The 144,179-nt window shown below is 32.9% G+C and overlaps 12 protein-coding genes, 2 long non-coding RNA genes and 2 other non-coding genes across 17 annotated transcripts in view; 5 read left to right on the top strand and 11 right to left on the bottom strand.

Annotated features, from left to right (window-relative positions):
* The window catches only part of LOC146939103 (uncharacterized), an 11,737-nt gene extending 11,381 nt beyond the window's left edge, over window positions 1-356 (bottom strand). The window contains exon 1 of the mRNA XM_085749730.1: window positions 278-356. Within this exon, the coding sequence (XP_085605856.1) occupies window positions 278-356 (79 nt within the window). The remainder of the gene's footprint in view (window positions 1-277) is intronic.
* A 130-nt stretch (window positions 357-486) lies between these two features.
* On the top strand, window positions 487-594 carry LOC146939102 (small nucleolar RNA R71). The gene has a single exon (XR_015033699.1). It is a non-coding gene; the product is annotated as a small nucleolar RNA R71 (small nucleolar RNA).
* A 7,425-nt stretch (window positions 595-8,019) lies between these two features.
* LOC146939101 (uncharacterized) lies at window positions 8,020-8,882 on the bottom strand. The gene has a single exon (XM_085757904.1). It carries the CDS (start codon window positions 8,880-8,882, stop codon window positions 8,160-8,162), a length of 723 nt encoding a protein of 240 aa, XP_085614030.1. The 3' UTR covers window positions 8,020-8,159.
* A 16,399-nt stretch (window positions 8,883-25,281) lies between these two features.
* LOC146939100 (uncharacterized) lies at window positions 25,282-28,177 on the bottom strand. The gene is made up of 5 exons (XM_085749729.1): window positions 27,835-28,177; window positions 27,289-27,410; window positions 26,626-26,752; window positions 26,461-26,542; window positions 25,282-25,585 (listed from the first exon to the last, which is right to left on the bottom strand). The coding sequence occupies exons 1-5, from the start codon at window positions 28,175-28,177 to the stop codon at window positions 25,546-25,548; spliced, it is 714 nt and encodes a 237-aa protein (XP_085605855.1). The 3' UTR covers window positions 25,282-25,545.
* Window positions 28,178-31,951: 3,774 nt separating this feature from the next.
* Window positions 31,952-33,761, bottom strand: LOC146939099 (uncharacterized). The gene is made up of 6 exons (XM_085757902.1): window positions 33,711-33,761; window positions 33,182-33,596; window positions 32,975-33,062; window positions 32,746-32,872; window positions 32,602-32,664; window positions 31,952-32,182 (listed from the first exon to the last, which is right to left on the bottom strand). The coding sequence occupies exons 2-6, from the start codon at window positions 33,517-33,519 to the stop codon at window positions 32,145-32,147; spliced, it is 654 nt and encodes a 217-aa protein (XP_085614028.1). The 5' UTR covers window positions 33,520-33,596; window positions 33,711-33,761; the 3' UTR covers window positions 31,952-32,144.
* Window positions 33,762-36,468: 2,707 nt separating this feature from the next.
* On the bottom strand, window positions 36,469-38,030 carry LOC146939098 (uncharacterized). The gene is made up of 4 exons (XM_085749728.1): window positions 37,824-38,030; window positions 37,268-37,358; window positions 37,059-37,185; window positions 36,469-36,660 (listed from the first exon to the last, which is right to left on the bottom strand). The coding sequence occupies exons 1-4, from the start codon at window positions 38,012-38,014 to the stop codon at window positions 36,608-36,610; spliced, it is 462 nt and encodes a 153-aa protein (XP_085605854.1). The 5' UTR covers window positions 38,015-38,030; the 3' UTR covers window positions 36,469-36,607.
* Window positions 38,031-44,301: 6,271 nt separating this feature from the next.
* FOLK (Phosphatidate cytidylyltransferase family protein) lies at window positions 44,302-47,889 on the top strand. Its single transcript, XM_085752899.1, has 6 exons — window positions 44,302-44,726; window positions 45,709-45,776; window positions 45,870-46,001; window positions 46,452-46,567; window positions 46,793-46,907; window positions 47,316-47,889. Exons 1-6 carry the CDS (start codon window positions 44,406-44,408, stop codon window positions 47,491-47,493), a joined length of 930 nt encoding a protein of 309 aa, XP_085609025.1. The 5' UTR covers window positions 44,302-44,405; the 3' UTR covers window positions 47,494-47,889.
* Window positions 47,890-52,798: 4,909 nt separating this feature from the next.
* Window positions 52,799-55,741, bottom strand: LOC146939096 (uncharacterized). The gene is made up of 6 exons (XM_085752898.1): window positions 54,688-55,741; window positions 54,497-54,605; window positions 54,213-54,391; window positions 53,624-53,703; window positions 53,305-53,454; window positions 52,799-53,215 (listed from the first exon to the last, which is right to left on the bottom strand). The coding sequence occupies exons 1-6, from the start codon at window positions 55,628-55,630 to the stop codon at window positions 53,021-53,023; spliced, it is 1,656 nt and encodes a 551-aa protein (XP_085609024.1). The 5' UTR covers window positions 55,631-55,741; the 3' UTR covers window positions 52,799-53,020.
* Window positions 55,742-58,386: 2,645 nt separating this feature from the next.
* On the bottom strand, window positions 58,387-61,920 carry LOC146939095 (Thioredoxin superfamily protein). The gene is made up of 7 exons (XM_085752900.1): window positions 61,751-61,920; window positions 60,652-60,745; window positions 60,104-60,223; window positions 59,903-59,981; window positions 59,475-59,561; window positions 59,205-59,267; window positions 58,387-58,718 (listed from the first exon to the last, which is right to left on the bottom strand). The coding sequence occupies exons 2-7, from the start codon at window positions 60,705-60,707 to the stop codon at window positions 58,641-58,643; spliced, it is 483 nt and encodes a 160-aa protein (XP_085609026.1). The 5' UTR covers window positions 60,708-60,745; window positions 61,751-61,920; the 3' UTR covers window positions 58,387-58,640.
* An 8,412-nt stretch (window positions 61,921-70,332) lies between these two features.
* LOC146939094 (neryl diphosphate diphosphatase, chloroplastic-like) lies at window positions 70,333-71,793 on the top strand. Its single transcript, XM_085752897.1, has 4 exons — window positions 70,333-70,546; window positions 70,666-70,804; window positions 70,897-71,154; window positions 71,278-71,793. The coding sequence occupies exons 1-4, from the start codon at window positions 70,404-70,406 to the stop codon at window positions 71,569-71,571; spliced, it is 834 nt and encodes a 277-aa protein (XP_085609023.1). The 5' UTR covers window positions 70,333-70,403; the 3' UTR covers window positions 71,572-71,793.
* Window positions 71,794-74,234: 2,441 nt separating this feature from the next.
* LOC146939093 (uncharacterized) lies at window positions 74,235-74,937 on the bottom strand. Its single transcript, XM_085752895.1, has one exon. The coding sequence runs from the start codon at window positions 74,763-74,765 to the stop codon at window positions 74,508-74,510; it is 258 nt and encodes an 85-aa protein (XP_085609021.1). The 5' UTR covers window positions 74,766-74,937; the 3' UTR covers window positions 74,235-74,507.
* A 4,148-nt stretch (window positions 74,938-79,085) lies between these two features.
* Window positions 79,086-80,505, bottom strand: LOC146939092 (uncharacterized). The gene is made up of 2 exons (XR_015031548.1): window positions 79,936-80,505; window positions 79,086-79,435 (listed from the first exon to the last, which is right to left on the bottom strand). It is a non-coding gene; the product is annotated as an uncharacterized LOC146939092 (long non-coding RNA).
* Window positions 80,506-82,643: 2,138 nt separating this feature from the next.
* LOC146939091 (uncharacterized) lies at window positions 82,644-87,208 on the bottom strand. Its single transcript, XR_015031547.1, has 4 exons — window positions 87,061-87,208; window positions 86,457-86,556; window positions 86,075-86,214; window positions 82,644-83,264 (listed from the first exon to the last, which is right to left on the bottom strand). It is a non-coding gene; the product is annotated as an uncharacterized LOC146939091 (long non-coding RNA).
* A 7,064-nt stretch (window positions 87,209-94,272) lies between these two features.
* On the top strand, window positions 94,273-98,370 carry LOC146939090 (SAGA-associated factor-like protein). 2 transcript variants are annotated; one of them, XM_085752893.1, is made up of 4 exons: window positions 94,273-94,551; window positions 95,745-95,811; window positions 97,511-97,822; window positions 97,982-98,370. In XM_085752893.1, exons 2-4 carry the CDS (start codon window positions 95,770-95,772, stop codon window positions 98,168-98,170), a joined length of 543 nt encoding a protein of 180 aa, XP_085609019.1. In that variant the 5' UTR covers window positions 94,273-94,551; window positions 95,745-95,769; the 3' UTR covers window positions 98,171-98,370. The 2 variants fall into 2 exon arrangements, with proteins under 2 accessions (XP_085609019.1, XP_085609020.1); XM_085752894.1 differs by having other exon boundaries at window positions 94,479-94,501.
* A 192-nt stretch (window positions 98,371-98,562) lies between these two features.
* TRNAE-CUC (transfer RNA glutamic acid (anticodon CUC)) lies at window positions 98,563-98,635 on the bottom strand. The gene has a single exon. It is a non-coding gene; the product is annotated as a tRNA-Glu (tRNA).
* Window positions 98,636-130,389: 31,754 nt separating this feature from the next.
* LOC146939088 (Acyl-CoA N-acyltransferases (NAT) superfamily protein) lies at window positions 130,390-132,240 on the top strand. Its single transcript, XM_085752892.1, has 2 exons — window positions 130,390-130,697; window positions 131,198-132,240. Exons 1-2 carry the CDS (start codon window positions 130,521-130,523, stop codon window positions 132,185-132,187), a joined length of 1,167 nt encoding a protein of 388 aa, XP_085609018.1. The 5' UTR covers window positions 130,390-130,520; the 3' UTR covers window positions 132,188-132,240.
* Window positions 132,241-144,179: the final 11,939 nt, after the last annotated feature.

Raw genomic sequence — 144,179 nt, 5'->3', positions numbered from 1 at the left:
GGTGTTGTTTCTTGTCCAAAAAGATTTTGAGGGGTTTGAAAAAAAAATTGGTTATTTTTAAACCCTTGATTATATTGAGCATAGTTTACTTGCTCAGGACTTCTAACAACACTACCTAGTTGGCAATCAATGCCAATATGGCCAAATACACCACAAACTTCACAAAGAGGTGATACAGGGGGAGGTGTGACAGCACTAGTATTTATTTTATCAAATTTTTGTGTGAGTGCGTCAACTTTAGCAGCTAGATGATCAAGGGAAGAATTTTCATACATACCTACCTCTTTCTGAGAGGGTGAAGGAGCAACATTAGTGGTGTCCCTTCCGTAGGTCCACTGATAGTGGTTTTGTGCCATGTCCTCGATCAAAGCATATGCTTCTGTGTATGTTTTGTTCATCAGAGCTCCACCTGCAGCTGCATCAACATAAATTTTTGTGGGATACAAAAGGCCATTATAAAAAGTGTGAATAATAAGCCAATTCTCTAAACCATGATGGGGACAAAGTCTAAGCATTTCTTTGAAACGCTCCCACGCATCGTAAAGAGATTCTCCATCTTTTTGAGTGAATTGTATGATTTGTTTTCTTAAGTGAACAATTTTAGAATGAGGAAAGAATTGGGCAAGAAAAGTTTGCCTCATTTGTTGCCATGAAGTGATAGAACCAAGTTTTAATGAATTAAACCAAGCACTAGCTCTTCCCCCTAAGGAAAAAGGAAAGTAGTGCAGCCTTACGACCTCTTGGTTTGCATTCACGGTTCCACTGAGTCTTAGAAAAGTTGAAATATGAAAATTCGGATCCTCAGTGGTTGATCCGAAAAATTGATTTTGCTGAACTAACTCAATAAGTTCAGGTTCTATTTCAAAATTGTCATCAACCGTTGGGTACACAATAGCATCGTATGACTCATTTGAAGATGGGATTGCATACTCTATGAGAGTGCATTCCTTAGCCATATCGTTATTATCTTCCCAAGAAGTTAAAGGCAAAAGAAGAAATAGAAAAAGATTTTTTTTTTTTTTATATAAAATAAAATAAAATAAAGAGAAAGATTTTGTTTTTTTTTATATTAAGTAAATAAAATAAAATAGAATCAAATAAAGATTTTTTTTTTTTTAGAAGGAAATATAGAAACAATAAAATAAAATAAAATAAAACAACGAAAAAGATTTTTTTTTTTTTATAGTCTAATCACTATTAAAAAGTTAATCAAATTTCAACAACTCCCCGGCAACGGCGCCAAAAACTTGATAAAGCCAAACCGCAAGCGCACGGCTTATCGAAGTAATAGTAGTAAGTAGAGTATCGTTCCGCTAGGGAGTTGGTCAACTTAATTAACTTTTAATGAATGATTAGAGGAGAGGAAGTTGATTAGAAAGGGTTTTGATTGCTGAAGGTAAATAACAATAATAATAAAAGAGCCTTGGGATTATTGGTTTGTCATAATAAAAAATCTTTCACTAGACAAGACTTTAACTTCTAATTCCATGGTTTACACCGTAATTTCTTAAGACCGGTTTCCCTTTAGCCCCTCACCTTTCCGATGAAAGTCCGGTGAGAGTTTACTTCTAGTAACCAAGCCTATTTCGCTGACTTGATTACTAGAAGATGCTTATAAGGATTGAAACTACCTGTGTCTCAATAATTGCAAGGACTATTTCACTGTCTTGCAATTATTGTCTAGATTCACTTGTTCCAACATCAAAGCTCCGCTCTCGCTTTATGAATTGATATTTGGGATAATGGATTAACAATTATCAAACCCTCCGCTTTCGCTTCCACAGTTTGATAATTGTTAATTCATGTTAAAACGGTGAATCTAAATTAGAAAGTACGGCTACATAGAATTAGGGTTAAAGCTTGGTTTGTTAGGATTATGTCATTAGACTTTTCCAACAATCCCAAGACAAAGAAGTCTACTCACTAACGTTCATTGTAGACATGGGGGAAGAAGAGAGAAAACAATAATATAAAAGAACAATAATATAAAAGTGAACTTTTATTCCAAGAACAAAAGATGAATGTTTATGATGGAGTGCTACTCTATTTATAGCTTTACAATTGACTTAGAAACTAAGCTACTATAAGGGCAAAACAGTAAAGCTGCAACGGAGTAACTTGGGCTTGAAGAAAAGCAGCAAAAGTGGTCCTGGAGGGTGGCACGGCCGTGCCACATGTTGGCACGGGCCGTGCCAAGCTTCTGACTTGGTAGAGACATATTTTTGTCTCGTATCTTCGTATTCTTGTACTGTATTTGCTCCAGTCCTCTTTCTTTTGCTCCAAGACACCTTCCACCATATATTCGTTCCTAAAATATAATAAAAGAATTTAAAGTAAAATATTCTAAAAGGAAATAAAATGCAATAAAATCAAATCAAATCTTAAATAAAACTAAACTAAATAAAGCAATAAAATAGACTATCTATGACTAATCACCTAGTCTAGCATTCCTTGTGCTAGCTAGGATTCTTTGCGTTTTGAATAAATTTCATTTTAGCTTCTTCAAAAAAATAAATAAAATAAATAATAATATTAATTACAATAATGAGTGTTTGACATCACTAAAAGAAGAGTGGCCCAACAATTTTTGTTGACTTTATAAATGGAGTGTACTTGCAAAAAGTACGGTAAGGGATTTTAGGGTTAAGAATCGTAGGCTTGGGTTTAGGCTGATTATTGGATGCCTTGAGAACGATCTCAAGAGTGGTATTTATAGCCTGCTATGGGCTTGGGTTTCGGTTGCTTGGCTCCCAAGCAACATGGGTATTTGCGTATTTTAGGCGGTTCCAAGAAGGTTCTAGAGGCTAAGCAGGGCGGCATCCTAAGGAGGACACGCCTGGGCCTTGATAGCCTTTTTGAAGGGCGTTCGAGCCCTTTTAGAGGGTGCCTAAGCCCTTCTGCAGGGTTTCTAAGCCTTTAGAAATCTTATGACGGTTCACAGCCCCCCAAGCACGAGTCTTGGGACAAGGCGAAGTGATGAGAAATGCGGGATTGGACCTACTGGAGGGCACCCAAGTCTTTAATGGAAGTATTGACGTTAGCTAAGGCGACGCCTACTGAATGGCGCGCCTAAGGTCTAGGGAGCCTTTTGGAGGGCGTCCTGCTGTCCCTTCTGGAGGGTTCTTAGGTCTTTAGGAACATATAGGCAGTCCATAGACCCCAAGCACAAGTCTTGGGTTAAGGCGAAGTGATGATCTATAGCTTCTTTCTGATGTTCGCCCTGGCGGTGTATTTTTCTTTTATCACATGTTTCTATGGCGAGGTGGTTCTTTCGTATGTTTATGGGACGAGGTCTGCGTTTTTGTTCGATTAGATCTATCGATCGAGTTTTGGCGGTTTCTCATCTTTATGTTTGACTCATGGCGTCTTTGTGATTTATTTGTGATCTTTTTTTGATGTAATTCTGACAGACGAAACTTGAACGATGCCTTATAACTTTATGATGTTTACCTTTTGAAGAAATCTCTGATGGGCGGGCTTGAATGGTGCCCCAGTATCTTATCAAATTTATGCTTCCCGCTCTGAGGGAAGACTTCTCTCTAAGACGGTTTTTATCCTGCTTCCCACTCTGAGGGAAGGATTTTCTCTGAGAAGGCTTTTTATAATCCTGCTTCCCACTCTGAGGGAAGGCTTCACTCTGAGAAGGCTTTTATAATCATGCTTCCCACTCTGAGGGAAGGCTTTTATAATCATGCTTCCCACTCTGAGGGAAGGCTTCACTCTGAGAAGGCTTTTATAATCCTGCTTGCTTTGGAGTTATTTGATTTAAGTCGTAGCTGTACTATTTTTAGAAACTTGGATGCCTCGTTAAAAACCTGCCAAACAAATCTCAAAGGTCGATAAAGGTTAGGAGAACTTAGAGTTTCATATCCATGTTCTTAATGGCGGGACAATTGCTTCCACGCTCTTTTAATTATGGCGTGTTGTTTCGCGAGTTCTCTCCTTTCGTTCATCTAACCCTTGGCGGGCTTGTTAGTATCCCATCCTTGATTTATCTGAAATATAATAATTCTTCCACGCTTTCCAAAGTAATCAGTATCATAAATAAAGGAGTCTTTAATCATACTCAATCATATTTAATTTTTACTATTTGTCTTCCTCCTATTTGCCTATATTTTTGCTCATCTTCCTCTTCATTCTCCTACTAAATCGGAAATATCTTATTCAATTTTACTCTCATTACTATCTCGCCCATTTAACGTATTATGCTCTTATTAAATTTGAACTTACTCGCTCAATCCATTATTCTTCATGTCTTTACTTCCTCCTATGTAGTTGGAACTAAGTTTGCTACTCAATTTTATTCTTCTATGTGGCTCTGTCACTATTAATCCACTATTTATTTTTTACTAAACAGTTAGTTCAGTTCACAAAGTAAATGGTACATGGAAGGGGTTCCCAGGAAAGAGAGGTGGGTCACTTGGACCTATTAAATACCAAGGCTTTCCTAGCCAGAATCCCTCACACCTTTTAACAATACTACACTTTACTTCTACCACGGGGTACCTAGTGTGTCTTTCTTTTTAATAACTTGGTCCTACCTCTTGTGTTTTTCTCATCATTCTTTCTTTATTACATTGTAACTTATTGTCCACATATGATGTATATGCACCAACAAATAATTGCAAAATAAACAAATTCGATAAGAGCCTTCAAAATTAAGGTTGTCAAATATATTTTCTCAAAATATATTGGGCAAGAAATTTTATTCGAATCAAAAAGTGGAAATATATTGTCTCCAAATATATTGAACATAAAATTTTCTTCAAATCAAAAAGTGGAACAAAACAGATTTCTTAAACGAATTTGGATTAGGACCTCCTACAAAGTTGTTATGACCTGTGCCTGGAACTCCTGAGCAAAATGGTGTAGCTGAAAGGCGTAATAGGACACTGAAAGACATGGTGAGAAGCATGATGAGTAAAAGTAACTTGCCTGAATATTTGTGGGGTGAAGCCTTGAAAACTGCCCTTTACATTCTGAATCGAGTTCCCAGTAAATCTGTCCCAAAAACTCCTTTTGAACTATGGACAGGAAGAAAGCCAAGTCTTAACCATCTTAGAGTGTGGGGTTGTCCGGCAGAAGTAAAGATTTATGATACTTTTCAAAGGAAATTAGATCCTAAAACAAGTCGTTGTTTTTTCATTGGATATCCAGAACGTGCTAAGGGATATCGATTCTACTGTTTTGGAGGTGGTGCAAAAATTGTGGAATCTATAAATGCAAAATTCTTAGAGCTTGATGTAGCTGATCCTATTGTCCCATCAAGTGAAAACAACACTCCTCCACCATCATCGGTGAGTTTGTCTCAGCCAATTGTTTCAACAGAGACAAATGTTCAAGCTGGTAATGAAGATGCTCCTCAGAATGATTATGATGATGGTGATGTAGATGCTCCCATTGAGAATGAAATACCACAACAAATTGAGCCAAATGAAGCTGTCCCTTTGAGAAGATCTACTAGACAAAGGAAATCCACTATTTGAGATGAATTTTAAGTTTATCTCAGTGAAGATGTTTTTGATATAGGAGATATTGTTGATCCAAAGTGTTATCACGAAGCAGTGACGTGCCCTCAATCTGAGAAGTGGAAGCATGCTATGAATGAAGAAATGCAATCCATGTCAGTAAATAAAGTATGGGAGCTTGTTGAGTTACCTGACAATTGTAGGGCAATTGGTTGCAAGTGGGTCTTCAAGACAAAGAAAGATGCTAATGGCAACATTGAAAGGTTTAAGGCTAGATTAGTGGCAAAAGGTTTCACACAAAAGGAGGGTATTGATTTCAATGAAACTTTTTCTCCTGTGTCCACAAAGGATTCCTTTAGAATCATTATGGCGCTTGTAGCACATTATGATTTGGAATTACATCAAATGGATGTGAAGACAGCTTTCCTAAATGGTGATCTAAGCGAGGAAGTATATATGCATCAACCTGAAGGTTTTCATGTTGGTGGAAATGACAATTTGGTTTGTAAGCTGAAAAGATCAATTTACGGCCTAAAACAAGCCTCTAGACAATGGTACCTAAAGTTTGATGAAGTGGTTACATCTTTGGGTTTTGAAGAAAATAAAGTTGATCAGTGTATATACCTTAAGGTCAGTGGGAGCAAATTTATTTTTCTTGTGTTGTATGTCGATGACATATTGTTGGCTTCAAATGATCTTGGTTTACTGCATGAGACAAAACAGACACTGACAAGATTTTTTGACATGAAAGATCTTGGAGAGGCTTCTTTCGTTTTAGGAATTGAGATTCATAGAGATAGATCGCGTCACACGCTTGGATTATCTCAAAAGGCTTACATTAATAGAATCTTAGAAAGATTTAATATGCAGAATTGTAAACCTGGTGAAGTTCCTGTTGTCAAAGGTGATAAATTAAGTATGGAGCAATGTCCGAAGAATGAGGTTGAGCGAGCAGAAATGAATGATAGACCTTATGCGAGTATCTTGGGAAGTCTCATGTATGCTCAAGTTTTCACTAGACCGGATATCGCTTTCATAGTTGGCGTCCTAGGTAGATACCAGTCAAATCCTGGGAATGATCACTGGGTAGCTGCCAAGAAGGTGATGAGGTACCTGCAGAGGACTAAAGAGTACATGTTGACATACAGGAGAGTTGACAACCTGGAGATCGAAGGGTACACAGATTCAAATCTTGGTGGGTGCCCTGATGACAGGAAATCAACTTCTGGATACATCTTTATGTTAGCTGGAGAGGAAATATCCTGGAAGAGCAAGAAACAAACTCTTGTTGCCTCTTCAACTATGCAAGCAGAGTTCATTGCTTGTTATGCTGCCGCTACTCATGCTGTTTGGTTAAAGAATCTAGTGTTTGGTTAAAGAATCTAGTGACAGGACTTCGTGTTGTTGACTCCATTGACAAGCCAATAACCATCTTTTGTGACAACAGCGCTGCAGTGTTCCACACAAAGAATAACAAAACTTCTAGTGGGTCGAAGCACTTGGATTTGAAGTATCTAACTGTTAGAGATCTTGTTAAAGAGGGAAATATAGTGGTGAAACACATTGACACAAATTCCATGTTGGCTGATCCCTTAACCAAGGGGCTCAAGCCCATTGTTTTCAAAAGTCATGTTGAAAATATGGGAGTAGTGAGTTCTTTTAATGTTCTTGGTTAGTGGGAGTTTAAATTTTGTTTGTAGTTCGAATGTTGAATTACTGTTATTTGATACATTGATGTAGAACTTTCATTTAATTGTCTTGTTATCAATAAAGTCAATTTTTCCATAAAATTTATATGATTGTATGGATGTATTAAATATGAAATATTATAGCTCAGTGTCATTGGGATCACTACGCCGGTGATCGACACTATTTTTGGAGCTGAGGCGATGTGGTTTTTCGTGGACCACATAATTTCTCTGGCTTTAATGCATTTAAGAGAAATCACATAATTTCTCTGGCTTTAAGGCATTGAGAGAAATTGAGGACCGACAATGAAAATGATAGTATGGTCGATGATCACGTTGACATATCATTTCTTGCTACACTCTACACAGATGACTAGTCGACGGAATTGGTGATATTTGTAACCATGGAAGGTGTTGTATCAATTAAGGATATAACTACCGCCATGATTCGATATCATTCAGTTCGTAGTTGGACGGAGTCTTTATTAAGTGTTGCATCATGGGATCATGTAGTGGCCACGTTAGGAAGTTTGTTATCAGTCCGAGAGTCGTTTTCAAAAATTATTATTTTTTAATTTTTAATTTTTATTTTATTTTAATTTTAAAATACACAGTTGATTTTGCCCAAGTGGGAGAATGTTAGAATTTCTTCTAATATTTTGTGGGCTACAATCAATTGTTGGTTTTGGTTTTAATAAAAAACGGACTGATGTTGTGATCCATTTGATGATGCTTAGGCCCTAATAAAAGTGATCAATTAATAATGGGCTTTTGGGCACTTAATCTGATTTGTGTAGAAATATAGTGTAGGCCCAAACACTAGGCCCATGATGGGTGGTGCCTAGGGTTGCATGGTTATAAATAGAAAGGCTAGGTCCCCTTTGCCATCACTCTGATAATACGCTCATTAGTGGTTTGCCCCATCGACAACCCTAAGAACCGGAGCACATGAAAGGCAAAGGAAGACTCAGCCATGGCATCCAATTCGACAAGTAAGTGTGTTCTATCTCATATAATATTGAATAATTTTCTTACATGTGGTATCAGATCCTGGTTTCTTAACATCCTGACCTTTGTGAGAAGCATGAGATGAGTTTTTGTTTTTCCAGTTATTCTTGCCAAAACGGGGTTTGGAATGGACAAACAGCAAGGCTAATGCATTCTTTTCATTCTTAAGTTTCTCCTCCTCAGCAACACATTTGGCAATAAGATCATTCACAGTCCAGTCTACCCCTATGGTGTTATAGGCAGTCTTGATTTGGGTGAAATAAGCAGGAAGGCAATTCAGGGCATGTCCCACGATGAACTTATCGTTCAAGTCAATCTTGTGGTTTTTCAGTTTGCCTTGAATGTGAACAATTTTCAGAATAAAATCTCTAACACCACCCTCATCATTATCATATTTTGCATCCATTAACTTTTTCAACAGACGGCCAGATTCAGCATTGTCAGATACTGTATACCTCTCCTTTAAAGCATCAAGGAATTCCTTAGCAGTGCACTCCTCAGGCAAACCACCAAGAAGATGCTCGGAGATCGTCCTTTTGTTAGCAATCAGGCTTAACCTGTCAGCTCTCACCCACTTAGCAAGACGTTCTCTCTGTTCAGCAGTACTCTCAGCATTGACCACAGGCTTATCCTCGCACAATGCTATGTCTAAGTCAGCAATCCCCAAGGAAAAATCTACATCTTGCTTCCATTTCTTATAATTCGACCCATTCAACATTTCGATGGAAGTAGAACAATTGTTCACAGAAAAATTCACTGTAGAGACAAAACATGAATGCATTATAAATAAATAAATCATATGACAAGATATAGCTCAAAATTAACAAGCTATCACAATGAGGCCAATACAATAGTACAATCACCTTTGGGCAGAATGTACAAACTAAGGTTAAAACCCCAGTCAAAACCTCAGATAAGTTAATCAATGAGCATGTATTGAATTCAGAAATTTGTCACCTTTGGGCAGACAAATTCCTTAGTTCAAAACATTCTCCAATAACTTATCCCAAATAAATTTTTAATTGTAAAATGCAATAACCACCTTTGGGCAGAAAACTACATGTTACAGTTAAAAACATTCCTCAAACTACAAAAACAAATTTCATCAATCAATCAATAGAGGCGGTCCCACTTTGGTGGTAACGGCCTATATCAACGCAAGAAATTCTTTTGCATAGGAATCAATAACTCTTGTCAAAATACGACACAGAAAAAATATGCATTATTTAAATGCATCTAGACTGGTCAGTATCATTTCAATTCACATTCATCATAATTTTGTTTACTACAGGATTGCTGAACAATTCAATAATAGTGTATAGGGAACAAAAAATTAACTCATAATCATGAGTCATTAATTAGGGAGAGTGAACAGTTCTGTTGAACTCAGAATATCAAATTCTAATTTTCCAATATACTTTTCTATTTTATAAGTATTATAAAACTGTTTAAATAAACATATCAATGTCAAATAATTTACGGAAAATATTTACGCAGCGGAAAAATTATGAAAAGTATATAGAAAAATCAGAAATTTAATTTCGAGATCAACGCAAAAAATGGAATCGAATTTGGACCTACAGGGAGGTCACACGCGCCTGCGTTTTAAAGACGGGTCTGGGTTTTAAAGACGGGTTTTTCACTCAAAACTTAACGGTTTTATGCGATTTTTGATGGGTTTCGACCGGAATTCAATTTCCAATTCACCACACACAAGAATCGCAAGGAAAAAGCAACATAATCATGTTATTGAATACAAAAATAAACCGGATTTATTTCACCAAAAACAACATGAATTCATGATTCGATTTTCAAAAGAAAAATATGGTTTTCAATGATAATCGAATTTCTAATCGTTTGGTAGCAAAAGCCCCAATTAATTTGAATCGAAATCATGAATTCATTAAATATTACCCTGGTTATAAATATTTAATGAACTCATACCATCTCAAAGCTGTTGTATTACCCTGGCTTTCCTATTTTTTTTTTTTTACCTATTTTTTATTGTTGTTCTCTCTTCTCTCAAATTAAGAAATCGGAACTAATACTCTTCTACTTTTGCTGGAATTTAGTGAGAAAAAGTATTCACGCAGCCCATTATGAGCTGTCACCGATCCTAATAGTATGGCAGGGTTTTAGCACTTATATACTATCGTTAGTTGATGATATGAATTCTATTCAGGAGGTTTTGTTACAAGTAAAGTGAAGTAAAAGAAATATATACTCTGATCAATAGAGAATTTTATCAAAGCTGAACATAAATACAACATCTCAATCGTGATAATAGAAAATTTTATCAAAATTCACAACATACCTCTCTGCTTCAATTAGCAACTTTATATGGAACTAAACCACTACTTGTAGGCTTCTATCTTACGTTCCCACACCTTTTACTTCCGTAGTCAAAGAATCCGTGAAGGTTTAAAGTAGAACTAGAGTAATATCACACCATATCTATCATGGTAATTGGTAGGTAGCTCGGAATTTTCACAACAGGGGGAAGACATTAGTATACAATAAAACTAAATCAATTGTCTCAATCATCATGATCAATAATTACGATTAAAAATTAAAATACATAAGTAGCATTCTTACGAAACATGGGGTTTTGACAATAATAACCATTCCGTAACCCAATTTTTACGGCACAATTGAGTTGGTAAAATATAATATATTTTAATGGCCAATAAATAGAAATCGATAGCACCTGAACTACTTAGGCAATTGACTGCAAGACCTTGCATCTGACTGGAGCAATTGATCGCCTCGGGTAGCTAGCTGTTAGTCATCTCATTGCTTCGTAGAGAATTCGAAGTTGTTGTTGGTATTCGCCGGCCACCATTTTTTCGAAGTCGCCGGTAATGAGGAGATTATCTATAAGAAACTTTACTGACGAATAATAGAACATCTTTAACAAGTGTTATTTCCCAAACCCTTTGATTATCAATCATCGTATGCTACATTTAAACAAAAGTGTAATACAACAGCTTTGAGATGGTATGAGTTCATTAAATATTTTAATAAAGCCAGGGCAATATCATAAGAGAATAGATAAGCATGAATGCACTTTGAGGAAAACTTAAACAAAAGCCTTAAAGGTTTCGTCGTTTTATCATTATAAACGTGTAGGACAGATAAAATATGCATATCATCAACTCACACAATACAAAAGAATCTCAAACGGATTTTAATAACCAAACAAACCAAATTTGTCAATCCTTTTCAGCATTATCCAATAATTAATATAAAAGCAGCAAACATCTTTCATCGTCATAGCACATATTCAAATCAATATACTGATAGTAGCTGACATATATCTCAACAAACATAATAAACATACGATTGACAAGTAAATTAAAATAAAGAAATTGTTAACCGTCCTTTCCACGATAAGGGTTGTCATCTCTTGTCGGCCATCACTTTATATTGCTACACATATATGTTTGATTTTGATCTTCATCGATGCCACAACGTCACGATCAGTTTGATTCTCGCTATGTGAGATCTCCGAAAGGGTCTTAGGTTTTGGAGTACGGCCTAGGTTAGTTTCGTCGCCTCCACGGCGTCTTGATCAAATGATGCAATCATCGTGGTGATGAGGTAGTGTAAAAAGGGGTTTCCACATCGCGATGAATGATGCGATTCAGATTCTTTGTTTAGGGTTTCCAAATCACCATTTGCGATTCAGAAAACGTGGTCAAGGTTAATTTTACCTCTTCCCACAGACTTGCAAAAAGTACGATTTTAGGGTTAAGAATCGTAGGCTAGACTGATTATTGGATGTCTTGAGAACGATCTCAAGAGTGGTATTTATAGCCTGCTATGGGCTTGGGGTTCGGTTGTTTGGCTCCCAAGCAACAGGGGTATTTGCGTATTTTAGGCGGTTCCAAGAAGGTTCTAGAGACTAAGCAGGGCGGCATCCTAAGGAGGACACGCCTGGGCCTTGGTAGCCTTTCTGAAGGGCGTTCGAGCCCTTTTAGAGGGCGCCTAAGCCCTTCTGCAGGGTTTCTAAGCCTTTAGGAATCTTATGACGGTTCACGGAGGAACCAAAAAAGTGGTTTTGAAAAAAGGGGATTAAAAGTTAAAAAATATGTAAATAGGGGTATCAAAATTGCATTTAAACAAAAAAATCAAAGATATGTCCATATATTTGATTTTATTTTCTTGTAGCACTTGTTCGAGGAAAGCAAATATATATAGGTATATCCTTAAATCATTTCTTAAAACTTATAAACTTTGAATACTAAATACTTGCCTTATGGAACTTCTTTTTTCTAGAAATGGATCCAACTATATATTGATTATTTATTTATTTTTCCAACCCAAAATAACTATATCTTTTTGAACAAACAAAATAACTATATCTTAATTCATCGTACTTAAAATACTGATCTTCATATCTAAGAAATACATAATTTATAAATTCTAAGAAGCTCGAGTTATGTTGATGTTAGAGAGTAGTCTGTATTGTCCAATGTTTCTCAGAAAAGTTCCATTTATAGCGAAAGGGTCTTGGCTTAAAGTACATCCGGTCCTCTTTCATTTTTCTTTCTTTTTATTTAATTTTACATTTTGTTATGGTAATATATCCACAAATTTCAGTAGAAAACTAAAAGCTCATCGAAATTGTGTTCGTGGTGCAATTTGGTTCGGGTTTGAGGCTAAAAGTTATTCGAACTGCAAGATAAATAAGTATGCGATTTAATTTGGTTTGGTTGACTTTTAAAATAAAATTCAAACCAAACCAAACAAACCAATGCGGTTTGGATTGGACCTCAAGATAAATAATTTTTTTCCAACATTAAAATCAAATTAAAAAGCTAAAACACAAGATATTTTCAACAATGTTTTAAATTTCTTCCAACATTACAATTTTATTTTCATCCAACAATGTTTCCAACTACGTAGATCAAATTTAAACGTGGACAAAAAGTAATCATATTTTGTAAGAAATACAAAAGACTAAATTTTTTATCATTCTCTAAGAGTTCAAGTAGTACATAAATACATTTTTGAAAGAAAAAGTAAAGAAGAAACTTAACAAGAGAATAAATATGTCATTTTATTAAAGTTTCTATTGAGTTTCTAATAGTATTGGTCCAAGTGATATATATTTAATTAGTGTTTTACTTATATTGCGGTTTGGTTTGGTTTGGTTTAGTTCGGTTAGTAAAATCAAAACCGCAAACCGAACCAAACTATACGGTTGAGTAAAAAATTGATCCGAATACATCCAAACCAAATGCGATTTTTTGCACTTTCGGTTTGAATTGGTTCGGTTTACGGTTTTTCTATTGGATTGGTTCGGTTTTGAACACCCCTAATCAAAACCACACAACAGTGGTGCGACCAAAAAAAATAATGAAAAGGGGGAAAGAAAAATCTTGCTGAAAAAAAGATATCACTAGCACCACCAAAGAAATCTACATATTTTAACTCCTGGGGCTTTGCTTTAACTCGTTCTCAATCTCTCACATAATATCAAAGAGCTCTAACTCCTGGGACATTATGGTTTGGAACAAAAGGCTCTTAGTGTGAGGGAGGGATTGTTACGGACTAACACTAGAAAGAGGAAAGGGGAGACTTCAATAGAACCTGTTGTGAAAGTGACTCAAAATTGGAGTTTGGAGGCCAAAATTGATGTTTGCTGAAAGTACAAATCGGTGGCCGATTTGGAAAATCGGTGGCCGATTTTGGCTGCCTTTTGGGAGGCTTTCTGTTCGGGAAAAATCGGTGGCCGATTGGGAAAAATCGGTGGCCGATTTCGCGTGCTGTTATTTTTCAGAAACGTATTTTTGGGCCAGATTTGTTACAATTTTATGGGAGTTTCTTTTACTATAAATATAGGCCTTGTATCAGACTATTTAGAGAGAGATAGAGGGGGCTGAAACAAGGGTTTAGAAATCAAACTAGGGTTTGTATAGAGTTTGTCTCTTGGCAACAAACTAGGGTTTGAAGGTTGATTCACCTTGGGAAACACTATTAGGATTGAGTCTCTTGGTTACGGGAAGAGGCTGGGATTTGGGTAGAATTAGGCGGGAGACTTATTCTTGTAACCCATTGAAATCTCTTTTGTAACGTTACTCATCATATAGTGGAACGGAGGGCTGCTCTCTCCCCCAGACTAGGTCAATTTGGACCGAACTGGGTAAACAGATTCTTTGTGTTCTCTCTTCCTTTTTCTCGCTGTTGTTTTCTACTTTTGGCTTGTGTTAATTGTTCCATACACTTTGATTTTGGTTGCTTAATTATCCCTTGCTCCACACATCAAGTTGTTATTGGTGTGAGTTTTTCATCGAATCCGCAACAATTGGCGCCCACCGTGGGGCAAAGGTCAAAGGATAATCAAGTACCATGGGTTCGAAGTGGGATATTGAGAAGTTTACCGGCGATAACGATTTTGGGTTATGGAAGGTAAAGATGGAAGCGGTGTTGATACAACAAAAGTGTGAGAAAGCTTTGAAGGGTGAAGGTTCGTTACCGGTCACCATGTCACGAGCGGAGAAGACCGAGATGGTGGACAAGGCCAGGAGTGCCATTGTCTTGTGCCTCGGAGATAAAGTTTTGAGAGAAGTAGCAAAGGAACCAACCGCGGCATCGATGTGGGCAAAGTTGGAATCTTTGTATATGACAAAGTCTTTGGCTCATCGGCAATTCCTAAAGCAACAACTCTACTCATTCAAGATGGTGGAGTCAAAGGCCATCATGGAGCAACTTACGGAGTTCAACAAAATCCTTGATGACTTGGAGAATATTGAGGTGAATCTTGAGGATGAAGATAAAGCTATACTCTTGTTGTGTGCTCTACCTAGATCTTTTGAATCGTTTAAAGATACCATGCTCTATGGAAAAGAAGGCATTGTTACCTTGGAAGAAGTTCAAGCAGCTTTGAGAACCAAGGAGTTGACTAAGTCGAAGGACTTGAGAGTTGATGAAAACGGGGAAGGCCTAAGTGTTTCAAGAGGGAATGGTGGAGGTAGAGGTAACCGGGGAAAAAGTAGTAACAAGACAAAGTTTAAATGCTTTAAGTGTAACAAGATGGGTCACTTCAAGAAGGATTGTCCGGAGATTAATGGTAACTCCGCACAAATTGTCACTGAGGGTTATGAGGATGCAGGTGCTCTGATGGTGTGGTGTTGTTTGGAGGATGAAGGTGATGTTGGTCACCTTGGTATTGATGCTTAGTGGAGCGATGATCGTCTGGAGAGACGTTAAACACTCAACATCAGCCTGGAGAGGCGGTGGTAAGAATACTCATGATCTACCGGTTGAGGTGGAGGTTCAAGGAAGACATAGTGGGATGTACTCATTTGCTAGTTGAGAGGTTGGAAGCTCAGCTTTAGGTGGAGTTGAACACACCGGGAGTGGTACGACTATGGAGGACCTTGGGTGCTATGCTCTAGTGGTGAGCAAGGGTTTTCTTCATGAAGACGGAAGGCATTCCGGAGGTTGAAGAATGTATAGCACGGCTTGTGGAATTACCCTAAAAGTCCAAGGGTGATTGGATGCAAGGTGATCTTCAAGGAAGCGGGAGATGTCTCGTATTGAAGAGGTATGGTGTAGTCTTGTAGAACTACCTGAAATTCCTAGTGTAGTTTGGATACAAGGATCTTCGAGAAGGCGGAAGACATTCCGATGGCTGAAGAGGTTAAGGTGTGTACTTGTGGAACTACCTAAAATTCCTTGAGTAGTTTGGACACAAGGATCTTCAAAGGGGCGGAAGGCATTCCGATGATTGAAGAGATTAAGGTGTAAACTTGTGGAGCTACTTGGTGTAGTGGGAAGCAAGGGAAAGAGCAGCAAGGTGTTGATGTTAAATGGGCATCATCACTAATTTGGAGTCAAGGTGGAGATTGTTGTGAAAGTGACTCAAAATTGGAGTTTGGAGGCCAAAATTGATGTTTGCTGAAAGTACAAATCGGTGGCCGATTTGGAAAATCGGTGGCCGATTTTGGCTGCCTTTTGGGAGGCTTTCTGTTCGGGAAAAATCGGTGGCCGATTGGGAAAAATCGGTGGCCGATTTCGCGTGCTGTTATTTTTCAGAAACGTATTTTTGGGCCAGATTTGTTACAATTTTATGGGAGTTTCTTTTACTATAAATATAGGCCTTGTATCAGACTATTTAGAGAGAGATAGAGGGGGCTGAAACAAGGGTTTAGAAATCAAACTAGGGTTTGTATAGAGTTTGTCTCTTGGCAACAAACTAGGGTTTGAAGGTTGATTCACCTTGGGAAACACTATTAGGATTGAGTCTCTTGGTTACGGGAAGAGGCTGGGATTTGGGTAGAATTAGGCGGGAGACTTATTCTTGTAACCCATTGAAATCTCTTTTGTAACGTTACTCATCATATAGTGGAACGGAGGGCTGCTCTCTCCCCCAGACTAGGTCAATTTGGACCGAACTGGGTAAACAGATTCTTTGTGTTCTCTCTTCCTTTTTCTCGCTGTTGTTTTCTACTTTTGGCTTGTGTTAATTGTTCCATACACTTTGATTTTGGTTGCTTAATTATCCCTTGCTCCACACATCAAGTTGTTATTGGTGTGAGTTTTTCATCGAATCCGCAACAATTGGCGCCCACCGTGGGGCAAAGGTCAAAGGATAATCAAGTACCATGGGTTCGAAGTGGGATATTGAGAAGTTTACCGGCGATAACGATTTTGGGTTATGGAAGGTAAAGATGGAAGCGGTGTTGATACAACAAAAGTGTGAGAAAGCTTTGAAGGGTGAAGGTTCGTTACCGGTCACCATGTCACGAGCGGAGAAGACCGAGATGGTGGACAAGGCCAGGAGTGCCATTGTCTTGTGCCTCGGAGATAAAGTTTTGAGAGAAGTAGCAAAGGAACCAACCGCGGCATCGATGTGGGCAAAGTTGGAATCTTTGTATATGACAAAGTCTTTGGCTCATCGGCAATTCCTAAAGCAACAACTCTACTCATTCAAGATGGTGGAGTCAAAGGCCATCATGGAGCAACTTACGGAGTTCAACAAAATCCTTGATGACTTGGAGAATATTGAGGTGAATCTTGAGGATGAAGATAAAGCTATACTCTTGTTGTGTGCTCTACCTAGATCTTTTGAATCGTTTAAAGATACCATGCTCTATGGAAAAGAAGGCATTGTTACCTTGGAAGAAGTTCAAGCAGCTTTGAGAACCAAGGAGTTGACTAAGTCGAAGGACTTGAGAGTTGATGAAAACGGGGAAGGCCTAAGTGTTTCAAGAGGGAATGGTGGAGGTAGAGGTAACCGGGGAAAAAGTAGTAACAAGACAAAGTTTAAATGCTTTAAGTGTAACAAGATGGGTCACTTCAAGAAGGATTGTCCGGAGATTAATGGTAACTCCGCACAAATTGTCACTGAGGGTTATGAGGATGCAGGTGCTCTGATGGTGTGGTGTTGTTTGGAGGATGAAGGTGATGTTGGTCACCTTGGTATTGATGCTTAGTGGAGCGATGATCGTCTGGAGAGACGTTAAACACTCAACATCAGCCTGGAGAGGCGGTGGTAAGAATACTCATGATCTACCGGTTGAGGTGGAGGTTCAAGGAAGACATAGTGGGATGTACTCATTTGCTAGTTGAGAGGTTGGAAGCTCAGCTTTAGGTGGAGTTGAACACACCGGGAGTGGTACGACTATGGAGGACCTTGGGTGCTATGCTCTAGTGGTGAGAAAGGGTTTTCTTCATGAAGACGGAAGGCATTCCGGAGGTTGAAGAATGTATAGCACGGCTTGTGGAATTACCCTAAAAGTCCAAGGGTGATTGGATGCAAGGTGATCTTCAAGGAAGCGGGAGATGTCTCGTATTGAAGAGGTATGGTGTAGTCTTGTAGAACTACCTGAAATTCCTAGTGTAGTTTGGATACAAGGATCTTCGAGAAGGCGGAAGACATTCCGATGGCTGAAGAGGTTAAGGTGTGTACTTGTGGAACTACCTAAAATTCCTTGAGTAGTTTGGACACAAGGATCTTCAAAGGGGCGGAAGGCATTCCGATGATTGAAGAGATTAAGGTGTAAACTTGTGGAGCTACTTGGTGTAGTGGGAAGCAAGGGAAAGAGCAGCAAGGTGTTGATGTTAAATGGGCATCATCACTAATTTGGAGTCAAGGTGGAGATTGTTGTGAAAGTGACTCAAAATTGGAGTTTGGAGGCCAAAATTGATGTTTGCTGAAAGTACAAATCGGTGGCCGATTTGGAAAATCGGTGGCCGATTTTGGCTGCTTTTTGGGAGGCTTTCTGTTCGGGAAAAATCGGTGGCCGATTGGGAAAAATCGGTGGCCGATTTCGCGTGCTGTTATTTTTCAGAAACGTATTTTTGGGCCAGATTTGTTACAATTTTATGGGAGTTTCTTTTACTATAAATATAGGCCTTGTATCAGACTATTTAGAGAGAGATAGAGGGGGCTGAAACAAGGGTTTAGAAATCAAACTAGGGTTTGTATAGAGTTTGTCTCTTGGCAACAAACTAGGGTTTGAAGGTTGATTCACCTTGGGAAACACTATTAGGATTGAGTCTCTTGGTTACGGGAAGAGGCTGGGATTTGGGTAGAATTAGGCGGGAGACTTATTCTTGTAACCCATTGAAATCTCTTTTGTAACGTTACTCATCATATAGTGGAACGGAGGGCTGCTCTCTCCCCCAGACTAGGTCAATTTGGACCGAACTGGGTAAACAGATTCTTTGTGTTCTCTCTTCCTTTTTCTCGCTGTTGTTTTCTACTTTTGGCTTGTGTTAATTGTTCCATACACTTTGATTTTGGTTGCTTAATTATCCCTTGCTCCACACATCAAGTTGTTATTGGTGTGAGTTTTTCATCGAATCCGCAACAGAACCTTTCTCCAAATTGGAAACACTCTCTTCTCTCTCTTGCTTAAATGCTCTCTTCTCTCTGTCTTAAACCACCGCAAAACCTGAAACGCCCCCTTCTCTCTCGCGTAAAACCACTGCCTTCCACAAAACAACCGGTAAAGCCTCCTCTCTTTTCTCCTCTATAATCCAAACCCTTGCCGACACCATGTAGTTCTTGGTGGTGGTGGTGCGAAGAGGCCTCTGATCCTCAGCATCACCTTCAACCACAGTGGGGGTGGTTGGGTCAGCGATGTCGCACCACCATTTTTGGTCACGTTCTTGGTTGACAGTGGCATGATCGTGGGTTGAAGGATCGGTATCAGATTCTTTGAAACTTGTGAGGGTCGTTTGCTCTTAACACAGTGTGGCTGATGGGTTGTTCACCAACGTGGTTATTCGTAGAGGTATGGTTCATGAAACACAAGTTATGTTTGTGGTTTGTGAAACCCTTGGTTTGGTGATTGTTGCTTGCCTGATTTCTGATTTGTTCAGAGTTGTTGAGATCTGCAGCTTTCGTGGCATTTGGGTTGTTGTCACCGTTCCTCTGGTTTTGTTGTTGTTAAGACTCATCACAGCTATTCGTTGCAGTGAGAGTTTGTTGTGCTCAAAAGGGCCATGATGCTTGTTGTTTTTGTTGCAGGGGTAGTTGGTCCATGAACCCGTCCGTGTTGGCGGTCAGTTCATACGACATTTTTAAAGAAATGGGGTTGTTGGTACGTTTTAGACACCATATTAAGAATTGTTGAGTAGACGTGTCAGATTAGACGTTTTTGTCTCTTGCGATCAAGCTTCAGCTCGGATTCCTAACCTACAGTCATCGTCATCATCAAGATTGTCGTCGTTCTTCAAGGTCTGATAAGGGACGCACTATTGTGTTGATCCAGATGTTTCTAGATGGTGGTTGTGATTCTAGGCTTATGTTTCTAGTATTCCTTCCCGCGCCGGAAGGAGGGTCTTATTTGGTTTGTACTTTGGGGCTCGAAAGAGCATTTATCTTGATGTGTTTTGCAGGGAGAGGATGGTATGTGGATCTGCTCCGTGTTGACGATTGGTCCATTCACCACGGTCTAGACCTCTACATAAGAGGTTGTTATAATCCATTTGTGTTGTTTTTAATTTTCATATTACCCGTTTGGGTAGACCTCCATTTTATGGATAAACTGGTTAGGTTTATGTCCCGCAGTTTTTTATTATGTATTTTTCCCGTTTTTTTTTAATAATATATTTATGAGCATTTGGCAGAAGATTAGAATTAGGTACCAACTTAGTTGAGAGTCACTCTTTTTTATGTCACTTGCTTTGGCCTTATAAAAAAAACGAATCGGGGAAGAGATCGTGGTTGTTTTCGTACTTAGAAAATAAAATAAAATTGAAGAGGGGGAGAGAGAAGAGAGAGATTCGTAGCTTTTAAAGAAAAGAGTGGATGTGAATTTTGTTGGCTTGGTTCACTTATAAAGACAACTAGAACAATTCCTAGCCCTTGGATCCAAGTGTAAACATGTTGATTTGATCTTTAGCCTTTCTCTCAATTTTGGTCACCAAGATTTCATATTTAAAGATAATAGGATTAAATGTTGGCCATTGGATTGAAATAGTAAATACATGTGCTCTAAATCTTAGCCATTCATTCTTACTTGGCCGTTGGACGCAGTTGATAATGTTAAAAATGTTCGCTATCATTTTTGCCGATAAGGAAACTTTTTATCCAGATATTTTATATTACATGTTTTGATGAGAAAATTTCCGACAGGGACATTTTTTTTATGTATAAATCTATGGTAAGTAATTTTGTGTCTATACGAAAAAATTTGTAATAAACAGGGTCGTTTAAAAAAATTAAGCGCGGCGAAATTTCCGTTTATTGAAAGGATTGAAAATGAAGTTCTAGAAAAAAATTCTAAATTTTTTACCACGAGTAACTGTCACAATAAATAGCCTAAAATATTCGACCAGGGATTAAAATTTATCGTCGAAGGTATTATTTAATTTTATTTGATCCTAAATATTTTTATATTATTAATATTTATTTACAAAATTACGGGTCTTACACCACCGGCCTTGATGGCACGAGGGCCTCTGCAGCTGTCGCTTGTGATTTCAAGCTTGTCAGTACATAATTAAAGCCGATAACGAGGTAGATTGAATGTTTGTTGGTGCATGCAGCATATATGTTTTTGCAGAAAATGCAGTAGACTGAAGCTCTGTTGTTGCTTGTTACATGCAGTGAAGCTGTGTCGTTTGGCTGGAAAAAAACTGGATGCAGCATGCTAACTAGGCTATTGGTACGGAATATTATGTTGGTACAGAGAATCAAATTTGATGGACCTAATCGTCCATTGGTAAAAGTTTCTTGACCTATACCAACGGCTTTTGTGCCTTGAATGATTTTTGCCGTTGGTATAAGTCAAATTCTTTGTAGTGTAAAGTGTGTCATAGATGCGGCTTTATTTCCACAACACATTTTGTGGTTGGCATGTGCATTTCAAAACGAGAAAGGTGAGTTTATTCGAGCAAAAACATTTCACAATGTATGGTATGTGCACTCAAAATTGCATTTAAACCAGAAAAAAAATCAAAGAGATGTCCATATATTTGATTTTATTTTCTTATAGCACTTGTTCGAGGAAAGCAAATATATATAGGTATGTCCTTAAATCATTTCTTAAAACTTATAAACTTTGAATACTAAATACTTGGCTTATGGAACTACTTTTTTTCTAGAAAGGGATCCAACTATATATTGATATTATCCAATCAATACTTAAGTCCAATATTTATTTATTTATTTTTCCAACCTAAAATAACTATATCTTAATTCATCGTACTTAAAATACTGATCTTCATATCTAAGAAATACATAATTTATAAATTTTAAGAAGCTTGAGTTATGTTGATGTTAGAGAGTAGTCCGTATTGTCCAATGTTAATTGTTTCTCAAAAAGGTTCCATTTATACACTACTAGGAAAAACAAAATTAGGGAGGGATTTTGTCAAAAAAAAAAAATTAGGGAGGGATATTAGTGACGGAAAAAATAAAATTTCTCATAAATTTCTTGGTCGCAAAATTTAGTGACAGAATTAGAGAGGGATTTCATGTTTTCCCTCAAAAAAATTTCTCACTATTTTTTGTTTTTTTAGTAGTGATAGCGAAAGGGTCTTGGCTTAAAGGTTCCATTCCATTTATAGCGAAAGGTTCCATCAAAACCATACAACAGTTGTGCGACCAATAAAAAAATAATGTAAAGGGGGAAGATAAATCTTACTCAAAAAAAGATATCACTAGCACCACCAAAGAAATCTATATATGTTAGATCCTGGGACTTTGCTTTAACTTTTTCTCAATCTCTCACATAATATCAAAGAGCTCCAACAAAGCTCTCACCAAAACAACCCCACTTACTAGAAAGATTAAGGTTTGGAACAAAAGGCTCTTAGTGTGAGGGAGGGATTGTAACGGACTAACCCTAGAAAGAGGAGAGGGGAGGGTTTGAGAACGAATTGGGAAGAGAGTGGTTGTTTTCGTACTTAGAAAGTAAAATAAAATTGAAGAGGGGAAGAGAGAAGCGAGAGATTCGTAGCTTCTAAAGAAAAGAGAGGATGTGAATTTGGATGGGTTGGTTCACTTAAAAAGACAACCAAAACAATTCCTAGACCTTGTATCAAAGTGTAAACATGTTGATTAGATCTTAGCCTTTCTCTCAATCTTGGTCACTAAGATTTCTTATTAAAGAAATTAGGATTAAATGTTAGCCATTGGATTGAAATAGTATATACATGGCAGTTGGACGTAGTTGATAATGGTAAAAATGTCCGCAATCATTTTAACCAATAAGGAAACTTTTTATCTTGGTATTTTAAATTACGTGTTTTGATGTGAAAATTTCCGAGAAGAAAATTATTTTTGATGCATAAATCTATCGTAAATAATTTTGAGTCTGTACAAAAATATTTGTAGTGAATGGGGTTCGTTTAAAAAAATTAAGCGCGGCGAAATTTCTTTTTATTGAAGGGAATGAAGTTCTAGAATTTTTTTTCTAAAATTTTTACCATGAGTAACCGTCACAATAAATAGCCTAAAATATTCGACGGGGGATTAAAATTTATCATCGAAGTTATTATTTATTTTTATTTGATCATAAATAAAAATAGACATGGAAGCATAATATTATATATATTATTAATATTTATTTTAGCACATAATTAATGCCAATAATGAGGCAGATCGCATGTCTGCTAGTGCAGGCAGCATATATGTTTTTGCAGAAAATGCATAGCTGAACATAAACAAAAACACCATTAAAATACAATGTCACATTAAGAACTAGTTAAAACTGAAAAAATAAAATTAAGGTAATAAGATACATACAATCTTCATCACATAATCTGATCAGAAAATGAAGGAAGACTTCAAAGAAAATTTAACCATAACAGACGGCATGACACAACACATAGGAATTGAAATGATCAAATCTTTGAACAGGTGCTTCCAAAGATAAAAATCGTTCCCATCAAACTTTTGAGGGTAGTTGATCGATGTTGCACAATACTTCTTATCAAAATGTTTTCTGCTGTCATTTGAGTTGATATTGGTTATGGAGCTACATCTGCTTGCTCATCATTTTCATTAGCTTAGCTGATGCTTCAGAATCATGCTTCCCTCAAACCTTTTTTTCTTGCCTTTTAGTCTGCTCCTTTTTCTTGCCTTCGAGATCGTTTGACCGTAGTGGAATCATCGGCATGATCATCGACAGTAGTTGACTTGCACTAATCAAATGGAGGGCGCACGATGGCGTGTACCAGACTTGCACTATAGAAACCAAAAATTTATTTAAACTAAAAATACATAAGCTTAAGTGATATGTTTGACAATAGGGCTTTGGCAACTTCATTTTCTAAAGAATTTGAATTGAAAAATTAAAGCTCAGGTCATTCGTGGATTTTTTACGATAGTTTGATTGGCACCATATAGCATTCTTCTTAAACATATTAGACTTCGTTTCAAAAATTATTTGGAAATGTACTATTTTAATATGTGTTGAGTATATTTATAATTTCAAAAATGTGTTGAATCATAATTCAACAAGTTCATTTTTTAAATTTTTTGGGTGTCATGATTATTATTTTTTTGGATTTTTTTAGAGATTGTGATATCCGGTGTAATCACTATCTAGTTTTGTTATGGAGACTGGGTTATGCGACCGAGTAATCCGTTTTTATCCAATTTTGTCATGTGGTTCAACAAGTGACCCCATGATTCAACCAATGAACCTTTAAACCCATGACCTTGCCGGTTGATGGTTGGTCTGATTTTTAAAACACTGGATAGGATAATTCTAATACAACCTATACTCAAGATATAAAACACAAAGACAGGTCGAGATAAGATTAATAATAGAATTACAGTATCATGTCCAATTGATGCATTAAACAAATGACATAAGTAGGATATGATAGAATTATCATATACCTTCTTATTTTGACCATCAAATGGATATTTATAGCCTTTTGACATTTCTTTGATAGTCTATCCCTACATGTTCAGCACTTTAGATCATATTCTAAGAAAAGTTATAATTATTGTAATTAATAAAATGTTCCTAAAAGTTTTTTTTTGAATGACAAATATATATATAAGAAAAAATATCTCGTAGAAGAGTACAACGAGATACAAATAATGAGTGCAAAATGTACTCTAGTCAAGAAATAAACAAACCAAAAGGATCCCTCTCTCATACAAACACGAGCAGAAAAAGCAAACAACAAAATACAAGCAACTAACATTCTATCAAGATCACCAACCCCAACCGAATATGAGGAAGATTAGGAACAGAACCCTGCATATTCAATCAACATGTTGTCAAATCCACCACATATCATTATCAATGCAATCGCCAAATGGGTTCATGATCACAATCATATAAGGAACAAGTGTGACCATGATGTTTTTTTAAAACTCGCTTCCAAGAGGTGATTTTAACCATATCCACCACTTGCAACACATATGTATCCTGCCCCCAAAAAGATGCGAGCATTATGGGATTTCCATAAAGACCACACAACAGTTTTCAGACTAATAAGAAACCTAACCTCTTATTTTTTCCCCCACCTAAATCTAATAGAATACTGCGAAAACTTGTTAAATCTGAAGGTAAAACAAACTCTCATCCTAACTACCTAAACACGTGATATCACACCTGACTTAAAAAATGACATCCAACAAAAAGATGATAAGCTGACTCTACTTGTTCATTACAAAAAAACGCAAAAAATACTCACAGGTCAACTATAATCCAACCATATGATTTTTGTTCGACTCGATAAATATAAGATGCACAAATATATATTCCAAACATATAAAAGCTAACTTTGAGTTTTGTTAACTAAATTTGTAATAAAACCGTCCTTAAGCGCCACTATGTAGCCACATGCGATAATTTAACAAGGAATTAAAATAAAAGTTTATAACATTCAAATATTCATATTTTGTTGACTCGGACTTCATATTCTTCTCATTTGCTCTGATTGGCACAATAGTATCAGTTTGCATTATCCTTGATGCTTCTTCTCCAATTTGAGCTGGTTAAAGAAATTAGCAAAATATAGTTAAAAATAAGTGTTATATATAAATATAAATATATATATATATATATATATATATCTGTGTGTGTGTGCGCGCGCGCGCGCAGATAAACATGATACAAGTAGTGAAGTAGATACGGACAAACATGATATGTATAATACAGAAACATATGTTATGGTTGCCCACTATGTTAATTGAATGTCAATATGAATATGTACGGGGGAGAAAATCACTAAGGAGGAGGTAAGCAGGAAACGAGATTGCATGTTGTAATAAAGCACACAATTTTCACGTTGGTGTGCATCTTGGTCGTTTATTATAGATCGACAGTTCAAATTAAGGCAGTTATAAAATCATTGTAAATAATATCGGCCACACATTTAAGATATGAAGGTTTTGATCTGTTACAACATCCTGTTCTAACAATACGTAATTCAGATCCGAAAAGCAGGGGCTCCAAACCCCTACCCACAGGCCACAACCTCAACATATATTTGTATACTATCAATAAATTTGTTTTTTATTTTAAGGATATCAACAAAGAATATACATGTATGTACACACACATGCGCGAGCACACACATACTTATATTTGAGTTGTGTTGTATAAATACAAATTTTAAGACATCTATGTAAGTGTAACATTGCATCCTTCTATCTATATTCTCTCACTTTTCATCTTATACAACACACACAGATTATGAAAATACACACAAACACAAAGGGGCACCATATTTTTATCATGTATGATATATTATTTTTAATACACAAACCTTAATTATGAATTTTTAAACAACAATTTAGGCATATGAGTCATATTATAATTAGTACAAAAATATTGTTTAAAATACTAGTAAGCATTTCAACATACCTCTTGTTTTGTGCTTCAGAAACTAGTTTCTCCTGAAGCTCCCTCAGCCTATTCACCTCAGCTCTCTTATTCTCAATCTCAACTGAAAATAAACATACTCGTGTGAAACAAATGGCAGAGACACGATAATAAATGCTAGATATAAAGACAAATGAGTAATATCACCTTCTTGAAGTATCCTTTCTTTTTCTCTTACAGCAATTTCAAGTCTTAATTGGTGGTGTTCAAGACTCAACAACCGCTGCTGATTTTCATAGGCTTCAACTTGTGGGCGAAGGAAAGATAACTCAGCCTGCATGTAAAAAATATCTCAAAATCATCTTCACAAGTATTTTTTTTGGATAGATATGGTGGGAATATGGATCCCTTGTTGTTTAGGTTCATCAATTTGTTGAGTTATGCTATTTGAACAATCAAATCTAGATCAAATGACTCACATGTCAATTTTTCAATTGAATTCCAAATTATAAGTTGATACATGAATAGATCGATTATGATCGAATGGTTCAAATCAACAAGATCGTAGTGTATTTATCTACATCAAATTAATACAAATAATCGAGAAATTGAAATTTTTTGAAGTCGTAACCAGCCGTTCTACATCTAGAGCAATTGATGAAGATCAAACAACACAAATTACATAAAGTGTATTTCAATTTCAATTTCAATTTGGTGAAATTAGAATTTGTGTTGTTTGATTCTCATCTAAACACCATTCGCTTTCGCGATTGGGGATAATTTAAGTCTCTTCGAAACACGTGAACATATATTAATAGGACAAAATGCATAAATTACAATCTTCGTGATATGATAAATAATGATGTGAACCTGCAAATATTTTTCCATCTGTTCCAAATCTGCAATATAATCGAGTTTTTTCAATCTCGATTTTTGTGCAGCAGCTCGATTTGCTTCAATCCTAAGAACAAGATAAGATAAAAGATGAAAATCTAAAATATATTATATTGATTTTGTGTAGGAAATAAACAACTGATTTAGATTTGATTAGAATAAAATCAATCAAATCAACTATATTAGATAGGGTATCACATTCATAGATGATAAATCTAATAACATGAAACTTAAACCAACAGATAGATTTATTTTAATTTTTAATTAAAAATAAGATGAAAACAATTACAATATTAATTAAGTTTATTATTAAAATCACAGTTGACCATGATAAAGCCTAAATAGAACTTTTGTCAAAAAAAAAAACATAAATAGAACCAACTCGCATTTATCGGATTTTTTTTCAGGTAAAAAAAATGTAATATAAAAAATATATTATTCCCATCACACGTTTAGCCTTAAGAATCAAAATTTCTATCCTCCATATTTTTAACTTGCCAACTGATTGTTTTTATTGCTTACAAGCATAAGTAAGACAAGTATACCGTTTGAGCCTCTTTGGATCCAATTTTTGTGTTGCTTGATCACCAACACCAACATCTGCAGATGCACTACCACCACTGATGTGTTTCTTCTCAACATGACCAAGATCTGATTTTGGTATACTAATGTTATTAGTTTTGTGGTCTTGTGGAGTTTCTTTTACTCCACTGCTACTTGCCTCTTGTTTACCAAGGCCGATGCTCATCCAAGAGGGTTGCCATGGTCGAAATGCTGATGAAGATCCATGTGAGAAGGGTCTAACCATGTTTGATTTCTTAGACCCTGGTCCCTCTTCTGTTTGCAACATGTCTATACCAGTCATTCTCTTTGGGATGCCCTGCATTTTTTCTGATAAACAAAAGATGGAAAACATGCATCATCTCAATAAGTTGAAATAAGAGACTCAAATTCAAACAAACTTAATAGAAAGAAAAAATTACTAACCTTTTTCCATTAGAAAAGCTTGAATTTCACTCCCCCACTACCAGTGAGCACTATGATATTTATATACATGCGTATACTACACGTGTCTACACCACACAGGTGTAGAGGATCCAGGTCGACGTGTATTTGTATATATGCAAAGTTATTTTTTACCATGTATTTAATTTTAATGTGTATACCATATATATGAAAAGGAACAATATAATGACTTGTTGAATAAAGTATTCTTGAATTTAATCAATTGCTCCCTCAGTCTCATAATATATACCATTCTTGTAAAAATAAATTTTTTTACTCTCTTTATCCCACAATGAGTGATCTATTGAACAATTTCACACAAAGAAAAATGTATATATGGCTCACATTCCATTTGACAAGTACTCATGTGAAGTATTGGTGCATGAATGATTTTACTCACAAACCAAAAAAACATTGATTATACCCTAAAATGACTAAAATACCACTAAGATAAAGAAAAAATTATTCCTTGTATTCTCTAGTAAACTAAGTCTACGTAAACTCAATGTGAATTTTTGTAAGTCATGCAAACTGAATTTACGGTAGTATATATAAACTGAGTTTATGGACTTGTACGTAAACATAGATTACATACATTACTCTAAACTGAGTTTACATACATTATACAGTAAATAACTCAATTCAACGTAAACCTCTAAGCCCAAAGAAAAAAAAATATGAGTTTATGTAAACTCAGTTTATGTAGGTCATGTAAACTAAGTTTACGGTAGTGTAAAAAAACTTAGTAGTTTATCTAAGTTATGTAAACTAAGTTTAAGGTAGTGCATGTAAATTGAGTTTCTAAAACCAAAGAAAACATATTCGTCTACATAAATTCAGTTTACGTAAATGTAAATATAATTTACGTTAGTGTACGTAAACTGAAAGTACATATACTAGCATAAACTCAGTTACATACACCATGCCTCTAAAATCGAATAAAAAAATATGAAATCCAAGAGAATCGAAGAACATTTTTCAAACACAAAGCAAACATAAAGAAATTGAAGAAAAAAATAAAAAAACTCATAAAATCATTATTGAAGAGAAAAAATTCACTGAGATTTGGTAACACATCCATGAATATTTATGAAAGAGCGGATGAATAAAATTACATACAGAAAATTACACACACACACACACACACATACATACAGAAAATTACACATGAGTAAGTGGAAGGCAGGCGGGAAACAAGTTGCACCGCTAAACCTTGTTGGATGGCAAAATCAATCCTCGTAAACACAACATTCATAGACCTAGAAGACATAATATTTCTATCAATGGCCCTTTGAACTCAATGCATAATATTTCTATGCAGGACCCTTCAAAGGCAATCGGGAAACTAAGGCCAACAGATATTATGGTGTACGGAGGGATAGGATGAAAATATACATGTGAGATTTGACTGGGGTTTCACCATTGGGAGATCAGTGACGGTTCCCACATCAATGTTTGGAACGATCCTTGGATACGTTCCCCCCCCCCCCCCTACACTTAAATCTTCCACTATTCCTTCTCCTAGTGTGGCTGAGCTAATTGTCAACAATCTGCTTAATCCGGATCTGTCCTTTCGGAATATTGATCTCATTCATTCTATTTTTAACTACCAAGATGCTACAACAATACTTTCTATCCCTCTTAGGAACAGAACTATGGTGGATAATTATGTCTGGCAGCACATGGTCGATGGTTCCTACTCCGTCAAATAAGCCTACATGCATTGTATGACACTTGCAGACAATATGTCGAACGCTGCTGATCCAGACCAGAACTGGAACATTATTTGGAAGCAAAAAGTCCCCCCAAGGTGTGCTCCTTTCTGTGGCGTGCAGCACATACTTGTCTTCCCACCCGCTCCGGCTTAATCCAAAAAGGTGTCCCTTGCTCCGATACCTGTGCGCATTGTGATGTTCTAGCAGAAACGCATACACATCTCTTCTTTGTGTGTCCTAAGGCTGTTAGTTGTTGGGAGCTGCTGCAACTTGACACAATCATCCGTGACTTGCTTCCTACTTCGTATGATTTTTCCACTCTTTTATTTAATCTCTTTGACGGGTTGATAACCGAACAACAATCTATGGCGTCAATGGTTTTATGGAGCTTGCGGAAAAACCGTAACTCTAAGTTATGGGAGAATTCAGATTCAGCCCCCACCTTCATTGTGCAAAGTGCGAAGGACTCTCTTAATGAATGGCGTTATATGCAACATCATAAGAATCAGGGACAGCAGGTACATCACACGGTTCTGTGCGATATTCAACAACAACTCAGTGGCAGGCTACGGGCTGTGCATCCGTAACTCAACAGGACAATTTATAGCCGGTATGTCAAACTTTTCACACTGCTCCCTCATGCCTGTCGAAGCTGAAGCATGGGGACTTCTAGAGGCTATTAAATAATTTAATTTAAATTTGATGTTGCTAAAGACATGTCCTCTGTGATCTTTGAGTCTGATTGCAAAGCCATTGTTGACATAGTAAACTCCTCTCATTTGCCACAAAATGAGCTAGGAGACATTATATCTACTTGTAAGGATTTATTATCCATTCATACTAGTTTTATTGTGAACTATTTTAGGAGGCAAGCAAATTAGGTTGCTCATTCCATAGCAAGAGCATCCTTATCCAACCCTAGCCCCTATGTTTTCTATGATGTATCTTCTCATTTGTACTCTTTGATAGTTAATGAAATGGCCTAAGCTTGCCTTTGCTAAAAAAAAAAAAAAAAACTTTTAGATGCTTTAGAAGTCTTTTTCAAGTGCCAAAATCAATTCTAACTCCATAAAATTGTATTTGGCTCTTTTTTTAGAAATCAATTATTTTGTAGACTAAGAGCAATTCTACTTGAAGCTACTATTTGTAGCTTTCGATTTTAGAATTGATTACAACACGTAAATTTATAATTTAATACATTCTTACATGAATGTACCCAAATACAAATCTATATATATATATATATATGCAACTCAAGTGTAGTTAGAATCATCTTTACACAATCAATTCACTTAAAATCAATTATTGTCAAAGAAGAACCAAATGATGTGAAGGTTTATGAGAACAATGTGAAGATGATAAAGAACATACAAATTTTTATTTTAATTAAAATCAATAAAAAAAAATGTTATTTTCTTATTTCAGTTTTACTATTTTAATAAAAAAAAAATATTAATAAGCATACATTTTATATTACAAGGGTCAGGGTGGAATCAAAACTTTATTTTTAAAGGGATCCAAGTTCCCTTGCCACATAATCAGATTACAATGATAAGGTCCTCGTGAGCTTAGCTCAGTTAGTAGATACAATACATAATATATGCAAAGTGATCTGGGGGTTCAAACCTCGGCCACCAAAAAAATATTGCAATGATAAGGCTAAACGAGAGATTAAAGTTGGAGAATTTGATATTACAAGGGTGGCATCAAAACTTATATTTTTATAGGGATCAAATATGAATTTCGCTCATATTACAAAGACTAAAATAGGGATTAACCCTTGATTTTTTTGAAGTTTTTTTTTTGTTGATAGATTTTGAATTAAGTATTATCAGATCATATGAGAATTCCCTATAACACACATTTGATGGTTAAATACTTGAAATTTGCATTAAAACTGAAAGATATTTATCTACTTTAAAGCAAATTATTTTATTCTTGACATGCATAAAAGCCACTGAATCCAAACCATAATACAACATAAAATGTTCTTTGTAGCTTCTTATTGAAAAGTAAAAAACAAAGGAGACTATTGAAATTACAAACAACTTATTCTTCAATTTATTCAAACTAATGTTGCATCCCCCACAACTGCTCGAATCTCATGTCTCTCTAGTTTGGTTTGATTGAACTGGAACTAGCGACAGAATCTGCACAAAATAAATAGGAAACATGTTTTAAAAGAAAAAAAAATGTTTGTAACTGAAATGTGTATATATCATATCTCATTTCTACACACTACCATATAACACTAAAATTTGATCATGAAAATAATAAAAAAAAATATTATTTTTTTACAAATAATTCCAAGTAAATAACATAACAATAGGTAATTTTGTAATTGAAATCAAAAACAAGAAATGAATTGTTTTTTCCCTTAAACTGAAAAAGTATACTTAGTTTTAACATGTGTAGATAGTCTTCAAGTTTTGTCTATACAGTATATTCTTACCTTGATTTGAAAATATCTATGAACATTCATAATATAAGATACAAAAAAATTAGATTGAATTGTGTATATTAACTGCATGCAAAGCACATCCAAAATATGCATAATTAAGTTATTTACCTTGTTCCTTTGTTTTGAGCCCTTTCAGCCTTTGCATTTCTTCCATGTTGTTTTCAATTTCAACTGAAATTTGAACAAAATGAGTTCAATAATGCTATAAACTAACCGCATAGACATAAAAACACAGAAAAATTTAGGGCTAACCTTCTTTGAGTAACCTATTCCTTTCAAGAGTAGCAAGTTGTAACCTAAGTTGATGGTGCTCAATCAGCAATGCCCTTCTCCTCTGGTAATCTTGTTGGATTTCATAACGAGTCTTGTTAATGCTCGCCTACATAAGGGAAACCTCAAAATAAGTTAGATATACTATAATTGAAATTGTTAGATACATTCAATTAAAGAAAATAAACAATGTGTTATAGTTCAAAATCACCGTCAAATCTCTTTTTGTTTTTTCCAGATCGATAATGTGGTTAGCTTTCTGCAATCTGTATTTCTTTGCATAAGCTCTATTTGTCAACCTACGTACACAAAAAGCCATATATTATTCAAACCTAAAAATTTAAACAAAAAAAGAATATTTAACCCAAAAATATATAATTAAGTATATATGCACACAACTCGATCCATATATAGGTACCGCTTAAGTATTTTTGGATCTTCTTCGGTTTTGCCTAAATTGTGATCCAAGCAGATAGATTTTCCTGCTCGGGATTCACGGTTTTGGTTGGTGTTAATTAAATTAACACCAGCAGCATCAGGAGTTGCAAAGCTAAGATTGAAGATATTCGTTTTAGCTTGATCAAGAATAGGGTTTTCCACTATGTTGATCTTGCTGCTTGTTCCTTCAACATCATGGCTCTTCTTTTGTAAAGCATTTTTCCACACTTGAAAGGATGAACTAGCACTGCTCATTAGCTTAGTTTTGGAGCCATGGAAGAGGAGGGTTTGAAGCTCACGGTGGATTTCACAGCACATAACTTATCCTTTTTTGAGCTCAGAAAATTGATTTTCTTTGCATCTTCTTCTCGCATATTTCACAATTCTTTGTCTTCCTGAAAAAAATTAAGAGAAACCAAAGAGGTAAAATAAGTAAAGGTTTTCACATAATTCTCCCAAGAAAAATAATAAAATTAAAATAAAAAATAAAAAATAAAATTTCTTCTTACACTGCTGAAAGAAATTTTCTCTATCTATCTCCACTTGTTTCTGAATTTTGTACAGTAGGCCAGTATATATATATATAGTAGTTTCTATACAAATAAATATTGAAGGGTTAATAATATAATTTTTTTAAAAGCAAAGTCAATATATGCTATATTCGTGAGTCTTTTCTTTTTAAAAAATATTCTCAATTGAATTATATAAATAAAGGTAGTCATTTCAAATAAAATACTTTATTTAATTATTATTTTTGTATTTATTTTATTTGGGAAATGCTTTTTGGTAGTGAAAATAAAATCAATTTGATCAGTGAATCAATAAAATAGTGAGGAAAAAAAAACTTTCATTAATATTAAATTAAATAATATCATATCTGTTTTTGCTTTCCCAAGCCATCTTTTGTTGCCTTTGAGTCTATGTATTGAAATTGTAATCAATGTCTGAAACACATGATGACTATTCAATATTTTTAAAAACTTTATTAAAATTATAAAATAAAATAATTATTCAGTCAAAAAAGAAAAGTTATTTGCTTAGAATAACAAAACTTTATTGAACAGAGAAAGAAAATCTAAAATTATGAAATTCTAGAGAGAGAAATTTTTTGACAAATTTTTCAAAACAATATATTTTGACTAAATTGAATTGGAACCATTTTTTTTATTAATAGTATTTTTAAAAAATAATTCTAACCATAAAGTATATGCTATTTTGACTAAATTTAAACTGCAAAATATAAACTTTGACTAATTTTTTTTAATATTATTAAAATAATTAGAATGTAAAGTCACAAGAGATTTAGGTGATATCTTTATCATTATCCATATGTTATATGGTAAAAAAATAATTTTCTTACAAATGATATAGTAAGTTTAATCTATAACTATTTCCTAATAGGCGTATTCACGTCCAAACCAATTCGAAATAAAATCGTAAATTGATCCAAAAGAATCGAAAATCACACATTAACTTGTACCCATACTTATCAATTGAAGTTTTGAACCATTTGTTGAGTACACATATTCACCATATTATGATTGTTGTCATCAATCTACTGTCTAACATACATACCAACGAACTTTGTGACAATACTACACCATTAGTTCATTATTGTCTAGTCATGCGCGGAAACAATGATTACTTTCCTTGTTTCTTGGCTTCGGGCTTCGGTATAGTGGTCACAATTAGATTAATCAGATTCATTGTAGTGTTGTTATTTATAAATGTAGGTTGACCATATGAAAGTCGAGTTGCGAGATTGATTTAATTTGGAAGTTTTTTATATGAATTTCTTGCCAATGGTGGCGTAGTACTTGTTGGAGAAATGTTTGTAACAATATTTGAATCAAACAGTTGTCCTAAAGTTTTGTTTCCCAAATTCTCTTGAAATGTAATTCCTTGTGGAAGTTGCATTGACGCCATCACAGGAATAGAAGGAATTTCACTTGACTTAGCACTTGCAAAACTTACCATGATCTTAGCACCCATATAATTTCGTGTTTTAAGGACGTTAATTAGATTATCAACTTTAGTGTTCCATAATTGCATATATTTTGCATACCTCAAGGTGCAAATTTTCTTCATTATGAACACATAATTTTCTCAAAACATGTTCCACCGAGGGTGCTAACTTTTTGTAGTTGATTTGTATATCATTGGAATTGGAATATGAATATCTATCAACAATTACATCAATAAATAGAATGTTGATGCTTCTTCAAAAAAAAAAAAAAATAGAATGTTGATTATGGAGCCTTGCAAAATTTAAAATGTAATATTCCACGAGTTTAATCCGAATATGCAAATTATATGTGTTTTGTTCCAACGCTCTTGTATTTCATGGAAATTATCATTGTCGCAACTATCTTTGAATACATAAACAAGGGACGAGGTTCTATTATAGAAAAAAGAATGGTTTTGATGTAAAATGTTTCTGTAGTAAAATGTACTTGAAGTTCAAGGTTTGAACAGAGTTAAAGTACAAAGAAGTGTAAGACACATTCATGAAAGTAAATTGACAACGAAAGTAACGTGCTTGAAAAGTAAACGACTTGAAAGGTAAGGTGCCCAAATTATTGATCAATAATTCATCTTCTTAATTTCATAATACATAAAATGCAGAAAATCCAAAAATATTCATCAGCCCCAAAAGCAAAACACGAGCATATCTATATTTTTAAGCAACATATATATAAAACACTCCCGGTACAAGCAGCCTTGTGGCTAGATTCACACACATTATGTATGCAAAAGTGGAGAATCCGAAATTCAAACCATAAACCCGACACATGATGTTTCTGGTAGCTGTCAACTGAGCTACACTTAGTGGACTGTCACACATTAATGGGGATTGGGTTAAGAGGATATTGTGCGGTTGGTCTTGCTTTAAATTATGTCTCAAATCAAGATAATTTCATGAGGATTATTTATTTACAAGGTTAGATATTTATATTTTCACTCTTTTTATATCAGTGAAGTAATCTTTTAAGTATCTTAAAACAGATTAATCAACATAATGCAACGAGTGGTAGTACCATGTGCACTATTTTTCTACAATATAATATTTTTGCTATAGTACTTACTTATTTATATTACACTCTTACAAGTTTCTGGTCATGAGGCCAAGTCAATTAATCAAGTGTTTTGTGCTTAGTTTTTTGACAAGATGTTTTAAACTTTTGTTTACCAGCAAACTGTAACAGAAGCATAGAGTCATCTAAACTTATCCCTCGGAAAATATTCATAATGCTAGACTTTTATTATATTAATTAAATTAATAATGTATACATTTGTTTTTCTAAATGATCCCATAATTTATTTTATATCATAATGATCATATATAATTTGTCTCTTTGAAATCCCTCCACTTCATCTGCCTCCGAGCAATCTCTGCTTCATTTGCCTATTTGGTTAACTTCAGCTGCTCAATTTCATGTAGGATCCTATCTATCTCAGCTGAATGATTTCATCATTCAATCACAAAACAAAATTAATTAATTAATTAATTAATTAGTTAAAATATCAAAGTACAAAACCACTAGAAAAAATTAAAATGTGGATATATTGATAATATAAACAATTGTTATTCCATCGAAAAAAAATTAAAAAGAAAAGTTTTTACCAAAAAAAGTTGAATTATCAGATAAAATTATAGATAAAATATATGATTTAATGAATTAAAAACACATAAATTAAGCTTATTTTAAAATATTGAGACATTAAAATTAAATATCAATTTATTTAATTTTATATCTAATTTTCTTTAATGATTAGAGTTTTTTTTTTTTTTATATTGATTAGAGTTATTCTAATAGTGTGTAATTAGAATGATTATCGAAGAAAGGGGAACATACCATTTTGAATCTCCCCATTTGAATTAACTTCTGACAAAGTTTCTTGCAGTATATTCCTTTCTGTCTTAAGGACGGATCCAATGTTCTTGTATAATTGGGTCATTGAGTTTTCTTCACAAATTATTTGCTGCATAATTAAAGAGTTAGCTCATAGGAAAATATCAATTTGTGAGGAATATACAACTATGGTTGAAAAAGCATGGAATTACTGCCAGGGACTGTTGTTTTTCTTCCAAATTTTGTATGTGAGCATTCTTTCTCTGGAGATATGCTTTTGCGTATGCTCGACTCTTTTCAAGCCTATAAACCAAGAAAATAATATACGTCAGATCATATAGTTTTATATTGATGAAGGAAATTGTGTACAATACTACACTATCTAATAATAATTGAAACAAAAATTTCATTTCCAATTGAGTGTTCTCATTTACCTTCACTCTTGTTTCTAAATTCTTCACCAAAAAAAAAAAAAAAACTCTTGTTTCTAAATTTTCGGTTAAATTCAATTTCCACTCAATCTAATTGCTTTCATCCGGGACGTGTAGGTGTCAATGTAATCTAATTTAGATTTGTCATTAAATCGTTCTAATTTAATTCTATAAATCGACCCCTTTCTTATTCAATAAATTATAGAGAGTTTATAATAAGCAAAAAATTATTTTAGAGCTATAATAAGATGTTTTGTATTTGTTTACTACAATGAAAATAGTGAAGGAAGTTTCTTTAATTGATATTTAAAATTAGGTATTTGCAAACCCAACTCACCTTCTGGCATAACGATCCCCTTTAGGGTTTGAGACCCCATGTTCAGCAACAGGCATGACATTGGCCACATCTGGCAAAGGCACATTTGCATGGATTTCATGTTGAAATGAAGTGTCCAACACAAATGGTGGAGGTGTAATTTGTGGCAAACTTTGGTCACCCCTTGTGTTGGAACTCGATGATCCTTCCATAGTTCCTTGAGAGCTGATTAGCCTACAAAAACAATAAAAGAAAAAAAAAACAATTTTAGCACTCAAAAACACATTATTTGTCTTGGGTTTGCTAGATTTTGTTGATGTATATGTGCTTACAAAAATAATAAGATAGCAAACCTTGACATAGATGAGTACTCAAATGAAAATTATATCTGACATTTATAGGAGTTAAGATCCTCTCTGTTTGTCAAAATAAATGGAGGATACAATTTAGAGAGAGATAGACACAAAAAAGATCCTCTCCAAGATTTTTTATCTTTATCTCTCAGATGGAAGCAATTGTAAATGGAGAGGATCTTGACTCCATTTATATAGGAAACATATTGTTTGTTTATGTAATAATGGTTTTAATTATCTTTTTCTTTGCATTAAATTTACTCAAAATACGCAAATAAAATGACAATGTACATTTATTAAGGATGATGTACAACTTCTTTTGTCAGTTTATGAGAAAAAGAGCTTAAGAATTCAAGTCTGACCATAACGATGATTGTTTCATCTACGAGTCAAATTCATGTACCCCAAATTAATTTGAGCTTATCTGAATTGGGTTATTGGCTAACAACAATGTATAACCTTTTATCAATGGAGATGTACAAATTTAAATATTGTGCATCTCTGTTGAGGAGAAGAAGAACCCTCTACACAAGAACACATTTGTGAAATCATTTGTAAACATGTTGTAATCGAATATTATTTAATTTGTAATATTTATTAGTATGGTTAATATTCTTTGTAACGAAACTTATGTTCTAATGTCCTAATACCATATAATATTTGAAGAAGAAATATATCACATATGTAATTAAGTTATTAAGTTCAAGTGATCGATCAAATTCACCAAAACACGAATCATTCAAGTGTGATTTCTAAGTGAGTAAGTTTTTATCAGACTTTATTTAATTATATAAAAAAAGATCAAGGGTATTTTGCTGAAAATTTGAAATTTAATTTATAAAATATCGCCTCTTTTCGTAAAAAAACTCTTTTCATTTAATATTTGAATTTTTCTAATTACATCCCATGTATTTCTATTTACACCCCAAAATGATAAAATTACCTTTAAATAAAATTTAATTTAATCTTAAACTAATTTTAAGTAGGTCATGTAAACTCAATTTAAGTGTACATACTTAAACTCGGTTTAACTAGGTAATGTAAACTTAGTTTAAGTCGGTAATGTAAAGTGAGTTTAAGTATACATACTTAAACTCAGTTTAAGTAAGTCGTGTAAACTTAGTTTAAGTGGGTCCTATAAACTAAGTTTAAGTGTACATACTAAAAATTAAATTTTGTTTTAACCTCTTCAACCTTGTTTAATGTATGTAATCTTATTTTAACTATGTATATGAAACTCAATTTAAGTAGGTTATGTAAACTAAGTTTACGTGTACCTACTTAAACTGAATTTAAGTTAACCTCAACAATGTACAACAAGAAAGAAACTCTAGCATCATTGAGAAAGAAGAAGAAATTCAATTACTTATATGCAATAGAGTATGGATGAAAGATGTTTTGATTCACTCTTTAATTTTCTATAGAGATTGATTGAACATCCATGATTGTTTGTGGGTGAAAGATGGTGAAATTTTAAAGTGACAATGAATGAAATTAAGGTTTTATGAAAATTTATATAAAAGGGCAATTATGGTATTATTATAAAATTTTAAGTAAACGTTGGTGTAACCATAAATACATGGGGTGTGAATAGAAATACTCTTAATATTTTTATTTTAAAGAACTTAGTGGCGATACTTACAAACACTAAGATGCAAAATATACCCCTCTTTTTTGCATCTTAGTGTTTGTAAGTATCGCCACCAAAATATACCCCTCTTTGGTATCTTCGTGTATGCATAAACATCAACCAATGAGTATGGGAGGCTTTTACTACCACTTTAGCATTTATACCATTGACTATAATATTTAAGAAATATAAGTGCATTTAAAGCCAATAATAAATGTAACCTTAAATACAAAAATAAATAGGTCAGTTGCGCGTTCATAAGTCCTAACTCAATTGAATAAAGTATCAAAATTGCGAGATCGGACAATGTGATTGGCGTTTAAACCGAAACTCTTCTACTTGTGCGTATGAATTTTCAATGTATTATCTTTTCGTCTATCTAAAATAATAAATAGATTATGTAAGCTTTTAAGAAAAAAATTAAATTCTAAAATAAGTATCTCTTTATTTGGTTAGCTATTAAATATAATTTATACCTATATATAAATGTGATACTATTATATTTACAATTTTATCTCTTTTATTTAATTATTTAAATTATTATTTAAAAAATGTTAAATTTCATTAAAATAGTAACAACACAACTAAAGTAGGAATTTAAATTATTAATTAAAATATTAGTCAAACTACATTATTTTAATCTTATTTGTCAAAAATATTTTATCATGGTATATGAGTGATGTCACAGTTTTAGGGTCAGTTTTGATCTGAAATCAACTCTCCTAATTGTTTTTTCTTTCTCTGTTAATTAAACAAGTGATTACCACATATTTTCCGTATTATTCGTTCATTTATTTTATTCTGTATGTTTTGATTTAGCGTCTTTGTGCGGTGTGTTTTTTGTTTTTTCGTCTTTGTACAGTGTGTTTTTTATTTCTCATCTTTTATACGGTGTTTATTTGATTCAGATCAAAAGATTATCTTTGATCAATTGTTGATTTAATCAATGACTTTGGCGTCATCAACGTTGTAGATCTAGAAACATGAGTATTCTGGAGAATTAAATTTAGTCATATCTGTAGGCACATCTACTATGTTGTTTTATGCTATTAACATGGATGTTGTGAGTTTGTTCACAGAGTCATCCTTTTTGTTTTTAGGGAATTTGAATTTGTATTGCATCGATGTACTCTATCAATTTGAATGAATGAATATTGTTTATTTGTTTAAAAAAAACAATGTCTTTAAAGTTCATATGATAACAATGTATGAAAGAACAATCGATTACACAAATATGTGTTCAAGTGTGTAGGACCATATAATTAAATTCTCACTCCACAGTCATGTTTTTGGTTTTGAAACACCTAGCTCTGAAGCAAAGGAATCATTTGGTACTTAATAGAAGCTATGAAGACTAAGACTATGATCTAAAGGATGTCAACAAAAGTCAAAACTTTGATCAAAAGTTGCATCAACCCAAAAAAAATTGATGGAAGCACATTCCGATGGACATGTCAGTGGTCAACGTATTGAGAAACTCTAACCAATTTTATCTTCTTTTGGAGGAACATCACTTTCAAGTTCTTATCATATTGTTTTTCTTCTTCTGACCACGTGCTGATACAAACAAAGTTTTTAAAAGACAGAGAATGCAACGAATCATTTCAAAAGAAGCATATGATTCCTCTAGTACTATTCAACATAATTATCCATTAGAGGCAAAGCTTACAAACTTGATCAAAACTTCTCAAGGAAGACTACTATATTGGCACTTTTTCAAACAGCGACTCTATTCTTTTCTCCTATTTAAGGAATGGGAGACTTCACGAAATTTAATTGTGTCAAAATTCTATCAAATTTCATAGCACACAAACACTTAATAAAAAATATTACAACTTTCAATCCAAGAATTTCTTAAGTGTTAGGAGTATATTGAGCTTTAAGTTAATTTACCACTCTCTGAGTATCAATATGTAAACACAATCAAATTTATTTGTAAACTCTGATTGTAGAAGTCCTCAAGTGTGAGGCAAGGAAATCTTAGAATTATGTGTCTAAGTAATTGTAATCTTATGTGATTATAGTAGAAAATCTCTTGGAATTGTAAGGGGACTGGACTAACCTCGGATTATGGGGTGAACTAGAATGATGAGTGAAAATTTAATGCTTTGATTTGAATTGTTTTGTTAAGGTTATTGGACAGATAGATGAATTGTGATTCATCTTTTAGGATGTTCGTTTTCGGGAAAAGAAGTTCTAGTCCTTGGACTGAGAAATTTAGTATTGTGATGACAACCTTTCGAGTTACATTGATTGTATTTCAAGGACAAATAGCGCGTTAAGGTGTAAACTATAGTTGGAGTATATTAGTTTAAAATTTTTGATTTCTATAACTGAACATGGTTTAGAGAAGTTGAGAATGATCATAGTTGTAACAGGGTAGGGGCAGTTGCCTACCAAAAGATATTAAGGCAATAAATCTTAGGGTGTTACAAGTTGATATTAAGGTACTAATTCTTAAGGTAATTTTATTAAGTCCCTATAGGTGACATACATGCAGATATTGTCGATGCCTGGCCCGTCTAATAGTTATCTAACTACTGGTGGTCCAACAAAGAATGTTTGGAGGAGCAAACGACCAACCAATTGTTGATGGCCTGGAGGCAATCGCATAAACGAATGAGGTGTTGCATGCGCAACCGGACCAGCAAGGAGGAGCTAACGAATTCCGTTGGCTGGGGAGATTTTAGGAAGAACCATCCACCTACTTTCAAATGATGGTACGATTTTGAAGGTCTGCAGATTTGGCTCAAAGAGATTGAAAATATCTTCATAATGATGTCATGCACTGATGCGCAAAAGGTATTGTTCGAAACACACATGTTGTCTGAAGACGCTGAGCATTGGTGGGAGAATTCTCGCCAGAGCTTGAAAGCTGCAGGTACCACAATCACTTGGGAGGGCTTCAGGAATGAGTTTCTGGATAAGTATTTTCCAACTGATGTTCGCAATAAGAAAGAAATTGAATTCCTGGAGTTGAAGTAGGGGGTATGACTGTGGCTGATTATGCGGCTAAATTTGAGGAATTGTCTAGGTTTTGCCCTCACTATAATGCAGTGGGAGCTGAAAGTTCCAAGTGTGTGAAGTTCGAGAATAGACTACTCCCCCGAGATTAAGCAGTTAATAGGTTATCATGAGATTCGACAGTTCTCGGTGTTGATCAACAAATGTCGGATTTATGAAAAAGATAGTCGAGTGAGGTCCGCTCATTACAAGAGTGTTAGTGTGAAGAAGGGTAATAATCTAGATCGTGATAAAACTTATGGGATTATAGCTTATAAGGGGGAGTAGAAGTTCCAATAGGAAGCTGCAAGTGAGAAAAAAAACAAATGGGGGAGACACTTCAGTCCCTCTTATGATAGTTAGTTATAAGATGTTAATGTGAGTGATATTTTTGGAGGACATAGATTAGATAGGATTCATTTATAGTTGGGTCATATAACTTAAACTTTTTTGTGGGTAATAAAGATAGGAAAGAGTATTTTACCAAAAAAAGACGGTTTAAATACATTTTTGACCCATTAACTTTTAAAAAGTTACAATTTTCGATATTCACACTATCAAAGACGCCTCTCTAACACAAGACAATTTGACCCTTAACATTACAAAATGTTCCAAAATACAAAAAAACAAAAACGTTATTTTGATCCTCTAACTTTAAAAAATTATGCACTTTTAAATCTTTATCTTCAAAAATAGGGTTAAATATGTTTTTGGTCCTTATAAATATGTCAACTTTTCGTTTTAGTCCCTCTAAAAAATTTCTTCAACTTTTAGTCCTAAAAAAATGTTCATCTTCACTTTTGGTCTCTCCTTTAATGTAAACTCATATGTAGAGTTCATATTTTTTAATAAAATTTTGCAGAAAAATTTAAAATACTATAAGGATATCTCCCAAAAAAATAGAACTTTTTTACCTAAACATGAATTAAATATGAATTTTTATATTTTTGGCGGTAAAAAATTCATATTTAATTTATGTTTTGTTAAAAAATTCTAATTTTTCTTGGAGTAATTTTTACAATATTTTATATATATATATATATATATATATATATATATATATATATATATATATATGTACAATTTCATTAAAAAAATACAATAATTTACTTTAAAATAGAAACCAAAAATAATGATTGAAAATATTACAGACTAAAATGTTATGAATTTTTTTAAAGGAATTAAAACAAAAATTTGGTATATTTATAAGAAACAAAACATAATATCTCCGGTCTTATTTATAAGAGAAAGTTGTCGGTTTAAATTCATTGAGTAATTGATGTATCTTGTCTAGAATATAGACTAAATACATCATTTATACAATGAATCAAAAAGTTTTTTATAAATAGGACCGTACAAAGTATTTAACTCAAAAAAAAGATAACAATTTGGGGCCCTCTTTTAAAACATTTTTGTAAAGTTAGGGTACTTTTTTATTACAAGTTAGGGTACTCTTTGTCATGTGCATAAGCCAAGTCACAATAATAACTCAAAACAAACAAATTCACCTTCCATTGTACAACAATCAATCAAAGAAGGTTGGTTGTTTTGAATAAAAAAATGGATGGAAAATGAAAAGGGGTAGTTAGCTTCTCATCAATTTTTCACAATTTCAACATGATTAAGAGAAGCTGCTACAACACCACCAAGTTTGACTCAATTCCCTCTGTTTCATCTCTCCCTCTTCTCCTCACACCCATTTCCCATTCTTCTCCTATTTTTCTCTCCAAATTCAAACCCATTTTTCCTCTCACTTCTTCTTCTTCCTCCTCCTTGTTTTCTTCTCACACCCCATTACCCCGGAAACTCCCATCTGCCACTATGCTTCACCACGACCCTTTGGTTTCTGATTTCGTTGCTACAGCTATCTCTGGTGCTGTTGCTGTTTCTTGTCTTAGAGTGTGGCAAGAAACTGCAAAAAGAGGACTTTTTGATCAGGTCAGTCTTAATTCTTTCATTTTTCTACTTTTTATTTATGTTGGGTTCCATTTTATTGTGTTAAGGGTGCGTTTGATCTGTTAAAAAATATGGGACTGTGTCTGATTTTATGTTGCTCGTGGGAGTCGACAAATTGGGGCGTAAGGGATCGTACACTGTCACTAACTGAAATTCGTGTATCTCGTTAAACCACAACACAACTTTTTGTCTTACAGTATAAGTTGTCTAAAGTATCAAAATAACATTTTACCTACCAAACATCGTACAAGACAAAAAATTATTCGATACCTTAAAAGTTTGTCGGATAAGGTTTTTGTTTAGTTCTATGTTGTTCTATCTTATGTTGTTACTTATCTTTTAGCAAATGAAACACACCTTAAATTTCTGGATTTCTAAGGAATTTTATGATTAAATTCATTGTTTAGGGAATGTCATTTCATAAGTAAAGAGTTGTGCATCTATGTAGTACTAATTGAATATGTGTTCAGTGTCCGACAATGAACAACGTACGACGTGGTTATATTCAATTACTTCTATTTTCTTAAATTATTACTCATGTATACATGTCAATATCACTGTTATATTCGGTGTCTGTGTCTGTATCATGTCTGTATCAGTACTTATTAATTTGGTTTTATTCATTGTGATTTAACGCTTGGTTTAGCGAAGCTTTCCGACAAGCACTGATTTGAAAAGAAAAATTGAAATGAGAACCATTAAGCTTCTTATAATAGCTTCCTGCATAAGATGGAATGAGCTTTTACACCTAAACTCTTTTAGAAGCTCCTTTATCTAACTTCTATCCAGAAAAACTTTGTTAAGCTAAAAGATAAATCTTAACCAGGACTAGTGCTATCTTTGAAAGAGGGTAATGCTTGGTTTATTTGCATGTTACCATTATATAGTTGCTGATTTGCTTATATTTTTTAAATGCGTATCTTGTTCACATATGCAGAATGCTTATTTACATTTTTGTCTTTAGAAATTGAATAGGAAACTAGTACATATATCCATTGGACTGGTATTCATGCTATGTTGGCCATTATTCAGGTAATTATATAGTTTATGAATATGAGCTATGATTGTGTTCAACGTTCTGTTGCTATATCCTTTTGTTGAATGATCTTTCTTCAATTATTGCAGCAATGACCGATGGGCATCGTTCTATGCTGCTTTGGTTCCGGGAGTTAATATATTTCGGATGCTTGTGACTGGACTTGGAATATATAAAGATGAGGCCACTGTGAAATCAATGAGCAGATTTGGAGATTATAGGTTGCAAAAATTGAATACATTATGTGAACATGTGATTATACATAGTTAGCTGATTTTACAGTTAACACTTTCAAGAAAAAATCCTATTTTACGGTCACGTGGTTGTGCCGGTGCTGATTAATCCAGACCTGATACAAAATGGATATTACTGTTTCCTATCTGTGAAAATAAACCCTCAATTAAGTCTCTGAAGTATTATTCTCTCTCCAAATCAGTATCCAAAGCATATAAGAATAATAAGTAGTCATTGTTAATATGCTAGGGACTAAAATGAAAAATTTCATAAACTTTAGGGACTGCTTATTATTTTAATATACTTTAGGGGCTAAGTTGAAGAGACAGTGATCATTAAAAGACTAAATTGAGGGTTGATTCTGTCTAGTGATTGATAAATGATTACATGTCTTTACATTATTCCTTCATTTGGTCTCACTTCTTCATTTGCACCAGGGAGCTTCTTAGGGGACCACTGTATTATGCTGCAACTATTACGTTTGCATCGATAATATACTGGAGAACTTCGCCTGTTTCCATTGCTGCAATATGTAATTTGTGTGCAGGAGATGGTAATAATGCTTCTCAGCCAATTGCTTTTAGTCCTATGTACTAAATTAGGCAATGTTTTAGACTCTTAACCATGTCATAAGCTAAATATTCCAAAATCTTAAAGTTGTTGGATGAAAATACATAATCTGTTTGATATCGAATAAGCTGCACTTGAAAGGAGCACAAAGCCTTATCCTGACTCCCTAGAACATGATTTTATCCTTTTTGTTAATATATTATTTCAGGTATGGCCGATGTCGTTGGAAGGAGATTTGGTGGTAAAAAGTTACCTTACAACAAAAACAAGTCATACGCTGGTTCAATTGCAATGGCATCTGCTGGATTCTTGGCTTCTGTTGGGTAACTATCTCTGGACCTGTATTACTTTGTTTTAATTTTCCTTCGATGTGATAAGCTACCTAAGTGCATGTTTGTTTAGCGCAGCAAATCCTCAGCCAAACAATTTAATTGCGCACTTATAGCATAAACGTTTATCATAGAAGTGATTACGTGTGAGTTATTTTTATAACTAAAGATCAAATAAAGTCAAAGTGTTATCATATAAGCGATAAGTTTTTTTCACCCTTGGTGGCTTATAATAATAAGCTGAAAAGAACTTATGGACATGTCATAAGTTGTTTTCATAACTTCTCCCAAACAGGTTCGCAAATACCAGTAGACAAGCATAAGCTCAAAAATCAATTTAGACAAACCCTTTAATATATTCCCTTTAATCTATTCCCTTATTAACAGTTAGTGGTTTGTCAGGTATATGTGGTATTTTTCCTCATTTGGATATATGGAGGGAAGCTGGAGCAAGGTTATAGGTTTCTTAGTTGTGTCTGTTATCACAGCAGTCGTGGAATCTCATCCTTTCAGCACAGATCTTGATGACAATCTCACAGTTCCACTCACTTCCATATTGGTAGGAAGTATGATCTTCTGATATAAATCATATTGTAGTCATAAAAAACAAGTTAGGAATTAGTTCCAATTTAGTTAGAAAATGTGTACTCCCTACGGTCTCGAATATAAGCGAACAAAAAGTCAAATAAAGCAGATGTATTTGGTTCAAATTTTTAACTAGATACATCACCTTTGTTTGACTTTGTTTTTGCTTATATTCGAGACTGGAGTAGTAGTATTCTGCAATGTTGTGTAGCTTGTCTTGTTAACGTTAAAATTTGATGGTCATTGTAGTCTATGACTATATGTATGTTCAGCACCATTCGAGTGTTCAGATTTGCAAATTGCAACTTTAAAATTTGCAAATACTTCACTCTTTCATGATTCCAAGGAAAATTTGATTGTTTTGAATAAAAAAAATGATTATCTCTTCAAACTCATTTGAGTATAAGTGATTAGATGAAGCTTTGGTTTTGGATTGAAAATTCTATGCTAAGTTTTGCTACAAAACTACTTTCAAACTTATAATTATAAGCATCTATAACTTGTTTGTATTAGGTTTTTGCTGTTATATCTCAACATCCGATGTGGAATGTTGAATATTCTTAGAGAGAGTTTGCCGCTAATTTGGGTACCAAAGTTTGAGGGAATAGTGCCTTGGATGCCTAGTTTACATTAAGATTCCTCTTCTACTTCAATGTACAGTTGCAAATTATAAAAATTAAATAAACAAACAGGTATAAACCTGATTATTGTTTTGATCTTTAATTAGTGGTAAACATGAAAATTTCAATTTGGATAGCTCAACCTATCTTAACTTATTTTGAGGATTATTTCTACAATAATTTGAGGAGGTTATGAATTCGTGAACAGTATGAATTTTACATAAAACAATATGGGTTATTTTAATTGAAAACCACATAATTTATTTAAATTAACAAAAGCCCTAACTAAATACCACAATACCTCCGGTCCTAAATATAAGAGAATAATCTTTATTTAGGTTCATTGAATAATGAATGAATATAGACTATAATATGAACTAAATACAACATTTATTCAATGAACATGAAAAAAGAATCTTATCTTATATTTATGATCGGAGGGAGTATAACACGGTGAAAACCTACAATAAAAGAAATACCCCAAGATTTTTTATTATCCCTAAAAAGTCCTTTAAAATCCCTACAACACAAACAACTGGCATATTATACAAGATAATTTGGAAACTGCGTATGCGTATGGTTTTGTAGTTCTATTCTCAGTTATTAGAATCCATACATCACAAACAAGTCGATTTTTTTTTTTTGAAAGAAAACAACTTCTTGATTTTGTAATGTCTCTTTGGTCTATTTGGAAGAGGCAAAATGACAAATTGTGGAATGACGTTGAAACACAGCTGCACATCTTAGTACATACGACGCATGATGTCTTACTTCAATAGGAGCAAGTCCGCGAAAGACATGGAAGAAGAGAACAGGGAGAACACTATAACAATGAGACGATTGAACATAGTCGTGACGGGAGGTCTAGACCGTCAGAGGAGCAGTAAAATGCAATGTTGATGCAATAATTTTTAGGGAGCAAGGGTCCTATGAGGTCGACATGTGCCATATAGGGGATCGAAGGGAGTACATTACAACTTGGTTTAAAGGCCTCCTACAACCCGACGAGACGGAAGCAAGAGGTTTAAAAACAGCCATAAATTGGCTTGGTTATTTGAGGTTTCCTTCGATGTCTATCGAACTTGATAGTAGTCAAGTGGTTGATGGCATCTATAGCAATCTAAATACCAATTTCATGTTTGGCGCTATTCTGAATGGTTGCAGAGTTTCACTTCTAAATCATCAAAACTTTAAGATAAGTTTCGTTATGAGACAAGCAAATAATGTTGCCCTCTTGTTAGCCAAGGTGTCATTATCTTATGTTAGTTTTCATGTTCATGATTATATGTCATCTTGTGTTACAACTGATGTTATTAATGAAATAAATTGAGTCTGTTTATGTAAAACAAGTCCTTTAAAATCCTAATTCAAATATATGCCTTAAGTAAAATATATCTTTCTCAAAATAAGAATGGGTAGCCGAAAATGCAATCGTCGGGATGAAAAGACTTCAGGCAATGTTTTTCCTATTTCTTAGTTTGGTACGTCATATTAAAAAATTCATTTATAAAATTTCCCTATATTTTGGTTTTTAACATTCAATCGCCCTTTTCCTATCAAATGTCACATAAGGTCCACCTATTTTTGTCTTATTACTACTCTCAAAAACTGACGATGGAGTTAATATCTAAGAGCATAAAAAGCTCCATTATACGGACTTTCCAAAATATACTTCGATTGATATGGAAAGTGCAAGTGCAAGTGCATTCGTTAGAGGAAATTGGGTAACTTGCACAAATCACTGTTACCCTTGTCACATTACCATGTGACCTCTTGTCTCCACATATAAAAATTTTAGTAAGGACCACCATTTTATATTGGTCTAGAATCGATTATTAATTGCGTAAAAAAAAAAAATCGATTATTAATTAGCTACACATGTTAGTTACATTTTAACTCTAGTTAATTCTTATCTAACTTTCCCCTAAAAAAAAAAATCTTATCTAACTTTGGTCAAAGAAAACTGATATGAAACAGTGATCCATACTAGAGTTAGGTTTGACACTAACGTTAGAAGAAAAAAAAAACTCAGACCGAGTAAAACAATATTGTTATAACAATTTATTTTTGATAATAAAATGTTAGATAATTAGTTTATTTTAAATAATATTTACCTTATGTCATTTTACTCTTTTAGCCTTGATGGTTGTATTTAAATTTGACATTGTGCCTCATTTGCAATCAATATTTCAACAATTATCTTCGGTCTAAAACCCTAAAACTCTCATTCAACACTATTCCCACAATTTCTCTTTTGTACCGGATTCTATTCTAATTCATTAGAATTCTTACACTTGAGACTTGGATTTTATCGGTTCGTTCCTAGAATCGATTTTTACCGTATCAAATATGAACTCTTCTAAACACTTTCTAACTTGTACAATTACATGTAAAAGGAAGATATAATTGGGATGCCTAAAAATTAAGAGCAAAACAAGTTATTTGTTAAAGTTACATAAATAAAACTTTACTATATAACCCCCGTGATTTGTATGATAGTGTAGACTTGAAATCTTGGAATGTTATTCTATAGGTCTTATATTCGAACCTTCAATGTATTATGGGATAGGAAAATGAATATTTTAGGGATAAACCAATAAAGTCCATGTCTTAAGAGTAGTGTTTCTAACGATTTTGAAAAGAATCTGAAGCAAATGAGAAATTATGCAAAAATAGTAGAGAATGAGAGTTTTAAGGAAAAGACGAATTGTTGTAATGTTGATTAGTTACCAAATGATGCACAACCAAGGAATGTTATTCCTAGGAATAAATTTGGTAAGCTTAAAACAAACATACCCTAAGATAAAACTAATAATGAGTGGTAATGACAACTACAATGATTAATGTTAAGATGCATGAAATTCATTCCTCGTTTCATTTCAAGTAATTTCTTCTATTGATGATTGGGAAAAGAATCAGATGGTGAAGTTGGTTTTGGTGGTTGCTTTTTTATGGGGTTGACGTTAGGTTTTGGTTAGGTGGGGTGGGTTTGAGTGTTTTTTATGATGTTTTTTTTGTGTGTGTTTTGTCTATATACAATGTCTTTGTTTTGTAGCTTTCGGATAGTCTTTGTCCGTTTTTGTGAAGGGACTTGATTTTTTAATAAATTTTTCTGTTAAAAAAAAATAATGATTGGGAAACAAACTTTCTAGGGCTAAAAGGGCAGCAAACCCAACAACATGAGTTAGATAAGGACGAGTTTGATTTGTAAATCGTAAGGTACTGTTGAGAATTGTCTCAAATTTGATGAATGAAGTCTTAATCGTAAGGTACTGTTGAGAATTGTCTCAACAAAAAGCTTTGAAGAAACCTTCTTTGCCCTCGAAGATATTGCACAACAGTGTCACAAGCATGAAAACTTTCCTTTCATAGTTGGAGGAAGGCATGACACTAATCTTATTTCAAATGAAAGTATTGCTATTACTTTAGATAAAGCCATAAAAATGCTTAGTGAGCTAAAATTGGAGTAGAGGAATCGAAACAAACACATTTCACTACTAATAATGAAAAACAATTAATTGAAGTGAATAAGAGAAAATTAGACAACCCAAAGGATTAAAAGGAAGCGAAAACAATCTCTATTCCACCTTCATCTCTCAAACAAAATGCTACAGGAGAAAACAATATCAAAATGGATCTATAAACCTCCCTTTGAAATTTAACTCCATTATTATGGAGCTACTTTTTTTGACAAAATTATTATTATGGAGCTATATAATTAGGGCTAGAAAATAAGAAAAATAAGGAAGACAAAGAAGCAAGTAAAAAAGAAAAGCATACGAGAAAGAAGGAAATTCTTCTCCCAACATCTCATCCTAAAACCCTAAGGAAATGAAGGTCAAATTAAAGACTCTAAACAAGCACTTTGTTGGAGGCAACCCACACTTTTTATTTGCTAATAAAACTGTTTTGTAGTTTTCAGAAGTTGTTATGAAGGTGAACTCAAAAGGAAAACTAAAGAAACGTAGGCAATGAATGAAAAACACCTAATCTAGCCTTTGAGGTTTTATCAAAAAATGTTAGGCAATCTACCAATAAGATACCGTGAAGGTTTTGATTGCTGGAAATATAAGGCTGGATAAAAGGTTCGAAGCATGAGAATAACTTAGAAACTTTTAGGATGAAATGGGTAATGAGGCTTAATGGGTCAAGCCGAATATTGTAAAGAGTAAGGACAATTCTTATGTATAGTTTGGTTGGATACCCATATTTCATAGTAAAAATTAATTCAATTTAAATTAATTTCAAAATAATTTTAATATAAAAAATAATATAATATTAAATAATTGGATGTTGGTTTCCATATGAAAACTATTTAAAAATCTATTTTACAACAAAATATTTTAAAATATAGGAAACTTAATGTTTAAAAAAAAAAAAAATGAAAAGTCTAATGCAAGTGATTGATGACGTACCGAGTTCTATTTCTACGGATAAATAGTTGTTCATCCTCACAATTCACATCACATAAAGTTACAAGTCACACCATACTGCTCATGTACTTGAAAAAAATAATGCATACAGTAAAAATCCACAGAAGTCTGTAAAAAAAGGGGTCATTACTAGATTATATATGTAGCCCTTGTGAGAAGTAGCAAACATATATTTTGAGGTCATTCTTGGATACTGCATTATTTGTGATATGAAACCCTAGTCTTAAATACTCACAAAAAGTTTCAATATTCAGAAAAACTCCAACTCTTATTATTATCAGAAAATTAAAAATATTCAGTCAATACAACCAAAAGAAATTATTATCACCACCACCACCATATTACACAATATCACCACCATATTGTCAACACCATCAATCAAGAAAGTATAGCAATCAAACAAAACACATAAAAAAAAAACCAAAAACCACCAAAGCCAATACACTTATTCAGACACAATGTAAACACACTACTGCTGCTGATAATGGTGCGGCGGCAAGAAGTTAGCGACATAATTCAACGCAGTTGGTGTATGTCCGCCACAATCATCAATCATGTCTTGTTTAAGCTGCTTAATTTCCTCTAGAGTCCTTTCCCTTGTCGCCGGATCTTGCCTGTCCAATTGATTTTCAAGTATTGCTATTTGCCTCAAAAGACATTTCACCTATACTTAATTTTAAGACACGTATTAAATTAGCAAAATGGAATATTCATTAGAAACCAAAAATAATACACACAAAAAAATACTTTTACCTTTCTGTGTGGCCATCTTCTTAATTTTGTTCTACGACAAATTTTCTTTAGAGTTGATGCAGCTATGTTCACTCTAGCCGCTGCTTCTTCCATAGGTAGATGAAAGTAATCGCAGAAATCACCCAATGTAAATTGTGCACATCTTTTCCTCTATTCAATACATACAATATGTTATATATCAAAATTGATACATGCAATTAATCACGTTACCATGCTGACAAGTCTGTCGCTTTTTAATCGTACTAACGTATGTAAATTATAAACAATATTTACCTTGCGAGTATATATTGTTCAAGAAAACAAGAAGAGATAAAATTACCTGCTCTGAGAGGTTCCTTTTTTCAGGTGTTCCAATCTCACCAACTTGCTCTTGCTCTTGCTCTTGCTCCATTATATCATCTGTAAGCATGATGATTATTGAAACTCACCTCAACATAATATCATTAAAAAAAAGTTAAATAAAAGAAAATTTTGATTAAACAAATTATACGAAAGTACCAGAAATACTTAGTCACAACCCTAAATCAAAATCATTATGATACACACTCGTTAAATACATATCATTAAATTATTTCAAAAATACATATTACTTAATTCTTTTCTTTTTAGTATATTTTACATTTATGTGTGTGTGACTAAATGAAATTCATTTAAGTTTGTGACCAAACAAATGTATTTCTAAAAGTACTTTTTTTCATTTGCATATTTTTTACATTTATGTGTGTGACTAAATGAAATTCATTTAAATTTGTGACCAAACAAATGCATTTCTAAAAGTACTTTTTTTCTTTTTCATATTTTTTACATTTATGTGTGTGACTAAATGAAATTCATTTAAGTTTGTAACCAAACAAGTGTATTTCTAAAAGAACTTTTTTTCTTTTTCCTTCATGATTTCGAAGACAAACCTGAAAAATTATCGATAGGACCCTCCATATTAATATCATCAATCCAATCATATCCGGTGCAAAGAGTCTCATAATACGCACACATTGAATCTTGTATAAGAAAGTACCCTGCTGAATTATGTTCCATACAATACTGATCCAGGAAGTTCTTTATTTCATCAAGGCCTTTCTCAGAAAAACTGATACAAAAATTTCAATTATAATTATAATGTGACAATTTTAATTACAAAAAAATATTAAAAGAAAACAAACAATGTAATATTACACTAAGACTTGGAACGTACTCAATCGTTCGATCAATTGTTGGGCCTCCATTAACAGGTGTCACATGGCGAACTGCATGTGTAATCAACCCCAAGCTTCCATGAATCTCAAGATTTTCATATTGAAAACCTATATAAGAATCAAAATAAATCAAAATAACTGGTTTTCTTGTAGTGATTAATTTTGGTCATATATGTGATTAAAAACTAACCATTAGAGTAAATGATTCGTCTAAGAACTTGACTACCACTGCAAGAATTTTGTTGTTGTTCGAGTGGCCATTGATCAAGTGCCAACGCTTCGGTCTGTTGTTGATTCTCATTCATTCGCGACGAACTACCCACTTCATAGTTACTTATTCCAAATGAAACATTATTATTTTGCTGACCAAGTTGATTTTGAACCACTGGAAGAGAAAATGTTTCAGTAGTACTACCATGTCCATGTTGAATACCAGGATCATTTTGTTGTGACATTGCATGAGAAAATACATCATTATTACCATCCTGCCCTTGTTGAATACCATGGTCATTTTCTGGTGATATTAAATTGTAATTGAATGGATCATAATTACCACCCCGTCCATGTTGAATGCCATGGACATTTTCCGGCGATACTAAATTGTAATTGAATGGATCGTAATTACTACTCCGTCCATGGTGAACGCCATGGTCATTCTGTTGTGGCATTGCATTGGAATTAAATGGGACATTTCCAATATTACTACCATGTCCATGTTGAACCACAACACTCTGGTGATTTTGTTGGGATAGTGTAGTATGAAATTGTTCATTACTACTACCATGTCCTTGTAGAAGTATTCCAAGTCCATGGTAATTTTGTTGGGATAGTGGATTGGAAAAGTGACTATTGAAATTACTACTTTGTTGCCCTCGTTGAAGTATTCCAAGTCCATGGTAATTTTGGTGGGGTCCATTATTGCTATTAATAGACAAATTGGTTGGATTGCGGTTGCTCAAATTGGAATGATGATTTTGTTGGGACAAATTTGTGGGTCCATTGTTATTGTTATTCATGTATATATCATTTAGTGTAGGGTTACTCATATTGAAAAAATTTGGGTCAATGGCATCATCATCATTAAGTTTAAACGTTGCACCTTCCGTACTTGGATTGTTTTTTCTGTTTGCCATGGTGGAAGCAAAACTTTGAGAAAAATTGTTTAGGGAATGATGGTGATGGCAGTAGCGGCGCTAAATAAAAGCGTCGCTGCCGCCACTAATGAAAGTTGGACAAAAGCCGTTGGATGATGAAACAAAAAGAGAATGAAAGAATTTGATGAATGAGATGGAAATTATTATATATATGTCAAAGAGGTGCCATTGACGGTTAATTACCGTTGGAAAATGGCATGAAGTCGTTTCAGTTTGTTTATTTGAAACGTGGTTATTTTTTATTTGGGATTTGCAAATAAAACCAAGAAACACGACTTTTCAAATTTATTTTCAGTTGATTACCGTTAGATACTATTTGTCGTCATATTGTGTTTGAATGGATACATTGGTTTGTCTTTTACAAGAATCTTGTTTCAATATTCGATTATCAAGTTGTTTTTTTTAGGGGTAAAAAAACATCGATTATTAAGTTTATTGTTAACCTTTTTTTTTTTTTAATATTGTTAACTTGTTTTAATATTTATATATGCATAAAAGAAAATTTAATATTCCCCTATGCCAAAATAATTCATCCACTTGCCCGATGTCGTATTATATTGGTTAAACTAAATCGAAGGTCTTTTACCAAAAATAAAAATAAAAATCAAAGGTCCTTTAAGTTATTTAATTGTAATAAATTGGTTTTATGTTTTTTTTTTTTTTGGTACAGCATAGGTCCTTTAAGTTATTAACTGTAAGTCCTCGTGAGCTTAGCTCAGTTGATATGGACAATGCATAAAAATATGCAAGGTCCGGGGTTCAAATCCCGGCCACCACAAAAAAATAATTAACTGTAACGAGTTTGTACTTTAAGTATTTTTCGTGCCAATTAGATCCTTTAAGTTATTTAATTGTAACTTTTAAACCCCAAATAACTTACATTTTTATGATCTGAAATCCTTCAAATTATTACGGTTAAATAACTTAAATGACCTAATTATTGGTATGAAAAAAACTTAAAGGAACAATTTGTTATAATTAATTAACTTAAAGGACCTACGTGGTAAAAAAAACTTAAAGAATTAATTTGTTATAATTAAATAACTTAAAAACCTTTTGTGTAATTTAGATTGTTTTAACTTTTAAGAGTGACCTTTTCCTAAATAAATAAAAAATAAAAATTAAGTGTAACCCGTCTTTAAATGTGTGATGTGATGTCACAAAAATATTTGAATGTATCAAAATTATGACTGTTAATATATATTTACCTCCTTGTAATATTAGCAGTTTTTTGTTTACCTCTTTGTAAAAAAATTATTTAGATTTCAACTCTGTAACTTAAAGATTCTTTGGTTTTGGACCTTCATGACATCGAATTTCAAAATTTAAGGCACTTTCACCCTTTGTAATTTGAGGGAATTTTGGTTTACCCCCTACCATATCATTGATTTTATACAATCAAAATTCATGATGGTCTAAAACAAAATAATCTTCAAATTACAAGATTGGAATCCAAAAAAACAAGTTTTACAGTGAGGTAAACCAGAAACAACTAATATTACAGGGGGATAAACAAATATTAACCCATATTATAAAAACATATAAAGTAAAAGGCAAAATTACACTTTTAGTCCCTTAACTTAATTTTAGGTAACAGTTTGGTCCTTTATCTTTTTTTCATTTCAATTTGGTCCTTTTTGTCCATTTTCATATACATTTTCAAGCTTCAAATCTTATATTCTTATGCAAACATAGACGAGGATCATATATTTGAAGACTGAATGTCCATAAGAAAATAAAATCATGAATTTTAAGCTTAAAAATTCACATGAAAATTGACAAAAAGGACCAAATTGAAATGAAAAAAAGATAAAGGAGCAAACTGTTACCTGAAATTAAGTTAGGGGACTAAAAGTGTAATTTTGCCAAAGTCAAAACTCATTTTGGTCCCTACAATTTTTCCAACGCTCAATTTAGTCTCTTAACAAAAAATAATACCAAATTAGTCCGTTGATAATGACTCAAAATTTTAGAGTTTTGGAAAATTGAAATCGTGGCATGATTTTCAAGGCAGTAAATGAGTGTTCTTCTGGAAGCAAAATCGTGGAACGATATTTGGATATGAATGCAGTACAATACTTCAAATGAGCTTCATCGTGGCATGATTTTGAGTTCTGACAGTATATGAGTGCTATATAAGGCATCATTGTTCATTTTGTTGAGTAAGATTGGTAGAAGTTCAAGAAATATGATCGTTTGATAACATCCGCAAGACTAAATAGTTTGCACCTCTAATTTCCTTTCCCAAAACACTTGTAAAGACACGCCAACGGCGAAGACCTTGGGAAGAACATATCTCGGTTTTTCTATTAAACACAAAAGCCCAGCAAAGTTTTCACAACAAAGCAAGTGCAATAAAACAAGAATTCTGCTCTTTATCCAATGGACATGTCACATTTTATTCATCATCTACTTTTGTCCTATTAGGTTTGCAAAAACAAAAAATGAAGATAGAATTTAATATCCACGACCATTCTCCTCTCTACTGTACAGACTTTCCAGCATATACTTTGATTGATATGAGGAATTTGTGTGAATTGCACGAATAACTTGTACCCTTGTCACATGAGCAAATGACATCTTGTCCACACATATGTAAATTTTAGTCTGGACACTATTTGTTATGGTCCAGCATAGATTATAAAATTAATTACATACATACATTACTAAATAAGCTCTAAATAAACTCTTCCAAACACTTCCTAACCTCTACAACTATTTGTAAAAGGGAGACATAGTTGGAATACTTCAAGATTAAGAGCCAAATAATCCAATGTTATTGTAAAAGCTACATCAAATAACTTAAATACATCAACCAAATCATATTTAAGGATTTGGACATCAACCATACATTTAAATATAATTATCCATCTATTGGCCTGAAGTTGTAACTTATGATGATATACAAATTATTACAAATGATAAAATAGGTAATATAATCTGGCGTGGCTTCTCATTATATGAAAGATAAAACCTTCCCTCTAGATCCTTATTTTGTATCTGATGTCCGAATACCATAACGCTTGAAGATTTCTCTAAATCCATATGGACTGACATCGTAGTTGAACTGCAAGTGCGCAAAGAAATGAAAGTCTGAGAATATTACAAAACTTCAAAGACCAAGCCTTCAAAGATCAAGTCTTTAAGTGTTTCCACTATCCTACATCTTATTGAAGCCAATCCTCCCATTTTTCTCTAATATTGTAATTTTTAAGCAATCCGCACTTTTTAACTTTTATTTAACTTTTAATTGAAATAACAATTTTGAGTAAGAAATATTGTTTTCAAATGTTCCTTATAGTGGAACAAGGCTTAATTTTAAGGAACCCTCCATGCCGCCAAGTGGATGAACTCTAATGGTAAGAAAAAAGGACTGATTGCATATCAAAAAACATGTGATGTTTCTCTTATTGGAAGATTAGATTAATACATTCATTACCTAGGAAAGGTTCATGTTAAATGTTTTATATCTGCTTAAGAGAGATTTGTCAAAATACAAATAGTCATGATCAGTACAGTTTGCCTGAAAAAGGGAGATGAGACAGACACTTACCGGCATGACTTTCACATTGTATTTAGTAATATTTGGATCAGCTACCCTTCCCTGGTTGGCTACCTGTAAAAAGCACAGGTCTCAAATAAGAATACACATTTCCATTGAGTGAATGAAAAGATAAACCTGTTAATAAAAAACCAAATTATTGTGATAGAATCTGTGCATTTTGCTTAATCATGCTATAAGAAACATTAATACAATTTCCTCCCATTGGCAATTTAGGCACTGAGGTTTATAGACAGTAGTGAACAGAAAGGAATACCATACATGTGTAGGACTGTGAAATATTTCAATGAATGGATACTCCTTTTTCTGTCGACTTATACAAAACCCAGGATATTTTGGACATTCAACCTGCAAAGCATCAGAAAATTATCAGGTCATCAATGTGGCATAAAAATGCTACAGAATGTACAAATAGTAATTAGCCAAAACCAAAGAAATTAATAGTAACAATAACAAGCAATAGAAGTACAGAAAAAGGAGCACGATAAAAGATAAACTCCACTGTACGCCTAGTGCCTACATTCCTAAAAGTAAACTCCAACTCAATGCAAACTAATGAGCACATTTGTCTATGCTTTTGTGATCTATTATATGAGACAGTTGAAGTGCTTCACATGAATGATATATAGATATGATTACCAACTGTCAACACAAACAAGTAATAAGAGATCATTACTGAAATAACTTACACGCATGAATTTTACGTGTGGATAAAACTCAGCAGCAGCTTCTTCCAATACTTTGTCAAGATGTTCTGTGTAATTTCCCCTGCATTATTGAATAATGAGAAGTTATTCCTAAATCAATTAACCTCACTACTTTTCTTTCTCATTGAGACCTAAAATGGTTTCAAAGCAAGAGAATTCAATAGCTGACTCTAACCAGATCACCTGATAGTGAAAGCAACAACTACAGGAAACCCTTCATGAAGGAGATTGACAAACTCGCGCTCGGAGGTAAAATGAATGACCCGTGATGGTCCTAGATCCTTTGGATAACCAGTATAGTACCTAATATTATCACAACAGTTCAGATAAATTGATAGAAGACAAACATGATAAGAGACAGCATCAGATGAGGTAAACTTATTCCAAGAATAACGCACCAGGTCATTGTGCAAAGCACCTATCGTCTAATTTATATTATGCAAAGTATGGTACCATAGTAATCCCTAATTGAATTTGTAACTAATATACAATGATTTTAAATGACATTCAATAGATTTATAAGCATGACTGAACAATTCTTCAATCAAATGACAATAATTAGTTTGTAATATTTAATCATCAAAAAATTGCCTAGAGGGAAAAATAGTATTACAATGCAAAAAATGATTGACCTATACGGCAGAATGATTAAAGTAAAATACAAGTGTCGGTGAAGATTAATAAAACAAAAATTTACAGCAAAGTGACAACAGTAATTGACAAGGCCATACTTGCAAGTTCCCCGAAGATGACCAATCATTCGATTGAAAAATGACGAATCTTCCATTTCAGAGTATTGCAATAGGTGAACTATATATCCAGTTCCTGCACAGTATAAACAAATGTTATGTCTAGGCCTTGATTACATTAATCTCATCTACTCACTTATACACAGATAATAACCAACTAATCAAAATTTCACAATTCAATTTGTTCCATCGTCACTAGCTCAAAATCAGATACTCCCTCCGTCCCGGAATAACTGACCCATTTTCTAAAAAAAAGTGTCCCAAAATAATTGACTCATTTCAATTTTCAATACAACTTTCATCATTCCCAATACAATATAACACTAAATAATACTACTTTTATCATTCCCAATACAATATATTCCACTTTCCCCTTCATTTATACACTTTTCTTAATCTGTGTGAAAAACCAAAGTAGGTCAATTATACCGGGACGGAGGGAGTAACCAATTAAGCATATAATTATCAAGACAGTGCACCACCAATCTCACTAAAACTTATCTAGCTTCAGTATGGCCCTATTTGAATAAAAATCTTAATTTGCAGCTTATAGCATAACCGTTTATCATGATAGGCGCTTACGTTTAAGCCATTTCTATAACAAAATATAAAACAAAGTTAAATTCTCATAAGCTGTTTTCATACGCTATCTTGAAGAACTTACAAAAATAAACTGAAAACAACTTATGAACAGAAATTCTCATAAGCTGTTTTCATAAATTCTCTCAAACAGTTTCACAAGTGTTTACATCAGTATATAAGATCAAATAAGTCAATCCAAACATACCCTTTATCTACAATCAGTGTCATGTACACAAAGTTTGGTTGAGGCATTTTATCAAACAGATAACAAGCATTATACAATGAGGCACAAAAACAGTTAAATCATTTAGGTTTATCGATGGAAGCATATCAACAACGGAACAAATCAAATCAAAGGTTCATTACTACTTAATTATCAAGTAAATGAGAAGCATTTAGTTGAACATTTCAGTGACAACAAGCTAAAAAAATGAGAACCCAAATGAAGTTAAACAAATATCAAAGTTTCATTGTTGTTATAATAAGAAACGAAACATACTGTGCGAAAATTAACTTTAAGCTTCGCAACTCAGCTACAATGGCGCAGACAAGAGAGAGAAGAAGGGATTGAGAGATACTTTAGTGGTGGTTTTGATGGCCCGGCCGAAAGTGGGTTAATTTCGGTTTTCGGTTCAATCGGTAGAACCTGTCGGTTTGATTCGGTTTTAACAACGTTTAGCTGTTGAAACAAATCTGGTTCAAATAAATCAAACCAAACTGAAATTGGCTTAATAAATTAATCGATTTTTATTAAAGTTGTTTTTGTTATGAATATTATAAGTGGATGTCCATATAGCAATTGAGTTATTGGGTCATACTATTAGCTTATTGGGTTATATTGTGCTTGTTCCCCAAGTCATTGGTGCTTGTTCCCCAAATCATTGTATTTCTCTATAAATAGAGATCATATGTAACCTAATTGGATACCAAGAGAATAATACAATCATCTCTCCTCACTTTCTTTCTCCTTCTCTACTTCTCTCTACTTTATTCTTGTTCCTATTTCTTTAGTTTTATAACACGTTATCAGCACGAGACTCTAACCACCTGAGGTATGTAATTCTTCACCCCCTCCTCCCAAAAGAAAAAGGAACTACTTATCCACACCCACCTGCTCGTTGTAAGATACAAACACGGGATTATAGACCACAAAACTGTTGTTCTGTTGGAACATATTTTGGTTAATGGGAATTAAGTCCTTCTCTACTTCTCTCTACTTTATTCTTGTTCCTATTTCTTTAGTTTTATAACACGTTATCAGCACGAGACTCTAACCAACTGAGGTATGTAATTCTTTTTAATAAATAAGTTTTAATTTCTGTATCGATGATTATAGACTATAATATTACAATTCCATCAATTGGAATCAGTTTCTTATAGATACATTAAACCATTATTATGTGAATTGTATTATATTATTGTGTTTATTTATTCCATATGCATTCCTAAAGTATTGCATAAAAATTGATCTCATATTATAAAATTAAAGAGATCTATTATGTAGTTCCTGAAGAACTCAATAATATTCTATATGAATTCCTGAAGAATTCAAAAGTGTAGTTCCTGAAGAACTCAATTTTTTTTGTGAATTCTGGAAGAATTCATCGAAAGAGTTACATTCCTGAAGGATGACTTAGAGAATTAATCTTATTGTTTAAAGTTCCTGAAGAACTTAAACAACCCGACTTTAATTTATTCTCCATGAATTCCTGAAGAATTCAGCAGTGATACCATGAAGGATCACACAAATAACAGATTAGATCTGGTATATAGTTCTTGAAAAGCTTAAAAACCAACTAATTTTATTCTCCATGAATTCCTGAAGAATTCAATAGTGATGCATGGATTGCACAAATAATTGATTTGATTGTGAGTAGTTCCTGAAGAACATAAAATACTCATTTTTCTTTTGTGAATTGGTGTGTATTATTTTCACGAAGATTTCCATGTTTTATTGATTCATATTTTTTGAAAGAATGTTTTATTGATTCATGATTCATTTAAAATTATCCATTGATTTAATTATTATTTTATCTTTTGGTTTAATTTTAAAACAAATCTCTATTTGACTGAGATTGTTTCCTTTAATTGTGGATCGTTTCCAAAATATTTGCTGAAAGCAGTTTTGTTGGGTTTAAAATAAACCAACTTGTTTTTATTTAGATCTAAGTTAAAAATATACAAATTGATTTGAAACAAATCTTTACGTTTGAGTTTGTTTCAAATATAATATTAAATTAAAGATCCAATTTTTCTTCCTAAAATTAAGGATTCAAATTATATCAATTATCTTTTGGTGATTCGATCCAAAATTATTTTCTAAATTCTATTTATTTTTACTTTTCCAAAAGTGTAGTGAAAAAATTTATTTTGTCTTTTATTTATACTACACTTATATTAGTGCAATGGAAGCACATATAATTGTAAACTAGAAGTTTACATATTATATTCAATTTATTGTTGGCAAGACCGGTTGGGTTATCCCGGATCTATTATGATGCATAAACTAGTTAAAAAAAAAATTATTATGGATATATATTGAAGAGCCAAAAGATTCTTCAATCTAGTGACTTTTGTGTTACTAAATCCTAAGGGAAGTTGACAATTTAAAGGAATTTGGATATTATATAATTTGAATCGATGCATCAACTAAATGATCACATGTATATTCACAACCAGAAGTTTGTGAGATTATTTTCTAAAAAAAAATAAAAAATTTGACTAAGAGTTTATTTTCTGAAATTGTTCAGAAATCATTTGATAAGTATCATTTTTCAATTGAAATTGATATTGAACAAGCATATGCTAATAAAATGGACGGGAAGATCCATTATTTAGACGTCTAAAGTTAATTGTGTGATTGATACTTATCAGACCATACCTTATAAACTCTATTTTGATTATGAGATCATGCCTTATAAACTCAATTTTGGGAATCAATAATTTTGTATATTGAGATATTGATATGCATCAAGCCAACACATTACTATATGTAAGTTCTCCCCTTAATTTATCATTGGTTTAAGGTTAACAACCTGATATTTCTCATCTAAGTGAATACATTACTATATGTAAGTTCTCCCCTTAATTTATCATTGGTTTAAGGTTAACAACCTGATATTTCTCATCTAAGTGAATTTTTGGATGTGTTGTGTATCTCACAATTGCTCCAATATAATGCAATATAATGCATTATGATAAATCTTGAAAGAATATTGGGAAAATATATTTGATATAAATCTCCATCTATGATTAATTGTATTGAGCCAACTTGTTTACAGCCCAGTAGGCTGATTATCAATTGATGGATTGGTTTTCCCAATATTAGTGGGAGATGATAAGCAGCTAAAAATTGTGAACCTGAAGTTTAAATAAATTATTTAAAAGGAAATATTATTGTCTCTTCTTGATCCTCAAGATATAACTCATTTGCAAAGATAAACAAATCTAATACTAGCTGCTAATGCTCCAAACGAAATAGATGTCCATATCAGATAATCTAATATTGCAAATGACTCTCAGTCGTGCCTGAAGCATGATAGATCAATCGGTTCCAAATATAAAAAGCCTTGAATAAGAAAAGGAGCTTAAAGGAAAGATAACCCAAACGAGGATATAGAAACTCTAAAAGAGTTTCTGACATAATTGATTTTTCAGTTCCAGAAGAACTAATCAGGTACCTGAAACTTATAAAATATTAGTAAATTGTGTCATGAATAAAAGATCTCAATGGAATGAGATGGAACCGAAATGAAGTAAACATTGACGTGTTTTTGCATATAATATAACGCTATATGTCATAAGTAATAATGAGGATCATGTGTTAAAGTCGACTAAAGATTATAAATAAAGAAAATATCTACAGAATGGAAAGAGACAATTCTAGTGAAATCAAACTCGCTTCATGAAGCAGATTTTGTTTGGACTTGTAGTCCGCACACTTGAAGGTGTGAAGTTAAATGACTATATATGATTTTTCGCGCGAAAAGGGAATTAGTATGGTAATATACATATATAGAGAGTTTGATATGTTCACCTAAAGTGAATTGGTAAATATCTATCATTTATTTTTAAGAAACATATATTGTTCACCTGAAGTGAATTCAAGAACTTTTTCATACTTGATTAAGTTCAGTAACACATGAAAGGCTCAAATTATATTAAAGATGTGTTATAATTTATTTGTATATGGCTCACTTGATAGAGATGATTATATGAAACTCCCTGAAGGATTTCATTTGTGTGAGACACATTATCAAAACTATTGGAAAGATGACATCATTTCTCCATTTTAAGGATATAGAAATGAATTTGTGATAATCAATTTTATGATAATGGTATAAATATTATTAGAACTCATGAAGAGATTCTAAAATTTGTTATATAAATGTTGATATGGACAAATTTAATTGATTATATACTAGAATGATTGAGATGTCACTTGACGTAAGTAAAAACCATGTCCTTAAGAAAATTATGAACAACTTGAATTGGTCAAGTGATGACACTAATGTGTTTTACTTATTATATATATCGTGGTATTTTGTTTTTGTGAATATTAGTAAATGCAGATAATCAAGGAAGTGGAGAATGTTCTTTATTAAGGATTATGATTTTATACATACAAGAAACTTGTGGTTTTCTAATTTTGAAAGGAGGTTCTTTCAACAACTCAATATGAAGATATCTCAAGAGCTGCTAATTTAGAGAAGAATATGGATATAAATCAGATCTTTCTACAAAGTCACCATCAAGTGAAGCTTTTGAGTAATAGGCATAAAAGATTATTTGACTTTCTTCATCTCATATATAATTGTTTTTATGAGGGGGAGACAAAAATGTGTTCTGCACTCTTTTTCCCTTAACCATGGTTTTATCCCACTGTGTTTTCCTGGTAAGGTTTTTAATGAGGCAGATTATGACACAAAAAGATGTTGTACTCTTTTTCCTTCACTAGATTTTTTTTTTCCATTGGGTTTTTCTCTAGTAAGGTTTTAATGAGGCATATCCTCGATGGACATCCAAGGGGGAGTGTTATGAATATTATAAGTGGATGTCCATATAGCAATTGGGTTATTGGGTCATACTATTAGCTTATTGGGCTATATTGTGCTTGCTCCCCAAGTCATTGGTGCTTGTTTCCCAAGTCATTGTATTTCTCTATAAATAGAGATCATATGTAACCTAATTGGATACCAAGAGAATAATAGAATCATCTCTCCTCACTTTCTTTCTCCTTCTCTACTTCTCTCTACTTTATTCTTGTTCCTATTTCTTTAGTTTTATAACAGTTTTAAATAAAAGAAATGCTAACAATGTTCTAGAACACTCTTTAAGAGCTTTAAATAATATAAGATTTTATGAAAATTTGTGTAATCATTACATTGAAAATTAAAATATTTGATTTTTTTAAGAAATAATTTCTTATTTAAAATTCCTTAATGAATGCATCGGAAACACTCGTTATCAAAATCTTTAAATATAATGCAATTAGACCATGTGGTTTATTTCGGTTTATAAATCATAAAGACCCCTAGTTGTAATGACATTAAACAACTCCATTCCATGCATTTTATTGACCTTAGGTAAAGAGAGAGATAACAACCTTGCACAATACATCATATTTTTTTTTACTATAAACGATGAAAAAACATGCAATAATCATGATGTTTGACATCTTAGTTATGTTGTCATTCAAATCATCATAATACGATGATGTTTTGAAATCCAAATATTCATATTAGTTATATCGATACTATTTTCATGTTGTTTGAGTTTTTGCCTAATATAATTCCAATCATTTAAGTTTTCATGTTGTTAGAAATAGAATATTTGAAAAATTTACAACAAAAACAATATACTTTGTCAACATATTTGCAATAAAGGAACTATTTTCAATCATTGTGACCAGGCCATTTGTTTGTTTTTTGAGAGCATTCATATATTATGGCATGTTGTTTATGTACAACATATTTATTTTGTAATTTGAATTAGGGAATACTGTTTTCACGTTTTTTAAAGTTTTTTTTTTTTTTAAGAAGTTCACGTTTTTTTAGGTTATTTCCATATTGTATTACTAAATCTACATTTGGAACTACACCACAAATGTGGGACTAATATGTTTATTTGTACTCAAAACTACCCAGTTTCCATGACTTGCCCATACAATAGAAACAATGAAAATAATGGTGAAAGTGAAGTGTGCCGTGTCTCTATCAAAAGCTTACTATATCAATATAAGAATCCAGCTCTAACAAGTTATTAAATCATAAAAGAATGAAGTTATTAATTAAATCAGAGGCCTAGTAATAAGCTGAAGATGTATTACTGAATTATGAAGGAAAATGCCTAAATGGTACAAATTTATATATCCTGTGAATTCAGACAAAACTCACAAATATTTTGATGTGTGGAGAAAAATTATGAGAAATCAAATAAAAATGATCAAACAAGCATGTACAATAAAATTAAAACAAGACAAACGAGAAGAAGAAAACAAGGCGATATTTAATCAGTCCCGCTCCGACATCATTCGAATGCTTCCATGCCAACCCCCATTGCGCCGCTGCAAAATAGTTTAATTGAATGTCATTATATTGGTTACAAAAAATATCAAAAGGACAATACTCAAGCTCTGGTCACTGTGAAGCCCTTGTCAGAAGCTAGTTCTTGTTCTTTTGGGTGGCCAAACTAAGGTAAATAAACACAATTCATCACTGTGGCAACATTTTTAGTGCCCTGTCCCAAGTTGGATAACCTCGGGTGGAACATGTATTTACCAAATAATGATGTAAAAATTATGTAGAAATTTATTTATCAAGAAAATCAAACTAAGTGGCTTATGTACCTTTACAATTTGCTCGATCTACTAAACATATATATTATACAGGGCCGTCCCTGAGAATTCGGAGGCTCGGCTCAGAGAATGAAAAGAGGCCAGTGATAAAATCAAAACGTATTTTTTTTAAAAGAGCAATAGATAATATAAAACGAGTTTAGGCGAATACCTTCAAAAAGACTCTTCATTTGCACCAAAACGAGACTTCCTACGTGTATTTACTGAAGCAAATTCATCAATCAACTCTTCGTATTGTATATTTGGTGAGGTTAGACATGTAAGATTATTAAGAGATCAATTTGGTGATAATTATCTAGAGTAGATAATGTGGCAAAACTAATGCTTCTAGAGTAGAAAAACTATGAACTTCCTAATGGACAAGTTATCATAATTGGGGCTGAGAGGTTCCGTTGCCTAGAAGTTCTTTTTCAGCCATCTATGATTGGAATGGAAGTTGCTGGAATGTAGATATTAAGGGGGCCTAAAAAGCAATACTATTTTTTATTGGAGATATTATTACTACTGGGTATAAAAAAAATTGAGACCCATCCTTGAGGGAGGCCCAGCTCGTTTGAGCTGTTTGCACCCCCTCAGGGACGCCCCTGATATTATATTTGGATGTTCAATATAAACTCTAAACTAATGCAACAAATATCAAAATGGATCTAAAGTGCACACTAAATAAACAAGTATGAGTGTAAGGTACAATTTTTTGTCTGGAAGGTACTTACAGATCACCCACCAACACTGCCCTCACATCGGCAGAGGGAATCGAACACACAACCTTCTGCAAGGAAGTGATCCGTTCCTTACCAACTGAGCCAACGTGTGTTGGTTATTGTTGATTAATGTTGAAAAGTCATGAATAGACAAACAGCTATTATAATTAAATAAATTAAGGGTGTTAACCGATGCCCTTGGGACACTGGCTAAAGAATCTATAGATATAATTTTCTGTCTTGGAAATATAAATTGTCACTTTTTATTAAGTAATAATTACATTACTTTTTAATAAAAACTTACTTCATTTGGTACTTAACCAATGTCCCGGGGTCACTGGTTAACATTCTCCATAAATTAATATATGTAGCCACCATAAATTAAGGTGTTACAATACGGCATATGCTGCATACAATGTTGACCTTCAACAAAACAAATATGAACCATGTGCAAATGTTAAGCTATAAATAGCTCAACACATCATTCCCATTTCTTCAAAATAATCATCTTCCTTGAGTTATTTTCTTTGTATACTGTTATAGCAAACCACTTCACATCTTAAAAATATCCTCAACTATAATTTCCAGAATGGTAAGTATTTTAATTGAAGTACAAATATATAAAGTTATTCGAAATTTACCATATATTTTATTTCAATGTTCTCATCAATCTGCACTTTTACATTTTCAGGATGGTACATATGTCAAACAAGCTTTGATATTTCAGCAAGTTTATAAGAAACTTGTTAAAATCGAAGATCCGATGGAGAGATTTTTATTTGATCGATATCATCCAAAGACTCGGTATTGAACACTACTTTGTTGAGGAGATCAAAGTGGCTCTTGAAAAGCTACATTTGATATTGAACACCAATCCTATTGATTTTATGAGTAGCCATGAACTCTAAGAAGTTGCACTTGCATTCCGCTTGCTGAGACAAGGAGGCCATTACGTAAATACAGGTTAGTTTAATACGTACCCTCTCTACATTTGAATACATATTTTACTCGAAGTATTTAGTTAGTAATATAGTGACTAACTATAATTGTTGTGTAGATTTATTCGATAGCTTGAAGTGTCACAAAAGAATGTTTGAAGAAAAACATGGTGAGGATGTGAAAGGTCTCGTTGCCCTTTACGAAGCATCACAACTAAGTATTGAAGGAGAAGATAGTCTTAACGATGTAGGATACCTTTGCCGCGAGCTTCTACATGGATGGTTGTCAAGACACCAAGTACATCATGAAGCTATATATGTTGCAAACACTCTTCAGAATCCACTTCATTATGGCTTGTCAAGATTTATGGATAAAAGCACATTCATCCATGATTTGATGGATGAGAAGGATTTGCTATGTTTAGAGGAACTTACTAAAATCAACTCCAGCATAGTTAGGTTCATGAACCAGAATGAGACCACTGAAGTTTCCAAGTATGTTTTCTAGTTAAAAATATATGTTGACTTTATAATTATTCACATATTACATAGTTATCACTAATGTAATTATTCCCTCAATTAATAGATGGTGAACTTGGACTAGCCAAGGAGGTGAAGTTTTCAGGATATCAACCTCTGAAATGGTACACATGGCCCATGGCATGCTTTACAGATCCAAACTTTTCAGAACAAAGGATTGAGCTCACAAAACCTATCTCTTTAATTTATGTTATTGATGACATTTTCGATGTTCACGGAACATTGGATCAACTTACAATATTCACAGACGCTATTAACAGGTATTAAATTTTGAATAAATATATACATCTTATTAGTTAATATATACCTTTGAAAAGTTATACAAATATTACATTGATGCTTTACTCTGATACTTACTATAAATGATTTCTTGATTCAGGTGGGAAATCACTGGCGCAGAGCAACTTCCAAACTTCATGAAAATATCTTTGAATGCACTTTATGACATTACCAGTAATTTTGCTGAAATGGTCTACAAAAAGCATGGATTCAACCCTATAGACACTCTTAAAAAATCGGTACGCTAACTGGCCGTCTTTTTTATTTCATCATATATAAAAATTATTCCTTCAAATGCCTGAGTATATATAAAATTATTTGGGTGAAACAGTGGATACGCTTATTGAACGCTTTCATGGAAGAGGCTCATTGGTTGAATTCTGGCCACTTACCAAGGGCAGAGGATTACTTGAACAATGGAATTGTGAGCACCGGAGTGCATGTTGTGCTTGTACATGCATTCTTCTTGTTGGATCATGTTCATGGTATAACAAAGGAGACAATTGATATCTTGGATGAAAAATACCCAGATGTCATATATTCAGTGGCGAAAATTCTCCGTCTCTCTGATGATTTAGAAGGAGCTAAGGTAAGAAATATGTCTCCTAAATTAGAAAATTAAACAAGTATTTGATTAATTTGTTCAACTAATTAACTCAATTGTTGAATGTAAAGTTCTAAATTCTAATTAAAAGAATTATCTTGATTGCAGAATGGAGATCAAAATGGACTTGATGGGTCATATCTTGATTGCTACATGAGTGAACACCAAGATATTTCCGGTGAAGACGTCCAAAGACATGTTGCTCACATGATTTCAAATGAATGGAAACGTCTCAATCAAGAAATTCTGGTTGCAAATCAATTTTCATCATCATTTTCCAATTTTTGTCTCAATGCTGCTAGAATGGTTCCCCTTATGTACCACTATAAAAGCAACCCAAGCCTCTCTAATCTCCAGGAACATGTCAAGTCATTGATTAATGTTAGTGTTGGGCGCAATTAGTACATTTTCAAATATTGTGATCATAGTTGTTTATGTACAACATATTGATTTTGTAATTTCAGTTAGGAAATATTGTTTTCATGGTTCTTAAATTATTTCAACATTGTATTATCTGGATCAACATATTATAGTCATGTGAGCACATTAGCTATTAGTTTATTGGTCTTATAAAACATCTCTTAGCTTAATTTTAAATGTTTTTGAATGCCTTATGCACCAAAAGTTATTTATAATATCATGCTAGCCTTTTGTTGGTTTTGATTAATGATTTTCCGGTGAAGACGTCCAAAGACATGTTGCACAAAATAATTTCACAATCATAACATTTTATGGTAAAATAATATACATAAGTGTTGTTACTATATTGATAATTTACGATACTAATCAGCTAACTTGTGTAATTGCAAGTACATGCTTCGTTGTTTATTAGATAACTCTTCCCGTTCTATATTCTTCCATTTTCTCTTAGCATTCCCTCTTCTTCCTCCCTTATTAGATTTAATTTTCCATTGTAGAAAGGAGTCTCTCACTCTGCATTTCTCTTCATCTACCTCTTTTTCTTCTTCTTTCAAAATCCATCATACTTCCTCCCCCAAGATTCGCTGAACCATTTTCTTTACTTGAGCTGATCCGCGCCATGCTTTGCTCTGTAGTTTCGCTCGAATCAGTTGCAAAGTTCCCAATATAAAATGAGGACTCACTCATTTCATTCGATACACCGAAAAAGACTTTTGAGTTATCAATGTTTTTTTCTCTCTTCTCCCTAAGCTTGGGTTATCAAGTTATTCTTCTCTTCTTCTTTCTTTTATCCTTTTTGATTTCAAGCGGTATCTATACCATCTTAGAGTTGTAGTTGAGAGTGTATTTTTACGATAGTTTCCTATTATATAGTAGTAAATAACATTGATCTAGGTTGTTTTATCTTGAAGATGTCGTGGTTGATCATCTTGACTTGCACAATAATGGACAATCCTTGTGTCGTATTTTTTTTTATTAGATTTTCTATTAAAAATTTTAATTTAAGATATGATATATATTTTTAATGAAAGTCTGATTGGAATTACCTAGAAATGTCAACTAATTACATTTGTAAATGGAGAACCAGCAGGGACTATCCCAATGAAGATTTGCAGGAGGGAATTTTTTTTCCCGTGGGACGAGGAAGAGGGAGAAAGCCCACCAAGGATAGTGTCTGTTACGCCTGAGGATGACGAAGGAGGGGAGTGATCGCAAGTGCACAAGACATGACAATGAGCGACTTTGAGCAGCTTCTAAGCAACTAAATTCACATCAGAATGAGAGGGTTCTTGAGGTCGTGCAGATGTGGAACTTCGTGGTTGAAGGAAGGCTTATAAGAATTGTTTGGTGCTATCTATACCAACAAGATGCATCTTCTTTTTAGTAGCCTATTCCTAAGAACTCGACAGTTAAACATGTTTGACTTAAAACAATTTTGAGATGGGTGACCTTTGGGAAGTTTCTTGGATATCGTGTGAGTGGGACAAAACACACTGAAAAGACTCGTGTTGGTTTGTGGGGTTAGTCGGCAATACTTAAAGTCGTCTGGGATGTTACAATTTGGGAGTGGGGACGGGGATTATACATTCGTCCATCTGGGACCCCGTTTCCCTCGAAATTCATTAAGGTTGTGTTTAGGAGTTTTGGAAGGGAAGGGAATGGCAGCTTGAAAAAAGAGGAAGAAAGAAGTGAAAAGAATGGAGAGCTTTGGGAGGGGAGGACTTAGTTTTATTCATAATACAAAACTCTCTTAATTTGGGCGAACTAAAAAATTGTATTGGAGTAGGGTTTTGGGTAAATTTTCCAAATCCAATATATATTGTTATAATACTCGCAAAATTAAAAGTGCATTAATCATAGATATTCTTTTATCATTCATTAGAAAAACACTCTCAAAAAAATTGAAAGATTTCTCTATTTTTCCATCTAATCTCATCCCTCCAAACCTTCCCCTCCAAAGTCCCAAACAAAGACTAAAATTCATTTTATATTTATACAATATACAAATATTTGATATGTTATATTTATTAATCTTTTCACACAAGATGTGTGAAAAAATATTTTATATATGATGTTTACAATAATTTATCAATAATATATTTATTTTATGCTTAAATCTTATTTTTTTTTACCAACTAACTAATTAAAAATAATATATATTCAGTTTTTTTCTTTTCATATTGATGAGTGTTTTGGAGGATGGGGAAGGGGAAGAAAAACCTCTCATGATGGAGAATGTGGATAGGGGATAATTTAAATGCCGGGACGGGGATTGAGAAATACTCCATAGTCCCCGCTTTCACCCCACCCCATTGACATTCTTTGCCACATAAGAATTGAAACAAACATATCTTTGTCGTTCTTTCAACAAAAAAAAAATATCTTTGTCGTGAAAAGTCACATAAATTTTTGAAAAATAATTTATGTATACTCATAAATGTGATAAATATGATAAAATTATTGAAAATAAGGAGTTAAATTGGTGTATAAAACATAAATGTCTTTCTATGAGTTCAAAAAATACTAAGAAAATTAATTTGTCACAATCAAATAAATTAAAAAACCACACGGGCAATTTTGACTTTTGCCAAATCTACTGTCTTCAACTTCAACAAGAAGAGGAATAAGTTAAGCACAAGTACTAAAAGTAAAAATTAAATTGATATATACCACAAGGATGTTGACATGACATGACTACATTTTTGTATACCATAATTAAAATGCATGTAGCATGACATTTACTACTTGGAAAACAAACAACCACACATTAGTGACAAGAAGTTTTGCATATCCACACACACAATAATACAATTATCTTAACTAAACTTTCAACAAATAAAAAAAAGTTAATCAAATTAACACTTATCTTCTGCTCCATGAGATTGGAATAGTGAAGACAAGCATACACACAAAGTATGTTAAATGGGAGATTTTCTCTTGAGGGTAGAAGCAATCCTGTTTGATTCTGCCATTGAATCTCCATGACTTGTTTCTGATTCATAAGAACGCCGAGCACGCTTCTTCAAATACGGTATCATGAAGATGAGCACCATGAAAAGAGAGAAAAGTATGACAAGAACAAGAAACATTATCTTTCCATTTAGGGCATAATTCTTGTCCTCGGAGAAACCAATTTCATCACCATCTAGTTGTTGAGGACTATCTGCAGGTGTCATAGAGATAAATTAGTTTCTGTAGAGCAAGAAAATTAAGGGTTGGCTTGTTAATGATGTATAGTTTCTTCGTATAGATATTATATGCCAAGTTTTTAAGGGAAGTAGATATGAAACTATATTGAGTACTTTTACAAATGCACCAAACTGTCGCACTCATATTTGGCTTAATATGAAACAAAAAATCCTAACTTTCCTTGTTTTGTTTTGTTTTGTTTATAATTTTCTTCTTTGATGATAATTGGGAATAATAATTATTGTGTGCGAGTACAATGAGATGCAGGAATGCCACAGAACCAAGTGGCCCATGGTGACTTTGTTTTTTAGTATTGGATTTAGTAACATGTGATATGTAAGCTGCAAATGTATGGTGTTTTCTTCTTCTAGTATTCGTTAGATACTAAAATTGAAAATTTATTTTTGGATTAATTTCTTATGTTAGACTCAACACGAGAGCTATATAAGCAGTGGCGGATCTCTTCAGTGGCCGGCGGGGGCCACGGCATCCCCCAGATTTTGCTTATATAGTATATTAGATGTAATTTGTCCAACAAATTTTATCCGCTGCAGTGGTTGAGGGGTGCCACAATGTTGTAAAAGTCGCAGGTGTCGCAGGTTCAACACCTGCATGGCTTGTTGCATGGCTTGTTTTTCACATATTTATCTTTCGCATGGCTTGTTCTTGTTTTTCACATATTTATCTTTCGCATGGCTTGTTTTTCACATATTTATCTTTTACTTTTACAAAGTGTATTAAAAATAAAACGAATTTGATGGGATTCGAACCCACATTCTCCTACTACTTTCAAACAATTCATACCACTAGGCCAGTTGTTAATTATTGATATTGGTTGAAACCATTTAATATATATTTCATAGAAGTTTGGCACCCCCAAATATTTAAGTCAAGATCCGCCACTGGCTATATATATATACAACCCTTTCCATTAAATAAGGGTTTTATGGCTCATAATACTCCCTCCGATCTTGAATGTAAGCGACAATTTTTTTTCCGTAGTCTCAAATATAAACAAAAGTTTACTATAATTATTAGAGTAAATTACTCTAATTATTATGTTTAATGTCATTACTCTTAGTGTTGGTGTTTTTTGTGTCTTTCTATTCTACTATTCTTGTTTGCATCATCTTAGTATTGGTGCTGTTTGTGTCTTTCGACTGTACCACTTGATGGTTCACGTGCGTGATTTTGTGCCTGTTTCCTTGTGAATTTTCTTTGGAGAGTTTCCATGCCAATTCTTTTGTTTTATATATTGAATTAGTTTTCTAGTGTCATTGTGTTTGTGTCTTTCGTTTGTGCTACATCTTATCTAAGGGTTTTCTTCACTTCTGTTGGAACATTGGTGTGAGGTTGGAAGAAATTTAGAAGATTAAACACCAAGTAATAAGAACTAGTGTGATGTGAGTTGAAAATATAGAACGAGAGTCCCACATAAAGTAGAACACATATTAGTAGTGTTTAAATTGCGGTATCTACTATCTAAGTAATGTTATCTTATTTATAAAAGTTCTTGAGTTTTCTTAAGCAACTTTTTGGAGGCAATTGAACCTAATTTTACTATCATGCAATAAATTTGAAATATTTTCTTTAAGAGGTAATTACATTTGTTGATGTATTTGTTTTTTTTTATTTATCTATATCTTTAGATCTATTATATTGTAATGGAGTCAGCATGAGACTTTAAATAATTCTTATCAACAATAAATTTACTAATTGAACCTAATTTTACTATCATGCAAAAAATTGAAAAAATTTCTTTAAGAGGTAATTATATTTGTTGACGTATTCGTTTTTTTATTTTATTTATCTCTATTTTTAGATCTATTATATTGTAATGGAGTCAGTAAAAGACTTTAGATAATTCTTATCAACAATATCTTTGATGTGATAACATTATGTCTAAATTACTTTGGGGTTTTTTTATTTGTCTTTTGGAAGCATTATCAATGATTTTTTCATAACAAGGATTGAACCAAGGATCAACCCTAATCCCTTATCTTTTTATATTAGTTTGGATGTACTTGCAAAACACACCCAACAACTAGGACGAAGATGTATTTTGCAGATGTTGTAGTCTTAATTGGAGAGTCAAGGGAGGAATTGAATGGGATGTTGGAGACTTGGAGACATGTCTTAGAAGCATATGACTTTCGTCTGAGTAGAAGCAAGACATAGTATATGTAATGTATTTTCAACAAAATGCGAAGTAGTTTGACCTTAGAGATGAAAGTTGAAGATCATATCATACAAGTTACTCAGTTTAAATATCTTGAGTTCATAGTACAAAACGACAGAGAAATAAAAGCACATGTAAATAATCATACTCAAGTTGGATGATTGAAATGGAGAAGAGCCTCAGGTGTTTTATATGATACAAACGTACCGTTTAAGTTGAAGTGGAAAAATACCAGACAGTTGTTAGAGCATCAATGTTTTATGCAACAAAGTATTGAGCTGTTAAGAACAAACACGAGAATAAAGTAAGTTTGTGGAGATGGCGGTGTTGCGTCGGATGTGTAGTAAGACTAGATGAGATGAGATTACAAATAACAACATTGTATAGAGTTGGGGTAGCACCTAGAGAGTATAAATATTGTGGAAAATAGGTTTAGGTGGTTTGAACATGTAGAGAGAAAATCTGTATAGTAAGAAAGAGTAGATCAAATAGAGGATAGTCATATTACAAGATGTATAGGAAGACCTTGAAAAACTATAAGAGAAATTATTAGGAAAGATTTATAGATTATTGAGTTCGATCTAAATATGGTTTATGATAGAATAATATGACGTATTTTAGACCATGTAGTCGACCCCACTTAGTGGAATAATGTTTGGTTGTTATTGTCGTCGTCATTTTTGGAAGCATTAACTCATGCTTAACAACAACTATTATTTCATAACATGATCAACACCCACATTTATTAGTCAATGAAATAATCAAATTCGCGTGCACCTCACGATTCCAAGTACTAGTTCTTATCAGAAGAATTTACAAGTGGCATCACCATATACGGCCAACTTCCCGCTTACTTTATTTTCCATATATATCTAATTAACAAACAAAATCTAATTTATTTTATTTTATTTTGCATATATATCTCAACAACTTTTATTTTATTTTATTTATCTTAACATTTTTTGCAAATCTAGTAACAACTTTGGTAAATATTCTCATTCAAAATAGAATTTGGAAATCTAAATATAATAGTTTGGAAATCCAAAAAAAATAATTTCCCGAAAAAAAAATGAAGATGTTAGCTTCGCGAGCAAAATGGTCGCAAAGTGAAGTTTCGCGAAGGCAGCTATTTTCTCACTTGAAAACTTACTTTCCGTTGATTTTTTTCGCTTAGACTCAACTCTGGGATATCATAACCTGCTCTGATGCCAAATATGGCTCATGACAAAAGGAAAGGTAGACAAATAGAGAAACTCTCTTTTCTCATAGAAAGTTGTTATCGTTGGAATGCTTCTATGCTTGAATGCCAAAAACACTTGGTGGTGAGCGCTATTTATATTCCTGTAAGACTCACATTGAAAGATCTATAAGTATTTAATTCTACTACTTTATATTGCAAGAAATGTCTAGAGATACTAGTATCCGGTTCATGTTGTTTTAGAATTCTAGAGATGTTAAGATGCTCCTAATCATTATGAGTTATGACCTTATGTAGTGCTGTTCTTGAAAGTTATTTTCCACATCTTAAAAGTTCCATAACTTTTTCCATCATTCTCTATCAATATACTCGAAAGTGTACACACACACACACACACACACACACACACACACACATATATATAGGTAATGCTAATGCACACACGCTTCAATTTTAGAAGGTGTACATTAGCATCATACACATTTTTACTTTGGACCTTAAAACCATTTCTTTTCTTTTTAAACAACTTAGATTATAGGGTAAGAGAGTAATTTCATTTGTTTTTTTGAAAACATACGGGTTAATTTCCCCATTATTTTTTTATATTTCCCGTAAGGATGCTTTGTTCTCTCTCCAAAAAAAAATTCTCTCTGCAAAACACGGCTACCCAGTGGCGGAGCCAGGATTTATATAGAGCCTGGGCTAAAATTTTATCGCAAATTTTACCTCGGATTATTGGACTATCTTCCATTCGGTCTAACCACCTTATGCACCATTCTACTTCTTAATAGATCTTCTCATTATGGGCGGTGAGTCCTAGAAGGTTAGGTGGTTTGAACTTCACAACTGAAAATGTTGGTGATGTTCTTATTTATACAAAACATTAGTTATTTAATCAGGTTTGAACTAATCTAGCAGTTACTCAACTGCTCCAACAGCTATCTAACAGATCTCATAACATTCTAGATAACATACAGAAGCTATCAAATATATTAATAGAACAAAATTATATCCTTTATCATTACCCTCAAAATCTCTCACAACAGTTGAGAAAAATGAGCTCTATCATTATCCTCTATCATTACTTTTGAATTTGAATAATCAATTCCTTGATTGATTCACCCACCCATTAACAAATAACAAGCAGCAATAATGTTGTACCTTTGGGAGTTTGCTGTTCAGCATCTTTGTTAGTGCAGACTGAGGACATGCCATGCTCACAAGAGAAGAACATGAAGTCATCATTGTAGCAGGAGTTGTAGACACTGGAAATTCAGAAACTGCAGGTGATGTTGATTGAATAAGGTTAGTGCATAGCCAAAGAGCAAGTCTAAATTCATCATGATAAATCAAAAGTAATTAACGAATTGAAGGTTTCTCAATATAGCCAAGTCATAGCAGATTTTGGTGACTTTAGAAAAACAATAAAAGCAAAAACATCAACTTCCAATTTCTTATATGATTCATCACATTAACAACACTCTTTCCACTTATCATTTCAGATGCTTTATGGCACGATATGAGCAACTCATCATGTTGAAAAACATTGTCTTCTACCACAGTAACATAATGACCAAATTTTACTCATAGGCATTTTATCAAACAACTACAATGCATTTTATCAAACAACTACAATGCATTTTATTCCCATTGTGGAGAAGATATAAATTTATGAGAACTGATATGGTTGAGGCTTCCAAAGAATAAGGAATAGCAAATGGAAGAACAAACACAAAATTACAAAACAACAGTAATTGAATAAAAGTTAACTCATCCTAACCTTAATTCTCCATAAGTCCATCTTGGAATGGTTTACTACCACAACAACATAATGGGAAGATAGAGGAAAAACTGCAATCTGGAAGCTTCACACACGAACTGCAATCAATTTGTAAAGCTTCGCACGCGTTAACCGCCGTTTTGCCGTTGTGCGCACATCTCACTGAAGGAGAAGAAGCGTTGCACTTTTCTGCGGAGCCATGAAAATCTTGAATCATCTCCGAAACCTAAACAAAGGTATCACAATCAACCACCACATTCTCCGTAATCAATTTCACCCTCTCTTTTTCAACAACCCCAAATTCTTCTCCGATTCTTCATTGCCTCAACAACCCACCACCAGTACTCCTCACGTTCAACAACCTTCGCTTGTTGTAAAGAGTATAGATTTGCCCAATTTGCCCAATTTTTTTGTTTTTGAAGTGTGTAAATGGAGGGTCTAATGTGAAGAACTTAAGGATCGAGCCCGGGCGACCGCCCGGGGTCGCCGGGCGCTGTCTCCGCCACTGCGGCTACCCCCTCTTCATTGCCGGAATCCAAGCTGCTTTCATCACATTTCTGGTTCTACTAGCTACACATTCTCATGTGTCATTATATGTTAAATTTATCTTCTACCAAAAGAATATGTTACTTTGTCCTTTTGGTATTGGAATTTAAATAGCTCTAATTTTTACACAAATTGTTAACCTTGGGCTGATGAACAAAGAGGGAATGAATGTATATGTAAAAAAATCATGGACGGTGGTGTTTTGTTTTTTGCCAACAGCAGAGGTGATTCATAGTAAAAGACAATGGAAATAAAGATTTTGGTGTTGGTTAATCAAAAATCAAAGAATAAATAAAAATAAAAGATGGGTTTAATTTTATTTTTTTTGAGGTGTAGAAGGTTTTCTTCTTTCCCAGTGCACCGTGATTGTTTTAGAGCAAGAGATAAAAAAAATGATAAGTAAGAATGACAAAATTACTTTGAGAGACATATGCTTTTAATAACAATTGAAGGAAGAGAAGGGTATTTTTTGTCCAAAGTAAAAAGGTGTATGATGTTAATGTACACCTTCTAAAATTGAAGTGTGTGTGCATTAGCATTACCCTATATATAGGAAAGAAACTTGTTAATTAGGTCCATAATCATCATACAATGAGTATTACATAAATAGAATGAACTATAGTAGGAATTTGGCAAGAATCCAAGCCAAAAAGGTAGGATAAAATTTTGGTCACCAAAGTTTCCTCCTTTGGAGACGAACTTAAGTTAAACTTTATTATAGAGAAGTAACTTGTTAGGGGCATATCTAGTGAGAATGCTTTTTATATATGAGAATGATAGGAAGAGGTGCAAGAGGATGAGATTAGTTAGAACGTGTTTTGTCTATGATGGGGTTGGACTGTTGGAATCTATTTAAATGGGAGCTATATATGCAATTTATTATTTTTGGTAGAAATTCAAGGAACATGATTGTTTGTTAATATCTGCAAGACTAAATAGTTTGCATCTCTAATTTCCAAAAACACTTGTAAAACAAGCCAGCGGCAAAGAACTTTGGAAGAACAATAATTCTCGGTTTTTCTTTTAAACACAAAAGCCCCAAAAAATTCTAACCCAACAAAGCAAGTGAAATATAATAAAATAAAGAGAACGAACGCACAATTTTTTCAATAAAACCAATAAGCAACCACATTCCCTAACTCTTGGGATTCAAGACCAAACATGACAAGTAGTCCATGATGGATCAAACCATACTCTGCTACCATTTTAATATAGATAATTAACGACAAAATTGTGAAGGAGGGTAGGTTATCATTAGAATTAGAAAGAAAAAAAATTGAATACAAAATGTACTCTAATGATATATAGTGAAATATAAATAGACTAAACTATCATTAACCCGATTGCAACCAAAGGCCCCGTTACATATAGTATAGTTGACTACATGTGAAAAATTTAAACTAGAAAATATGCTGACTCGACCCTAAATAAAAGCAAAAAAAATAAAAAATCTCACTGACATAAGTTGAGTAAACAACTCGTGTGAGGGTCTAATACACTTGGAAGATCAAAACGATCAAAATTAATCCCTCTTGACTTATCAAAACTAGACTAATACGTCTTTTGCACATTAACTTTTGTTCAAACTAGAGGTGTTTGATGATTCTTGAAATTATTTGTTGGTTAATTAACCTCTTATTCAAATTGAATACTCATGTCTTTCCCTACAAAGATAAGTTACATTCAGACAAATATACATCACAAGAAAAATCATTACAATATCTACAAGGCTAGATAAGTATATTGGTCCTTCTGATATACTCCCTCCGGTCTCAAATGTAAGAAACAAAAAAAAAAACACACATATTAAGAAAGTGGATTGACTACATTCAAGTCATTATAAAAAGTGATATTTTTCTAATTTTACCCTTGTCTTGGAGTAGTAAAAACAATTAATCAGGTGAGTTCAATGAGGGTAAACTTGGAATTGTGGCATTTAATAGGTTCATTTTACTATACTTTTTCTTATATTTGAGACCACCAATTTTATTTTTTTGTTTCTTATATTTGAGACCGGAGGGAGTATTAATCAACTTGGTCTGAGAAGGATTGCCAACTTGCATAAGTATTTATAGTCCAATACTAGAAACACCATTGGTGTGAGGGAATAGTCCAACTTGCATAAAATGGTTTCAAAAACTTGTATGGATTAACACAACATAGGTCAAATAAGGCTTCACAGATCTTAGTTTCATTCAATTTGAATAAGTTAGAACTATGGTGAAGATAATGATGAATGTAAATATTAATGTACAAAGAATATATTAAAATTGAAGAGGTAAAATATAAATTCAGAATCAAGTGCATACCTTAAACTATCACAAAACCATCATGAGAAAAATCAAAGGCTACCCCTACTACACCAGAACACCAGATAGTGGTTATTGGAGATTGAACTTCAGATATCACATATGTTGAAGAAATTGAAATTGGTGAGTTGTGAAGTGGTATAGATTCACCAAGGTTTCGATTGTTTGTTTTCTCCCTTGTTTTTATTTAGATACCAGATAATGTAGACAACTAAATAAATATGCAGCCAAAGGTGAAAACCCACTCTAGTTGGGTGGGCTATGAGTTGGGACACCATTATTAATACTTGACTTTGGAATTAATTGGAGACCAATTACAATTCTAGACATAACCTCTTATACAAAAACAGTAGATGGATTATCGATTTGAATCACCAGATTCAATTTATGACTAGGAGGCCCGTGGTACCAATGAAGTTGAATCGAGACTAATTGAGAACACAGAAGACAGCAAGAGAAAACTGGGACATCTAGCTGAAATCAAAACAAAGGCAAGTGTCAGACATACAAGCATATTATTATTACATAGTATCAAATGATATTCAATTTTTTTTATCCAAGACCGGAAACAACACTAGTGAGAGGGAATATGTAATATAGTATCATATGATATTCAATTTTTTTTTAATCCTCCACTGTGAGTGTTAAAATCATTTTGCTTCATAGATGATTAGGTCTATTCCAGAGAAGTAGTTTTGATGATCAAGTTGCTAGTTAGACAAATTATAATTGATTAAATATTTTTTCCTTTCCATATATATGATTAAGAATTAAATATGTAAAAGGTTCTTGTAAGTTTGTATTTTTTGCTTCAAGTCCTTGTATCTTTTTTTTCTAAACAAAACTTGTAAGTTGTTAACTTTTTGGTTTTGGTCACAAACGTCAACTTCTTGTGAAAAAAACGACAACTTCTGTTAAAAACCTTGTAAGTTGACGTTGGGGACCAAACATCAACTTCTATTAAAAAAACGTTGTGCTGGCTAACATAGACACACGTGACAGTTGCTGAGATGGCAAAACATGCTTATGTGGCCAGACAGATGATAAGTGATGTGATTAGAGGGGACTAAAACCAAAAATGAATATTTGCATAGGGATGAAATTTTTTGAAGAAATGCATAGAGATGAAATTAAAAATACGTAAACATCGAATTTTGAAATTTTAAAACCAATCTTTTCATCTTATTCATCTCTCTGGTTTTGCTTTCCTCTTCATATCATCTCTGACATGTTATTGTTTGGAAACCTGGAATAAAAAATGTTAAACTGATATTTTGTCCAACCATAGTTTGATAGATAATTAGACAATAGATCAAAAGATTCTTTAATGAATAGTTTTTATTACTTTGATATCAAAACATTGATAAATGCTTCTACTAGTAGACAAGATCCAAAAAATGAAATTTTATTTGTATTATGTGGAAAATATCTATTGAATTTTCTGAAATAGTATCCTTTATAGAAGGTGAAGATGCATCCTGCTATGTATGAGGACCATTTTTCTCGTGGTCACCAAGGTACAATGAAACTGAGATGTAGTAAAAGGTTGTCTGTCTCTAGTAAACCCTGATGCCCTTGTTGTAATTTACATTCTCGTTATAGAAATAAATTGCATGGTTCTGTCACGACATCTGGTTTGACAGAACCATGCAATTTAATTACTTGACCAGAACATGAATCACATCAAGGGCATTGAGGTTTAACAAAGACATGTAGCCTTTCACTACATATCAATTTCATTGTACCATGGGGACCACGAGAAACAGCGTCCTCATACATAGCAAGATGCATCTTCACCTTTTATAAAGGATACATCTTGCTATGTTAGGGACCAAATCCAAAAATTTAACAACTTACAAGGTTTGTTTTAGAAAAATAAAAAGATACAGTTTTTATTACTTTGATATCAAAACATTGATAAATGCTTCTACTAGTAGACAAGATCCAAAAAATGAAATTTTATTTGTATTATGTGGGCAATATCGACTGAATTTTCAAAAACAGTATCCTTTATAGAAGGTGAAGATGCATCCTGCTATGTATGAGGACCATTTTTCTCGTGGTCACCAAGGTACAATGAAATTGAGATGTAGTAAAAGGCTGTCTGTCTCTGGTAAACCTTGCTGCCCTTGCTGTGATTCACATTCTCGTTATAGAAATAAATTGCATGGTTCTATCACGACATCTGGTTTGACAGAACCATGCAATTTAATTCCTTGACCAGAACATGAATCACATCAAGGGCATCGAGGTTTAGCATAGACATGTAGCCTTTCACTAAACATCAATTTCAATGTACCTTGGTGACCACGAGAAACAGGGTCCTCATACATAACAAGGTGCATCAACACCTTCTATAAAGGATACATCTTGCTATGTTAGGGGCCAAATCCAAAAAGTTAACAACTTACAAGGTTTGTTTTAGAAAAATAAAAAGATACAGGGACTAAAAGAAAAAGCACGTGAACTTACATGGATCTTTTACACATTTAACCATATTATTAATTATCACAAGGCCATAACAAAGAATCAACATATCTAACAAAACACAAAAACATTTTGACACTCAGTCACATAATGAGTAGATTACAATATAATATAGGTCAAATACCTCCCTGGGTCCTTTAAGTTTCATGTTTGTTTCAGATAGGTCCTTTAAGTTTCTAAGGTTTCAGACAAGTCCTTTAAATTTTGATTTTGTTTCGGATAGGTCCTTTAAGTTTCTAAGGTTTCAGATAGGTCCTTTAAGTTTCTATGGATTCAGATAGATCCTTTAATTTTCGAGTTTGTTTCAAGTTTGGCTTAGCGGACATATCAACTTTGGCTTAACGGAGGTTGATAGAAAGGACCTATCTGAAACAAACTCGAAACTTAAAGGACCTATCTGAAACCTTAGAAACTTAAAGGACCTATCCGAAACAAACTCGAAACTTAAAGGACCTATCTGAAACCTTAGAAATTTAAAGGATCTATCTGAAACAAACATGAAACTTAAAGCACCCGGGGAGGTATTTGGCCATATAATATATCAGTATAAATCGTTCCTTTTAAAAAAAATAAAAGGTTAATTAAATACATGATAAAAATTATGTGGCATGTAGAGGAAATATATAAAACAATATAATCAGTCATTCCCTAACCAATGTTAAAAGGAGGGTTCCCTCTAAAAAAATTGAAAAGAGGATTCCCTCTAATGAAAGATCAAATCAAAATCAAAATAACACTGAATATGAAATGAGGGTTCCCTCTAAAAAAATTGAAAAGAGGATATGCATAATTTTTACCTTCATTAAAAAGAATACAAACCATGTCAATTCTTCTTTCTTTATTTCTTGTTCTTGATTTTAATCAGAAAAATCGCATTCGTTCGAGAATTTTTTTGAAGATAGACCCTGAATAGAGTTTTGTTCCATTGCTTGTAAATCTAGTAGAGGCAAAATAATACAAAATTTTAATAGGAGAAAAAAAACCAACAAAATTGCAATTAATAAATTACAGAATCAAATGAATGACACAATACACGAGGACAATGAAGTTTTACTTGATATACCTCTGCCTAGTTCATCATTGTTATAAATTCAATCATTCAAGTATATGTGTGTGTGAATAGATCTTACATATGTAATAGTGATAAATAAATAGATTTGTAATGAAATATCACTTTACCAATTGCGAGTTTGACAGTAACCGAGAATGCAAATTTTGGGTTCCTCTCGGGAAGACACCCAAAATTCATCCAAAAATCCTCATTTTGATCCCCTTTGACCTAAATTCATCCCCAAAACTTGTACGTTAATTTATATACATCAAAAGACAATCAAAACAACAACAAACATGAAATCATAACATCAATTTTCACCAAAATCATCAATATGTTCATTTTTCACCAAAACCCACAATTTTCTCACTTTTCATTCAAACTTCATAAACAACCCCACCAATTCAAACCCCATCAACATACAAACATAAACAAACATTTGTGAAGTGAATTCAAACATGCTTCAACAAAAATCATTCTCCAATTCATGATTTACACCCAAATAAGCAAAAATCATCAAAATCACTTAACCACAACAACAACTATATGAAGTTCAAGCACATAACACAACAATTTCATGAAGTTTATCATACCCACAAATTACTTGAATTAGGAACATGAATTTATTCATTCAAAAATCGCAAGAGTCACAATTAACATAAAAGCACTTAAACACATAATTGAAAATAGAAGATTGTGACTTAATTGATGAAAGGAAACAATCCTTCTTACCTCTAGTCTTCAAGAATTCTAAATTTTCCTTCACTTTAGCTCCTAGCTCTTCTAAACCCCAAGTTCTCTCTCTAGCCTTCTCTTCTATCCTCTAGATTCACTTTCTCTCTACCTCTTATGTTTTTGTGAAATGAAATAATGAAGGCTTAACCTAATTTCTCACAAGAGTTAAACTTATATACCACCTTCTAATTGGGCTAGGTTTCTAATTGTTATAATGGACTTAACATTCTTACAAACCAATTCTTGAAGTTAATACTCACTTAAACCCTCAAAATAACGAATAATTATTGTCTCTAAATAATTACCACAACTCACTAATAACTTAGTAAAAATAATTATTTCCACTTAAAACACCAAAAATAACCCTCTTAATAAAATGACTAATTTATCCTTGCTCACCAAATGACCAAAATACCCCTGAGTCTAAAATGACTAAGATACCCCTCTAGACCAAAAATCCACTAATCTCAAATAAAATACACATAGAGACAAATAATCACACAAAAGCGCATATAAACACACAATATAAATAATTAAAATAATTTTAGCTAAAAGCGGGCTGTTACAGTTGGGGTGAATGTTGCCAAATTTTGGCTGAATAAGGCATCATTGGGGATTAATTGTAAAGGTTGTATTCCATTCTTGTATTTGGTTTTGGCAATTGATGGTGACTCATGCATACTAAGCTTTTATAACCCTCTGATAGATTGAATAAAAGGTAGATTTTCGTGGGTGAGAAGGATACACGAGTTTAATTTAGCATTGGGGAGTCGTCTGCTACTTCTAAAGTATGGCATGTCACCTTTACTAGTTGTCATACCCCATTTTTTGACCTAACCAAATCTTTTTTTCTCCTCATTTTCTAAAAAAAATTCAAAAAAAAAGTCAACATTGACCAAGGTCAACTGGTGACCGAAGTCAACCTTTGACCAAGGTCAACAGTTGACCAAAAGTCAACTTTTCAAAATAAACCATTTTTTTCACACAAAATGCAATCCCATTAATGATTTTTTCCCTTAGTTACTTATTTTACAAATTAACTTCAAATTTTCTTTTTTTTATGCATTTTTATCTTATTTTATTTTATTTTTTTACATTTTTATTTTGTTACTTCATTCTCAAGAAAACTCATTTCATTACACTAAACATTCCAATTTCAATTCCTATCATTTTTATTACATTTCTAATCACAAAAATCACAAACTTTTCACCATTTTGTTTTATTATTTTCAAAGTCACAAAATTCATTTTCAAAAATTCAAAAAAACACTAACTTTAACAAATTCACACAAAATGCACATTCCACTCCCATTTCATTTCTTTACCCACAAATTGTGCATCTAGATTCTTCTTCACATATAACAACTCATCATTATCCAACACATCATCACTCACCACCAAAAATCATCCAAAAAAGTTCCAAAAACTCTTTTTTTTTTTTTGCAAAATTCCAAAGTACCCTTTCTTACCCACCACTTAACCTAATTTTTGCACTCTTGGTGACCAAGTCACTCCCTCTATAAGTACCCAACAACTCATTGAGAAAATCACCATTTTAATCAAAAATTCTAAAATCTTCATTTCTCCATGAAACTTCACCATTCTTCAACCAAAAGTTCATAAACACTTCCAACAAATCAAAAACACACAAAAACTCAAGAAAAACCATCCAAATTCGTGAATTCAAAACCACAATTTGTCATGAAAAAGTGATAGTGAGTTAGACCATTTAAAGGCTCAATTAAGGTGGGTTTTAATGTTTTTATACCCCTGGAGTTGTTATGATGCTTTCCCTTTAATTATTTTTGTTTAATTCACTGTTTTTTTTAGTTTTATTTTTTTGGGTCAAAACTTTTTTCTCATTTTTATCTCTATACAAACATTCACTGTGAAATCTAAGCTTAGATTCATGATCAGCGTGAAAATCCAAGCAAAATGGTATTTTAGTTTGTGAGATTTGATGACTATTTGAGTTTTCAAAAATTTTGAATGATGGGGTTTCTTTGGTGTTGTTGTTACGTGAAAGAGATTTTGGGGAGGAAGAAGAAGTTGACTTCTTCCCCCCTTGACCAATGGGTCCCACCTTTTTGTCTTTTATGCAGACTTCTATTACACCCCCTTTCCTTACTTCTGCACCCCCTGTTTCTTTTTAAAAATATTTTTCTTGCATATTTTGTTTTTCCTTTCATTTGTAATTGATTTTAAAACCTTTTTATTTTGATATATCATCTTTATTGGTGTTCCATGCATCTTTTTATATAAGTGTTTCAATTATCATGCTTTTATTTATTACACTTAGTTTAGTTAATGGTTTAATTTCTATCTCATGCATATTTACTTTCTTGGTTTAGGTTTAAAAATTGTTCCATGCATATTTTATTTTTTGCTTTATTATTTTAATTTGGTTATGTCATTGGAATATTTAGTGTGTATAACTAGGAAATGGATGTATATTCTTACCATGGGTTTGTAGCTTGGCAAAGGGGCCATAGATTGTACCTAGGAATTTTTGTAATAATGTAGGTAACACAAGCACCGACACTTGCACTGACACTATCACTTTACCTATCGCTTTTATCTCGATTTATTTTTCACGTTGTTACGCTCGCTTTCCGTTAGTTTAGAAAAATCTTTTTTGTCTCAAAAGTCAAATAAGCAAAAGTCAAATTAATTTTCTTAATAAACCTTGGATCCAAATCCAAGAGATTTTGCTTTTATTTTCTTAATCAAATTCCTAAATGAACTTTAATTAAACTTAGACCAAATTTCTCAAATAAAATGAAACAACCTCACTTCTCTTTTATTCTTCTATACCTTGAGGTCTCGCAACCCTTCTCAAAACCATTTTCAAAATCAAATTAAAATCAACCTAACCCACAAAAATATTTTATAAGAGAGAACTACGGCGATTTTGATCCCTTTTAAGGGTACGTAGGCAGAGGCTTTAATCCTTTCAAATCGACTAAATAAAAACAACAAAAAACTCCCACTTCTTCTCCCTCCATTCTTTCACTTCAACTTTAAGACAATAAATTTTCAAATAAAAATAAAGTTAGAAAGAGGTTCTCACGGAATACCGTGAACGACGCGGGTGCCTAACACCTTCTCGAATCGTAACCGACCCCCGGATCCAAAAAGGGTTTTTCAATCTCATTTTTCCCTTCCCAAGAATAAAATCGAGCAAGTCCGGTAGATTGAAGGTTCAATTCCAATCAATGGATTGACACCCGAAAATCTTGGTCTACACTAGTCTATTTTCTTTCTTTCTTAAAACCTCCTACAAGTATGATCCCTTCTATTGAATCTATTTTTTTTTTATAACATGGATTACAACATGTTTCAAAAAGGAGAATGGGGATGAGAAGGATACACGAGTTTAATTTAGCCTTGCTTGGTAAATGGTCTAGGAGGGTGATGGAGAAAAGGAAGAGTTTATGGTATAAAGTGTTAATTACTCGATATGGGAAAGATGGTGGCAGAATTCGTTACGGGGGAGATTCCAGTTCTATTTGGTGGCAGAATTGTAACAAGTGTTAGAAAAAGAATGGTTTATACAAGTCCTTTAGGGTTTTGATGATAACAAAATATTTAACAACAATTGGAATAATAACATATTTTCAAGTATGCAGAATCTAAGAATGAGTCTATCATGAAGAATGAACATATGAAAAACATCAGAAGGAAAAGGAGAAGCCTAGAAGACTATGGTAGAAGATCTAAAGGAAGGTCAGCCAGAAGTCAACGTCCTTAGAAGAAGGATGTCTCACTGAAGCTGGGAAGTTACCTCAACAGATTATGTGAAGAACATCAGACTCGAAAGCTGACTGGAATACTTGGATCTAATGGATCCAGAATCCATGTATGATTTGTCTTATTCTGTGAATTGACCCTATCATAATATCTGATAGAGCAGTTCTTTTGTCTTCTTCTGTGTACGTGTGCAAGCAGAAAAAAGACCCCAAGAACAAAGAGAGTGCAACGGATAATTCTTCTTTCAGCAAAGGAAATTCAAAGGACTTTTCAACAGAATTATCCATATCAGGCAAAGGGCCAAAATTCTTGCTCTCTTCTTGCGCTGACACTCTTCTCCAATGTCTCTCATTTCATTGCACATATAAGGAGCTAAAGATTTGAAGAAGAAGTAACAAGACTTTGCTATTTTACTGTGCCATTACTTTGTCAAATCAAATAGCGCAAAACACTTAGGATTTTCTTATTCAAGTTTGTATTATATAAATCCTGAAGAGTCTGTTTATTTGTTTAATTTACACTACCATTGTTAAATCTAGTGTAAGAACAAATTAACTTGTTTACAGTTGTGTAAACATTTAGAAAGTCTCTCGCCTACTTGGTTGAATAGATAAGTCTCATGGTGTAACCTTGAACACCTAGAAAGTCTCAATCAATTGTGATTGAGCAAGGGAAGTCTTTAGGAGTTGACCTAAAGCAAAGGGAAGTCTCTTGGAGTTGTCCTTGAGCAAGAAATCTTTAGGTAGTGTCCTAGAGCAGGAAGTCTTAAGCAGTTGTGCTAAAGAAAATAAGTCTCTTGCAGTTATGCTTAAGCATTGAGAAGTCTCTTGGAAGAGTCCTTGAGCAATTTGTAATCCAGAGTGATTATAATGAAATTCCTCAGAAGTGCAAGGGGACTGGACTACTCCTGTGTTGTGGGAGGAACCAGTATAAAATTACTTTGTGTTTGCTTCCTCTTTCTCTATCTCTTTATCAGTGTGTTATGTATTTTATCCGCATCATTCAAACTCTGTGTCTGAATCTGAATACCTTAGATTCTGACCAAGTTTCACCACTCAAAAAGAGAAACCATAAAAAGCCAACACAATTCAACCCTCCCTTCTTGTGTTTTTCTCACCTTCAACAACATTCGAGAGGGTGTTTGAGTAGGAGTAGAGAGTTTGGTAGTTGATAATAATAGGCATGTGGTGGGGAATGGTTCCAATACCTTGTTTTGGAAAGATTCTTGGGCGGAGGGAGTTCCGTTTAGTGTTAGGTTCAATCGCCTTTGAGTTATATGAGAATAAGTTGGAAACGGTAGCAGAGATGTACAATTTAGGTTGGGGGTTGAAGGGGGAGGAGTGGAAGCGGTGTAGGAGGTTGGTTTCTTGGGATATTGCTTATGACTACTTGACAACGGTGGATATTAACAATCCATTGGAACTCAATAACTTTCTCTAGATGAAAGTGGTTCCTCTAAAAGTTTCTATGTGTTTGGAGAATGCTTCTCAGTTGCCTTCCTATGAAAAGACAATATGTATAAGTGAAGGGTGATTCATTATAATGGTCTGACTTGCATACATGGGTGTAAGTTGAATGAAGACAAGGGCCATTTATTTGTCAAATGTGATTTTTTCGGAAGATTATGGTTGATGGGGCAAATTGTTTGGAATCAAGATAGTGTCGTATAGTTTTCTAGCTGATCACTTTATGCATTTCGATGGGTTAGGTGGTTGTTTCAAGTATATTCAGTGGACTTTGCGTATTATTTGGATATCGGTAGTGTGGACAATTTGGAAAGAAAGAAATGAGAGGATTTTTCAGCAAAAAGATGAGCAATTGTGTAATTTATGTGAGAAGATTAAGCTTCAAACTTATTGGTGGCTCAAATAAAAATGCATTGCTTTTGATTTTGATTACTACTTTCGAAAGGTTGAATCATTTTCAATGCTCTTACACAGTTATCTAAGTTTTGTTTCCCTCTTTTCCGTTATTTTTAATTTTGGTTGTATGGTGATTTTGTAAACTCTCTATAATCTGTCTGACACAGTTTGTGCTGGAATGACATTTTGGTTTGTTTAGTGAAAAATTCTAAACAGCACGACATGAATTTGTCGCGCAATCCACACGACTTTGTTTTGCACCGATACACAATTTCATTTTTCTTCCATTTATTTTAATTAAAATTTATTTAAACAATGGAAATGATGCCACATATATGTCTTGTGGTTTGTGGGTGCATAGTGTCGTGCGCAAATATTATCAATTTTGGCGTTTCTAAAAAAAAATTGTAAATTGCATATGTGTATTGGATTAGGATTTTGAAGGACAATTTTTGCTTAAAAAAGTCTCAAAGATTTTAAAAGATTTTGTAGGATTTTAATGACTTTCATGATTTTAAAAGACAATCAGGATTTTCAATTTGGATTTCAATGGATTTACATCATAAGATTTTAAAGGATTTTAAAGGATTTTATGGATTTATAAGATTTCAAAAGATTTTATGAATTTTAAGGACTCATTGAAAATAAATGATTACAACACACTCTCTATCATAATATTTTGAATACAATTCTCTTATTTTTTATTTTATTTTTATGAGAGATAGAGAGCGGGGGAAGAGAGGAGGGAGAGAAGGGAGAAAAGAGAGGAGATAGAGGGAGAAGATATATATATATATATATATATATATATATAGAGAGAGAGAGAGAGAGAGAGAGAGAGAGAGAGAGAGAGAGAGAGAGAGAGAGAGAGAGAGAGAGAGAGGGGGAGAAAAGAGAGAAGAGAGAGAGAGAGAGAGAGAGAGAGAGAGAGAGAGAAGAGAGAGAGAGAGACAAAGAGAGAAGGGAGAGAGAGAGGAGGGAGAAAAGAGAGGAGAGATGGAAGGGAGAAGAGAGAAGGAAGAAGAGATAAGAAAGAGATAGTAAAAACTTTTAAAGAAAAACAATCCCAAGAAATCTTATGTCTTCATGAAAGACTTTTTTTTGTTAAAATTTCACTATACAATCTCACAAAATCCATCAAAATCTAATTTATTAAACAATCATTTGAAATTTGAATGATTTTGAATATCATGAGACTTTTTTTAAGTGATGAAAAGTCTTGATTGAATACCTCAAGACTTTTTTAAAATGGCAAAGAATCTTGAATGAATACCACAAGACTTTTTTTAAATTGCAAAGAGTCATGATTGAATACCACAAGACTTTTTCATAATTAAAAAGTCTTTTAAAATCCCTTAGAATCCTAATTCAATACATCCCCCTTAGTTTTTTTTTCCCTAAAATATTGTCGGGTGCAAAAGCATATCAATGCTAGACTTTTTTTTGTGTAAACTAGGTATCCTCCGTATGCAACTGCGGAGATTAATCCTTCGAGGACCTTGATTATTATAGAAAAGACATGTGTCATTCCATCTAAGCACTCTTGTGTATGCTATGAACTGTTTAATATTGATTTTATGAAGATGTAATAAGATTGAGATTGTTTATTAATCTGATCAAAATTGTTTAAACAAAATTACCTTATAAAAAAAAAGTGACCAGGATCCTTAAAAAAAAAAAAAAAAAAAAAAACATGTCACGTATCTATTGAGATTGAAAAAGGAAAAAAAAACCGAGAGACGTGTTCTAATCCCAAACCCAGTTCAGTCCTCGCCGGGAAAGTCGCACTGACTGACTCAACTCGCCGGGAAACGCCGCCGGCGTTGGTAATCTCCACCGCGATTCGTCTGTTGAGCACTTAAGATTGACAAAATAGGTTTGAATTTTTTATGATCAGCTGCGCATTTATTTGATTTTTTATTACTTTACTTTCGCTCTCTATAATGTTTAACTAAGATCAGAGAAATCGAAATATTGGAATTTTAGTGCTGTTTTGTATATTATAAAATTGTGACATTTTTTTTGTTTTGTTTTGTTTTAAAACATTTATGTCGGAGACAGTAAAAGTAATTAAAAAATGAAGTGAAACAACTCAAACAAAGTGGTAATTTTTTTTAATTAGAAAATGAAAACATGTAATTATATGAAAATGGAGATTGATATTGATATTGATATTTAAGGTTAAATAATCTAAATGCAAAGATCATGTAGAGAACTTGGTTAAAATTTAAGACAGATAATATGTTTATGATGAATATGTATTGGGTTATGGTTAAGCTTTATTTTCTTGTTAGTTTTGATATAAAAATGTTTTTTCACTATGTGAAGACGAAGACGATCTTTGCAAATTCAGGTACCAAATGTGAACTGGTTGAGTAAAAATCTATGAAGCACGGACACTGCTCGGACAATGTGTGTCCCAGTGTCGGACATGAGCCGTTTCCGACGCCGACACGACGCCGACACATATAATTACGCTGAATTATGTGATTTTTTCAAACTATTAACAGTGTTGGTGTGTAAGTGTCCGTGTCGTATCTGGTGTTCGTGTCCGTGTCCGTATCCGTGCTTCATAGAGTAAAATTAGTAAGGGCAGTGTTGTCACATAACGGTGCTAAAACGCTATAGCTTAGCGGAATTTTAACACATTGCTATTATTCTGAAACACATGAATTAGTAAAATTGTTGTTATAACATTGTAGCATAGCATAATTTGAACATACCGCTATATTCCACAATCCATGATTGAACCCACTACTTAAGAGGTCTCCTTGTTGATTCACATTTTCCCCGTTGATTATATATGTAGATCAGTATTGTTCGATGACCCCTGAATTCACATCTCCTTTTGTGTTGTGTATGGCCGTATTCCAATGCATTCCATATAATGTCTTAATATCTTGAGCTTCCAATGACTCAATACAATAGGAGCAAGTCATGCAGATATCAATGTTATTTATCCTGCAGATATCAATGTTGTTCTTTGGCAAATATGTATTGTTTTGTTTATTCCGGCCCATAAGTTTTTGTGCTTGATTCTGACCTTTAAAAGTAATGGTTGTCAATTAGGATCCAAAAGCCTTGGTTAAAAGTCATGTCGGTTCCTGATGAAGAAAATTTGTCATCACAGTCACAGGTATACTATTTACTATGAGTAGATTTTGATGTAAATTCCTAACATATTTCGCAATAAACTAGTTTTTTGTTGCAAATCATGCTTAGGTGTATCTAAGCTTTCAATATACTACTAATAATAAGCATTCAAGCACTTGAAGAACCATCCCTTAAAATCAGTTGTCAATAAACCTGATGTAGGACTTAGGTCTTAGGCACTCCACAGTAGCCAAGTCCATATCATATACATTCTCTTTAGACTGAACTCTGAGCTACGTTTGGAGAGTTTTCTGGTGATTTTAATTTAGTATTCCGTTTTGGAGTAAAGTACCAACCGAACTTCATTTTGTCTTTTGTTATGATTATAATATATTTGACATTTTTATAACTGTTTGAGAAATTGTAGCTTCTGTCTTAAGTTTATGAACAATAGTGAAGTGAAATATTTAAACAAATTTGGGTTCAGATAACACTGAAACCCTAATTCTTATCACAGTAATAGAAACAGAACTATAGCTGCTCTATAGTCGCAAAGGTAGGCACAATTGGCCGAAGTGCGTTAACAAATATCATGTGTTCTAACAGATGTATACGAGAGCAATAATCTAATAAAACAGGTATAGTTCTGCATTCATCTGACTGCTCCTCGGTTCTTTGGTTGTACTTCCAAATACATGAGAAAATTGTAGTTTTTGTCTTACACTTATGGTTAAAATAGCAAATAAAGAGATTATGATCAATACTTAACAAAACAATTTTGGGTTCAGAAAACAACTGTTGTGTGTGTGTATGTATATTAGAGCAATAGCATAGTAAAACAAGAATTGCTCTGCGTTCAATATATTGTTCCTCTGTTGTTGGGTTGTACTTCAGAAGACAATGAGCGTATTGTAGCTTCTGTCGTAAGGTTATGGTCAAAAGTGAACCAAAAGATTATGATCAATAATTAAGGAACAATTTTGGTTTTTTAAAACAACTGTTGTTTGTCGGTGTGTATATGAGAGCAGTAATCTAAGAAAAGAAGTATAATTCTGCATTCGTAATTTTGTTTCTTGGTTCTTTGACTGTACATCAGAATATGACTTCTGCAAGGTGTTGGAGCAGGACTATTCTATGATATAATCTCCTAAAATTTACGTTTCTATAAATTATATTGATTAATTCTCTGTTTAGGAAGGATATTACAATAGTGAAGATATTATGATAATTATCAAATTGAATTGTTTAAGCTTTTGCACCACCAGCATAATCAAAAAATTTATGCCGTTTGTGAGCTTATCCTTGCGTTGACTTTTGGTCCGGTTCAATACTTTGCACCTGTACAGGCTGTACTAATCCTCAATTAGGTCTATAGTCTAGAAAAAATTCAATGAACCAAAAAAGATGTTTGAGTGGTGCATGGAAAAGAATAGAAAGTCCGTCTTAAACAGAAAACCGCTGAACCTGTAAGCATGTTTTTGTTTCAGAATAAGGATGTAGGAAATTTTGTATATTCTTCTCCCTTCTTTTGTTAACAGAAATAAATGAATTACAACAAATGACATTAGAAGCTAGTCTAAGTAGTCTACCTTTCTATTATATTAGCATTTCTCTCTATTGTGAATTGTCTCACATGCACGCACGTGCCTAAAGTAATTACTTATGTGTCTGTGAATTGGAAGTTTAAGAGCAGTCAAATACTTATTTTGTATAGTTATTTCTTCGATTGCGATTTTTTGCAGCTTTCATCTCACTTTTTCTCGGATCTCCTTGATTCCATTATAGTTGATGTGGCATCAGAGTGTCACAGAGTAGCCAAGTTGGGGCTTGACGCTAATTTGGATGAAGAAGATGAAGAATTGAAATTATCAGCACAAGCCAGGGTTAGAGTGGCTGATCCTAGTAATAGTAATGAAACAAATGGCAAGTATGTGGTTGACATATTCGGACAAAATCATCCTGCCGTAGCAACTGAAATATTTGAGTGCATGAATTGCGGCCGAACTATCGCGGCAGGGAAGTTTGCTCCTCATTTGGAGAAGTGCATGGGGAAGGTTATTCTCTTAACTTATATATAGATGTCCACTTTGTTATAATATATCGTATAATCTCCAAAGTTTATGTGGTGATAAATTGTTGGACGTAGGTGCAGGTAAGTGTATACTCATTAAACGCTTAACATTATTTATGACCATGTTAATGCTCCATCTCAGGGTAGGAAAGCGCGTTTGAAGGTAACAAGAAGCAGCTCAGGCGCACAGAACCAGAACCGGTATTCACGAGGAAATTCTGTTTCTACTTATTCAAATCATGCTAACAACAATAGTAGCGCGAACCGGTTGGCAAATGGAAACCACAGTTTTGCAAGTGGGGAGCACTCAAACGGGACATCCCCGCCATGAACTAGTGTGATGTTGTTGGGCAAATTCCGAGTTTATCGGATGTAAAACATGATTTTTGAGCTTATTAAAATACTTTTTCATTCATAAATAATAATAATAACCAGATGTAAATCATGTAGCTTGTTTTAATGTGAGAGCTTCATGATGTATTTGAATATAGTATTTATCTTATATTTTGGACCTTTTGTTTGTTCTGTTTATACATCAACCATGTTTTCTAGCTTTGGAGTTTTACAGAATAACATTCCATTGAAATTTTCGTGGTCACATTTCTAATACCCCGTGGAGAAAAGTTTGATAGGGAAAAATGTGATTATGTTAAAATATGATTAATTGATCAAAAAAAGATCATAAAAAATTCCGTTGCCAAAAAAAAAAAAAATCATAAAAAATTCCGTTGCCGGGACTTGAACCCGGGTCTTTCGGGTGAGAGCCGAATATCCTGACCAACTAGACTACAACGGATTGGTGTTTGATTTCGAAATCAGAATATATTTAACTAAAGTCTATGGTATTTCTATCTTTTCCATATTTAAATCTCTTGAAATAAAATTCACCAGCATTGGAATATCTGAAACATTTTACCATGAATATTTATTGGATTTCATGATTTAAAAAGTATTCGATTGTTTTAGAAAAAAATGTTCAATTGATATTTATTTTATTTTTGTTCTAAAGAGATGTTCAACTGAATTTTAATAAAGAGATTTTAAATCTAATTATGTAATATTATGTATGAATAATAAGTAGTATCATAATATTCTCACATGTAGTACCGTAGTTTGATCATCCGTACGATCCAAAGTCCAAACAACGTTAAACATGTTTTTCCTTAAAAAAAAAACACTAAACATGTTTTAAATATGTTAATGAGTTTCACTAAAGAATGAATCATTCGGGAGAACTTAAATTTGATTTTTGTGTAGAACAAATCCTGGTCAGACTATATTTGTCTCGCGTCCGAACTCCAGATTAGGGATCTCTAAAAATCGAAGGGTTGACAATGAAAAAAAAACATTAAACATGCATCATTGATAGCTTAGTGCTCTCTTATCTTATCTTGATGTTTAAACATTCCAACTTTTAGTTTCTGATTCACTGTAATGGTCCACCATAAATTACACTAATTTTGATTATTGTTAGTTTATCAAAAATATTGTTCAAGAAGTATATAAGTTTGAGAAGTTCATTCACGAGTGGAGTTTGGTACATGTCGTTTGACTATTGACAACAAGGGGCAAAACATGTTACAAAACAACAAATTGTATAGTGACTTGTTTTCTCAATGAAAGAATTGCCACTCTCATGTTAAAGACAACAACTGTTGGAAAAAAAGCAACTAGGTCGTGTCCGTCAATAAGGTCAAGGTATGCTACAACAATTAAATGGTTACAAAACCATGTACATGTTATAAAGCATCTGAAATACTTTCTTTTTTACTATATAGTATCCAAAATGTAAATAAAGTGCATTGTTTCCTCAAAACTTCGCTATCAAATATCAATCAATTCAGCTATCATAAGTTTTCGACAAATGAAAATTTAGGTAATTTAGGTAGTTGTCGTCATCAAGTAATCTAATCCATCTGCAGCCACATAGTACATGTACACTCCAAAATTTCACCAAATGGAAACAAGTACACTACAAAACATGAAAATTAAATTATCAGGTGAAAACAATATTATTTTCTCTTTACTCATTCTTTCACAAAGACTTTTCACTTCAAGAATGGATAATAAGCTCCACGAAATAAAAAAAAAAAAAAAAGGATAATAAATAATGATTCTATATATCATCTACACCTCAAACTTTTAAAATTCATATTCTAATATGTTGCCGATCAATTATTATTAAAGTAATGACAAATGAATCAATATTACATTGTGTCTTTAACAAATTACAAAATGTGAATATGAGGGAGAAAATCTACCTTAACCCTATGATAATGATTTTGTCCGATGAATAAATCATCAATTTGTTTTCTAAAATATCATTATCTCCAATTTAATCCATAAAATACATGAATATAATAAGTACTAGTTAAAAAGTACAAAAACTTATCAATCGAATCATAGCTACAAAGTCAAGAGATTGAGCTCGAGTAGTTAACGAGTTGCACCAAAAGATTAATCGTTCGAGAGAATTCAAGTTCGATTCATGAATGAAATGACTCTTGACCAGATTTTAATTACCTCGCGACCGAATTTCAAATTTAATTTAATGGATATTCTTGTAGTGCAATTTTAATATAGGGAATTCTAGGAGGTAGAGGGTTAATAAAAAAAAAAACTACCTACAAAGTTGTAGGGCTTAATTTGATGGATATTCATAAAAGTAGTTTGACGAAGTTTATGTACTTTAAGAGCTACTTATTATTTTTATATACTTTAAGTACTAAATTGAAGATAGAGTGGTATTTTAGTGATTAAATTGATGATTTATTCTTTGTCAAACTAAACTTGAGTTGATCTTGTGTTGATTTTGTTTGACTTGTACCCAAGTGGATCCGTGTAAAAAATGTTTAGAGTACTCCTAACAATAATGATATTTAGACGCCCTAATTTTTTTTTTTTTTATAATCATTCAACATCTTATTTTCTCTATCTCATTTATCGTATCACAAACTTATCACATCTATGATTCACAAGAAATGTTATCTGTACAACCATTTGATGACAATTTTTGAAAAACTTTCTCTGTTATATTTACATTATGTTTTTACTCTCTCTCTATATTGTTTTTGAGCAATAAGAAAAGAGAAAAAGATGATTGTCCCAAAAGTTGTCATCAAGTAGTTATACAATTATTATTACTCGTGATTCACACCACTCTCTCTTATCTCTTTCTATCTCAAGGTGCGCCTATTGGGGTATATCCACCTATTGGGTTGGACACTAAACATTTTCCTTATTCATTATCACCCTTTTTAATCACCCTTTAAAAATAAGGAAAATGATCTCTAGATATTCATACACCTCATTTACACCTGGATTAAATAGAGAGTGTGTAATGTGATATGTTGGTAATGTGACAAAAAGACGGATAAAGAAAATGAGATGTTAAAAGTATGCTGAGAAGTTAGGATGCCCAAATATAATCACCCTTGAAACAAAACAAAAAAAAAGGTTTGTCATTTTGTATTCTTTATTGGACATTGCTTGTGCATTTTGTGTATCTTAACCGGTGTCCAGAGGTGATGCTACCCATAGCAATTGGGTAGCATAGGCCACCCCATTTTTTTTATTTAAATAAATAAGTATGTTTTACCTTTAACTACTCCAATAATATATATTTACTCACTCCAAATAAGTTTATTTGTCAAAAAATAATAGAAACAACCAAATCAAAAGGTCATCACTTATTTCGTAATTTTGTTGTCATATTTTGACGTTTAATATATCTTTAGATCTACAAAAGATTATCAATGTTTTATTTTCTTTATGTTGTTTTAAATTACATTTAAGTAAAACTATTATGATTCTTTTTCTTCTAAACAAAATTTAATATATTAAATTTTAAAAATTATTTATTTTCTTTCTTTATATTTTGGCTGCCTCACAATACGTTTTTCACACTTAACCAAAATCGCGACAAACTTTCTACATCCAAGTAGAACCTTGATTTTCGCTTCTATGAACCCATGCTTAAACATGATTTTGGTGTCTCTGACATCAAACCAAACATATGCTTAATAAATGGAATTTGTTCTTTAATGAAATCCAAATAAAAGGATACACATTAATCTTACCGAGTAAAAACAAGATGAGTCCTAACAACACCCAACTCCAAAACAGCACTACTAGGATGAATGTTGAAAAAGAGTGTTGACATCACTTTTCTAAAAATAATTAGTTGGAGTTGTACTTGCAAAAGTACAATAATAGAATTTAGGGTTTAGACTGTTCTCAAGAGGGGTATTTATAGTCCTTCGTGAGCTTGTATTTCGGTGACTTAAGCCCCAAGCAGCTTGGGTCCTAAGTCACTATAGAGAATTCTAGATGTTTTTAGAAGCTTGTCAAGACGGCGCCCTTAGGGGGACGCACCTAAGGCTTCAGGAGCCCTTCTGGAGGGCATATGTGCCCTTAAGGATAGATTGACGGTCCATGAGTGGTTCCATATAAAGGATCTAAGGAAGATTGTTCATTTCCTTCAGATCTGAGACTTCTTTCCAAAAATATTTAAAAAATTGGCTCAAATAATTAACCAAGAAACAAATTAAAGGTTACTTGTTGTATGTATATATGTATCTGGTTACAGAAAACCAAACCAAGAATAATTTGGTCTGTTTGGTACTACAAGATATTATTACATAAAAAGCATGATAAACAAGTTAGGGTGACAAACCTCCGTACTAATTTAACTGGTTGCGCACCCACCATGAATTGTTACATCTTCTTGTTTCTTAGCTTACTCATTGGATTTTGGCTTTATATATAACCTGACATCCATTGTCACATACATGATGATAAAGTGTACTTATCTATCTATCGACACTTGCACTGCTTTGAAAGGAGTTGCCCTATCCACTAATTTAATCTTTCATCATAATTTCACATATATATTACTGTTACTTTATATACTGTGAATATATGTATCTCATGTGTTAACATGTCTTAACTTTTTACTTGCAAATTCTGGTTACATGTCTATAGTTATTCTACCACGTTAGTTACTGAAGTATTTCTAATTATTCTCACATGTAACGACATGTCATTATGTGCTGATATATATGTTCTTAAATATTATCTTAGGGTTAGTTAATGATATGCTACTATGTTCCCAACATGATCTTAATTATAATCCTATATATTTCATCAAGTTTCAATAGCCTATTATATTTAAGGCTTAATAGCACTTTTGGGCCCCTATGTTTGACAAAATTGCGATTTTGGCCCCCTATCTTTGAAAACTACAAAACCGCCCCTTATGTTTCGTTTTCGTTGCACTTTTGGCCCCCATGGTCAATTTTTTTTTTTGAAGAAGCCAAAATGGAATTTATTAAAATCACAACGAATCCTAACCAGCACAAGGAATGCTAGAATAGGATTCATAAAATAGCAAAATACAAAGAGAAACAAAAAGTTGTACCAAAACCCTCACCAACGTAAATAAAACGCACACAACCCGAAACAGCAACGTCAAGAACAAACACAGCACCAAACACCCTTTGAAAAACAAACAGTCGAAGCAACAACAACCACCTTCGCCACAACAACAAACCCGAAACTTGCCTCACCACTGTCACCACCTCACACCACCATCACTTCCACCCCAATTCAAATCTGCCGCCACAAAAACCACCATGAGCCACCACCATCACGCCACAACCACCATGATATCTACCACGAAAACCAATACAAACACCCATAAAAACCATCCAAATCTACCATCACGAACCACCATGAGAGCCGCCACAAAAATCAAAGGCAACAATACGAAAACCACCCAAATCAGCCACCACACTTGAAAGAGAATAGCAATCCCCAACAAAACACACTAGAAATCAACTTGTACTATCAACAACAAAATGAAATCAAAGAAGGATACGCCGCCACCACAACTGCCACCGGTGGCCCGCAGGTATCAACCATCGCCGCCACCACCTACAACCACACAAATTCTGCACCAACAAAGAACCCAACACAGAGGCAGTCTACAACACAACACCAAGATCTCACCACTAACCACCAACACATCACCTCCCTACCTAAACAACGACTACACCCCCCCCCCTCTAAATCACCACTCAATCCAAACACCTCCACCGCCTCCTCCAACCATCGCGCAACACAGACAAACCCCCTGTCACCACCATCCCCGGTGTCACCACAACAATAACCTCCATCTCTGCTGCCGACGCTGCCATCGCCGCCACCGACACTCACTCTCACCACCTGCAAACGGCACAACACTACATCACCACATCTGCACAAAACCTTCCACCAAAGCACCACCTCGTCACCACTGTAACAACCTCATCGCCACCATAACAACCTCCAGCCCACCCCATCACCACCAACAATCGTAGAAAGCACCAGAAAACACATCCCCTGCCCTCCAGCAACCGACCTTCGAAGAACCCTGAACCGACACCGGAGAATGAATGAAGGACGAAAAACCAAATCTCGTCTATACAATCCTTTGACGGCGACGATTGCGAAAGGGAAAAATGAAAGAAACGCCGGAGGAGAAAGGGTGTGACGGTGGTACGGAGAATTACTCTCGTCGCACCACCATCTTCTGTATCTACATCGTGATGTTTGGGTTTGGATATGTGGAGCGGCGGCTGTAGATCTGGGGAGATTTGGAAATGTGGAGCGTCACGATAGTTTCTTTTTTGCTATCAAAGCAAGAGTAATAATTTGGAGTTCTAATCTCTGCTTGTTCCCCCCATGGTCAATTTTGACCTGGTCCACGCTGACATGGCACCCACATCACTTATATGAGGGGCCAAAATCGCAACTTTTGCAAACATAGGGGGCCAAAAGTGCTATTAAGCCTATTTTTTATTTTTTTAATTCATTTTCTTTTTTTTTCCATTTTTTGTTTTGAAAAAATTTAAAAAAAGAGGGAAAATTAATAAAAATTGAAAATAATGAAAAAAATACTGAAAAAAATTGGAGAAATTAATAAGAATGAAAACAAAAATCTGAAAAAAAAAATTCGCATGACATGTGTGTATATACATACCACATCATTAAATCATTTTAATAATAAAAAAACATTAAAAATTGAAAATCTTTTAAAAATAACAAAAAATCAGATTATTTTTTTAAAAAAATAAAAGATTGATTTTTTAAAATTTTAAAAATAACAAAAAATCAGATTATTTTTTTCGAAAAATAAAAGAAAAAAGCAGAAAAGACCTTTAGATTTTTTTCAAAATTTAAAAAATTAGAAAAAGTTCGGATTTTTTCGAAATTTAGAAGATATTTAAAAATACTGGAATTTAATTTCCAAAATAAAAAAAGTTTAGATTTTTTTGCGAAAAAAACTGGAAAATATTTAAAATTTTAAAAATCTGGATATATACTTTTTAAAATCCAATTACAATATGAAAATTAAATTTTGAAAATCATATAATCTGAAGAAAAAAAATCAATTTTAGTTCAAAAGAGGTTGGAAGAGCAACTTGAGGTACTCACTTTTTAAATTTTAATGTCTCTTAAATAAGACACTTTTTAAAATTTTACACGCATTAATAATTCTTTTTACAAAAATATTCCTATGTAATTCAAGCTTCTCAGATTTTTTTCCTAAATTTTTAATTAAACTAAAATCAATTTTTTTCTTCAGATTATATGATTTTTAAAATTAAATTTTTTTATTGTAATTGGATTTTAAAAATATATATATCCAGATTTTTAAAATTTTAAATATTTTCCATTTTTTTATTTCGCAAAAAAATCTAAACTTTTCTTATTTTGAAAATTAAATTCCAGTATTTTTAATATCTTCTAAATTTCGAAAAAAAATCCGAACTTTTTTCTAATTTTTTAAATTTCGAAAAAAATTCTAAATGTCTTTTCTGCTTTTTTCTTTCATTTTTCGAAAAAAATAATTTGATTTTTTGTTATTTTTAAAATTTTAAAAAAAAATCAATCTTTTATTTTTTTTAAAAAATAATCTGATTTTTTGTTATTTTTAAAAGATTTTCAGTTTTTAATGTTTTTTTAATTATTAAAACCCCATTGGAAATCAGCCGTTTCAACTATAATTAGTGGAGTTTCTTTGTCTGCTAGCAACTCTAAATTACCTGCTAGCTCCTCAATGTCAGAATTCACTTTGTTAAAGGCACTCAATTGCAAAATTAATCCTCCAAAGCACAATATTATCAAGGAAGTCATCTGGCATCCTCCAGTCTTCAATTGGATCAAGTGTAACTGTGATGGGGCAGCTACTGGGAGCACTGGTCTATCATCTTGTGGTGGTGTGTTTAGAGACAATCAGGGGCTGTTCTTAGGTGGATTTGCTGAAGGTTTGGGTATAAGGAACTCTTTGATTGCTGAATTGTCAGGGGTCATGAGGGCCATTGAGATTGCAAATCATAGAGGTTATACCAGGCTCTGGATAGAAACTGATTCAAGGCTAGCAGTTTTGGCCTTTAAATCTGCAGCTTTAGTCCCTTGGAAGGTTAGAAGCAGATGGAACAACTGCTTGGACTACACTGTTAATATAGATTTCTTGATAACTCACATTTACAGGGAAGGAAATGTTTGTGCTGACCTGTTAGCTAACATAGGACTTTCCTTGAATTCTGTTGTTTTGTATGACGCTTTGCCTTTGGAAGTTAGGACAGCTTATGTTCAAAACAGACTAGGGATGCCTAGTTTCAGGTTCTCTGCTGGTTGAGGAGGTTTTTTTTGGCTATATCGCCCTCCTCACTTTTTGTATCAATCTTTGTTAATATATTTTGGTAAGGTAGCTTTTTGGCTACTCTCTTGTTTAAAAAAAAATGATTGAATGATGTGGTATGTATATTAAAAAATAATCTGATTTAGATGGGATCAGGGGGGTTTTCGAAAGAATCTTCATATTTCAGGGTTGGAATTGAAAGAATCTTTTTTACAGGGGGGAAAACCGGAACTCGCCTAAATTACAGGGGGTAAAGACATATTAACCCTTTTTTTTTAAAAAAAAAAAAGAGGATAAAAACCGAAAAAATGATTTTTTTTTCCTGATTTTTGTTTTCATTCTTATTAATTTTTCCAATTTTTTAAAAATTTTTCAGTATTTTTTTCATTATTTTCGATTTTTATTAATTTTCTCTCTTTTTTTTTAATTTTTTCAAAACAAAAAAAATGGAAAAAAAAAGTAAATGAATTAAAAAAAATAAAAAAATAGGCTTAATAGCACTTTTGGCCCCCTATGTTTGCAAAAGTTGCGATTTTGGCCCCTCATATAAGTGATGTGGGTGCCATGTCAGCGTGGACCAGGTCAAAATTGACCATGGGGGCCAAAAGTGCAACGAAAACGAAACATAAGAGGCGGTTTTGTAGTTTTCAAAGATAAGGGGCCAAAATCGCAATTTTGTCAAACATAGGGGGCCAAAAATGCTATTAAGCCTATATTTAATTACGTTCCTAATTGCTAAATTTAGTAAATGTCAAGTATATCGATACATGATGAATTGCTAAATTTGTTATATATATATATATATATATATATATATATATATATATATATATATATGTTATACCCTAATTTTGGACCTAAAAATACTAACTCAAGTCTTCTTTTCTTGCATTTCAAGTCATTTGATATGTCTCTGATCAATTGCATCTTTCTCTGCATTTTATTTCAGTGTTGTTTGCAAAATCCACATAGAAGGGCATTTTAGTCATTTCCTATGTCAAAATTTTCTTTCAATCTTTTAAAATTTGTTTGGGTCTTTTCAAATAGTGTGAATAAGTCTTCATTTCAATTCTATGTCAGAATCCATTTCAAAAATTGCATTTAAAGTCATTTCGAGTCAATTTTGCCCCTAGGGGCATTTTAGTCTTTTCATGTGTTAAAACCCTGTTTAAATTCTAAAAATTGTCTCTGAGTCTTTTATTTTGCTTGTATAAACTCTTGCTTTAATCCCTTGTTAAAAAATCATTTTAAAATTGCATTTGAGTCGTTTCGAGTCGTTTTAGTCCCTAGGGGCGTTTTGGTCATTTCACATAATAGTTCTGATTCATTTTAATCTGCTTTGTTGTTTTAATCGTCTCGCTTTACGTTAATTTTCAATTTACTTTTTCAATTCAATTTTAGTTTAATTTTCATTTTAGTCCTCGTACTTTTGTTATTTGCATTTTAATCCCTTTTTAAATTTGTTAGAGTCCAAGTGCCATGTGTCCAAATGCTATTGGTCCTTAAGAGTTTGTTACAAGTCTAGTGCTACATGTCCCACTCCAATTGGTCCAAGGCTTACCACATCACCTATATAAGTCAAACCTTTGGTCAATTTTCAACACAACTAATCATTTTACACAAAAGTCACAAAAATCCATTTTATTCTTTTCCCTTTCTTTCTCTCACGTGATCTATTTCTTTCACCACCATAACCACTTTCTCTCTCCACCATAACAACCTCTAACAACCACCCTAACAACCTCCTAACCTCACCTCTAACCAACTTTCTCTCTCTTTTCCTTTCCTCTCCACCATACCAACCCATTCCACCACCATTCCACCACCGCAACCAACACATTCCACCACCGTAAACCACCATTCCACCACCAATTTTCAAGACCTTCATCACCACTCCATCAATATCCATCATCATCAACCTCCAATCCATTAATTTCGCAAAAACAGCAAGCTCGTCACAAATTCAGTTTCCATTCATATGCAAGTGTCAAAACAGAGATTGGAACGACAATTATTTTGAGTTACAACAACGGCGAATTCGGATCCAAACGCAGAGGAAGAACAAATTGGAACGGTGAAGGGAAAGGAGGAAAACCAGAATTCGATTCGCCGTAAACTTCGAACAAAGTCGATTTGGAACGGAGAAGAAAAGCTGGAGCAGATTCGAAGGAGGAGGGGAATTGATTTCGTGAATCTGAAGCAGGAACGCGTAGAAAGAAGATCGACGAAGAGGCTTGCCGAATTGGTTGTTTCGCTGCAGTTTTCCAGCTGAAGTACTTTGTTCTCCGATTTTTGTTCCTAAGGTATCGTTACTTCCTCTTTTTAGATCAATCTGTGTTCATAATCCCTTTCGATTCGCAATTTTGCGTCGTATGCTAAACTTTCGCCTGAAATCAATTTTTAAGGCCAGAACGGTATCCTCTTCATGCTTGAGTTCATCCTTCTCTGTTGTTACCTTGAATCGAATTGATGAATGGAATTTTGTGCTAATTGTTTGATTGAATCCATCTGTGTTATGTACGTGTTTGATATTTTGAATCCAGTCATGTTTGTTCCGTTTGCTTGTGTATACGAATGGAGTTGTGAGAATGAGATGAGGAACGGTTGTTGAGGTTAGAAGAACTGGAATCCGTTTGATAGGTTTGCTTGTATGTTCAATTGAGAATGCTTTGAAAGGGGAAAGAAGGTTGAAGAAGAACGAGAGAGAGAAGAGAGAGTTTGCGGCTAGTGGAGGAAATTAGGATTAAAAAATAGAGTTTGTGAGTTGTGTTGGTTTTGGTATCCTACCCATGGGTCAACCCATCCATTTGACCCGCTCCACTACCCACAATCTTGAACCAGTCTTTCACCTTGAAGTGGGCTTGGGCCCTTGTGTAACCTTTTTTCGTTTTATATGGTTTTTTCTTGCTGTTTACACCATAGGACTTGCTTCTTACGCCCTCGTTTGTTCAAAATTTCTTTAGAAAAAAACTCCAAATAATTTTCTATGAACTCTTGATAATTTTCTTGGTGTTTTTGCAATACTTTTGCACAATAAAATTTGATAAAAATGTGTGTATATAAATTCTTGTTACTTTTTACTTTTCTTGTTACTTTTCAAGGAATTTTGCTATGATTTTGGTCATGATGTATTGATGCATGCTATGGGTACTTAATATGTGATTTTAAGATGTGTGTACTACTGTTTTGTTATGTCCATTCCACTAATGTATGAGTGATTTGTTGGCTTCTTGTTTTGTAAGTCTTGTAAAAATAAAGTGTCAAATGTGTCTAGAAAATGCATCCTACCTTTTGGCTTGGGCATATTCCTATAATTCCCATATTATGGCTACAATAAAACTCTTTGAAAATTACCATAATAAGAGAATTATAGGTCATGCACTCATTGAGATGTTATGATAAATTTCCACTACATTTTGACACTTTATTTTTGGCATTCTTACCATTCTTTGTCTTAGTATTTCCTTGCCTACCTTTCTATTCTATTATGCCTTATTTTCACTAACCATTCTATTTCATGCCTCATACATTTCATAAGCATTCCACATTCCATCTCCCTCTCCATCTTATTTCTTGCACTCTAAATTTGTACCAAGGCTTAGAATGTAAAGATTTAGGGATTTTGTAATATTTTACTTTCATGTCATTTTAATTTCTTGCAAGATCATAGAATGTAATTAGGGCATGATGTAATAAGGACAATGGACTCTAATAATGTACACCGACACAAGCACCGACACATGCACACACATCACTATATAGTTAGAATATGCATGTTTAGATGTATGTTTAGATGTATGTTTAGGCTTTTATACTTAGAAAAATCATTTTCCCAAAAAATATGAACAAACATCATTCAAACCATTTTCAAAACAAACCTTGGGATCAAAATCCCATTGAATTTTCCTTTTCATTTTCTTAATCAAATTTCAATGAAAATAATCATGTTTAGACCATATTTTGCAAATGACTAATTCAACCTCACTTTTTACAATCTCATGCCCTTGAGGCCTCTTTCTATTCTTCAAAATCCCATTTTCAAATTTAAAATCAACCAACAAAAACAAAAACATTTTTTGGAAGAGAACTACGGTGGATTTGATCCCTTAAACGGGTACGTAGGCAAGGAACAAAATTCCTTCAATTCAACTAAAATAAAAATTCAAACACATTCTTCTCCCTCCAATTCTTCATTTAGTAACTCTTAGGTGTAAATATCATTTCAAAATAGCATTTAAAAATAAAGCGCGCGCGTAGAAATTAAAGACGGTTCCTATAGGATACTATAGTCGTTATGGGTGCCTAACACCTTCCCGTAGCGAAAACAACTCCCGGACCTCGATTCTCAAGGGTTTTGCTTACTTTTTCCCTTCCCAAGAAAAAATAAGATATCACCGGTTTGAAAGGTTCAAACGTAATCAATGTTTGACACCCGAAAACCAAGATAAAACAATATATATATATATATATATATATATTGAAGATAGATGAGAGACTAGAGGTGTCCCATCTCCATTCAAATGTCATTAGTTATAAAATCAACTCTCTTATATATCTAACATTTTACTCATTCATAGTCAATATGTGGAACAACTATTCACATTTGAACCCAACAATCTTCTCCTAAGTTTGAGTTTCCACATCTTATATATAATTTATTCGAATACCAGGATCTCACTCCCGCTCCTCCACCAAGGCAAACTAGATCTCATCCCTCTTCGTTTTATGGTAGACCAATGGGCTACCCCTACAATTTTTTAAATAAAAAATTATTAGATAAAAATTCACAAAAATAATGTAAAAAATATTAAAATAAGATCATTCTAGGTAACCAAAATATGTAACTAATATGAGTCTACAAAAATTATCATTCTAAAGTTCATGATTTATCATAAAACAATATAACATAAAATGTTGACACAATGAATCACTCTGGTGTACATGCATTGTCCAATACTCCAATTCGCTGCACCAAGGTCATAGATAAGCGGATAAACACGATTTATGAGGATATGAGTATATAACTATGAATTAGTATTACACCTACACCTAACAAGCACTCTTTATTGTTTGGTTGATTACGGAAAGAGACATCATGTATAGAGTGGATTATTAATCGGATTAGAATCAGTATAATGCTTGAATTTGGAGAAAAGACTTGGAAAGATAGAGGTTTCTCATTGGATATCAGTATAAATTGACAGTGGACAATGTATGTTCATTAAACTCAAAATACATTATGTGAAAATAGAAAAATCTCAAAATTATAAAACAAAACAACACCTCTTGAAATTTGTTTTAAAGTGACATTGTAATGACCCAAGATAGATTCAATATAATAGAATATAGTTAAGTAGGTAAAAACTATGATGAGTTAATTGCATTCGATATTTTAGAGATGAATCATCATGTTCTATGAAAATATAGAGATAAATTATGATGAGTCACTAATTAAGTTATTAGAATGTCAATGTTATAAATATTGGAATGGTCATTATAATCATTATCAAATGATTATTAAAAGAATGAATGAAGGAATCAATTTGTTATAATAGTCTTAGGGCCCGTTTGTTATAGCTTTTTTCAAAATAGATTTTTGTAGTGTAATATGTTTTTGTTATAATTTTTTTAACAAAGAAATTTTCAAGGAAAGCTTCAAATGAAAAATCCGTTTGAATAGCTTATCTTAAAATGTTATTCTAAGTATTTCATCATTTTGTTAAAAAAATTTGGATACTAAATTTTGAAAAAATCTCTAAAAAAAAAGTTATTTCAAATAGCTTTTCATAAAAATCATTTTTGAAAAATGTCATTTTGAAAAAATATGTAATTTTTACTATGTAAAATCTCGAACAATGAATATTTAAGTTTTTTTTTGATAAGCCAGGAGAGTGGACTAGCATCAAGCGGTATCATCGACATCCCAACTAGGTTGGCACCCCGAGACACCTCCATCCTATACCTCCACACTCATAAAATTTTATTAAAAAAAGGGGGAAAATAATTACAAAAAGAGGGGGGACTAGACCAAAACCCTCAAAAGGAAACAGCAGAAGCAAAACCGAAAAATAAACAGAAGCAATAGACCCCGAAAAAACAGACAAGGGAATCTGCAATTCGGAAGTCCACATCTATCCCTAAAGAAATCAAGACCCACACCCGTGGAAAGAGTGTCTATCCAAACTTCACCAGTTATGGCGTGACCCATATTAGCCTATTCATTGATCAATGGATTTGTTGTCTCCCCGTGCACGAGATTTAGAAGGCTGCTTTGACATTACCTGTCGTACCTTAATTTTCTGCTTTTGGTTTCGTGTAAGAACATGTAGGGATGTGTCAGACTGAGCTGCTTCCGCTGCTGTCCTTGCATCATACTCTCGGACTCTCTCCCACAAATCAAGCCCATGCTGGATATTTTTGCTAGGATGAACCTCTTGTCGTTGCATACCAACCACCTCATGTGCAGTAACTGTAGGTAAATTATTTACCTCCAAAGATGCTGTTTTCGTAACAGTAGGTTCCTCAGTCACATCATCCATCACGACAATGTCCTTCAAATTATTAACAGGATCCTCTTGCATATTATCATGCTCAATAGTGGATGGCCTTGTAACAATCTCACGAGCACCCTTGGGACTCTCCTCCAGCTCCCGTGGGCTCACATGATCTTGTTCCACACCGTCCTGAAGTGGTTCAGATACATCATCAGTCACTACGGTCACCAACGACGTCTCACTATCCAGAAGTGATTCCGTATTTTCAATTACCAAGGGGTTCACCTCCACCTCCCTCGGTTCCGGAGTCAACTTCCTCACATCTTCAGGTTGCACGTCATCGTGCTCTACAGGGGAAACAAGCTCAAGCACTGGCCTTTGGAGTGGCAACTCGCTTGGAGTAATTAAATCAAACACATTTTGTAGTGGTATACTGAAACTATTATACCTATCAAATTCAGGAGCAGCCACAGTAGATGAAACAATCAGACCCATCTGAGGGGTAGGAACTGAGACCGAAGATGTAGAAATAGGTGCAGTAGTAGCGGCAACTGGAACTCTCTGAGTTGTATTAACAGTCGAGGCAACCGCGATAGGAACCCATGTACCATTGTTACCATTGTTCGATGTTGAAGCACCTACATCATTGCTGATTTTGTTTTGCCGAGGTGGTTGATTAGGGGCTGCCTCTGTAACAACAATCTGTTTACCATGATCATTCTTGTCCTTCGGAGGTATCGGGTGTAACCAACGACATGATGAGACATTGTGTCCAATAGAATATTTAAGTTAGTGAATGTCAAAATCTCTTTTTTAACTTATACTAAATGAGTTTGAAATAACTTCTACTATTTTTTACTAAATTTCCAAAAAAAATTATTTTTAGAAATACAAAGGAAAATCCATTTTTTTTAATCTAAAACAAACGGGCCCTTAATGTCGCTCTTAATCTATTTTAAGGTAATTTTTCTTTTCTTGTAGGTACCATCAAAAGTTATACCTTACATACATCTTAAAAATTACTACTACTCGATAAGTATTTTAAAATTAATGGTTTGATATAGAAAGATAGAAAACTCATTGAATGTCAGTATAAAATTAATTTATGCGGATGATTGTATATTCATTAATTCAAAAAAATTAAGTAAAATATGATAATATTAAAGAATAAAACAACACTTCTTGGAATCAGTTGGGTGCCACTTTACCCACTGACTGAGGAAGGGAAGAAAAGTAGAAACCTAACTAGTACCCAAGGGCATATTGTAAATGAAAACTCCAAAAGTATCCATCCAAAGCTATGTATAGAGGAGGACAACATAGGCGGAGGCTAGCGTGAGCGACCAAAACAGGTCTCTCACGGTGCAAATTGAGTTTTCACCATTAGATATATTAATTATTTATTATGTGGTCAAGATGATTCACCTGTAACTTGTTTGAACAATAAGTATCCCTTTTTGGTGAATGCTATGGTGAGGCAGGGGTCATGTACTTCACATGTGAGAAGCAAAATATAACCGCAAGATATGATCAATGGTTAGCATCTGATGAAATTAATATTGAGAACACATAATCTTTTCAACTTGTAAAAAAAAAAAAACACATAATCTTTTCAAACACAATATATCCGAAATTGATTTTCAAATTAAAATAATTTGTTTTCTCTCTTTCTTTCTTCTTTTCATTAGAACATAACACAATAGAGTTTTCTTCTCTTCTCCCATGCCCACCATTGCAGCGGCGATGCTCGCGAAAAATTTATGCAGGGGCCAACTATAAAGAAGAATTTTTTTGAAAACAGACGTATTAAATTTAAGGATAAAATATATTTTTAGTCCTATAAATTATAATTTTTTAGGTTTAGTCCTTAAAAAAATTATTCAATTTTTTCTCAGTTTTTTAAAATTTTACAAAAAAAGTGTTTTTAGTCTTGAATTTAATCTCTAACAGAAAATTAAGGACTAAAATTAACAAATCTTAGAAACTTAACATAAAAATCGCTATTTTAGAACGTTGGGAAAAATGCATTTGAAGAACTCAATTTCATCAACTGCCTGTTTAATAATAGATTAATAATGTCTTTTCAAATATAAATAAATAAGTTATTTGCAAGAAACTCATTGTCCATTTAATTTGTCTATGACTATTGTCTTGATAATTTTTATTGTTGAAAAAGGTTTATCTATTGTTGTTATTGAGACCGAAAGTATCAAACCAATACAAATAAATCTATCAATTTTGTAGTAGTTTTTTTTACTTTATTATTTATGCTAACTTTTGCAACTAAACTTGTTTGGGGTAGCTTAATATTTATTATTTGGGGTAGCCGGATATAAATACATACCGACTAATTCAAGAAAAATATTTTTTTTGGGGTAGCCAAGGCTACCCCTCCCATATGAAGGGCTACGCCCCTGCACCATTGTAGCACCAACTTCCAGCGGTCGTTGCTCCTCCACCCAACCTCCTTTGTCAACCCCACCACCACCATTAAAACCTTCTCGTTTTCCTCTTCCAAAGCCACTCTTTTGTTTCTAGATTGGCGAGGTTTCAAAAACCCCAACCACCACATTCTCTCTTACTTTCCAGCCACTGTGAGCCACCGTTTGGAAAACTAATCCCACCATCTCCTTCCTTGTGATATCTACAATAAAACCCCTATGTTTGTTTCACAATCGGAGCAACATTGTCGGGGACCACCTTGCCAGAATTCACCTTCTCTGTGCCGGATAAATCTTTCACGCCTAGTTCGAGTGTTTAAAGAAATGTTATTTGGTTCATGATTCTAGGTTTGAATTGAGTTTTCGGTGTTAAAATGGCTTAAAGTTATGGTTTTTCACTTCTGGGCCGTGTGGGTTTTCAACTAGGTCGTTTTGACCCGTCTGGAGGTTGAAGAAGCAGTTTAAAAAAAAAAAAACTTTGGCCAAACACAAGTATCGAACCGACGACCATATAAAAAATAAATCCAATTTACACCAACAGTACCAAATTTTTTTACTCAAAATAAATGCATTTAAAGGATTTATAATTCTATAACGAGATGTAAATTGTGAAGAATTAATGCATAATTAACACTCACTTCATGACAGGTCTCTAAATAAATTAAGGGGAATGTCTCCTATGGTCATAAACATAAATTACTAATAGTGTTTCGACACATACACATTAAAAGATTTTTTTTAGTAATGAAAAATAAATTGATAATAAAATGATTTAGTATTTTGAGAAAAAGCTTTTTTATGTACATGTGTAACTAAACATTATTCATTTATGTTTGTGTCCATACAAGAATGCTCCATATCTCTATCATTAAATGTTTGCAATTATACATGTGATATCAAAAATTTATATCAATTTCGATCATGTTGACTAGATTTCTAAAAGGATAGTGTGTCGAATTGACTTATACCGAAAATTTCGATCGTCTAAATTCTAATTCCTACTTTGGTCTTAGTTCAATTAGGTCATATCCAACGGTCGGAATTATTTTATTTGATACCGATTGTCGGTTATATCCATTTTGGTCGTCATAGGAAAGTCCTTCCATGTTGACTAGGTTTTTGGATGGATAGTTTGACGGATTGACTTATACCAAAGATTCTGATTGTCGAAATTCCAGATTCTTACTTCGTTCTTAGTTCAATCATGTCACATCTAACGATCGAAATTGTTTTATTTGATACCATTAGTCAGTTGAATTTGTTTTGGTAGTCGGAAGAATGTCCTTTCATGTTAACTAGGTTTCCAAAGAGATAATTTGTCAGATAGACCTGTACCGAAGATTTTTATTGCCGAAATTGCAGTTCATACTTCGTTCTTAGTTCAATTAGGTCATATCCAATGGTCAAAGTTGTTTTATTCGACACAGTTAGTTAGTTGGGTCCGTTGTGGTAGTCGGAAGAATGTTTTTCCATGTTGACTAGGTTTTCAAAGGGATAATTTGTCGAATATACTTGTATTAAAGATTCTGATCGTCGAAATTCTAGTTTTTACTTTGTTCGTAGTTCAATTAGGTCATATCCAACGGTCAAAATTATTTTATTTGATACCATTAGTTGGTTAGGTCATGTTTTGGCAATATGAAGAATGTCCTTCCACGTTGATTAGGTTTATGAAATGATAGTTTGTCCGATTGACTTATATGAAAGAGTCTGATCGTCGAAATTTCTGCTCCTAATTCGTTCTTTGTTCAATTAGGTCATATCTAACGGTCAGAATATTTTTATTTGATATTGTTAGTCGGTTAGGTCTGTTTTTGTCGTCGGAGGAATGTCCTTCCATGTTGACTAGGTTTATGAAGAGATAGTTTGTCCGATTGACTTATACCAAAGATTTCGATCGCGAAAGTCCCAGTTCCAATTTTGTTTGTTCTTAGTTCAATCATGTCACATCCAACGGTCAGAATTATTTTATTTAACACTGTTAGTCGATTGGGTCATGTTTTGTTCGTTAGAGGAATTTCCTTCCATGACCTAATTGAACTAAGAATTAAGTAGGAATTGGAATTTCGGTGATCAAAATCTTTCATATAAGTTAATCTGACAACTTTTGCGACAATGTTCTCTCTAATACTCACATAATATTTTTACTTTTTCTCTATTGCTTTCGTTTTTATATTACTGTCTATTTTTCTTTGTAAATTAAGTTCTCACAAAATATTGAAATGGGTTTCGCTTCAAATATCAAAATGTTGCTTCATGTGTCTTTGATCTACATCTCCATTCATAAAAGTGTTTTGTATTGTTAAGTCAAAATCAATTGAACGCTAGTTTTCCAATATAAAAAGCTTCTGGAGAACCATTAACATATTGGAAATCTTAGAACCATTAACGTACAAAAAAACTTTTTAAAAGCAGAATCACATGATGCATTAATTCTTAATTTTTTTATAGAATAAATAAAATAGTTTGTAATGAACGTTAATATTTTTTTTTTGGAAAAGCTACTGGGTAGTTTTGGTGTATGAGAAAGAAAAGATTTCTCATCAAAATTAAAGTTGATGGTGTGGTTTTGATTTTGGAGACAGTTGTGCTACAATTTTTTTAACAAATAAATTTTTAAGGAAAGTTTCAAATAAAAAATCTGTTTGAATAGTTTATCATAAAATGTAAATCTAAGTATTTCATCATTTTATTATAATTTTTTTATATTAAAATTTTAAAAAAATCTCTAAAAAAAAACTATTCCAAATATCTTTTCATAAAAATCATTTTTAAAAAGATGCCACTTTGAAAAAATATGTGATTTTTATTAGTGAATATTTAAGATAGCGAATGCCAAAATCTCATTTTTAACTTATGTTAAATAATAACTTCTACTATTTTTGAGTAAATTTCTAAAAAATCTATTTTTAGAAATACAAAGAAAAATCCATTTTTTAAATTGAGTGTAGGGATGTTAATGTTCCTTATGTTTAAGTTGAACTCATATAGACCATAGATCTAATCCAACTATCCAAGGATAATATTTATTGCCTTAACAGTGAAGTACCTTACCATTACCTTATGTTAGCGGCCACCATAATTGCAGGTAACTTATTGTAAACAAAAAAAAATCAGCTTTAACTTGCAAATGCAGGTAAAATAACCCAAACCACCGTGAGAGATATATTATGGCCTCTCACGGTAGCACCCGCCGACAACATAATGCATGCAAAGAAAGACACAAATATATCACACTTGGTGCACTTGTTGTGGAGGATACAATCATGAGAGAGCAAGGGAACCTCCCACTACAATTTTTTTCTTATATTTTCGATGGTAGGGCCCACTTTAAGTACACGTGTGTACTTCCTCATTGATCAAATAGAAAACATTTTGGCGCCACGTGTCTTTTCCATTAGTAATTGGGGTGCTGATGATTGGTTTGTTTGTAAAGAAAAAAAGGAAGGTAGTTGGAAGAAAGAAAGGTGGTTAAAGTTAAATTAAATGTATGAAAAGCTGGCTCAGTCTAGGGTGGGAGAGTTTGATAGGTCTCCCACCGTGAGAGAGTAGCTTTAACGGATGGATGTTGATGACCTATGAGTATCTATGATGCACTTGACACACCTGAACTCATCTCAATAGTTTTTAATCCTTCTTTATTCTTTATGTTACTGTACCTCCTCCATCTCTATCCGCACCAATCGAAAGGTTTTTCCATCACCATGGGACAGGAAAAAATCAGCTAACTTAAAAGCCACAAATCCATAAGAAAAAAAAAATTTGTTCTAGCATGTTCCTTTTCTTCACTTCTCGTTGAAACTTTATATATGTCCATTTTAGAACCTCGAGCGGATGGGATAATGAGATGAACAAAACCAAGCAAATAGAATCTAATTCCCCAATGACCATTTTTTAAACTACAGATTCTACAATAAAAAGGGTTTCTAAAATCAAGTCTGAAAACATTAAATATCCGCAAATTGCGACTAAATCAGATGAATTTTGCTATCAATTTGCTTTGGAATGTTTGGTTCTTAGAATTGTTCCGTGTTTTTTTGGGTGAATAGGAATTGTTCCATAAAACGGGTTTCTGCCTTTCTGCAAATCAATTCAGTGTGGTGGCGATCGGAGGTCGCAGGTGCCTTGCCGGCGCGTGGAGATAGAGTCTGATTGAAAGTTAAAGTGAAAGAGACATGATACATGTTATCCCTGATCTATCACTCATGTAAACACCAATTTTTTTCTTTCCATTCAACCGTGTTCCTTGTTGTTGCACCATCCAGTATGTTGTTGGTTGATGTAGATCGGAGTTATTGAGAGAGAGAAATAACACGCAAGCAAGTGTTGGTAGAAGAGAGAAAGGGATGATGAAATAAAAGAGTATTGAGTGTTGACAGCATACAATAAGATCTATAGACATTCATAATCCAACGGCTAATATAACTTGCTTTAACTTGCTCATGGTAGGAGACCTATGAAGGTCTCCCACCCTAGACAGCGCCTGAAAAGCTATGTATAAAGACAAAAAAGGGTGAAAGGGACATCGGATGAGGGAAGAAAATTAAATGAAGGATGAAATAAGTGAAATAAGGATGAGAATCTTGTATAACACAGTATTTTTCTTTTTATTTGGAGAAATATTTTTATTTACACTAAAGATTAAGCATTTTTAAGCATAGAATTTGTCTTTCTTCAGTTGAAAAGTATGTAAAACCTGACTAAGAATTGTTTCAATCAAGAATCAAACTCAGACACTTTGGACTAATTCGTCATTCAATGGAGCATATAAAAATTTACAATGATTATTTTTAATACATGACTCACATTTTCTGAACTATTGCAACTCAACTAAAAACTTCTACGGTACTAATATAAATACAAAAGGACTCTTAAAAACCCTTAAGTATAATCTATGACAAGGATTTCTCACTTACCTCTTCGCCTGGACTACAACGGGTATACCCAGTATCGACCTAGACTTCATCTACCATCAGTTGAAAACTCATCCTTCAATAGACAGTGTCCTATAGCATCATAGGAAGCATTCTCCCAAAAAGGCAGATGCTTTCTAACAAGTTGTTAAAGACCTCCTAGTGACAAATTTTATTTAAGTTCAAGTAAACCACTTGACATTCTAAAGTTGTACTTGTTCAGAAATTTAATGGAAATTGGTGCGTGTTGGCTATACTAATCTTAATGAATACATGTGCTATATACTATATACGTTTCATGATGTACAAAACTTCATTTAAATTATATATTGGCAATTCCAAACAAACTTTGTGTATCCAACATATTTCATTTCAAATGTTTCTTTAATCAACACATATGCTCTTCAAAAGTTCTAATGATACTTATATCATCATCATAAAAATCAATTGTAACAAATTATTTCCATAACTTTTCTCAAAAATGGACAAATGATTTCATTCTCATTTTTCTCATTTGGAAACATTGACTAAAAATATTGTTGGGATTAAGTTTTGTTAACTAATCAGCTAATGTACTTCCTTAATCAATTATATACTCATCATATTTCAGTTATACATTCACCTATCATTCTCTGTAAATCTCGATGTTTCACAGATAATGGGAGATCCATTCTATAATCTAACTTCCGATGTCTCGCTAAGGTAACTGATAGAATGAAATTAAGTTTTGATAGTATATGTGATTGTACGCATAGCTTGATATCTTGCAACAAGCATCTGCAGATGCCTCTACCCACATTTCTTACAAAGAAAGTCTATGTCTAGCACTTCCTAAGTCAAAATTTCTATTTCTGATTACACGTCACAAAAACATTAAGCTCGGGAACAAAAACATCAATATAACAAAATATGACTTATATACAATCAACTAGATCAAATATCTACATCAGAGTCATAAAAACTACACATAATCCAAACAATAGAGAGAATTAGTTATAAATAACTTTACAATACATAGCAAGAAATAAATAGAGTCAACGTTGAAGACGATGCCTTCGTCTACTCCACATCTAGATCACTCTCTCATGTTAGAACTTGAGAAAAATGCTAAGATTCCCAAAAAGGAAACTATGAGCACTTATTTATAAATATATTGATTAATTTTTCAAAATATGTATGATTTTGTCCCAAGGGAAATTATGTAATTTACATAATCAAAAAAAATTAATCCTATAAAAATTAAAGTGATTAATAAAATTTATAAAAAAATATGGATATTAAGTCAATGTTATAAAAATTTGTCCTTGTGAGCTTAGCTTAATTGGTATGGACAATGCATAAAATATGCAAAGTACGGGGTTCGAACATGGGCCACCACAAAAAAATGTTATAAAAATTTAAAGAAAGTATTCCTTACAAGGGTAGTTTTCAAATTTATATATACTAGCGTACAAACTAGCACTCTCATCATGCCCTCTCGTCTGCTCTTTTTCTATTGTATTTTGTTGCATATATATTTTATCATACACTTTAATTTAATATTTTTTTTTAATATCATTAAAATTTTACCTCTAATATTCAATTTAAATCCTTTCAATTTGAATATGAAAAAAATTATAACAAAAAAGTCAACTAAAATAGGTAGTATAATTTTCAAATTCCCGATAAATATGATGTCGCGAAGGATTGTTATATCAAGAAGGGTTTTACCTCTAATATTCAATTTAAATCCTTTACAATTTGAATATGAATTTAAATTTAGAGCAATATTTTATATCTCGAAGGATTTTATAGCGAAAGAGTCGCGAATTGCAGTCCAGTCAGTTAAAGTATTTGCTTGCCAGAAAACACGCGATCATGTTCTTATTTTTTATTTTTTATGAACCTGTAAAATAAAGCTGAAATCTAATGACCGTTAATTTGCCAACAAATTCATGAACTGTTCACAAAGTCGCTTTTCACAGTATCTATCATTTTCCTTAAATTTTAAATTGAAATAGAGTTGAGTTGATAGGGGAATAATAGGAATAATGAAAAAGTCATCCCAAATTCCCCTATTCCCTTTATATATCTATGCTAACTATATATAAAGAGAATGCATAAATTTGGTTTGAGTTTTTCCTTTCCTATTTTATGCTTCATTTAAACAATGTTATTTACTATTCTATCATTTATAATATTATTTAAATTATTACTTAAAAAAGTTAAATATCATTAAAACTATTAATAACCAATAATAATAGGACTATAATATTATACACTATAGAAAAAGCTTATTTTATCTTAGAGGAAGGCCAAACCAAAACCTTTAGAAAAGGCCAAAAGCGAGCAAAAATGAAAAGAAAAGGAAAGAAACAACCCTAATGGGAAAAACAGACATCTAAACCGCCCATGGATTCACCCATGGAGCGACTGTTGTAAGAATTGATTCTAGTAGCCTGCTTTAATTTGTTCCCTAGTGACCATTGGTAATGTGAATTGTGGCATAGAAAGGAATCTATTATCCACATAACTTCATATTAGAGGATTGGTACCCCTAGGGGTCATAGGGAAGGTTATTGGTTGTGGCACAAAAGCCACAAACTCTGGTTGTGTCAATGCAACATTTGTCAAAACAGATGCAGGGACGGTTACCCTCATAACTGTCGAAACTGGCAAGGAAGCAGTTAATTACTCCCATAGCAGTTGACACATTGGTGCTCACTATCGAAAACAGGCTCCTGAGTTGATTGTTCTTGCGTAGATTGAATATTACTTTGAGTATAGGATGCAGAAGTACTACTGGTATTTAATGTTGTATTAGGACGAGCCACTTCTGAAAGGGTTTTGCCACTCCTTAAATGCATACACAAATGAAAACTTTTCTAGAAAAAAATCTATCAAAACGTTTGAAAAACTTTCCAGAAGTAATTTTATGCAAGAACTAGTATCAATACTCTTAGAATTTTTTTTGAAGTAATTAAATTTTCTTCCAAAATTTTGCACAAACAGGATCCCACCGGGCGTGCCAATTTGTTTATCGGTGTTTTTGGTAACCAAAATTGCTAGTTTTAAAAGGTTGCTTACAGGATCAAACTATAAATCCTAGAACATGTTTGTACTTGTTGGAGTACAATAATCCTATTAGGGTTTGGTATTGTATTGGTCATGCCTTGAGAAGGCTCTCAGGGGTTGTATTTATAGCCCTATATGGGCCTGATTTATGATTACTTAGGCAATAAGTAACAACGGTATTTAGGTATTTAGGGCACATTCTAGAGGCTTCTAGAAACAGGTAGAGGCGGTACCCTAGGGAGGACGCGCCTTGAGCCTTATGGCCCTTCTAGAGGGTGCTGAGGCTTCCAAGAGGGTCTAAAAGCCCTTATGAAGGTCTTTTAGGTCTTTAGGAATATATTGACAGTCCAATGTTGTGCAATGTTTTTCAAAGAAAGAGTTTGAATATTCATCATATTTATGAACTTTAATGTGAAAAAAAGAAGATAATTGTCTAGTTCGACAGGAATCAACTAGTTGTTTATGATTTGAAAATAAACTTAAACTTTAAAGATAAAGTAAAGATGTTAAAAAAGAGAATAAACTGCATTGCATTTAAGTAATCTGTTCAGTACGTTATTGTTACGTACATCATGTTATTCTTTTCTCTCTACATTGGGTACTTAAGAGTTTGAAGAACTTTTGCTTAATGATTTGTGACCCCTTTTTCCTATCAAAAACTACTATATAACACACACACACACACACACACACACACACACACACACACACAAAAGAAAAATAACTAACAAACCAACGATTCTAAACTGTATACATTTGATAGACTTGGCTTCTACTTCCACGTGTGTTTTAGACCTTTGATCTTGCATCTTCAGAGAGGATTTGAATACTTTCCGGTCGAACTTAAAGACTCGTCGAAATCTTGCTAAGATTCTTGGGAAATTCAATTGTATTCAGCATATTTGAAGAAACTTCCCTTTGACTCAACAAACTTTCTGTCGAAAACAAACATTCAAAAAAGTAGGTTAACAGTTATAGAACCCCACATCGAGTATGATATGATATGGTCTGACAATTTATTTATAAGTGGGGATAATTATCACCTTATAAACCGGTTTTGTAGGGCTATATTAGATGCAACCACAATTTCTAAGAACAACACAATAGCTATGAGACTAATTTACAATTTATAACTTAGTCACATTTAAAACCACTTGATTTCTCTAAAAAAGTGATTAATGAGAATTGAAATTCAATCCTCTCACCCACAAATTCAAGGTGTACTGTCAATCTGAGTCATACCCAATGAGTTGTTATAAATTTGTTGTGAATGGCGAGGACAATAAGTTCACAGAACCCCGATCCAAAATTATGGGTCCAATGACCAGGTTAATTGCAAGAGTTCAACCAGTATAGAATGGTTCATTATTACTTGGTCCTTGTTTTGATAGGTACGTGCTCCGAACTCAATTCTAAATTTCCAAGTCAAAAAATAAAACAAAAAAACTCTATGCTAAACCTACTTGATATATAGGTTTGTTAACGATATCATTCATTACCTAATTGTATAAGAAATCACTTGCAGTATAACAAACAAATCATGAAATTGAATAAAATTCCAATTTTCTTACAAAGAAGATATTTTTGAATAAAATATAATTATCTTTACATTTGATTTTTTTCCCTTCCAACCAATGGATTTTGTGATTTTAATGAATGTGATTGGATTTAGATAATGACATAGATGGATTGTTTGCCACCATTGTTATCAAATATATTGAATCTAACCCATTACATTTTGTTGTTGCAGTGGATGGAGATGAAATATTTAGGTTTCAATGAAAAGGAAAAGGCTGCCTAAAGTGGGAGGATAAACAAAATGAGAGACACTGAAAAATACTTGAATGAGATGATAAGCAATCTCTTTCAACTTAATTAGAAATTTTGGGTTCAAATATAGTCTCGAAAATACAACAATGTTAAATCTTTTAAGAAAAGTCAGATTTGACACTCATTGCAATCTTATCTGATTTGAGATAGTCTATACGCCTCATAGACATAAAATACCCTATTCAAAACAAAAGAAATAATAAAAAATAGACATTTAACAACAATCACACACTCTATTTACAAAACGGATCAAACATCATAGGGACTAACTTGTCCCTTTAAATTTGGCTATACAAGCTAAATTTCCTTGAAGTTACTTTTATTTTTGTTCACCTTTGTGAATAGTGACTTTTAAATTGAAAATCATAGTTAGCATAAACCAAGGCACGGGTTTAGTGGAGTTTAATTTAACTTTCACTTTCACTTTCGAATCTAACATGTCTAAAGACAAAGGAGCCAACCCATGGCCACACAACATAAACAAAAACATATCTCAAATAAAATATATCACAGAGTGGGAAAAAAGCCTTTAGTGTTGTATTATCCATCCGATTAGGACATTCTCCAATCCCAAAAGGCTAACTATAAAGCCTAATATAAACTAACAACCCCCTAGCTCCATTCCATTAATTAATCAATCTATGGTTAAGTAATTAATTGATCCTTTCACTTGTGATTATTATATGCTCCTTTAGATAGCACACCTCTTTGTACGGCGTACACGTACTCCATAATGTATGGTATAAAAAAATGTTTAAAAAGGCTATGTTCGTCTAATATCTTCTCATAATTCATTAGTTAATTAAGCCATCAGTAAGTCTTGATAGGAGTAATATGGTTGATTAATGATTGGATTCTTATTTCTGGAAGATATTTATTTAACAATCGATGGACTTGTACGGATTAAGTTTAGGTTTGCAAATTTGCACTGTGCACTCTTGTACTTTACTTTATTCTTTTTTTTTTTTTTAAAGAGATCAAAATGAAATGTTACTACGAACAGACTAACTTCCCAACATAAGATGTGTCAGGGAAGAAGAGAGCCGAATAATTACAACAAGAGTTCAACAAACCATAAATCAATTACCAATGCCCAATCTGTGATGGATTCACTGAATGGACACAAAGCCAATGATGAACAAGATGACAAATTGAACCAAAAAAGCTGCAACCCAGAAATAAATGTTGCGCTGTTTCCACCACGCCGCAACCTTCAACACACAATTGGGACTCTTGAGGAAGAATACCTATTCGAAATAAATTCCCCTTAGTTGACAATCTATTCCGAAAAAGCCGTAAAACAAACACACCGACACCTCCAACGAAACATCTTTCCACCACAACAGATATGAGGTAACGAAATCATGACGAGGTATCCTGTTAGAGAGAAGACAGTAAGCACCACTGACTAAATACCCCATTTTACTTTATTTAACATATTCTTTTTTATTTTTCAACGTAACATGTACATCTTCCTTGCACTCAATTGGAAAGACTAATCCTTAAGAGTTAAGACTTTGGTTAAGATAGAATAGATATGTGCAGGGGCGGATCTGGACTCACAATATTAGTGGGGCAAAAAAATTCTGTCAGATAATTAAATAATACTAGATTTAATAAAGACGTTACAAGAGATAGATCAAATGCTCTAGCAGAATACCCGTGCATAGGGACGGTTGAGCGTGTTGCACTCTTTTTTTGGAAGTAAGTCACAGTTGCGTAGAAATTATAAAATAAAAAAAAGATCTTTGTATTGATATATGAATAAAAATATAGACAGATGCACAAATTGTACAAAACATTATTTCTGTATTAAATATGAGTAAAAATATAGACATGTGTATAAATTAAAAAATAAAAAACTCCGTAATAACATATAAGTTAAAGTATAGACACATGTAAGAATTCAAAAAATAGCCCGCTTATTAATATACGAGTAAAAATACAGACATATGTATATATTAAAAAAAATAGATTCATGTATTCATATATGAGTAAAAATATCGACACATGTATAAACATAAAAGATGTTTGTATTAATAATATATGAGTAAAAATATAGACACATGTATAAACATAAAAGATGTTTGTATTAATATATGAGTAAAACTATAAAGCAAACTAAAAAAAAAAAAATTGGTGTGGCACTTGCCACACCATGCCCTGGCCAAATCCGTCCTGGATATGTGTAATCTCATCTAAGCATTTTGGGTACTTTATACCAAATATTCTGATAACAACAAAATAAATAACATCCCCGTTTCAATTTATTGTCTAACATATAGCTAAATGATGGCCTTAGATAAAAAAAAAATAGCTAAAGGTCAGATGCCACACATAAGCCGAGAAATTGTAAAAAATAATTCTCGTGAGTTTAACTCATTTGATATGGACATTGCATAATATATGCATGTGTTGACATTCGTAGTCCAGACACCTCACTTATTCACTTTATAAAAGTGAATTTTTAGTCACTGGGCTATTTGACGAACAAAATAAAATAAATAAATTTCACGAAATAAGGAAATGTTCAATCGAATATGAGTTTGATGGATGAAAGAATTATTAGTCAGACTTTACTTATATGCCGGTTAAACTCTGAACTACACAAAAAATATGGTTAAATTATACTCTCTCTTGGGATAATATTCAAATACATTTCTTTATTTGAAAATTATACGTTTTCATATAAAAGAATGAATGTTACAGTTTTTATGTAAATGAATTTTATTAGTGTTAACTATGTGTTCGATCCCTATAAAATTGAGACATTTTAAATTTAGTACTTGCTTAATTTTAATAGTGTTTTAAGTCTCAATAAAAAAATTATGCACTCAGTTTTATTCCCTTCTCAAATCCAAATTTGTTTAATTATGCTTAAAATATTATGTTTTCGAACAATTTTTTGTAGATGTGTTAAGAACATTACTAAAACTTCCTCCACAAAAATTAGCTCAAAATTTGATTTCTACGTCCATATTTGTCTTACTTTAATTTGAACTTTTGTCATTTAAAAAAATTCATATTTAATTCATCTCATGTTAAAAAAATTCTAAATTTTAGTAAATTAACCTTATATAATGTTCTATGCGTGTCTCCGAAAAGTCATAAAAAAATTTAAGAGCTTAAGGATAATTAAACAAATTTAGTTTTAACACGTATTAAAATTACATGTAATTTTTTTTTTAGGACTAAAAAAGATATTAAAATTAAGTAAGGACACATCTCAACAATAGAAAACAACTAAGTTTCTGATAGATCAAAGAGATATCTAAACCTATCAAACAACCGTCCCCCCTCCATCCTTGCATCTAACTAGAAGACAATAAGGTGAAGCATGATCGTATCATTGAGTTGAGACCTCATCGACAAAAATATACCAACACAATTTAAGTGCTTTGCTAGAGGAAAAAAAGGGATTTTGTAATTTACACCTCCTTAAATTTTTGGTGGGTGTAAATTAAAAGCTATAACTCTAAGTTTATTGAATACTTATGGAGACAGTATCTTGCTATTTATAGCACCTTAAAAATCAGTGAAGGTGCAAGTTAGCAAATCCTATAAGAACTTGTTGCTAAACATGGGTTTGAGGGAAGTTAAGTGAAAGGAGGAGGGAGATATTTGTGGTGGAAATATTTACCTAGTGTTAGAGGATGGGAATGGCTAAGTATTGTTAGATATAGAAGACCATTTGAGTTAACTGATAATGATAATGTTTTTATGGCGGAGATGGATAGGTTAGGATGGGATGCGGATGGTGGTAGTTGGAGGTGGGCAGGTGGCGAAGGAGGATATTTGCGTGGGAGGAGGAGAAGTTCGTCAAGCGTTGTTTTTTTTCGAGGATAACATTTTTTATAGGACAATGTAGATGATTAGTGGGCGTGGAAATTTTATTTTGAAGATTGTTATTCAGTTAAAGAAGTATATCGATTGTTGACTCAAGTGGAGCAGTTAGACTCTTTGGCACATATTGAGTTTATTTGAAATAAAGAAGTGTCGTTGAAAGTATCGCTTTTTGTTTGTAGGTGACTGAACAATAGGATTCTGACAAAAGATAATTTAGTTCGGAGGAGAACTCATATATCTTATTCTTTTTTATTCTAACAAGGTGCAGGAAAGAAGAAAGCATTCAACCTCTTTTCTTTGAGTGCGATTTTTCTGAAAATGTTTGATCTTATGTTCTTAATTGGTTAGGGATCTCATGTGTTTTGTCGAAAAATGTGTGTATGCACACTCTTTTGTTTAACAAGGATATTCATTTATGTTTTCGAGTATTTTGGTTGGCTTGTATTTGGATTCTCTGAAAAGAGAGAAATTCAAGGACTTTTGGTAACAAACAATTAACTCTCTTTCAAGTTGTAGATAAGATTATAGTTCTCACTTCATGTTGGCTAATGGTTAGGAAACCATATTTTTGTCTTGATTTAATTGCATGGTGGTCTAGCCCTTCAGTTTCTCTCGACTTTTCCACTATTTGAGCTTTGTGTTTTTTTCTGGTTGTTTGTTTGTTTTGTTTATTGTCAGATGAATTTTTTTATTCTCTCTTTTTACGTCTTGTGCTTGATTGGGTTTTTTAATTTACTTATTTATTTGGCTTCTTAAAAAAAATTATCGCCCCACTAATTTTTTTAGTGTCTAAATTAATAAATTTTAACTAATTTTTTTGAAAATTCTATAATTTTTAACTTACATCCACTAAAAAAATAAGTGAGTGTAAATTTGCAAATCTATATATTGGACTAATTAGGACATGGAAAATGATAGTTTTACATAATTTGAAGTGTCAAATAAGACATAATTAAGTGACCATGAATCATTAAGGAGTGAAAAAGAAAATAAAAAGTAGTAGCAACAACATTACCTCAACCTAATGAGTGGCCAGTGGCCACTAGGCACAAAAAAGCTAGAGACAAAAAACACATTCTATTATTAATCAAATTTTTGTCTACTATTATTATTGAAGCCTAGGTTATTGATGATTCTCATAAAGAACATTCTCTCAATTTCCAATCTTTTTCCTTCTCTCTCTTCCCACCTCCTTTTACATTTTTTGTTTTTTATTTCCTATCCCCCTCCATATAAATCATTGTCATAATGTAGTATTTATATCTCAACTCCTACACTCGTTAGTTGCACTTCTTTGCTATTTTTGCATCTTGTGTACTTTTAAGCTACTTTGCTTCCTTTTTTCTAAGCTACTTTGCACTTCCTTTGCTTCCTTTTTATTTGCATCAAATACCTTTTAAGTTCCTTCCACTTAGATATGGAATTCAACAAGTTTAGAATCAGAAGCTATGAGGGTCAATCAGCTGATAGAGCTCAAGTTGAAAATTTAGAGAGAAAATGTGAGGTAGGACCATCAGAAAGTGTGTTTCTCTTCACAGACACTATGGGTGACCCCATTTGTAGGATTCGAAACAGTCCCATGTACATGATGCTGGTATATACTATTACTATAACACATCATTACACTAACTATACTAACTTCATTTATGATTTCCCTTTTTTTTCTTTTCTCTTTTCCTTTTATGGATCAATCCCATTTTATACTCCTTGTTCTTTCTAGTACAATTTTAAATTGTGGTTGCGGTTATGATGTGAACCTTCATATTGCATCAAAATGTAGCTAATGTAGTCGAAATTGCAGTTACTATGCGTAAATCTCATAACCCTTTATATTGCGGCCACAATGGTTTTAAACTTCAGTTTACAACTGCAAATGTGGCCGCAATATATATTGAAGATTTTGAAGTCACTGCAACTGCAATTTCGACTACATCAACTGCATTTTACTATAATAGAAAGGTTCACAAAATAATCGCATCCGCAATTTAAAACCGTAAGTGCAGCCACAACTGTATATGCGGACCACAATTTAAAACCATGTTTTCTAGTTCTTTGATCATTATGTCCACCACTAACTTCTTAATTGGATGTTAGGTAGCAGAGTTGGACAATGAATTGGTTGGTGTCATTCAAGGCTCTATAAAAGTTGTAACTGTTCAAGGACATCCACCAAAGGATTTGGCAAAAGTAGGGTATGCCCTAGGCTTAAGGGTATCTCCACATCATAGAAGAAAAGGGATTGGTTCAAGCCTAGTAAGAACATTAGAAGAATGGTTCATTTCTAATGATGTGGACTATGCATACATGGCAACAGAGAAAGATAATCATGCATCAGTCAATCTCTTCATGAACAAGTTTAACTACACAAAGTTTAGGACACCATCTATTCTTGTTAACCCTGTGAACCATCACTCATTAAAAATCTCAAACAACATTGAAATATCAAGGTTAAAAATTGAACAAGCTGAATCACTCTATAGAAGATTCATGGGGTCCACAGAGTTTTTTCCTAATGATATAGGAAATATATTAAGGAATAAATTAAGTTTGGGGACATGGATGGCATATTTTAAAGATGATATTAATATTGGGCCTAATGGACAAGTACCAAATAGTTGGGCTATGCTTAGTGTATGGAATAGTGGTGAGATATTCAAGTTAAAGATAGGAAAAGCACCTTTTTGTTGTTTGTTATACACAAAAAGTTGGTGCTTGATTGATAAAATTTTCCCATGTTTAAAATTGCCTACTTTACCTGATTTCTTTAACCCTTTTGGATTTTATTTTATGTATGGTGTGTATCATGAAGGGCCATTTTCAGGGAAGCTAGTGAAAGCTCTATGTCAATATGTGCACAATATGGCTAAAGAGAGTAAAGATGAGAAGTGTAAGATTATTGTGACTGAAGTTGGAGGAAGAGATGAACTCAATCATCACATTCCACATTGGAAGTTGCTCTCATGCCCTGAAGATTTGTGGTGCATAAAGGCACTGAAAAATGAAGGACTTTCAATTAATACTTTTCATGAATTAACCAGAATCCCACCTACAAGAGCTCTTTTTGTAGACCCAAGAGAGGTTTAAAGTATGATCTCAAAAAATAAAAAAGTAAAGGGGGACAAAAATAAATGCTTGGAGACGGGTGCCATCATAATAGTAGAATGTATCAAAGTTACAAATACATATTTGAATGTACTCCCTCCGTTTCAAAATATAAGCAAAATTTACTTTTTAGGTTCATTCATTTAATGATGTATGTGGTTCATAATATGGACCACATACATCATTAAATGAATGAACCTAAAAAGTGAATTTTGCTTATATTTTGAAACGGAGGGAGTAACTTCTATCAATCAATTTAGTCGTCTTATGTGTCTTTCATTAGTTAATTAGTCTTCAAATATATCATCTATTAATCCTTTTGATTCATCAAATTATTATATGGAAACTATATTCAATAAACCTCACACAATTATGGATCAAAATAACATTTGTCCTCTTCTTTCCTTTCATTTGTTTAAGAACTAAGCCTTCTTTATGTTTATATTTTGACAAATGCATCCATCTTAAAGGTATGGTCTAAGAACTAAGCCTTCTAATAGTTAACAAGATTGATATTTGAACACCTTGTATTTTTTAACACCTTGTATTTTTCAACACCTAGCTTGATTTCTATTTCTCTCTTTCCATCACTTCACTAAATATTATATCTATCATATCACTCTATATATCTTCTCCCTCAAAATGTATACATTTATATATATATATATATATATATATATATATATATATATAGAGGATGTCCACCAATCATTTTCCAATAACCACGGTCTACTTTTTAAGAGAGGATAAACTTTAGGTCATTACTTTTTCTACCCTATGAGGTTATCATGCGTTCTATTCGGATTCTAAAATCCAAAATATTTCAACGTGTTTTTGGAGGTTTTATGGGATTTTTATGTAGTTCAGATTCTAAAATCAGAACTACATAGAGTGCGGGAGAAACTCATAGGGTGAGAAAAGAAACGGTCTAAACTTTAAAGGGGGAAAAAAAAAAGCATGGAGATATGTTGACCTTAAATTTTAATTTTTGCCTTTTCTTTCCTTTGCTTTGTATAAAGCTCTCTCTGTTTTGTTTGATAAATGCATCCATCTAATTCGATGGTGGGAGTTTTTCTCTAGTTTCTTTCACATCGATGACACAAAATCTCAAAGATATCCATAATTTAGGTGCCAAAATTTGGTGTCCTGGTTTGTAATCCAATATTGTGCTTACTAACTATGACCAATCAATCAACCGTGTGGTCCAAATTTTGTCCCTTCCCCTCAGGTAAAAATTTGAGATGGACCCTCCTCCCACATTTTGTCGCATCACATTGAGATATGGGTCTTCCTTACATGTCATCACTGAAAAAAGAGAGATTTTGAACAATTATATGATGTGAGATCATGGAAGTAACCATTATCTTATTCTAGTCAGAGTTAGACAACTAATATGTTCCATGATAAAGGAAAAGAAACTTGGTATTTTGAAGTTTTGGTTTGGTTTCTATTTCATTGGTTTTGGGGAATTTTTAACGCTAACCACATGAGGAATGTTGATGTTTTGAAGTTGCTCCAGCCAAAAATACAAAAAATAAATGTTGATGTTTTAAACTTGGCTTACTTGGGGTTTCACTTTTCACTAACATCAATGCAATGTTACCATTTTAATGGGAGACTTAACTTCACAAGACCAAGGAAAAATAAAGGTTTAATTTTACTCCAAGATTTACATTGATATTATTTATTTGGACGGTACTAACTTGTGCCCTAAGTTAAGAAAGATATTAAAGTTAATTTTTGTATTGAAATGATAAAACTTTAAAATTTAGAAATGTTAAATTAATTCATCGTTTTCAAGAAAAAGTGTATATGATTAGTTACTAAACTTGTACCCGAGAGACACAAGTTAGCATTTCTCTATTTATTTACATCACACAACTCTTGTAACCAACATGACTTTTTTCTTTAAAATTAAAAAGTAAAAAACACTTCCAACATAGCATGACAAAAATGGTAGATATTTGAACTGCTTGACCATTTAGTTCATAGTTTGATCTTTGAGTGGTGCATATGAAAAAAAATTGTTCCAAGAAATCAACCTCCTAAACGGATTTAGAGAATTAGTCTTTGCAGTTGCGTGATACATTTCATTTTAAAAAACAAAGTAAAAAAAAAAAGCTAAAAATCAATTTGTACATGTAAAAGCGAATGAATGTCCCTAATTAGAGTTTCAAACTTTTTACATTTTATTTTTAAAATTTCAAAGAAAAATCATAAATTTTGAAGGAAATTGGGAGGGAGCTCGCTTCCATCACAAATGAAGAATCACGTAAAGAGCCAAAATCGCTAAAAAACGCGAGGACCAAAATCACACAATTCAAATACTTGAAAGGATAAAAATGCAATTAAGTCCAAAAAAATGAGTATCTGTTTGAAAGAGGTGAATCACCAAGCATTTTCTTTCTATCTTCATGGGACCCACATTTTTTAATATGAAAATATAATGATATAAAGTTATTGATCATATAATTTTTTTTATGGGATCCACACTTTCTAATTAGGGACTCATTAAGTAAATTCTACGGAACTGCTCAATTAGAAGGATTGAATATTTATTAAGTACTTGTGTAATGTTTATACATGAGACCCACTTAAATATATATAAATGATTTTCTCCATCATAGATGTCAAATTGATCCTTTGCTAACTAATTGTTAACTAATTTACCCTGTAAGTATTATGTCTCTTATACTCATCATATGTTGGTTGCTAACTAATTTACCCTATTTTCCCTCAAAAAAACTAATTTACCCTATAAGCGCATAGTCCCTTTTGGTTTAGATATTAAAGCATCGACTTTGTTTGTTTATTAGATATCAAAATTTTAGTTTAGAATCTGTGTAATTGAGGGACTCCAATAATATCAAGATGACAGTCCATGTTGAAATCTCATACTTACATGTTTCTGAAAAAAAAAAAAAATGCTTTCTTTCAATATTTTTGTTTTTTTGGATTTTTGAAGTTTTTCAGTGTGTGAATCGATTCACAGAAACTCACTGTTTGTGAGAATTGTTTCTTTCATTGATGCGAAATGTTGCACTCTTTTTGTTTTACAAGGACTATATTAAAAACATGTGTGAATTGCTTCACACAAACTCATAGTTAAAAACATGTGTGAATTGCTTCACACAAACTCATTGAAGTGAATCGTTTCAATGTTTTTTCACATCATTTTTTAAAACTTCATTTTACTATTTTCCAAAAAAACTATATAAGTAACATAACACTATCGTTTCACTCATATCATTGAAGTGAATCGTTTCAATGTTTTTTCACATCATTTTTTATAACTTCATTTTACTAGTTTCCAAAAAACTATATAAGTAACATAACACCATCTTTTACAATCAGTTTTTCACACTCTTTCTCTAACAGCCAACTTTCACTTTATACGCTTTAAAAAATCTTAGACAAGCTAAGGATCGTGATTTTGAGAGCTTTGAGAGTTATTTTCTATAGGGAAATATTTGTGCGTTAGAGTGTGATTTTCTAGGGTTTCGACATTGGAGGCAATTGAAAGCTAAATGAAAGACCAAGTTATTTAATTTGGGGGTTTTTCTTCATTCAACTTGTTCATCATCAATTGACGTCGTGTCAACAATCAAAGGAAGATCAAATGTCGAGTGCTTAAAGATTTAAGGAGGCGTAAGGGGATTAGTGGCTCACCATATCAAGGATGCTCTCGGATTTATCGACTCATTGCATTGGTTGATCAAGGATTGTTTTCTTGAAGGGTTGAAGATGATTCTTGTGATTCAATAATCAGAGCTACATCAAATAATTGTGTAAGGACTGAAGTTCTAGATAGAAATTTCAAGGAACAATTTTGGTATAAACATTTTATCAGACTGTTGGTATTAAATATTCAACAAACTCCATTGACTTAGGTCTTTGGAAAAGAATTTGCCCACTAGCAACGACACTATGAGTGAACATCTATAAATCTCTGTGTTCTTTTAATCTATCCCTAACTCTTTTAATTATCGTTATTTGATTGATTAAATTTTGGTTGAAATTTGCTTTTCTAAAAACCTAATTTTAATAGATTTGAAAGAAGCTCAATTGAGGGTTGAATCTTAACAAAAATTCAATTGAATTAAAAAGGTTCTTTGAATCCATCTTATTAAACACCCATTTGAATTAATTAATTATTGTTTTTATCACTTGTTTGTTAATCATGTTTTAACATTTAAGTGCTTATCCAAATAAATGATTATCATATTTTAGCTTATGTTGCAATAACTACAATTTAAGTGATGATATCAATCATTTAATTTGATTTAATCATTTCGTTATTGTTAATTCGGTAAAATTCTCTATTATACATGATAAGCATAATCAAACGTTTTCCACAATTTTGGTATGCAAAAGTTGTAAAAATATAACCTATTTGAGTTGGCATGGTGATCTTAGCTTAGGACCTTGGAATGTGCTGCTCTCAAGGTCTCTAGTTCGATTTCTCCCGTGCCAATTTTGGTAGGCTAGTTTGCCTTCTTAAAAAAAGTTGTAAAAATAGAAAATTATTTTTGGTGTATATAATCACCCCATGCTAATACTTTTAAGTCATCACTTCACAGTACAACAAGTGGTATTGGAGCCTGGATTTTTGACTAAGTGCTTAACTGCCTTTCGAAAATCATCGGCTTTGGGTAGTAATCCAAAGGGGGTTACAATTAAGTTTATGTGTTTAATAGAAAGAATTATGCTTATTGAAGAGACCGTACAAGAGAGTCCATCTCATGGCTTATGATTTAAAAGTATTGAAAACCATTAAAAATTAGTCATTTGTGTTGGAATATTTTATTATATTTCAATATCATTATGTGGGCAAATATCATAATAATAATTATATTAGCTATTTATCAATTTGGAGCTTTAATTGATTAGTGATCAAATTAAGTAATAAGACTTATTAGATTTCTATTTAGAGTATTAATTAATTAATTAATGGATATGGACTCAATATGGGTGGATGTCCGGATGACCCATTAACGGAATAATAGGAAACCCTAATGACCATCAAATATAAAAGAGGCTATGGTCCCCAATATACTGTACGCGGCAAACCATTTCTTCTCCTCATCTGAAGAAGAAAACTTGAGACCGGTTGAGGAAGAACCAAATCAGCCGCCGCTAATCCTTTGTTGTATGTTTCAGATCATCACATCCCTTTTTCTTTTGCCATGAAACTTTATCCAGGTATTCCTAATACCCTAATTCTTATTATCCTTGATAAATCAAACATGTCGTAGATCCGATCATAATCATGTTCAATGTTATGTTTGCTTCCGCTATCGATTTATATTGTTGAACATGTTTTATGAAATCTGTTTACAACAATTTGTGCCTACTATTGAAATTGAAAACGACATTATCCTAGATAGATGGAAGATCTATGGAAATTTGTTGAATCTAACGAAGTCCAATAATATAGGAAGGCGCAAAACATACTCATATCTTCCCTTAAAATTGATGAGTGCTACTGCGTATGACGTTGAGATAATGCAAAAGTGATGTGAGATACCTTACAAGTCACCATGTGGGGAAGAATGACGTAAAGTAATTGAAGATAAATACACTTACTTAAGAATATGAGGTCTTTCGTACGAAGCACAACGAGACCGTTGTCAATATGAAAAAGATATTTTCTCATATTGTAAATAAGCTCGCTTGACTTGGTTAAACTTGTCTAATGTTGAAAATGTTAAAAAGAAATTAGATGTTTGACAAGGGAATGACAGCCAAAGGTGATCGCCATCAAAAAAAGAGTAAAGCGCGGCTACATGCTTTGAATTTGGAAAGTTCGTTCACATGAAAAAATGATTCTCCTAAAAGGAAATTGTTAAAGATAAAATCCTTATTTGATATTTTGAAGATTTCGAACATATCAAATTTGTTTATAATGATTTTTATCTTATTAGCTACTAACTTGTGTTTGTGAGAATTGTTTCTTCAAGAATGATTTGAACAGACACAAACAAGAACAATCTGGTCAAACAAACAATTGTAATACCTTCATAAAATAGAAACAAGTAAAAAGACAATGTCAGCTTTATGATATATTCAATATTTAAGTCATATGATCACATTAAGATAATTCATTTTGTCTCACCAAAATAAGACATAAAGATGATATCAAAGCTTATCCAAGATTCATTGGGTCACATGTTATCAAGTTTTCGTTATCGGATCACCCACCATTTATGTCCACAAACCAAGCCCAATAGTGCTGGTCATGAGGGAGTGAGTCAAAGAGTCCTACATCAGACAAAATATGGTTTGAGCACATGTTTATAAGCGAAGGCAATCCTCATCTCACATGTCAGTTTTGTGAAGTTGTAGTAGGTCTAACCACAAGAGTAACAATACTTATTTTTAATTTAAATCTTTCATTCATTTTACTATTTTTGAAGGAATACAATTTTTTTAGCTATAAATAAAGAAATATTCTCTTGTTCTAAGAGATAAACTATAGCTAGTTAGGTTTTTTAGTTTTTTTCCTTTTTTTTTCTTTGTTACATCGCAACACCACCTAAAAAACAAGATTTTTTTAAGAAAAAAAGAGCTATATTATAGAGTATTATTTTTTTTGTTGAAGAAGCTAAATTAGTTCATCTAAATTGACGCCGAAAATAATCGAACCTGAGACCTCGAGGAGGAGCACACTCCTCCAGATCCAACTCAAGTGGGTTTAGAGCATTGTTGTATTGAAGGAAGAGATGGACACAAGAAAAGCAAGAATATTTTTTTGAAGGAAGAAAAGCAAGAATATAACATGTGCAGTTTTGTTTTTAAAATATAAAAAACTAATTAGTCCATATTATTTGTGGAAATCATGGCCGTGTAGTTGTGAAAGTCAATGTTCGTAAACAACCATCATTACCCTATATTATAATAGCGAAAAGACGGACAATCACGTGTCCGTCTTTCCGCTCTTTTTATTGTGCTAACGTTTAAAAATTATTAACAGTTTTTTGTTATGAAATTTTGATTTAGTTTTAAACTAAAAATATAAATATTTGTTACTTTCAAGTTATAACAAACTAAAGTAATCATGATTATTTATTTCCATGGCATCAACAATATAACAAAAAAATAAAAATATAATTTAAATTCTTTTTTTAATGACACCAACAACGATCTTTATTATATAAAAAGTTGTTCATGGGTATAATTCAGATAATGAAAAAGTAAGTATAAATATACTCATCTAGTTTGTTACGCTTTTTAAAAGATAAATGGAAAAAAAATCAGACATATTTATTTTTATTCATATCGTGTTTGTTACATTTTTATTATTTTAATATTTAAATTTATTATTATCTATTTGTTACGTGTGTTATTTACATTGAAAACTTAGGGTATTTTTGGAAGAAAAAATCTAACTTAAAAGTGCTGAAAGGGGTATTTTCTTTATATATTGTATAGATTACTCCGACTATTAAATTAAGGGTAACACTCCACAAAGATTGTTATTATAAAAACAAAAATTCGAGACCTCTCTGTTGTCTATTTTCACCGCCGCAGCCAGAGTTTCCCTTTTGTGTTCTCCACTTTCCAGGTATATATCGTATATATACTCCTTTATTTTTCTTTTTGTACATGTCCTTGAGTTTGAAAAAACTTGGCGACATTATGGCTCTGTTTGGTAAACCCAAAAAAAGAGCTTTTAGCTCTTAGCTTTTAGCTTATAAGCTCATTTGACAAAAAAAACTCTGTTTGGTAACACTTTAGCTTTGTTTGGTACAACGAGCTTATAGCTTATTTCAGGAGCTTATAAGCTATTTTTCAGAAGCTACTTCAAGTAGCTTTTGAGTTTATAGCTTTTAGCTTCTCATTTTTTCTTCCATATTTACCCTTATTATTCAAAGCAAAAGTTATCAGCTAATTTTACCAAACACTTCAACTAGCTTATCAGCTAAAAGCTATCAGCTAGCTTATCAGCTATCAGCTAATTTTACCAAACAGAGCCTATATATGTTTCTTTATGGTTTAGTTGACGTCTTTAGAAGACTTGCGTTAAAATCTTGCTGAACTTTTCATTCGATGCAATTTTTTTATCTTGCATGAATTTGAATGATTATATGTTTATATGGCATTCTTGATGCAAGGCTAAAACCTTATTTTTGTACTTTAATCTTGTTATATCATATATCATGACATATTAAATGAGTAAACCGGCCCAATATATGATTATCAATAGTTTAAAAGGTCATTAGCTCTCTCAAATTTATTCATATTAGTCTTTTTGAAAATCTGCTATACATTGTTATCAAAAACGCGACTTAAGTCCTAAAATCCTGGTTTTTGCTACTTTGCGTAGCTTCAACGACTCAAATCCATAGCAAAGTCCCAAACACAAGCAAAATCCTATCAAAATCGCACAAAATCGCACAAAATCGTGAAATCCGTTCAAAATCGCAGGATTTTGATGGATTTTGTTCATTATTTAATAAGGGTCAATTTTTGACCTGGTTCGTAAATTGACCCGATTTGAATCCATGACCCAGTTCTATAAATACCCAAAAGGCCAAAAATTTTCATTCTTTCACTTCCCCCACACTTCCTCAATAGTTACATGGGATTGTTCATATAATTGGCGATTTATTCGTGACTTATGATTACATATAAGCTTTGCCGTTAAATATTTTGTTATGCCTCTTTGCCTTGAAACTTAATAGCCTTACTCACTTGTGATCAAGTATTTTGTCAGGCATTTAGGATTTTCCTTTAAGTATTTTGTCTAGGTTATTTACCATTATTATGACTACTAAATAATATATGCAATTTATAACATATATTTAGCATTATTTTTGTTTTGGTAGAATCCTCGATTTTGATTGCGATTTTACGAGTCCCGACTTTACTATCCTATATCGATTCTACAAAAGTCCTTGAGTAAAATCCTTCGATTTTGATTGCGATTTTATGAGTCCCGATTTTGCTACTCCCATTCGACTTGAAGTAAAGTCCCGATTTTGATAACCTTGCTGTTATAGACTAAAATGATAATAAGTGGTTAAAGTTATGAAACAAATTGATCGCAGCTGTTAAAATATAGAGAACTAAGATCATACTGAGCGCTTAAATATGACAACTTAATTGAGCATGTGATCAAGGTTGTCAAAATCGGAACTTTACTTCAAGTCGAAAGGGAATAGCAAAATCGAAACTCGTAAAATCGCAATCAAAATCAAAGGTTTTAACTCAAGGGCTTTTGTAGAATCGATATAGAAAATTGTAAAATCGCAATCAAAATCGATGGATTTTAACAAAAAATAATAATAGTAAATATATGTTATAAATTGTATATAGTCATAGTTGATTTAGTTTATAAGAAATCGGAAAATCGCAATCAAAATCTATGGATTTTGCCTATTTTAGGACTCTACTATGAATTTGAGTCGTTGAAGGTGAAGAAAGTCGCAAATTCCTGGATTTTAGGATTTAAGTCAGGATTTTGACAACAATGCATGTGACCTTTATTAAAAAAATATTCATTATCTCATGACTTGTTTGAAAATATCTTGCTTTAATTTAATGGTTTATTCCATGTTAAATGCATTATATAATATATTATTTCTTTAAGGAAGTATTTGTAGGATATATAATTTTTTTTTCTTTGATAAACTGTGTTTTATAATTTATGGCACATAAACTTCAATGTTTATGTAATTTCATTTGAAGGTTGGATGGTTCTTATTCAGATTTAATTTATATGCACCACATGGTTTTAAATTGTAGTTGTCGTGGTTGCATCCGATGAACATTACAGTTTATTGCGGTGTGAAATAATTTTTAATTTTCACAAACTATATAAAGTGTCATCACCATGCCACTACACTATATAAATTGCAGTATTGGTTTGCTTTAATTTGTGAGTATAGATTTGGAAGTGATTGAGTTACATAGTTGAGAGACTCTTTAAAAGTAAGTTTTTCAATAAATATGAAGTTGATTGGCATTTAGGGTTTTGAAATTTAAATTTTTGGTGTGAATATTTGAATAAACATATGTGATTCCAATGCGGTTGTAACATGATTTAAGATCACACTGCAATTGTGGTGCCAACCACATCGGCAATTTGAAAGCATGTTCCAACCGTCAGTATAAAAATTTCTACACAAATTGTCATACCAATAAAAGCATTTGAATTTAATTGTAACACATCTAAAGTTACACTCACTCATTAGTTGCTATTTGTTGATGATGTAAAACTTTTTATTATGATAGTGTCAAAGTTAAATTCTTCTTGTTTTTCAAGTATCACTCACTCTGCTTTCCTTCACGTTATTATTGCATAGAAACAATGGCATGTCCATGGAACGATGATAGTTACAAGCATTTGAAAGATTCACACAATGAGGAGCAAAAAAAAGATCAGAAAGAGGGAAACAAGAACTATAATGAGGAGAACAAGATGAAGCCAGAAAAAAGCTCTGCATATGAGAAAGCTTACGCACAAGCATATGAAAAAGCCTATGCACAAGCATATGAGAAAGGCTATGCACGTGCATATGCGCAAGCAAATGCAAAAGGCTATGAACAAGGAAACGCGCAAGCATATGCGCAAGGCTATGCAAGAGCATATGCGCAAGGATGTGCACATGCATATGCAGAAGGATACGCGCAAGGCTTCATTTGCAGCCAATTTAAACATGCACTTACGTTGGACAAAAAGTAACTTTCTTTTTGGCATAAAATCTACTGCTCTGACATTGGAATTTACCTTCTGTTTTAATTTCTACTTCAAAATAAGAGCTATCATATGCTTTAGTCTTTCTTGTTATGACTATTATGCTCTTTGAAGATGTGATTCTGGATCCTAGTAATGAAGAGTTTTCCTTTCCTTAGAATTATGAGTTGTCGAGTGAAAAATTTATTATCTGGTTCTAGATATAGGTAGGTAGTTTCTCAGATGCAAATAATAAAGTTGTAGTTTACATGTTATTCTATATATATATATATATATATGATGACATGCTGTCATTACGTAATTTTTAGGACTTATTTTGACATTTTGATAGAGTTCTAAGCAACATTAAGTGTCCAGGAGCAGTTAAAAGCATCAAATTTGGAAGAACTGGAATGAAGTCATCGTACTGCGATTTTGGAATCGTAATGCGATTTCTTGAAGTCAGAGAGCATGTTTTTGAAGGTGCTGGATCGCAATACGATCCAGCCAATCGTGATACGATTTCAAGAAGGGCTTTAAAGGAAATTAGGGTTTAAAGATGCAATCGTGGTACGATTTGTGCCATCGTGGTACGATTTTGGGCGATCAGAACTTGCCTATTTAAGCTGAAGTCAGTCTCAAACAAAGGGGATTACGATTTTGGAGAGCTAAAGTGCGATTTTAACACCCAGAAGGCTGCAGCGGAGAGGATTCCAACATCTCTAACCCAGTTTATGTATGTTTTAATTCTTCCATTGATTATGCTATTTGTAAACTCAATTATGAGTAGCTAAATCTCTTAGAGATTAGGTCGGAGATGAACCTATGTAACCCTAATTGATCATATGTTGCTGTGAAACTCTATTGTTTATTAATGAATTTCTAGTCTTTATTCAATTCAATTGTTCTTAATGCTTTTTATATCCTGATCAAATATAAACATGATTTTGTGAGATCGAATGACTACTGACCATAGCTTTCGACTTAGACCTAATTGAATTGTTCTAATAAACATGGTTAATCTAGGAATAGATAATCGTTTGTTAGTGATATTAGGTTAACGTTCATAAAACCTTCAAGGATTATTAGACCACTTAAGGAATTAGGGGCTGTAGTTTAAGAAGAGGGTCCTAACTCAAGGGATTGATTAGGGCTAATTTGTTAACTATCGTAAACCTAGAAAATCATTAGTAACAATAGGTGCAGTAACCAATTAGGGGAAACATAGAGGATTCGAAGACCTGATCTCATCTCTCTCCATATTTTCTTAATCAAATCTCATTCTTTTATTTGATT

The sequence above is a fragment of the Medicago sativa genome, chromosome 3, assembly GCF_051527215.1.
Source record: "Medicago sativa cultivar Bolivia chromosome 3, Bolivia_mono, whole genome shotgun sequence".
NCBI lineage: Eukaryota > Viridiplantae > Streptophyta > Magnoliopsida > Fabales > Fabaceae > Medicago > Medicago sativa.
Note: the sequence above shows the minus strand (reverse complement) of the source record. Positions and strands in the feature narration are given on the sequence as shown.

What these genes read in the sequence shown, in the direction of transcription:
- LOC146939101 (XM_085757904.1), bottom strand. Translation starts at nt 8,882, where the DNA reads ATGTTGAATGGGTCGAATTATAAGAAATGGAAGCAAGATGTAGATTTT.
- LOC146939100 (XM_085749729.1), bottom strand. Translation starts at nt 28,177, where the DNA reads ATGACTGGTATAGACATGTTGCAAACAGAAGAGGGACCAGGGTCTAAG. An exon ending in TACTTGTCTTACTTATGCTT is followed by an intron (nt 27,411 to 27,834) that starts GTAAGCAATAAA and finishes AATATATTTTAG; the next exon opens with ATTTTCATCTTTTATCTTAT. An exon ending in TCTGAAGCACAAAACAAGAG is followed by an intron (nt 25,586 to 26,460) that starts GTATGTTGAAAT and finishes TTCTTTAACCAG; the next exon opens with CTCAAATTGGAGAAGAAGCA.
- LOC146939099 (XM_085757902.1), bottom strand. Translation starts at nt 33,519, where the DNA reads ATGTGCTGTGAAATCCACCGTGAGCTTCAAACCCTCCTCTTCCATGGC. An exon ending in GATCCAAAAATACTTAAGCG is followed by an intron (nt 33,063 to 33,181) that starts GTACCTATATAT and finishes TTGTGTACGTAG; the next exon opens with GTTGACAAATAGAGCTTATG. An exon ending in GCTCAAAACAAAGGAACAAG is followed by an intron (nt 32,183 to 32,601) that starts GTAAATAACTTA and finishes TATTTTGTGCAG; the next exon opens with ATTCTGTCGCTAGTTCCAGT.
- LOC146939098 (XM_085749728.1), bottom strand. Translation starts at nt 38,014, where the DNA reads ATGGAAGGATCATCGAGTTCCAACACAAGGGGTGACCAAAGTTTGCCA. An exon ending in GGGGATCGTTATGCCAGAAG is followed by an intron (nt 37,359 to 37,823) that starts GTGAGTTGGGTT and finishes CTTGGTTTATAG; the next exon opens with GCTTGAAAAGAGTCGAGCAT. An exon ending in AAATGGGGAGATTCAAAATG is followed by an intron (nt 36,661 to 37,058) that starts GTATGTTCCCCT and finishes GAAATCATTCAG; the next exon opens with CTGAGATAGATAGGATCCTA.
- FOLK (XM_085752899.1), top strand. Translation starts at nt 44,406, where the DNA reads ATGATTAAGAGAAGCTGCTACAACACCACCAAGTTTGACTCAATTCCC. An exon ending in AGCAGATTTGGAGATTATAG is followed by an intron (nt 46,002 to 46,451) that starts GTTGCAAAAATT and finishes CATTTGCACCAG; the next exon opens with GGAGCTTCTTAGGGGACCAC. An exon ending in GGATTCTTGGCTTCTGTTGG is followed by an intron (nt 46,908 to 47,315) that starts GTAACTATCTCT and finishes GTGGTTTGTCAG; the next exon opens with GTATATGTGGTATTTTTCCT.
- LOC146939096 (XM_085752898.1), bottom strand. Translation starts at nt 55,630, where the DNA reads ATGGCAAACAGAAAAAACAATCCAAGTACGGAAGGTGCAACGTTTAAA. An exon ending in TCCTATCGATAATTTTTCAG is followed by an intron (nt 53,704 to 54,212) that starts GTTTGTCTTCGA and finishes TCATGCTTACAG; the next exon opens with ATGATATAATGGAGCAAGAG. An exon ending in GAAGATGGCCACACAGAAAG is followed by an intron (nt 53,216 to 53,304) that starts GTAAAAGTATTT and finishes AATTAAGTATAG; the next exon opens with GTGAAATGTCTTTTGAGGCA.
- LOC146939095 (XM_085752900.1), bottom strand. Translation starts at nt 60,707, where the DNA reads ATGGAAGATTCGTCATTTTTCAATCGAATGATTGGTCATCTTCGGGGA. An exon ending in GTTGTTGCTTTCACTATCAG is followed by an intron (nt 59,982 to 60,103) that starts GTGATCTGGTTA and finishes TCAATAATGCAG; the next exon opens with GGGAAATTACACAGAACATC. An exon ending in CACACGTAAAATTCATGCGT is followed by an intron (nt 59,562 to 59,902) that starts GTAAGTTATTTC and finishes GATGCTTTGCAG; the next exon opens with GTTGAATGTCCAAAATATCC.
- LOC146939094 (XM_085752897.1), top strand. Translation starts at nt 70,404, where the DNA reads ATGGCATGCTTTACAGATCCAAACTTTTCAGAACAAAGGATTGAGCTC. An exon ending in TTCACAGACGCTATTAACAG is followed by an intron (nt 70,547 to 70,665) that starts GTATTAAATTTT and finishes TTCTTGATTCAG; the next exon opens with GTGGGAAATCACTGGCGCAG. An exon ending in TAGACACTCTTAAAAAATCG is followed by an intron (nt 70,805 to 70,896) that starts GTACGCTAACTG and finishes TGGGTGAAACAG; the next exon opens with TGGATACGCTTATTGAACGC.
- LOC146939093 (XM_085752895.1), bottom strand. Translation starts at nt 74,765, where the DNA reads ATGACACCTGCAGATAGTCCTCAACAACTAGATGGTGATGAAATTGGT.
- LOC146939090 (XM_085752893.1), top strand. Translation starts at nt 95,770, where the DNA reads ATGTCGGTTCCTGATGAAGAAAATTTGTCATCACAGTCACAG. An exon ending in ATTTGTCATCACAGTCACAG is followed by an intron (nt 95,812 to 97,510) that starts GTATACTATTTA and finishes GATTTTTTGCAG; the next exon opens with CTTTCATCTCACTTTTTCTC. An exon ending in TGGAGAAGTGCATGGGGAAG is followed by an intron (nt 97,823 to 97,981) that starts GTTATTCTCTTA and finishes GCTCCATCTCAG; the next exon opens with GGTAGGAAAGCGCGTTTGAA.
- LOC146939088 (XM_085752892.1), top strand. Translation starts at nt 130,521, where the DNA reads ATGGAATTCAACAAGTTTAGAATCAGAAGCTATGAGGGTCAATCAGCT. An exon ending in GTCCCATGTACATGATGCTG is followed by an intron (nt 130,698 to 131,197) that starts GTATATACTATT and finishes ATTGGATGTTAG; the next exon opens with GTAGCAGAGTTGGACAATGA.